This window comes from Ambystoma mexicanum, chromosome 2q (assembly GCF_040938575.1).
Source record: "Ambystoma mexicanum isolate Mex_15411 chromosome 2q, UKY_AmexF1_1, whole genome shotgun sequence".
NCBI lineage: Eukaryota > Metazoa > Chordata > Amphibia > Caudata > Ambystomatidae > Ambystoma > Ambystoma mexicanum.
The window spans coordinates 1,312,730,962-1,312,875,140 of record NC_090924.1 but is presented as its reverse complement, the minus strand read 5'-3'; positions in this window follow the sequence as shown (position 1 = coordinate 1,312,875,140).

Below are 144,179 nucleotides of genomic sequence, written 5' to 3'. Positions count from 1 at the left end.
TACCCAGGTTATCATGGAGACGATTGAGCAGGATGGCATGGTTTACCGTGTCAAAAGCAAAAGAGAGATCAAGTAAGATGAGGACACAGGAGCTGAGGACACAGGCGGTATTGGAGTCAAGGTTGGAGAGATGGTCTTCACGGATGTTCAGGAGAGCATTTTCCGTGCTTCTGGCAGCTCTGAAGCCAGGCTGATGGTCATGGTGGCAACCAGCCAATTCAGTGTGAAGATTAGGCTGGGAGATGGACAGCTTTTCCAGGAGTTTGCCCAGGAATGGAGTGATGGAGCGGTAGTTATCAGGGCAGGAGGGGTTGGCTGAGGGTTTCTTAAGGAGAGGGTGCACATGGGAGTGCTTCAGGGGGGGGGATGGAAGACTCAAGTGGCGAAGGAGTCATTGCAAATATACGTTGACCACCAACAAATTAAGCAACATTTGCTGAATAAAAATGTGAACTGGCAAGATGTCACTCATATCTTCATCAGAAACTATGAACCGCTCAGCCCAGGCAGACTTTACTGCAATTAAAAGAACCCCTCCGTCCCTGAGGCCGTCTGAATTTGCCTCTCCTGGGCCTTTGAAGGACACACCCAAACCCATAAAATGTGACTAGATGTAAAAGCCACGTTTCTTGTAAAGGTTTTTAATGTTGCACAAATATCAGCGTTGGTCATCAAGTTTCGGTGGCCCCTACTGTACCAGGAAGCAAGTTTCACTACAGTTTCTTTGCAAAAAACCTGGCCCAGATGTAGATCCCAGAGGCCCATTTCCGGTTAATACAATGAGGAGCCAAGCCCAATTTTCAGCACTCTGAAAGGCCTAAAAGCCTAATGGTACGGTCCTGACCGGCTTGTCGCATACAGGGTATTTGCAACCCCTCCATAACCATGAAGGTCAAGCAGAGTGCCTCCCCTAACCGCTTGGATGTTAGAGCAGTTAAAATTAGAAATGTCAAATACTTTCCTCTTCATATCATCAGCAGCTGCAAATAAAGTTTCTTGCACCATCCAAGATGAAACTCTTATGACTACAACATCAGTTCTGGTGTCATTGATAAAGTCCACTCGATCCAAATCACCCATGGAGAAAAAGATCAAGAACAGTATGTCCTGAAAATGCTGAAGAAGATTCCTGCTATTCAGCACCAAAGCTTCCTCATAAAGGAAAATGGCTTCTATCAAAATGCTATTTCCTTTGGGTTTCAGACCCAAACCTGTCCTCATATCAGGTCGCAGCGAAGCCTTTGCATATCCACCTGCCCAAAGAGCAGAGTGACCCGGGTTTACGTCATGCGTAGTTGTCCACAAATTCTGCTCAGGGCAAACTTAATTTTGCCCCTTGGAACCCATGACAAATGGGGGCCCTCGGCTTTCCCAACCACTGGGATGATTAACTCACAGGCCCACAGTTTGCGTACCAGTCATGGGGTTATGGGTTGTAACACGTTCTAACGCGCTCCAAATTCCCCCATTAATTCTCAATAGAAACTGAGGATGTAGGGTCGGATGGCCTTTGATCACAATGCCAATCTGCCCACGTGCCATCCGTCTCTGTAAACACCCCCAGTATCTGGAATCAAACTGGAAGTTCCATGTGTAGAAACAGGCACTGTATTGAGCCGTAGGGTTTGACCCCAACGCCAAAGCTGAAAGAAGTCTTTGAATTTCCCAAATCAGGACAGGCAGGACAGGCCCTCCACCATAAAGTCCTGCTCTCTATCATGGACTGGAGGATTGTTATTAAAAGGTGATCTAAAGATCTTTAAGGATGAGCATTTGTTTATTTTCTTAGCTTTTTGCCCGTTTGTGAAGCTGGTCTCTGGGCCAAACTGCACAGAGATTTCTTTCTTGATTTTCCCCCTCCATTATAACCATCCGACACACAACTAATCGAAGGGGTCAAGTATTTGTTGGCGGCCAAACCGATAAATGAGCGAAGAGAGAACATTCCTGAAGGAAATCCTCCGTAGGAGGGGAATCAAGGGAGGACAAAGGATTCAACTGAACGGCAGGAGCCGGAGAGAGTGCCGAAGGAAGTATAGTTACAGATCCCTCACCGCTAGACCCCATGTACCCTCTTCCTGAGATGCCGTAGAAAGTGCAAGGGACACTGGATCCTCTCACTTGGGCTGACAGCCCCTACAGAAGACTTTGCATGTCGTTTAGAATATTTGTGTGAGATTTAACTTCAGCCAGAACACGGTTTCCTTGTATTACTGGGGGAGATGGAAATGGATTTTGAAAACTTTCCAAATGTTGGTTCAACAACTCCACCGAGGTGTTCTGAGCATCATTAAGTATATTAGTATGAGATTTAACTTCTAGAAGCAACAGATCATAAAAAGGAGTTTAGAAGGTTCCATGTGATAATGTCCCTGCAAAAACGTCAGCTGACAAAAAAGTCCGTTTTTGGCAGGGACGTTATCACATTGAACATGCGGGGGACACCACAGCAACCCCAGAAAACCTATTTTTTTCCCAGGGGAGTGGTGGATACCCCCAAAACCGCTGCTCCCCTTCACCCCATATAATGTTGCCACAACCTTTTCCCGGCGACATTATGCATGGAAACCATATATATGGGGATAATATTACCGGATACTGTACAGAACAAAGTTCAAGGCCACCTAGGAAGGGTTGCTCATGGTATCCAGGGATTGAACGCTGTGCCTTGTGGGACTGGGAGGCGAAGAACAAATAGTGTTGCAGTTCCACTCTATTTTGTATTACTGCTCCGGCTGGCCACAGTCTAGGCGACCACAGTCCTCTTGCGTCTCACTAGTGGGAGGAGGGCTCCGGAAATCTCTGGGAAAGCCACACAGTTGGAAGCAAAGGCGGTGCCGGGGGCACACAGAACGCTCAGGAAGGATTAGAAAACAGCACCCAACAGCATACAAGACCATCAATCCGCACCACAAATTTCCAGTACTTTCTAGCCATTTCTGACATACCTCTACTCTGCTTGAGGAAAATAGTCTGACACCATGGGCTATGCAGCATACATGCATGGTTAACTTAACTTGAAACCAGCCCCTGAACCCCGAAAGTAGCGATTGATGTTGCAGACTTTTTATTCTCAACACCGAAACTTGTGGCTATCCAAATCAGCATAAATGATTCAATGTTACAAACATTTTAATGTTAGGGTGAGTGTATTTTGTGATTCAAGGATACCACTCTTTTACCACAGACATATGTGTTATATATAAAAATCATTCCTATTACTCATTCCTAATTGACGGGAACACTATCTGTGTATCCCCAGTCATTCAAACACTTGGACGGGACCCTCGGCATGAAACAGCATGAAAATGCTATAGCCTCTTCCGCTGCCAACACCTCAGAACTCTGACAACTGCCTTACTATTGCATGAGCAATCATCAGGGCAAAATTGGACTACAGCAACGTTCTTCTCGCCGGAACCACAGAACAAAACCTGACCAAATTACAAGTTATCCAGAACAATACCCTCAGAATTGCCCTCAACCTCTAAAAAAAAATCCCAACACTGCCCACAGGAAAAATGTGCACTGGCTTCCAATACGAGACCGTAATTTAAAAACCTAGCCATCACCCATCAATACTCTCAAAAGCTGCACCATCCTATGCCTCACAAACAGTGGCCCTGACTCAGCAGCATTTTAAGCATACACACACCTGCAACAGTTACAAACTGGTTGTTCCAAGATTCAAAAGAGCAAGAACTGGAGGACCAAGCTTCCTTGCCACTGCCCCCCTCCTCTGGAACTCCCTTGCTGTCAGAATAGAACCATCTTACAAATCCTTCAGGAAACAACTTAAGACTTGACTCTTCAGCTGACTGCTCCACCCTCCCTGACACTTCGCGGATTCCTTTTATGCACCAGAATGCCCTGACTTCTCGTTGATGCTTGGAACCTTCATGCTGTTCTAACGTACTTCGTGTAACCAGTACAAATCCAAAAAATAAATAAATAAATAAACTCTTTCTGTTGAATAAGGGCCTTTCGCTCTCGGGGGAGAGGGGGCAGCAGCTGCGCCATATTGCCAGTTGTGTAATACAGAAACCTACTCCTTCAATTAAGGACATTAAACGTACAAGGTGCATGCAACAGACTGCCTTCTCTAGCACCCCATCATCTCCTTCTTGCAGTTCTAGGCAACGTCCTTATCACCTCTTTGCCCTTTTAATCTGGTTCCAACCACATTAACACCCTAGTAACAAAGAGCCATAATGAGCTTCTAAGGGGGCATTTCGTGTTTCAGCTCCCTGCTGGCTGCCTGCCCTGTGATCATCTGCAGCTATTCATGTCCTCGCTGCATTCGTTTGACTCCATTATAATTTAAGCATGGATGCCTCTGACAGTTTTTCCCAGCTGAAAGGCAATGGGGGTCACAACTATCATGCTGCAATGGGCCCCCACCAGCCCTGACACATCTTCGGCCAGAGCTGCATATGAGAACAGGAGATCACAGCACACATCCCATACTGTAGGAAGCGTCACCCAGCCATCTCCTCCTCTCACGCTTCACAGCAGATAAGGCCATCATGAACCTGTGTGATCCTCCGTAGGAAGTGTGCACCGAGGGAGCGGAGCATAGAGTGGAACTCTCCTCTAATTTGCTGTCAGGGATGTCGCTTCCATCAAGAGCCGCATCCTTCCCCCGTTGGCACATAATCACCGAATGCCTCGCCAAGCGGCCTGCGCTCCGATTCCCGCTTTATCGCGGCCCGGGGATCGTGGGAAGGTTTAATAACCGTTCAGCAGACAGCCTCCCTTCTGCAGAGACAGCGGGATCAAACCTCGGGTGTCAGAGCCGGTGGGGAAGTGAGAAAGGCTGTAATTTTGCCGCGATTAAATTCTGTGAGAAAGCGGAGCTGGGAAGTCATTATCTAGCGGGTAATGGGTGCAGTGAAATTCCAGGGAGTGTATTGCCCCTGCATCCGACCCATGTTAATCATACATTGGCGCTACTGGTAACGAAGGCTGGTGTGATCGCTCATTGGGTTAATGCGCTTGTGGCTTATTTATTGTGTCCAGAATTAAGATGGTGGCTTCAAACCTCGGAGGCTGATACCCTAATTTGTAGACTCACAATATCCACTGTTTACTTCTATCAGAAATAGTGAAGCTGCGATGTTTTCCCTTCAAATATGTATGTTTTTCGATTGCATGCAAACTGTAAACATAGACAGGTCCGGCTTTTGTTTTGGTAGTGTCCTGAATAGGTGAATTGGTGAATATGGGTGTTTGGGTGGATGAGTATGGATGGATGGATGAATGGGTGGGTGGGTTTGTTTGGTGGGTTTCGGAAAATTGTCTATGAGAGATGGTTGATTGGATGGGTGGTTGAATGTGGCTATATATGGCTATATAGGTGGATGGATGAGTGAGAGAATCTGGTTGTATAGGTGGATGCTTGACTGGGTGAACATGGTTGTATTTGTGGATGGATGAGTGAGGTAAACATAAGTGTGTACATAGGTCAATCAACCATTGGCATGTGAAACTCATTTGTTCTTCATTGAGGCAGGACTTCCGTGCATAAATGCTCAGCATTCAACAACACAACAGACATCCCTGACCTCATAACCACAAACAGTTTGGACGCCATCTTCGTCATCGAGACCTGGCTGACATCCAGCTCCTCCCACATCTTGAAAACATCCTCATCCCCAATGGCTGCTGCATTCCACAAAGAGACTGTCCATACAAGATGGGCAGAGCCCTCGCCATCATTTATTTGATTTTATTTGTTGGTTTGTATTGCAGCGAAAGCCCCTCAGGCCTTGGGGCACAGAAAAACAAATACAGATTACAAACACATATTGTACGGGACAGAAACAGAACCCTAACCAAGCCTGTCCTAACTGGGCAGGGGAACCTACCCTTTACTTGAAAAGGTGTGTTTTCAAGCTTTTCCTGAAAGCCATACAGTTGGATTCCAATCCGAGGCATAGCGCGAGGTTGTTCCATTTTTGTGCAGCTAACACAGGGAATGCTCTACGCACCCAGCTCGACGTCACCACAGTCGGCTCCATCAAAAACCTCTCCTGCCACTTTCCACTCTCTCTCAAATGGAAACAGTCATCTTCCACTTCTTTTTTAAAAATGTTTTTAAAATTAAATTTGGTTTGTTACAAACCTTTTGTAAAAAGCATCATTTCAATGTATCCACACTTTATCGGTTTAAAATACATCCTATCAGTTTGTCCACACAAAAAAGAAAATAAAAACATAAAAAGACCTAAAAACAGTTTGCAGTTAAATTGAACACATCATTACTTTTTCGTGGGGCTTTCCACCTGGAATAATCCTCCTGGATTTGAAGGATCTAAATTCCAAAGCATTTGCCACAAATGTTAGTACAGCTAAGAGCAAGGGAATTATTTTCTTCAATTATGAACAGGTTCCACCTGTTCTCAACTGATAGGGACTTCAGACCTTGCATATAACATTGTCCATGTACACCTTTCTTGTGCTCGATAGTCCTGGGCATTCCAGGATAAATGTTTGGCTGTCTCCACTATCTAGAGATCATCACAGAACCTGCAATGCCTATACTTTTGCTCTATGTGTCTTCTTGTGGCTCGGACTTCTTGAGTAGAAAGCACATTTAACCTCAATCGAATGAGGATGGCTCGATTGTGTGGTGATGGAAATGTACTAAGATAGACTGGGTGTTGATTTATTAATCTCTGTCCCAAGGGCATATTTAAGGAAAGTTCATAAGATAGCCTTCTCTCCTCCTGTGTTCTGATCCAGTCCTGCTCCAGGATCCTCTTGTTAACCTTATCTGGTGTTTCTGATAAGGAGTATCTGGTTTGATCGAGAGTTGCTAGCTTTGCCTCACACTTATTTTTCCAGGTACTAGTACCAAGTCAACCTCTTTCCATTCTTCATTATTCATAAGCTTGAATGGGAGAGGGGGTTTCCCTTCAACACACTTCCTAAAGAGGGCCAGAGACCTCCATCCAACGATCAAAGAGATGGATTGAAGCCCCAGTTTGTATCTTATAGCTACGATTGGCAAGGATTTGGGGATATTTAGCACATGCTTCCAGTACAGACCCTCCAGAATGTACCAAAATTGTATAGGGCTATTCATGGCAGTCTCTCATCCATAGGCCAACATTGGAATCACTTGCTGTGTATAGAACGTTAGGATTGGGTTTAGAGAACATTTCCCATATCGTCTATGTATCATAAGGGCCTGTGTTGCCAACCTTTGGCATTTTGTTCTTAGATTTGACATCCATTGCATTTCTAGAGAGATCAAGATAATAGGGATCCCAAGATAGATCATTTCCTTAACACATTCTATGGGCTCATTCCCTATAATCCATATAAATTTCAGAAAATGTTTTCTTTTCTCAAGTGGCCAGACAATAATTTTTTATTTTTTTTTATTAATGTGTAGGTAATTGTCTTTTAAATAGGGCATTAGGTGGTTCAGTCTTTTCTGGAGTTCTATCGGGGTCTGATCGATAATTTATTTTATTTTGCATGCACTAACACAGCCCGTGGGCATCGAGGCACTGTTACAGGAATTGTTCATTTTTTTTTTTAGTTGCGTAATTGTTTTTTTTTTGTCTTAGTTGTATTTATAAGGCACTTAAACACCAAGAGGTTTCTAAGCGCGGACCTGGGGATCAAACCTGTGTTGCTTCGTGTCGTTTTGTTTCCAAGGCGCACACGTTGCCGTTAAGCTATCTGCCCAGGGTACCTTCTGGCTATAGATTTTAGGAGGGAAAGCCTTCACATTCATTTTACTATTTGTCATATCATTGTTAAGTTTATTCAGATATAAAAGAAAGATCCATCAAACACATACAAAACATAACATGAGACATATATCATCAAAATGTAAAAGGAGGATAAATCAATCACCAGAGCAAATTCACTGGTTCAGTGTGTCCTAGTGGTACAGTATAAAACTGCTGTCACATGCTGTATCACGTGATGGGTGTTATGCGTGGCGTCTATGCAGCCACTGGAAGGAGTCGACTCTTTCCAGTACCACTAGGACACACTGAACATAGCAAGTTCGGCGCTTAGACAGGATAGAGGGACAGAAGACTCCGAAAGCGAGCGAGTTCCGCTATTAAGGCGTTAAGGTAAGATTCACACATCCTTTGGCGCAGTTGCCGAAAAAATTATATACATGGGATATCTTTTGACTTAGTGGGTGGAATAATTCCATTATTTCCCATCTAGAGTATACCCAGACAGGCGAGGAGGTTATACTATACCCCATGCTGTTTCACATATGTTACAGATAAAACCGTAGAGTTATCCTTAAGCACAAACTACATTCCCATTTTACAGGTACAAGCTATCTACTTGGCCCGATGGGGCGACATAGTGTAAATGGCAGAGTGGGCAAATATTACAATTCTGACATTTCTTTTAATGCTCAGGACTACCGTGTCACGTCACATACCAGCACATTGAAGATCAGAAGGTAGGATAGGATATATTGATATATATTATTTGGTATCATACTCACTTAAGGATCATTATGGGTGTGGAAGAAAGGCAGGGGAGTGGCCTAATCACAATTCACAAAATAGATACAACATAACCTGCATGGAATTAGTGGCATGCATTTAACATCAGAAGATGTGGAGTGTGGATTGATATCCTCGTCATTCACTGCGATAATATGGCTGGTCAACCAATTGGTGAATTAGTAGCCATGGACCTAGAGAGCAGTCACATGATGTATATATCTAGATTTATGAATGCACCGGAGGTATAGGTCACTTGGAAATTGGTTGCACACTATTGTTGACCATATTGTGGAGTCGAAGAGTTATATAATATTAAATCTGGGCCTCGCTTTGTTTTGTTTTATTGTATACCTATAGAAGTCTACTCCTGAAGAAAAGGTACATCATCCCGAAACATGTAGATTACGAAGGACTTCACATGACAGAATTACACTACTGTAGAAGAAGATTACAATTTTGTTGTAGAAGCCTAACATATTGTGTTTTTTTAACTTGTTATCACATTAAATGTTGTATCTACTTTGAAACTATTTGTCTGGAAAGCAGCATTTGTGATGTGCAGGGGATGGGAGTGTCTATAGATTGGACACTGTTTTGTTGTGCCCAAATATGTGCTAGCATACAAATAAAAAAATCATTCTGTTGCTGGTGCAGTCCCCTCTAGTCAATTTGATGCAAACATACTCACACACAAACTCACACATACATAAAAGCTCACACACAAACGTCTTCAGATGCACATGCACTCAAACACTCTTGCACACACACACACACCACACATCTACACATATATAAACACAATCTCATACACACTGCATGACATTAAGAACACACAGGCACATATAAAAAACACTTATATTTAACTTACCTTGCTTTCATGTTGTGTGCCTTCCTCTTGGGTGTGGCTACAAAGGGTGCCTCTAGGTTTCTCAGGCACACAGAGGTCCTGTGTCATGGATGTCATGGATGTATATGTTCCTGAACTCCGGCTCAGCATTCTGCCATTGCTGTGTTTCACTGTGACACTATACTATTAGACATAATACAAAGACTTCCATCTTGCTCCAAACCCATTCCTCTCTTAGCTTCACGGCCTTTTTATTTGCCTCACTTCTGTTCTATCTTTTTGACCACCAATTCTGCCCATCCTGGACCTCTAATACCTCGTCTCCCAACCCCTTTACATTGGGTCTTCTCTTCTTCACCCTCTATACCTCCCCCACGGTTAAACTTAGCATGGATATGTTAGAGTCTTAGAGCATATTAGCAACTTACTCCTCACCATCCATGAAAGGATGGCCCTAGTCTGTCAGAAGCTTAATTATTCCAAGACAGATGACCTCTTTTCCCTCCCTCAAGAGAGAACCCCACCCTCTCTTACCCTAATCACTTCCATCCTGACCAACTCACACCATCACCCAAGGCATGCAACCTTGGTGTCCTCTTTGACAGCACATTCTAACTCAGCCACTTCATCTATGCCACTAATAATGCAGCCATGATTAAGATTATAAGCATCAGGATTATGTGCCCTCATCTCACTCACATTCGTCTAAAACTCTAATCTCTACTGTGGTCCTCAGCAAATGTGATTACTGCTCTAGCCTACTCGTGTGCCTTCCCCTGTGCTCCTAGGCATCCCTCAAAACATACCGAGCATTGCTATATGTACGCCCTACAAACCATACTCTGAGAGTTGTCTTCTGGAAAACAAATTCACTCTCCCCACTTTCATAGTAAATGTAAACCGGATTATAAGACATGTTCTGTGCCTAGTCTGCTCCTGTCTATGTTCTCTCAATCAAATGCCTTTTTGTTCACTCCAGTGAGCTGAGGTGCCCTCCAGCCACTCAGACACATAAAGAGGTCACTCTACCATGACTCGCGGTTGAATAAAGCAGGTCCTGGGAGAACTTCACACCCCTTGATCGTTTGCATCTTTTTGAAACACTTGAATGAATATGTACATGCAAGTAGGTGGTCAATAGGAACACACTTTCATAAGTCCCCCAATATCTCTAATTGCATGTAAAGAGAACATGTAATCATATGGGTTATCCTGAGCAGTAGCAGTATGCATCCATTTACGTCCTAAAGAGTCGCTACGACTATCTCTTAATTTAGTAGAGTTTGGCAAAAGTGGATTCTGTAATACTTCGTTAACAGGAAAAGTAGGCTTCTGTGAGTTAAATGCTCATGGCCCTGCCGAGTTCAAAGATGTCTGCCAGTCACTGCTGAGAGCAGTGTAATGTCCTCTCAAGTTGCTGAGCAAGAAGCTTTTGTAAAGGCAGCCTTCAGCCTACTTCTCTTTTGCAAAAAGACAGGATTCACATTAACAGGTGCTTTGTTACATATAGAAACAAGCACTGGCAAAGCCAACAGTGCCGTCCTTAGAAACAGGGAAAGAGCGTGAGGGGGGCATAGGAAGAGTTATAGGGGAGCATGAGTTATCTAGTGTCAGTAGTGGTTAAGAGATGTATATTATTGTTGAAGAAAAGTTAAAATTGTTGGCAATTTATTTTGTTGTCAACAATAATTGAAGAGGTACAAACATTTATTAAAGTATGAAAATGTGATTTATACAAGTATGGAAATAAATTGTAAGCTATTACATGTCAGAAAACAAACACTTTAAAATGCACTTGTGGCCTGATTGAAAAATGCCCAAAAACAAGTCATATGCAACGTCGAAGGTGCAAATATTGATTTCACCAACACCCAGAAAAACACCAATAAGTAAATAGAGGAAAAATGGCCACAAAGGTAAACAAATACCCAGCAAATATGCTACTTACCCTGGAGCCCATGTAGGTTCCTATTTGTAATTTGACAGTGGGGACATGGTACGTTTGCACTCAACGGCCAGGTCCATGCCACCGAATTTTCATCAATTGCACAGAAGAGTGAAATGTGCAGGGCAAAAGGCAGCGTGCACCTGGGTATGCTGCCTTTTGCCCTGCACATTTGCACTCCACCGTTTAAATGTGTAAATGCTGCCCAACATGCTCACATGCCAGACAGCATTTATTTTTTTATTGTGACGGGGCTTAGATGACATCTAACAGTCAAACGAGCCCTGGTCCCCCTGAACCACACAAAGAACGCATATTATATACAGTCTACAACAGTTAATACACTCCCCCAGATACTGTTACAAAGGCATCACCCCAAACATGATTAGTCGCCCAGGACAGAGAAATCTAAAACCCACACACTTCACTGGACACAGACATTATGACACAATCCCATAAAAACTATAATTACAAGGTTTACATTTTCAACACACCCGTTCCCAAAAACCTCTCCATATTTGGTGTCAGTCTTGCCTCTAAGTTACAAAACAGCAGAACTCCTATTTATGACGCACACATACCTTCCCTGAAAATACCTAAGCACATGAAGACGATGAAAAGACACGTAGATTCCCTTTAGACCTATTCGTGTTTGCTAACCGCATTGCCCAAACCTATACGGTGCCCGATTTCTATGACTATTGACCCTTCCTATTCACATTAGTTCCGCCCACTCTCTGACAACACAATTGCTCTCCTTACATGTATTACTACTGATCTCCGTAAGTGTTCTGGGTGAAGACATCTGTTCAAATGCCTATCCCTTACAACAATGAACTCTCATGTTTACCAGAGATCATATCTTCCCTTCCCACTCCAGCACTTGAGCCATCTACAAACTGACTGCAACGACCCCGTTGACCAGCTTACAGAACCTGTTCCCTGACTGATGACGGGCCTTTGCCATGATTGAGAAAACACCCCTTGATACATAGAGCAACCACCCCTCATATATTTAACATCTTTTACTAAATTCGAAAAATTCTTCCCACACATGCATACCATTATGTGATATGATATGATATGGCATTTATAACATGCCTATGTGTATTTTATACCTATTATGATCTCCTCCCATGACTGCCATTCATTTATTTATTTATTATGCACTAGAGCCCAAGGGCATCAGGGCTCACATAAACACTCAAGACAACAGCAAGTACAGGACGTTAGGCAGGGAGGAGATGAGGATCGGGTCAGATCTACTCAGAGAGGAATGTTTTGAATGATTTCTTAAAAGTTCTAATGTTCGCATCTGATCTCAAGGATGCAGGGAGGCCATTCCAAATTCTGGTTGAGCATTTTGCTAAGGATCTGCCCAGCCCTTTTGATTTCTTAAACGTGGGGCGAGCAACAAGTTTGGTGTTTGTCAATCTTAGGGATTGTAGGGATTCATACCATGAAGTAATTGACTTCAGGTAACTTGGGGATTTCCTATAGTGGCACTTATGAAGTAAAGTCGCTGCTTTGAATTGACACCTGGCCACAACAGGGAGCCAATGTAGGCCCTGCCGGTGAGTCGAGATGTGGTACTTTTTTCAGGACTTTTTTTACGATCCAGACCGCGTCATTCTGGACAGTTTGGAGATGCTGGATACTTTTTTAATGGGCACCTACTAAGAGCGCACTTCAATAGTCTATTCTCGGTAGAATAGTTGCCCGGGCAATGGTGGCTGAATTATCTCCATTAAGATATGGGTGAATGTTCCTGAGTAATTTTAGCTGGTACGAGCAGTTTTTGATGAACAAGTTCACATGGGATTCTGCGCTTAAAGTGCAGTCGGTTTGCATGCTGAGTGTTTTAATTTTCTTCTTTACTAGAATGCTAAAGTCCTGGATGGAGAGAGACTGGTAGCAATAAAAGCATTTAGCCCTTGCTTGGGAGGAGTCAAAGACATGGAGCACCGCTTTTCCCTTGTTGAGGCACATCCAGTTGTCTACCATCCAGTTGTCTACCATCCAGGTGTCTACTTGATTCTAGATGTTTTGAAGGAGCAGACAGTTGTCTGCATAACCCGTTTGACAATGTTTCATCGTTATGTTTCTGTTCACATGCAAATCTACAAATGTATCGCCTAATGTAACCTAAATGTAACACTTATCCCATTTACCATAAATATTGTAATATTTGTAACAATTTGCAAAAGTGCAGAAATGAAAATGATGACATGTCCAACCCCCAGTCAGTGGAATGGCGTGAAACGTTCTAACTGTTCAATTTCCCAACAATCGGAAAGGAACAAGTCTAAAAATCGCATAGCCGCAATCACCTGTGAGATAGGGGGATCTCTTAGTAAAGTGTACAAAGTTCTGTCAGCACCATCAAGAATTGTAGAACCCAAATGTTTACCCACAATATTATCACTCATTATACAATGTTGAGGGCCTACAAATGGTGAAAAATTTCTATTTCTTTGTGACAGAACTGACACAATCTCTCCAATAGAGGAATACTTTATTGTGCCCTCTCACTTCACATGTTGTAAACAGGTTCAGCTTTATGTAGAGCCAAGCTCTCCTACTTTTTTAGATGGATATTTTTGCAGTGTCTCATTCATTGAACCTACAGGCCTTATATCTTAGACAAAATGATCAAACACTCTATAAGATGATAAGAGAGTGCTGCGCTTAACCCAATCTAGTTGATAGAGACACTTCCGTTGCTGTATTAGGACTAGACAGGAGCATTTTCTCTGATATCCCTCCAAGGGCCATGATCTTGATCCAATACACATTGCAATTCCATGAAAAGAGAACTGTGTGTAGTCTGTAGTAAGCCTTTATATAATGGTAGAGCTATCTGATTAGTCATAGCCGGGATTGAGTGAAAACCTAATATGTGTCTTATTGCTGCAGCTGCCTTCACTTTTAATTATGAGCCCTGCTTACCATGCATGCATGGTAAGCAGTGTTCACAGATAAAACTACATCCTGCCCAAAATGCGAGCATGTCAGCCAGAATTTAATTGTTATTGTACACACTGCCTGCCATGCAAGCATGGCAGACAGTGTGTAAAATGGATCCCTATGAGGTCTGCCTGCCTTATGCTGATGCATAAAGCTGGGTGGATCCCATAGGGATCTCCAGAATTTGCACCAACATGAAAATCGATGCATGAGTATTTGTAAGGCGCACTTCCTCTATGCTATACAAATGATTGAGAATGGGGTGTGACATTATTGTAAGGTGTTAAAGCCTAACTAAAGGCTTTTATGCCTTACATTGATGTTACTCACCCATGGAACATGAGCTCCCCTGTCTATTGTGCGTTTTTGGCACATCTACCAGCACACCTTTGTGGATGCATCCGGAAAAGAAATGGCTCATTACAAAATATCATATTGGATCTATAGCAATGTACATAATGACCTCTGGCATTCTAAGGGATACAGTGCAAACATAAAGGCAACACACAAAAATCACACTTTGCAAGTGCATAAAATAGTGTACTTGGGAGCAACATTTGTAATTATGGCTCCTTTTTCAGCCCGTAATGGCCATCACATCAATATATCTCTCTCACCTTTTTGGCCCCAATGTACCTCCAATGCACTTCTGAAAAAGCCATGGAAGACACTCTATCATTTTATTGTCATTCAGCAGTGGTTAAAGTGCCAGCACCTGCTTGCCCTGTCCACATCAAACATAGTTGCACTTTACCCAACCACATTAGCTCTCAGGAGTGTATCATTACAGTTGTGTAATTGGACCAGCCGTTACAAATCTGTCTTGGGAACCTGTCGTCAGTGGGGACCTAGGAGGTGTCAGTTTGATTCTCCGCGCCATTTATTTTTCAGATTACAAACTCTAATGTTTTTTGTTTTTATCAATGCCTGTTTTTCTTGTCTATGCTATTTACTAGTTGTGCTTGCAAGAAGTCATCTTAAATAGTATTTCAACATGGTCAGTCCAGGCACCCTTGTTTCAGGACCGGCAACAGTAATGATGCCCAATGTGTAGGACAGTCACTAAAATGTAAAGATCACTTACCAGATATTCCATTGCTCTGAGCCCTTCCTTTCCTTATCATAGTCATTTTCGAGATATGCTACCTCATTCATTACAATACAAATACTGTTAACACTGCATTGCCAATTCGGACATAGGTAAAGTGAGGGAGGAACACAGAACCTTGATCAGGAAGAGAAGGACTCAAAATAATGGGATTACTGATAAGTCATTTTTACATTTTCGCCTGGTCCTCCTTCTTCATCATAGTACTTAACGTATGACATTATGAAAAGCTTTATACACGGGCAATGCATAGCCATAATCGGTAATACAAGATAATGCAGTGTAACCATCATGCCTCTTTATTGTAATATTCAGTCATTAGAACATCCTAGTGGTGTTTCTGGGAAGCTAATTGGTCAATCTGCGGGCTATACGCACTGATATGGCCCGCAGATTGATTACAGCCCGCAAATCGGGTGTTTGCAAAGCAAGCAGCTTCAATGTTGTATTCTGCAACGTGGAAGCTGCTTGCTTTGGTGTATATGAAGGTTTTCGTATACACCACTGTATATGAACACTTTCACATACAAAAAAGCAAGCAGCAGCTTCAACGTTGTATTCTGCAACGTTGAAGCTGCTTACTTTGGTTTATATGAATGTGTTTATATACACCCATGTTCTCAGCAGCATTTTTGTAAACAAATGAATATGTCGTTATTTTACAAAAATGCTGTTGAGATTTCAGGATTGCGCCCGTTATGAAAAAAAAACAGGCGCAATCCTGAAGGTGGACTGTCGTGCACTACGAGGACGCCCAGGCCCACTTGAAAATACTGGTGGAGCCTGGGTGTACTGATTTGGCGCAGTGAATCCTGCCTTTTAGCACATTCACTGCGCCAAGTTCAGTATTGGGCCCTAAGGGTGTTCTAATAGCTTTATAGACCTGTAGCAAGGGCCGTACCAGGCATTATGGTGCCTCATACCTCGTTAAAGGCCCTCGCTTAGCTCAGGCCATTAACTCGGTATTCAGGGCCCATAACGCCCAGTACGGCCCTGGCTGCAGGTCTATAAAGCTATATTAATGCATGACAGACGCTGAATCAAAGGATTGCCACGGTAACCCAGCACAGTCTGTAGTAGTTAATGAAAGTCTTGTATGTCACCGAAATGGCAAACCTATAAATCTCACCCAAGGTAACACCCTTGCATGACACCCAAGAGGTTGATGTGGCCCTAGCTCTTCTATCCATCTCCTCTACTGTGTGAGTGGAACCAGCAGTCTCATATGTCATGTCAATGTCCAAATCCAACTGATCAACATTGATGTTATTGGTTACTTTCCACAGTGGCCAAGGTAGAAAGTTAAAAAAAAAAAAACTCCTTGCATCGTCTAATGGGCATTGTGGTTCCAAGGTTTATTTCTTCTATTATTCCTGTAGACGCATACACCAGAGTGTAGAGAAACATGTTTTATTTAATGTATGTGGTATATGAATTACCTAACCTGGACTCTACCATGCATCCCAGCTTTGGGCTGGATCGGATATGAAGGAAAACTGAAGAGAAAGAGAACAGTGAAAGAAGCCCCCCTGCCCAGAAGTGGGCTATAAAGGGGGGAGAACATTCGAAAAGGAGGCCATTAAAACATATTTAAAATGTTGTGAGCGGGGTAAACTGGAAGAGACTGGAGCTGGTGGCTCTCTGTGGGGGCTGCGGCTTTGGGCGTCCTCCCAGGGTTGACAATTGTTCTCGAATGGAGCCACCTGTGCGGGGCACCCTGGCATTTACTGTGGGCCTGAGCTGTGTTCCTGGAGCAGCCCTGGCACTCACAGGGCCTTGGGTAGCTGACAGCCCACCCAGGCGCCAGGTCAGGCAGGCACAACCATAAAGACAAAGCTGTGTATGTGGGGCAGTTTGTACCTGGTAGCGTGAGCACGCCAAGTGATGCCCTGCAGCTAGATGGATTGGGCACAGAAAATATGTCCTCCTGGGCCATCTTAGCCAGGAGTGGCCTGGGCTGGAAGCTCAGCCCAGCTGGTGAGCAGGTCCACCCCACAAGGCCTGTGCGACCACGTCCTTGCAGCACAGGTGAATATTGGTGGAGATTCGGCATGCGGGCTGGAGCTAGGATGATTGCCTGGCTCACCCTCTTGCGCTGCATGAAGAGAAGACATGAGGCTGGGCCACAGCTGTGCAGCAGTGAATGACAGTGATGTCCCCATGACAAATGGGATGTTGCCAGAAGGACAAGCAGCAAATGTATTTGTAAAAAAACCTCAACATTATAACAAAATTACATTACCCCCTCTAAATCATTCTTTCTCTCTTGCCATGGCGTGATTACACTCTAAGGAATCTGCCCCTCAGTCCACTCTCCCTCAGAGTAGTGAAAGGTAGACAGAACAGACCCCTAAATGCCAAGTGATGGCACCAATGAGTGCTTCCAACCCTCGAGACCTAGGGGCTACCGCACACACCACCATGCCCCAATATGCACATAATCTGCTTTGGTGACCACCATTCCCTGGGGGGCCACCTGCATTACTTGCATTACCGATGCATCGCTCTGCACACTTAATCTTCTTTGGTGGCCCCCATGGTCAAGGGAGCTTGCCTACATCATTGCCACGTCACTGCTGGATGTTTCTCCATCTGGCAGCATCACATTTGTCATGGCAACATCACCATCATTCACCACTACTCAGTTGCAGACCCACCCCCTGTCTTCTCTGCATGCTGTCCAAGTGTTCAGGCCGCGAATCATCAGAGCTCTGGCCAGCATGCTGGAGCTCCACCATTCTTCACCCAGTCTGCAAGGACGTGGTGGCATGGGGCTTTTGGGGCAGACTTACTCACCAGCTGGGCTTCTCCTCCCAGGCCCCTTTTGGCCTATGCAGCACAGGAGGAGTAATGGTCTGGGTTTTCTGAGGGGTCAGAAATGTGAGGCAGCAACTTTTAGATGATTTCTCAAATTGTGCTATTTTATTAAAATATAGGTTTCAACCAATGCCTCACTTTCCCTATCCTGACGAGTTCTATCCAAAACTAAAGGAAACACTCTAATATGGAATATATGTCACTCACACTTACACATAAAATACACAAAGCAAATATATGGCAATTCACAACAATGTCATGAATTGTGTTTCTAATATATTCACAGTCTCTCTTGGTAACATGGGCGAGTCAGTTTTTAGATCCAGTGTTAAAAAAAAAAAAGAAACAAGGAAATGCATGTTCATAATAAAGTTTCAGTTCAGTTCTTGGTTCCGTCAGAGTGTCAAAAACAAAGCTCAGTAAACCGATGTTCAACCAATACAAATGTTTCTCCTCTTTCTTGAACCATGATTTTTCCAATTCAGTAAATAGCATCAGGTATGTTCCAGGTATGTTCGAGGTCAAGATGTGTTGCCACAATTTATAAATATCATATTTAATGAAACACAATTTGCGGCAAGGGAAAAGAACCACAGCTTTTGGCAGTGCTTCATATACTTCTTTATAATGGTATAAGTCACAGTTTATATCTTTGTCGGGATGACTTGACAACACTTATGTGAGTATACTCGCCTGCTCCACAGTGTCCCAGATTTGAACTGTGCTTCTGAAGTTTTAAATCTACTGACAACACAATGGGCCTCATTACGAGTATGGTGGTAAGGCAACAACGGCGCCGGTATCACTACCAGCACCGTTGCTATCGTACCACCAGTACAGCCACCAGCTTTACCTGGTGGCCGTACCGGCACCCGCAAGCAGAACTTGATGGTAGCAACGGTACCATTGCTACCATCCTAATTTGATACCATAATAATTTTTACCAGTGCCCAGAAAAGGGCAATTTCCGGGTCCGGCAAGGTCGTCATGACCTGGTAACTGCCCTTTTCTGGGCGGCAGATAAAAATCAATACCGGCAGCAGCAGTGCCTGTACTACTGCCAGCCTCGTAATGAGGCCCAATTTATTTCCACAACTTCAGCAATGTGTATCTTTCTGAATTTGAACAACTTTTCAGAAAAGACAATATTCACTTTAGTGCATCTCAACAACTTCAAGTAAGCAAGGCACTCTTCTTCTGACCATTCCCAGAAGAGCAGCCTCTTTGCCATTCTTGTCTTTATGCAATAACAACAACCACAATGCCTATAAGGATATAATTCTACCTTTCCTCTTCTTGACTTTGGCAGTGTGAGTTATAAGAACTTTTAGAGAACAGTCCCAATCAACAAGCTTCCCTTTTCCCAACCTTGCATTGCTCTTTTTGCTTCCTGCCATCCAAAGTAGTTTAACTATTGACATTGTTGTCAGTTTCTTTTGGCTTTAGGGAATGCTTGCGCACCTTTAGTTTGGGCAATGTGTGTATCCTTTTTTGGCCTAGGACAATGCTTGCACCACTCTTTGGCTTGGGAAACGTTTGATTCACTCTTGGCTTGGGCAACACTTTTTTAACTCTTGGCTTGGGCAATGCTTGCTCTCCATAACTCATGAAAGTTAATATTCAGCCACCTAACTTCAGTGCTACTTTCTACTTCAATTGCTTTGTATTTGATTCTTAGGTTCACCTTCACCTTGGAATACTTTTTAAGTACACACGACCATTCTTTCACTCTTAAGCGAGTCAAGGGACTAAAGTTCACTCATTCTTCCAATTGTCCAGCAATCAACGGTCACATTAAGATAGCTTTCACTCCTATGTGAGTGATTCTACTGGATACAGTTGCCAGCCTTTATTTGGGCAAGGGAATGCTCAGTAACACTCAACAGCTTCTGTCTTGCTCCTCTCGCATGCTGAAGGGCGTGGGCTGCTTCTGGCTTCTCTTGGACACACAGCCCTCTTCGGTAACAGTGTTTTTAGTCCTGCCAAGCCGTTAAGGAGATCCTCTCACTTCTGAGACCCCCCGGCTGCATAATTTCTTTCAGCCACGGTCACCAGCACGTTTCCTGCTGCGCAATCTCTGCAATCAGGTTAACATGGGGAAAAGCAATCTTCCCTCACGTCTTCCGCTGCGCACCCTCTGCATTTCAGATTTTGGGGAAACAGGACCCTCTCAGAACAGGCAGTTGAAATCTGCTTGGTCAAAGTCCTTGCATTCATTTTGTTCACCCACTTCTTCTTGGATTGCCAGACCAGTGCTCTGCTTCTGTTTCTGCTACAACTGCAACCACTGACTTCACAGCGTCACCTCCTTCTACAACTACTGGCCTGCACCTAAGGGGGCCTTTTAAGCCTCCCTGCTTCCCTATGGTGTGGGTCATTAAGCTTAACAGGCTGACCTGTACTGCAACATTGCTCTTCAGCCCTCTTCCTCCACCCAGTACTAATGGGATTAAAATTAGGTTTTCTTGTCAACATCTCATTCCACGGGTGCTGGAGTATGGCCTCCCAAGGATCTACTGGCTCCAGCCTCTTCGTTTGTCTCGCATCATTTCTTGCTCTTTTTGAACCACCTTTTTTTTCTGTTTTCCTTCACATCACATCCAGCCCTATGCAGGTAAGTTAAGCCTTATAACACATACACATATACTATTAAATACAATATTTTTCTTAAAAAATGGGTTTCTGTGTCTTTATTTGTGTATTTTCCTTATGGGACTAGCATGTAGACAGCCCTATACGGGTCCACTTTGGGTCACAGTTTACATGAAGAATAATGCAAATAAACCTTGAACACACAGCACACATTATACAGTGCAAGGAGCTTTTTTTGTACTTTCTGCCTTGGCCCCTTCGGAAAGAAACTGATAACATCAATATTGATCGAATGGATTTGGCCATTAACATGGTTATGAGGCTGCTGGTTCCCCTCACCTAGGAAAGGCGCAGGGTTGAACAACTAGGGCCACATGAGCCTCTTGGGCAGCATTCAAGGGAGTTACATGGGTGACCCATTTAGGTGACATCTGAGACTTTCACCAAGCACTACAAACTGTGCTGGGTTACCAAAGCAATCATTTGATTCAATGTGTGATGTATAAAGAGGCATGATGGTTGCTCTGCATTATCTTGAATAAACTATAATGCTTATGTAGTGCCCCTGCACACTGCTTTTAATGTCGTCATACATTAAGTACTGGGGTGAAGAAGGACAAGCTGATAATGCTAAGATTACTTACCAGTGATGCCATTATTGTAATACCTTTTCTTATTCAAACATTTTCTGATTTCTGTTATGACATGCAACGTGGCCAGCCCACCTTAAGAGTAGATCCACCTTAAGAGAAGAATAGGGAAGCCACGGACAAGGGGCGGGGGAAGAGAGAGGAGGGGCTAGTAGAGCCGGGAAGGCAGAAGAGGGTAATAAAGAGCAGTTGAGTTCCCCTCCTGTCTCCGTGTACCTCTGTGGATGGCGTGTGGGGCCTAGAGCACTAGTGCTCACCAGAAGGGAAGCAGAAGAGAAAAAACAACTGGCGACAAAGGGAAACGAGTGCCCACGTTGTGCAGCAGAGTGAAAGGTGCGGTGCAACCAGCATCGCGGAGCCCAGCGGAGTGGTGACCAGTGGACCAGTGAACGAAGAGTTCTATAGGCCGCATCACAGTGAAGGTACGGCGCGCAACGGCACCCAGCAAGCACAGGAGGCAACGGTAAGCCCAGCAGACGCCCATCGAACCCTGGCACTGCGAGAAGTGAAGGTGGGCAAGGGAGGCCAAGCAGAGCCGCTGAGGAGACAGCACAGAGGGCATGTGAGGTCCAGCAGCATGGAAGAAGCACGAACGGAGAGTTGATAGTGCCCAGCAGAGGAAGATACACCAAGTGGTAAGGACAGTCAGCAGTGCCCAGCAGAGAGGTGTGGGTACAGCGGAAACGTGAATTACTCACCTTGTTTGGACGCTGCCGTGACATTTTCCCCCTGGTGTGCACAGTGTTTTCGGGTCAAGGATCAGAGTCTCTGATGTGGACAAGTAGCGGGTGAATGTCGAGCCGGGGCCCCAGCGCATGATTCACTTGCGCTCTGTCGCCACCAAACAGGATACTGTTTGCTCTGGAGGCCGTGTCTGTGCGACACACATGCTTGATGTTTGGAACACTACTCTCTGCGTACTGAGCTCGGAGGAATCAAGACTACGGAGCGTGCCCCCAGAAACTCGCACCAAGTGAAGGCGTCTCGGACGCCGTATGGCATGTGGCCGTGAGAGCTGAGAAAAGGCCACATCTTAGAGCAGACACAGTATCACTCACAGCGGGACTACTTTTATTCCTATGACCAGAATTGGACGCTGCTCATACACTAATGCGTCATTTACAGCCGAGCACAGTGGTTGAAATGAGAACAAGCGTTAGCAAAGCCAGCCGTTTGGCCTGTTAAGAGTATTAGAGACAGCAATGAAGACCCAGGCTGTGCAAAACACAGAGTGAATGAGAAGAGCCCAGCAGCATGGCCTGCAACAGAAGAGTGGCGGGTGAGCAGAGCCTAGCCGCAGGGACACCGCGGAGGAGGAGGGGCAGCGAGCGCAACCAGCCAAACTGTGACAGCAATACGACACCAGGCAGTGAGCGACGCAGAGACGTCGCACTTGAAGATTCCGGTAAGAAGAACCATCAGCCCACAAGTGCCATCATGCGCTACCCAGCCTCATCAGCAAACGAGTGGAAGGGGCATGAGAAAAAAAGAACACCAGGGACAGCCAGTACACGTGGCGCCGATGCATGCCACAAGCCTAGGAAAGCATGAGGAAATACCGCCTACTACCTTACCAACAGACGAAGGAAGGAGGTGAAGCATACCCTACCCAAACCCACAAATCATACGCCACAGCCGCCACCAACACACACAAGACAGTGGAGAATATGAACTTAACTTGCTAATGCATCGGGGCAAGCATAACAAATTCCTGCTAACATACAAGGACTAAATATCGGGTAGAGCGCCCGCACACGCTGTCACCAGCACTGAAGGGCCCCCAGTGCAAGAACTCTGAAAGTGGTGATCAGCACCATCCCATCCTACCACCCAAACCATCACACCCTTCACACCCTTTGGCACGAATAGTTCACGAAACCATCACCACAACACTTCCCAAGATGACAGACCAAGCACTGCAAGCTGCTGACACAGGGACCATTGCCACGTGAGACTCATGCAGAACAGGGTAGACAGCAGACCACGACGGCATAAGAAGCAGGACATAAATGGCCTGCTGTGAACCAGGAGCATGACACCGGAGGGCCACTAAAGGATAGAAAAAGCAAGTAGGTGACCGGCGTGACGGCGGGAATGGAGAATGACAGGATAGCAGTACTGCGAAGAGCAGGTGTTGGGGGAAGATCTGGAGGACCACGAGGAAATGGCACATGAGACGGCCACAAGAGAAGATTGCCCAAGGAGGGGGCCACAGATGAGACTCCCTAAGGAGAGGGCCACAACAAAGATTGCCCAATGAGGGGGCCAAGGAACAATATTGCCCAAGGAGGGGGCCAAGGAAGAATACGGCCCAAGGAGTGGGCCAAGGAAGAATACCGCCCAAGGAGTGGGCCAAGGAAGAATACTGCCCAAGGAGTGAGCCAAGGAAGAATATTGCCCAAGGAGGGGGCCAAGGAAGATTCCGGTAAGAGGAACCATCAGCCCACAAGTGCCATCATGTGCTACCCAGCCTCATCTGCAAACGAGGGGAAGGGGCACTGAGAAAAAAAGAACACCAGGGACAGCCAGTACACGTGGCGCCGATGCATGCCACAAACCCAGGAAACCATGAGGAAATACCACCTACTACCTTACCAACAGACGAAGGAAGGAGGTGAAGCATACCCTACCCAAACCCACAAATCATACGCCACAGCCGCCACCAACACACACAAGACAGTGGAGAATATGAACTTAACTTGCTAATGCATTGGGGCAAGCATAACAAATTCCTGCTAACATACAAGGACTAAATATCGGGTAGAGCACACTCACACGCTGTCACCAGCACTGAAGGACCCCCAGTGCAAGAACTCTGAAAGTGGTGATCAGCACCATCCCATCCTACCACCCGGACCATCACACCCTTCGGCACGAATAGCTCAGGAAACCATCACCACAACACTTCCCCAAGACGACAGACCAAGCACTGCAAGCTGCTGAAACAGGGACCATTGCCACGTGAGACTCATGCAGAACTCGGTAGACAGCAGACCATGACGGCATAAGAAGCAGGACATAAATGGCCTGCTGCGTACCAGGAGCATGACACGGGAGCGCCACTAAAGGATAGAAAAATAGCAAGTAGGTGACCGGCGTGACGGCGGGAACGGAGAACGACAGGATAGCAGTACCGCGAAGAGCAGGTGTCGGGGGAAGATCTGGAGGACCACGAGGAAATGGCACATGAGACGGCCACAAGAGAAGATTGCCCAAGGAGGGGGCCACAGATGAGACTACCCAAGGAGAGGGTCACAACAAAGATTGCCCAATGAGGGGGCCAAGGAAGAATGTTGCCCAAGGAGGGGGCCAAGGAAGAATACGGCCCAAAAAGTGGGCCAAGGAAGAATACCGCCCAAGGAGTGAGCCAAAGAAGAATACTGCCCAAGGAGTGGGCCAAGGTAGAAAACTGCCCAAGGAGTGAGCCAAGGAAGAATATTGCCCAAGGAGGGGGCCAAGGAAGAATACCGCCCAAGGAGTGGGCCAAGGAAGAATACTGCCCAAGGAGAGGGCAGAATGCAGGAGAAGGCAGACCCAGGACTTCTGGAGGCAAGCGTACCTAAGGGTGAGGAGGACCCACATGACGCCCTATAACGGAAGGAAAGACCCGGGGAAGGAGGAGACTGATCCGGGCAGGAGAAGCAGACGCAGGCCGCTGGGAAGATGCGCCAGGGAGGGAGAGACTATGGGGCCATTATAAAACACATCCATGAATCAGGCCCTAAATGCTGTGTATCAGCTGACACAGAAGAGGCAGCACCCAGTGCTAACTGGAAAGCAAAGGAGGGTCAACAAACGAAGCAAGGCACTACCAAGGAACCGGAGCAGCCCAGGAATGAAAGCTCGCAGGACACAACCATGAATGGCCGACAAGACGACCGGAGACGGAGCAAGGGGCAGCCAACCCCAGAGACCCCGCAATCAAGCTCTTAAGACCAACAAGACAAGGACTTTATAGAAGCTCATCCACATCCACAAAGAAGCACAAGCAAGGGCACCCACAAACACAACAACCCAGAAACAGCACAGACAATGGCACCACGCGGAAGAAAAGAGAGTGGGGGCAAGATTCCCCAAAGGCACACCCAACACATGGAATGACCTGCTACCAATTCCACATGCCCAGTGGAGTAAGCAGACAAAGGAAGGAACACACCCGGCCACAAAAGGTGCTAGCAGATCTACCAGGCATGCGCCGTCAACAGCTACCATGACCATAACGGGCTTGCAAGGGCCCCAACTGCACACCCAACCAACAGCACACCCAGGCCGGTACCAGCACCACAGAGACCCCGGCCGCCATTACACCATCCAATACACGTCCCACCATGCAGGCACCCTGCGCTCTAACCACGGTGATCCCAGGGAACGAAAAGGCAGTCACGGATACCTCGATATATGACTATGATGAAAATCCAAACAGTCACTACGACCAGAACACAGGGCAATACCACAATGCAAGTCTCCAGGACAACTACAAACCCTGTCCACACAGCATGCGTACTTAGGGGGATGGGAAAGAAACTTACATCCCAGCCCCTACAACGGCGGTACTCAAATGTCAAGACCACCAGCGCAAAGGCTGAGTGAAACTGGAAAGAGAAACACAAGACCAGGACTGCCCAGCAGCGTGACACAGACATGGGGCACAGGGCGAATATCTTGACGGGACAGAAAGAAGAGCCCACCGTGGACAAGCTTACCAGGAGGGCACATAGGCCTCGGAGTGGGTACAGAAGTAGAAAAACAGTGAGTGGGAACGAGGACAAGGAGAAAACCATGACGGCCACGGGAACACACAAGAAGAAACACCACTCCCTACAAAGATGATAAGCAAGGGGGGGGTGTTATGACATGCATCTTGGCCAGCCCACCTTAAGAGAAGATCCACCTTAAGGGAAGAAGAGGGAAGCCAGGGACAAGGGGAGGGGGAAGAGAGAAGAGGGGCTAGTAGAGCCCGGGAAGGCAGAATTCTGTAGAGGGAAATAAAGAGCAGTTGAGTTCCCCCCTGTCTCTGTGTACCTCTGTGGATGGCGTGTGGGGCCTAGAGCACTAGTGCTCACCAGAAGGGAAGCAGAACAGAACATAACAATTTCCTCCCTAACTTTACCTTTGGGGCGGGAGGAAGGGGGTATTACTGACGGTCTAACTGCTAAAGTGGACAGGTGTAATGATGGGTTAGTATCCCCCTTCGCCCTCTGTCAGGATGTTTGACTCGTGTGAGGGGTGTGTATATGCCTGGACTTCAGGCTTGAGACCCACATCTGGGCACATCCGTCAATGAATACATTTTAGATCAGAATATCGACATGTGAGATCAGAATATGGTCTCAGGGTGATTATTGCCATTAGAAGGATTATTTCCTATTTACATTTGACCTGAGTGACACATATGAGAGGGAGAGCATATATTGATGCATTCATGGGGACTTGTGCTATTTTGACTTCACCCACAAATAAGCATCAATTTAACCACCCAGTTCAAGAAGACACAACCACTGGATATGATGATTACAAGATCCTTCCTTATTTATTTTCTTAAATCATCATCAAGAAGTATTTCCATTTAGTTCTTTCTCCTAAAGGAAGAGACAGCAGCTGCAGACCAAGAGCAGTCTGGAGCCGGGTCTCTGTGTTCTTCTCTCGTGCCTTGTTCCCTAGTTCCTTTCTTACTGGTAAGCTCTTTGGCTCGCTCTGCTAGGAGTGGAGCCATGCACCACAGAACTTCCACCCTACTCCTGTTACCTTTAGCTGTAGCTGCAAGGCAGGCTCCACACAACAGCATTGGACTAAAAGAATGTACGATTAGCCTGCCAACTCCCGCCCCACAGAATTATCCAAGACCCCCTTGCACTTCACAGCTTGGCCCCATATTCCACAAATCATCCAGCTCACCACCCAACCTCCCCTTCACTTCTCCCTCCACTGGGATATAAATGCTTAGAATTTCACTAGAAATCCTCCCTGCTGAGCTTCACAGCTAAGCTTTCCGGACAAGCTTTTCTGAGCAATTCAGTAAAATCGCCCAGTCAATGGTCATGACAGGAGGTGTATGAAAGGACAGAGACTCAACCGACGCAAGCTTATGCCACAGTAACAATGTTCCTCTCATGGGTAATAACTTCTGGCCCTTATCACACATGCGGTTCAGTGCTTTGCTCACATCTCCCATTCATGGTGTAAGAGGATTCAATTCAACACTACAGCTAAGTCAACGCCTAGTCTATAATACTGAATGAAAACCCTTATTGATATATCTTTATGTCCAGTTCATGCGTTCTGGATGACTACCCCTATATAACACCCCTCTATTGGAATCCCCCTGACCCCACTGAGCCAAGAAGTAGTTCTGTTTTGCAAGTTAAAAGGTTTAATTGATAATTTAAACAATATATATATATTACACTTTAGAATAAATTAATAATTGAATAGCACACTTAATCTGATATGATAAAGATTAACAACAGAGAATCTGGCACTAGCACACTTCTTTATAATCACTAAGGAGTTGACATGAAATGGATAAGATAGCAACAATACTTTTATGGTTTCAAATGGATGCAATGTGGAATGAAATGCAGTAAAGAAAATAACTTGATAGAATTTCAGCAAAGACAACGTAATCACTTTCTTGTACAATTCACCCCCCCCCCCCTTTTATGCTATGCAAGGAAATGGAAGGAAGGCACACAGTTCTCAGAAATGCAATTAAATGTGATTCAGTTAACCCCAGCAAGCTTAGACTACAGAAGTTGAAAACACAGGCCCAAATGCTTTTAAAGGTGCTGGCAATGTAGAAAAAAATATGCTAAAATGCTTTTAATTCCCTCTAGGAGGTTCAGGGTGAGTGAAATCAAGTTAATATTAGCTCAGGCTCACTCTAGCAGTGATGCAGGGATAGTTTTTATGAGGCAAACGATTTTTTTTCAAGGGAAAGCAAACAGCACCAGATTTTTACACGTGAAGAAATTTGCAAATTGCGGCAAAATGTCAAATCGCGGCTAAATTTGCGAATGCGCCGAGCGCGATTACAGAGGAACTACAAAGAATATCACTATCGTTTTGGGGTCCTGGGAAAGCCTAGGATCTCAGCTTCCAGATGAAAGTTACTGCAAGTCTCTAGCACAAACGGTCACGGAGATATGAGCGATTAAATAAAGGTCGTTTTTCAGATTTGAATTTTTAAAGTTCAAAAAGACAAGTGCAGCTTGCAACTAGAAAATGACAAGTGACAGCTTTACAAATGACAGGTGACAGTTAGGAGACAGTTCTACTTAGATTAAAATAGGATTGAATTATATTATTTTAACTAAGAGATTGGTTCTGCACAGTTTTCTAGGTACTCACACTATATTCTTGAGTTAAATGGGCCACGCCACGGATCTGGTCAGGTTTTAGACGGGACTCTGGTCTCTGCACTTCACAGTGATCTGGGTCTGCTCTCTCTCTGGTTCTGCTAACAGGTCAGCTCTACTTTGCTTCTGGTCTGGCCTGATGGATTTGAAGTCTCTATGTTGGCTCTCTGAAGGTTGATGGAGGTAAAGTATGGATTTTCCCGGCAGAGCTTCCAGCTGCAAATGGATTTGAAGGTCCCTATCTGTCCTGTCTCTCTGCTTTTATGTGTTTTTAAAATGGGTGTGTGTGAGCAGCATCACTAGCCAGCCCCTCTCCACTTGTCATTGGCCACTTCATCCGCTTCCACTTGATTGGGGAAATGAAATGAAGTGTCATCATGATGAGGTCTGTTTATGATACAGAGAACCCACCCCTGTCAACTTTACACACTATCTATATTTGCTCAAAAAACATATTTGCAGAGGTACATATTGTTTTAAAATCATATGCACCCATCATGCATTACAGGAGGTATACCCTGTCCAAACTCTGCTCTTCCTGGGAGCTTGCATTCAGAAATGGCAATATTTTGCACTTTTTAACTGGTTTGCGATACCGTACATTACCCCAAATTTACACACATGTGCGCAAGGAGTATGGACATTAATTGATGAAGTGTCAGATTTTTTACATGCACACATTTTGAGTAATATCCTCTTTTCCGCTAAAACCCCCCTGAACATGCCACCGGTTCTAAAAACCTCTTAAAATGTGGGCAGAAAAATCACAAGAATTATGGTGTCATTTATACAATTTTCACATGTCCGCTCTATGAGTTATTCATCTTTTTAGAGTTATGTTCTGGCCCCAAAGGGGTGTGGTTTTCCTCCAGCACAAGGTTGAATTTCTGGTTTTTCCAGTTCTGCCAAGCCAGCTTGCTCTCACAGGCAGTGCCCCTCCCCTGTGCTTCCAGGAGAAATCTCCATTTACGACTCCCGCCATAAAACATTTGCCTGAGTCAAGACAGGGCTTTGTTCAATTTCCTGCAGAGCCCAGGTAATTCAATCAGGGAAGTGTCATATCCCTTTTGGTGTGAGCAGCAAAAGGGCAGCTAGGCCTGGGAACACAGCTGTGACTCAAGTTTCACTCCTGATGGGGGTAGTTGCCAGGCAAATTGGAATCTCTTTAAGCCAGTTTTTAGCTACATGTCATTTCTGTTCCCCAGTTTCTGCATTCAAATAAACTAACAATTTCACATATGCAGCTAGAATGCTGATTCTAAGTTTAAAACTATGACATTTAAACAATTGCAACCTATGTGACACTCAAAGTAGGTCACTCATTTCTTTTAAACATTTAGATTTGTAGTGTCTTTCAGTCCAAATTTACTTAAACTGCTGAAATCCATAGCTCAGCCAGTCTTGTTATAAACCTTCAAGTCACTTCAGAATATAACTTTACATTGGATCCACCTCTCAGTAAGACTTTCTTTGGCATGTTTTGGGTTCATTTATTCAGTTTTCTACAAAAAAGTAAAATCTGGTGGTTTTAAAACGCCGGCTTTCTGATAGTGGTGAGTACTGGTACTGCACCCCTTTTTGGGATTTAAGAAAATGAATTCCCAACAGTTATGGGTTTGCTTTTGGCAATCAGCATTGCCACTCCCAATGGTTTCAGACTACTGTGTGGGTAGTCCAATGGTGGTTTTAGGCAGTTTCCTTCTGTGCCCATAACATCGGCAAAAATGAGTGGCAGCCTATTCTTCATGCATTTCCCTGTGCATTTTCTGGGAAGCTCTGGCCATCATGATGTTTCCATGTCAGTACTGCACAGTTTTGAGGTAGGGCTCGGATGCATGGGTAAATACATCCCACAATGGCTTGACACACAGTGATCTGATTCGACATGGCAGCCATGGAGCGGTAACGCTCAGGGCATCACAGGCCAGTTGTCAACAACGAGGGTGGACGGCACCTGTCTCTGAAGCTGCACATCATATCTCTCCATCGCAGCAACACTGTTACTTTGATCTCAGGATTTGCCCACTTTCCTCGACCATTCCCTATCCACCACTGCACTGGAACTGCAAGGAAGCTGCAGGGAAGCTGCAGGGAAGCAGTCAACATATTTCTCCGGGCAAAACCACCACTCATGGCGGCAACAATTGACAAAGGCTGCCGGCTCCTTCCAATGCAAGGCCACCTCTCCAATGAAGCGCATAAACTTGCTGAGATTTGAAATAAGAAATAGGGGGCATTTTAAGATTAATAATCAAATGTGTTTCAAAATAAACTGAAGTAAAATAGAGGGACATACACTAGGACAACATAGGGTAGATGCTTGGGGGCGGAAGGGCTGATGCCCGCTATCTACCATCATGCATTGTTCAAGGGAAGAACGTGAAAAGAAACATTATTCTAAAAACTATTGTGAGGCAGCTTTAAATGAAATATGCCAAACAAAATGTTATCATAATGGCTTGCTTTGGGTCGGTCGTGCAGTGAGGTGGCTTTCATTGGAATCTCAAAGATCTGCTTATTTGGATCAACTCATGGCTTGGAATGTTTCTCGAAAGAAATGTGCCACGATAGCATGCCAGCAAGTCATGATTTATTGAATGTGCTTGTAATAGCAGTAGTGTATATATAACACCTGCAATGAATTAAATACATTATATTATATCTTAGCATGGGTGAATAGGCAATTAGTGAAGTGCTTGCCTCACAGTGCCAGCCTGCACTGAACCCCATGGCTCATCCTGCCGAGATTAATACATTGAATACCATCCTATTGGATGGTAATTACACTATCATTACAAAGGCATTGAGCTGGAACAATCTTGCATGAAGCACTAGATAACATCATAAATTATGATTTTAGTATTCGCATCAAACACAGTGTAACTGACTATGGGGGTCATTATGAGTCGGGCGGTAAGGGATACCGGGCACCGGTAAGGAGACCGGTGCCAGTAATCCCTTACCGCCAGATTCCGAGGTCCCTTGGAGGGAACCGTAAGGAACGTGTGGTCTGACCAGACGTCCCTTACGGGTCCCGCTAAGGGACCAGGGCGCTAATAACTGGGTTGCCATTCGCAAGCCCATTTTTAGCGCCCTCCCCATTCCCATTGAGCCCTCTGGGGGCTCAATGGGAATGGGGAATGGTTTGTTCAATGGGGACTTACCCGTCCTGCCAGGGTCGGACTGCACTGGTAAGTCCCCATTGAACAAGACCGGACTCGGACACAGTATGGGAGGCAGCCATGGTGCTATTAGCACCATGGCTACCGTCCATCTCGTAATGAGGCCCTATATCCACCTCCCAATAGATGAAGACCGGGATCAACTGGTGACTTCAAATTACAGACCACCCTACAAGATATGCTGTCAAGTGACTAAGATATTGGGCCTCATTACGAGGATGGAGGTAGTCATGGCGCTATTAGCGCCATGACTACCTCCAATACCGGTACCATGTCTGGTCCCGTTCAATGGGAATTTACCGGTCTATTCCGACCTTTGCGGGACCATTAAGTCCCCATTGAAAAAGCCATTCCCCATTCCGATTTCAGCCCCCACAGGCTCAATGGGAAGGGGGAAGGTGCTAATAACGGTACCACAAATTGCGGTACCGTTATTAGCTCTGAAGTCCCTTAACGGGTCCCTTCCATAATGCCTGGTAAAACCAGGCGTTAAGGAATGGACCCGCTAAGGGACCTCGTAGTAGGGCGGTAAGGGATTACCGGCACCGGTGCCCTTAACAGTGCTGGTAATCCCTTACCGCCCACCTCGTAATGAGGCCCATTGACTTTGAAATCGGTAGGCCTGGGTTCTGATCCCGGCTCTGACACATGAGTAAAACGTGTGTGATTCTGAGCAAAAGACATTATCTCCCTAACACTTAATTATTACAACTAATAGCTGTGCATGCGCCAAGCAAGTAATAGCTGTGCAAGCGGCCACATAGACTACCTGTGAGCGTGTCCCGAACATATACATTTTTGAACCAGCAGAACTGGCCCCATTGGTTTCAGATCACAGCGTTGGTTTAGCTTTGATCGATCTTCGATATCGATCATGCACAGAATTTGAAGGCATTGGTTCTCATGTCACCATCATGTGGCGCATTGTCACTCAGCGGAAGTGGTAGAGCTCAATCCTTCATGCACTTGCTCTAATCACAGGCACATGGCGGAGGAGGAAGCACCTGTGATGTCACGTGTCCCGGGAAGCAGGGTCACGTGACATGCTACCGCCGGATGTTGAAAATAAAGGTATCACCGGAACTGGCGTCTCAACGCCAGTCCGGGTTTATGCAACCACGAGAGCAGCCGCGTGTATTATTGCAGCGCCGCCCCCGCGCACAGCGACACTAACAGAGCTCCGCACGCGGGCCTCTTCCTACAGCTGTCCTGCCTGCAGAGGCCTGCAGGCATCCATCACACTGGTGACGAGGCGGAAAGTGGGTCGCGAGCCCCGACATCAACGGCGGCCTTCGCACCCACGGACCCGCGCTTACACAATCGCGGAGCCGGCAAGATAACAGCGCCGGCCCCGCCCACGATCAAGAGCAACCTCCGGCAGCAGTGAAAAGCGGCCCCAGCACCCCAGGGCCCCAACAACAAACAAAAAAAAAAAAAAAAAAAATTTTTTACATACACCCTCTCACAGTCATCAACAGCCCGGGGAGCAGCCTCCGTAATCCTGGCAGCTACACCCAGCAGCAGATCACGACCCCACGACGTGGGAGAAGCAGAACACGCAGGCCTGCCTAACCAAAGCACCGCACGTGAGACCACGTGCTGCAGGCCCACGCAGGCCCAACCACCGCCACACAGTAAGCTGAAACTCAACGCCGCAACGCCACATAACACGACATGTCCGACCCGACGTCCAGCCCATCAGAGTCCAACGCCAGGTCCACGTCGAGGAGGAGCCTCACCGAGGAACGCACAGACCCCTCGCTAACCACGTTCATGCCACCCTTTGACCCGTTCACTAACGGAGCGGCCATCAGATGGGAAATATGGATACAACAATTCGAGATGCACCTCGACGCGAGAGACATCACTACGCCCAAAAAAAATGCGCACCTTCCTCCTCCTCAACATAGGATCTGCCGCCCTGCGCCTATTCAACGCCACGCCAAACAGAGGCAGCGATGCCAACTACGCAGCAGCAAAAGCCGCCCTTTCTAACATGTTCAAACCAGACCTCAACCCCGACTACGAGCGGTTCCATTTCTGCATGGCGAGACAACGGGACAAAGAGACAGTGGACAAGTTTCACGCTCGCCTCCGCGAAATGGCTGTGGGATGCGAATTTCCGGATGAAGAATTCGCCATTCGCCTCCAAATCATCAACGGCATCTCCTCTGAGAAACTGAGGAGGGCAATATTATCGGAGAAGAATGTACGACTGTCACGCATCCTCGAGATGGCAAGACTCCGCGAGCAGACGGAGGAACAAGTAGCAGTCATGGAAGCAGCCATTCAGAGACTTCCGATAGACAACACAGGACCAACGGAAGACGTAGCAGCAATCTCCCGACACCAGGGCACCCGCCCGAAACAGAACCCGAGGACGCAAACACCACAAAGGCGTGACCAATCGTGCAAATGGTGCGGAGGCCCATGGCATAAAGGGGATTCCTGCCCAGCATGGGGGTCAACATGCAAGAAATGCAACCGCCTGAATCACTACGCGGCAGTCTGCCTAAACCCACCGGACAAGAATGACCGTGACGCAGACCCGCGGCCATCACAAGGACCACGCAGGAGATTCGCACCCAAAGAAACCCGCCAAACAACGCGGAGAGGAAAAGCCAGGGCAGTCGACGAATCACAAAGATCACAGACCACGAGTGATAGCGACGAAAGCGACAGCGATTCATCCCCCGAAAGGCAAGGCAAAGAAAGGAGAAAGAAAGGGAAAAGACGTACACACCGAGTACACCTAATATCAGCAGTGGACCCACGGAAATCACGACAAAAGAGTAGACCAACATGCACCATCCTCTCTGATGGGAACCCACTGAAAGTTATCATCGACACCGGTGCAACAGTAAATGTCATGCCTGTGACAGCATTTAACAGTCTCAACCCCAGGCCAGAGCTCCTCAAGAGGAAAGTCAGGCTATACGCCTATGGATCAAAGAAACCCCTGCCGGTGCGAGGATCATTCAAATCCAACTTCGCCCACAGTAACGCCAGCTGCCGAGCCCGAATATACGTGGTAGACGCCGGGTGTGAAACTCTCCTTAGCTGCAAGACAGCCGAAAAGTTAGAACTGATTCACTTCGCGTTCAGTACACAACACGATGAACTGCATGACCTGTTGGGGCGGCACAAAAAGCTGTTCCACGGCATCGGACGCCTAAAAGGGAGAACAGTTAAGCTACACATAGACCCGACCATCGAACCCAAAGCAGTACGGCACAGGCGAATACCATTCCACCTGAGAGAGGCCGTGGAAAAGGAACTACTCAAGCTCGAAGACGCAGGGATCATCGAAAAGACATCGGGACCAACCCCGTGGGTTTCGCCGATGGTAGTAGCCCAGAAGCCAAAACAACCAGGCGCAGTAAGGATTTGTATCGACATGCGGCTCCCCAACATAGCCATCGGCCGGGAGCGCCATGTCACTCCTACCATTGACGAACTCATTGTAGACCTCACGGGTGCGACAATCTTTAGCAAGCTCGACCTCCGGTCCGGCTATCATCAACTAAAACTATCGAAAGAATCCAGATATATCACAACATTTTCGTCCCATCTTGGCCTGATGCGATACAAGAGACTCAACTTCGGAATATCATCGGCGGCGGAAGTATTCCAGCATGAGATCAGGAAAGTCATCACAGGCCTCGAGGGAACCACTAACATCAGTGACGACATCCTTGTATATGCATCGAACAAAGACGACCATCACCAACGCCTTGCAGCAGTCCTAAGGAGACTCGAAGATGCCGGACTGACCCTCAACGCAGACAAATGCGAATTCAACAAAAAGGAACTCTGTTTCTTCGGATACATTTTCAGCGCAGCAGGGGTATCCCCGGACCCATCAAAAGTACAAGACATAAAAGAATTTGAACCACCAAAGTCAGCCTCGGAAGTGAGAAGTTTTATGGGGATGGCCACCTACTGTGCACGGTTCATCCCTGATCTCGCAAGCATCGCCAACCCACTCAGGGACCTAACCAAGAAAGATCGACAGTGGGAGTGGACGGAGGTCCACCAACAAGCTTTTCAACTGGTAAAAGACTCCCTATCCGCCTCCACCACCATGGCATTTTTCAACGTAGACCGACAGACCGAACTCCTTGTCGACGCCAGCCCAGTTGGCCTAGGGGCCGTGCTGACCCAAACAGACAAAGATGGCACGATATTTCCAATCGCATTTGCCAGCAGAGCCCTCACTAAACCGGAACTAAACTACGCACACATCGAAAAGGAAGCCCTGGCCATCCTGTGGGGATGTCGCCATTTTAAGGTCTACCTGCTAGGGAAACAAGCTAAAATCTTCACCGACCACAAGCCCCTGGTCCCGATATTCCGAGGCTCCGCCCCACACCCTCCCGCCCGCATTGAAAAGTGGATGTTGCAGCTGCAACCCTACAACATCGCAGTAGAATACCGCCCAGGATCAGACAATCCGGCAGACTACCTGTCCCGCCATCCGCGGCCAGCCACTGACAAGGAACAGCACCACGCAACAAAAACAGACGAACACGTCTGCCACGTGATAGCGTGCGCCCGACCACGTGCAATGACACTGCAAGAAGTAATACAAGAAACTGCAGAAGACACAGTCCTGAAGCATACAACAGCGGCCATTCAGTCGGGCAACTGGAAAACATACCTCATGTCAATGTCTCACCGAACCACCGCAGCCCAAGCTAAACTCAGAGCTCTGTTCGGCATCAGGCATGAACTATCCGTAGCACCAGAAGGCGTGATACTGAAAGGACACAGGATCATATTGCCAGAATCCCTCGAGGCCAGGGCACTCAAGCTAGCCCACAGTGGACACCAAGGGATCGTCAAGTCAACCGCCTATTTAAAATCCCGGATGTGGATGCCGAACATGCACCAGAGAATTGCTGAAATCGTAGAATCCTGCACAGCATGCCAAGCATCACAGAGACCAGCAAACCCCGAACCTTTTAGCTGCGCCCCCCGAAGCACAAAACGATGGGAGGCCGTCAGTATGGACCACTGCACCATCGCTGGAGAAGGATACCTGCTAGTAGTAATAGACGAATTCAGCAGGTACCCAGAAGTAGAGCACGTGGCCTCGACAAACACTGAAACCACCATCCTCACACTTGAGAAAATATTCGCAACTCACGGCATTCCCAAGAAAATCAAAAGTGACAATGGCCCGTCGTTTGCCAGTCAGGAACTAAAGGAATTCTTCAAAGAGGTCAATGTCAAACATCAACGCATCACCCCAAGATGGCCTCAGGCAAACGGTGACGCAGAGCGTTTTATGGGATCACTGAACAAGATCATCAGGATCGCCAAGAATCAAGGACACCCCTGGCTGAAAGCTGTGTTCCGATTTCTGAGGACACACCGTCAAACCCCTCACTCAGCCACGGGAGTCAGTCCAGCAGCCCTCATGTTTGGAGTTCCAATCCAGGCGGAGCTACCGATACACCCAGACTGGACAGCGCCTGACCCGGATATCACCGAGATGGAAGCTAGACGAGAAAGACACAATGAGCGGGAAAGCGTTGCTCGACGAGCACAACACAGAGAAATAAACCCGGGGGACACAGTCCTCGTCAGAAACCGGGCAACACCAAAGAAAATGTCCCTAAATTTCGAAGCCCGCCCGTGGACTGTCGCGACCGCCAACCACAGCATGATCACAGCAACCCGAGGAAAAGAGACGGTAACCAGAAATATCTCCCACTTCAGGAAAGTACCTCAAGAAATGTGGGAAGAGCAACAGTCACCCCAGAGAGGTGAAGTAGCACACTCACCCCAAGCACACACGCCACAGCAGACCACAGAAGCACCGGAAGAAGTAAATGGTGAAGAAGAAGCCGCCACGGGAGACGCGCCACGAGAAAGAAGCACCCGGTACTGCCTGCGAGACAGGCCCAGACCGTCTTCCCGCCTTCAAGGATATGTCGTAAATGAGATATACCACAGAAGACAGCAGCAAGGACTGAGATTCTCACCTATTCAGAAGTAAGACTCAAAGCAATATAGTATGGAAAATAAAAGGGGGGGGGGGAATTTTGCCTCTAATTTGGGGAGGAATGTGATGTCACGTGTCCCGGGAAGCAGGGTCACGTGACATGCTACCGCCGGATGTTGAAAATAAAGGTATCACCGGAACTGGCGTCTCAACGCCAGTCCGGGTTTATGCAACCACGAGAGCAGCCGCGTGTATTATTGCAGCGCCGCCCCCGCGCACAGCGACACTAACAGAGCTCCGCACGCGGGCCTCTTCCTACAGCTGTCCTGCCTGCAGAGGCCTGCAGGCATCCATCACAGCACCCATTGTCTGAGGTTTCTTTCTAACACATCCATGCACCTCCATTTGAAATCTCACACCTCGCCATCTCCGACTGCCCTTATAGTAGAGGAGTGCATTCCAACCCGACATTAAGCTGCTCCCCAGCCATCAGCTTGTAAATGACACTTGAATGCACTGTAGACTTTGCCTCTCCCCTGAGGCACCTTCCGCTGGTCTCCCATCATTACCATTGCTAAACTGCAAACGGCTGTCTGCTTTCGGATGTGCGCCTGTGAGCAGCTCCTATGCTTACAGATGGAGCTGTGATGGTGTGTGGGGGATCGAGTGAGGCCTTTGCATGTACATCAATTCAACCTTAAAAATTGAGCTACGAGCTACCCGAATGGGTCTTCATTACCATGCACAATGCCCCCCTAAAAGTTGAAAAGCACACAGCATGTGATGATGGCAAGCTGAGCTCTGAGACATGCAGCCTATAGTCCATTAATGGACAATATTAACGCAGTCCTTCTTAATGGCGTGTTTATGGTTGTTGCATACAGCAATGGGCCGCTGTGGGGGGTCATCGCACAGCAGTATTCACAGACTAGAAGAGAATACTCGAAAGCATCAAAAAACAATGCTGAGGTGTCATGGGAGTTGTACTACAAAACATAACGAGATGTGCAGTTTGCAAACCTCAACTTTTATCGCTATGATATGTCTTTACTACGCAGTCCTTACCTGAAGGACAGTGCGTGCATCCCTGGCCCCCGTCCCTGGGATCCATTTTGGGGTTCGTGAGCTGGGCTCTTTAAAACACAAAGCGGTGCACACAGCATTTCCCTAGTGATCAGGGGAAAGGGCTGTCAGCATATCCTGTTCACAGAACTACAGTCATCTTCTGTGACCTGTTTGCATATGCAAACTATGAGCAGGTCTCTAAAACCTGGCGTTCTTTTGAATATTAAAAGAATCCAGTTCCTGTGGCTGTTTATAAGAAAGATTGCTGAAGTATGTGAGTGCATTCCAGCTGCAGGCATGTTCTGGAGGTATGGCTATCCTTTATCAGGAGAGAAGGCCACACTCACTCTCACTCGGTAGACCTCAGAAGTGAACTGATTTTATCCAAAATGGCGACAGTGTCTTCACTTAGCATCCAAAGCAAAGTAAAATACGACTTACTGCAAAGGCAACCCCCACGTTATCCCCCATAACCCTCCAGCTGTTCACACTGTGCTTTTGGCTTTGGCCATCTATTGTGGGTTGCCACAAACAGCACACAAATATCTCCTCAGGTCTGACAAAGGCCATAGTGTGTTTGAAACCCTAGTTAATATTCCAATGTGTCACCATTCTTGTCGATATTGGAGTACAGTACTCACTGACCATGGAAGAAAAATTGCTTTTACAAGACCCACACCCTGCCTTGCAAACTCTGCCTTGATCGGCCAGAGCTTGTGAGACAACTGCTGCCTGTGCAGCACACCTGGGATCTGAAGAGCAAATTCCTAACTGCAGCCCCCAAGTCTATCCACCTGGTGAAGTCTCTACCTCACCTTTATACCATTGCTTTCAATACTGTACGGTTTGTTACTGTACAGTGTATTCCACACACTGCTGACAATGCCAAACACTACCGATATATGTGTTCATTTTCCCAAATATTTTAAGATATTTAATCGTTTCTTTAACAGAGACTTCCTCTAGAAGCACTGCAGTTCGGGAAGATGGCAGAGGAGGAAGTGCTCGACTGCACCTTGAGGTTGCAGGGCCACCCACTCAAAACTGCTGAGGGCATCAAAACGGTGACTTGCCACTTGTGCTCAGGCCACCCAGCACACGGTATATGATGGATGTCCCCCGAGCTGGAAGTTCACAGGATAAGTTTGAAAAACATTATCCGCAGGGTATACCTTCTCTTCTCCCACGCGAATACCCCATGCCTCCTCCTTACCCAAACCCACCCTTGCAGTCCATGCCTTCTCCTCACCCACACCCACCTTCCAAGGTACTACGGACTCCATTGGCACTACTGACTTCTTGACACTTTTCTCATTTGATTCTCCAAATGCCACGTGGCCCCACACAGACCATGTGGCCTCGGGTAAGCATAGTGTTGGTCAGCGTTTTCCGACTATGCCTTTAAAACCATTTCAGCAGAGGATGTGCCAGTGAATGTTAACACCTGGAGGCACTGCCTGGGGTATATTGTAGTCATACTCTTCACATTTTGAGTAACTATTGAGCAGTAAGAGCAGTGGTGCAAACGAGAGAACTTTGATGGATCAGAAGACAAAGTGTGCCATGGTTACCCCCTTACCGCATTCCGGGTCCGGGTTCTCGGTATAGGGACTTACTGGGTCATTCCAACCTTGGAGGACTCGGTAAGTCCCTATTCTGAGAACCATTCCCCATTCCCATTCGAGCCCCCGTAGGGCTCAATGGGAATGGGGATGAAGCTAATAACGGGCCCGCTGATAGCGGGCCCGTGTAAGAGGATTCAATCCAACACTACAGCTAAGTCAATGCCTAGTCTGGGATACTGAATGGAAACCCTTATTGATATATCTTCATGTCCAGTTCATGAGTTCTGGATGTCTACCCCTATATAACACCCCTCTCTTAGAATCCCCCTGACCCCACTGAGCCAAGAAGTAGTTCTGTTTTGCAAGTTTAAAAGGTTTATTTGAGAAATAAAACAAAAATATAGATACCACGCTTTTATAATAAATTAATAATCGATATCGCCCTTATAAATATAATGTTAATCAACAATGGGTAATCTGACACTAGCACACTTCTTTATAATCAATGAGGAGTGGGTGTAGGATGGATAAAGTAGCAAAATACTTTTATGATTTCAAGGGAAAAGCAATGGGGAATAAAATGCAGTACAGAAATACTTGATATGATTTTAGCAAAAGATACGATAATCACTTTTTCTCTGGCAATTCACTCCCTCCCCTATGCAATGTAAGAAATGGAAGGAGATGGAAAGAGGAGCACACAGTTCTCAGGAATGTAATCAATACAATACGAAATTCAATTCCCACCCCAGCAAGCTTAGAGAAAACCGGTATGAGTTTTAAAACACAGGCCCAAGTGCTTTGAATGTGGTGGCAATGAAGTGAGAAATATGCTGAAAATGCTTTTAATTCCCTTTAGGAGGTTCAGGGCGAGTGAGAGATACTTGGGATGAGCTCAGGCTCACTTTAGCAATGATTCAGGGATGGTTATTAAGATGCAAACACATTTTTAGCAGAGGAAAGCAAAAAGCTGCTATCTTTTTACAGGTAAAGAAATCAGGCCAAATCGCAAATCGCGGAAACATTCGCGAGTGCGTGAATCGTGATTACGGCAACAGTATAAGGAGTTGGTTCTAGGTTCGTTGGAAAGCTGAGATTCTAAGCTTTCAGAGGAAAGTTAAATTTCGTTCCTAGCCCAAACGGTTCCAGAGATACGGACGATTAAATAAAAGTAGTTTTTCGGATTTAAAGTAAACTCGAAATGACAGGTGACAGCTTGCAGCTTCAGAATTGACAGGTGACAGTTGTGCAGCTTTACAAATGACAGATGACACGATTTCTAGGAGGCTGTTCTACTTAAGTTAAAATAGTTTGGATTAGATTATTTTAACTAAGAGATTGGTTCTGCACAGTTCTGCTAGGTACTCACCATATAAATTTGAAATAGGCCTCGCCACGGATCTGGTCAGGTTTTGGACTGGACTCCGGTTCTGGTCTCGGCACTTCACAGTCATCTGGGCCAGCTCTCTGGTTCTGCTCACAGCGGTCTGGGTCACTCTGGATCTCTGATCTGGTCTCTGGCAATTGTTCTTGGCAAAAGAATTCAAACAGCTCGCCCGGCTGTGGAATAGATTGCAAATGATTTTAAGGTTGCTGAGGCCTGCTGAGAAGAGTTCTCAGTTTGTGGGTTTAGGCCCTTGCTTTAAGTTCTGAAGTAAAGTTCTGGTCTTTGGAGATTGATGGATTTGAAGTCTGGATCTCTGGATGTTAAGTCGTCGGTCAGCATGCTCCGCGTCAAATGGGATTGAATGTCTCTAGCTGTCCCAGCAGTCTCTTTTTATGTGTTTTGAAAATGGGTGTGTGCCTGGGCCTAGCTAAGCCTGCCCCTCTCTACTTGTCATTGGCCCAATTCTCCCCTCTCCCATGATTGGGGGAAGGAAATGGATTGTCAGCATGATGAAGTCTGTTTATGGGTCAGAGGATCCTCCCCTGGTCAGTTTGCCCATAAATCTATATTTGATTCAAATACATCCTTCCCAGATATACAATTTGTTGAAATTACATGTGCACATTATATATTCCTTATGGTCCATGCTTGTCCGCCTCTGATCTTCCTGGGGGCTTGCATTCAAAAATGACAACATTTTGCGCTTTTTAACCGGTTTTGCAATATCGGACATTTACCCAAAATTACACACATGTGCGCAAGGAGTATGGACATTAATAGATGAAGTGTCAGATTTTTAACATGCAGACATTTGGAGTGAGACCCTATTTTCCGCTAGCAACCCCCCAGAATACACCACAGGGTCCTAACGCCTCTCAAAATGTTCACAGAAAAATCACAAAAATAATGATATTACTTATATAATTCTGACAAGTCCGCACTATGAGTTATCTATCTTTTTTAAATTATGCCCTGGTCAAAAAGGGGTGTGGCTTCCCACATCATAGGGTGGAATAACTGGTTTATCCACTTCCCCCAAGCTCAGCTGCTAGCAGAGGCACTGCCCCTCCCAGTTTTCCCTAAGAGGAAGCCACTTTACGGCCCCCCAATATAACATTTGCCTGAGTCCAGGACAGGCCTTTGTTCAACTCCCTGTAGTCCCCAGCTGCTCCACCCCTAATCTAATCAGAGAGGTGACAACTCCTTTTGGCAAGGGGAGTGGCTGAGCAGGTTTCAACTCCTGTCGGGGGTAGTTGTCCGGTAGAATCCAGTTTCACTAAGCCAGGTTTCAGCTAAAGGTCACTTTTTGTTCCCAGTTTTCTACATTCAAATCAAACTGACAATTTTTACATATACATTAAATAATTACTTCCTTCAAGTCATTTCAGAATATAGTTTTACATTGTATCCACCTCTTAGCAAGTCTTTCCTTGGTCTGGTTTTGTTTCATTTGTTCAGTTTTACACAAATGTCTGGTGGTTTTAAAACGCCGGCTTTCTGATAGTGGTGAGTACTGGTAATGCAACCATTTTTGGGATTAAGAAAATGAATTCCCCACAGTTCTGAGTTGCTTTATTGGCAATCAGCATTGACATTCCCAATGGTTTCAGGCTACTGTGTGTGTAGCCCACTGGTGGTTTTAGGCAGTGCCCTCCTGTGCTCACAACATAGGCAAAAATGGATGGCAGCCTATTCTTCATGTTTTCCCTGTGCACTCTCTGGGGAGTTCTGGCCATCATGATGTTTTCCATGCCAGTACTGCACAGTTTTATTGTAGGGCTTGGATGCATGGGTAAAAACATCCCACACCCGTTATTAGCTCCCTGGTGCCTTAGCGGCTCCCGCTAAGGGACCTCAGAATACAGAGGTAAGGTGTTACCGGAACCAGCACCCTTACCGGTGCCGGTAACCCCTTACCTCCAACCTCGTAATGAGGCCCATTGTGTTCTCATGAAGAGAAGCATCCTCATCCTTGTGCATGCACAGTTCAATGCTGACTATACCCAGATTTGCGAGAATAACATAAGCAAATTCTGTGGATGCAAGGGTGTTCGCCTGAACCACCACTTCCTTAGTCCCCTTTCAAACACCCCCCGTACTCTGCCCACCACTCATGCCCTTGACATTGCAGACTAGTTGCAACCATCAACCTTCCCCACGTGGCCCACCCACCTTTCCTGCCTTTGAACCCTGTCACTAGTGACAGCCATCAACCTTCCTCCTCTGCATGTCCTAGAAGTAATTTGAACCCTTTCCCATTTAGTCCTACCATCTCTCTCTGACTTGAATGCAGATCTGATTATGCCCTTGCCAGATTGATGACTATACGTTCAAGAGAACCTTGTATCTAATCAGTACTATGTTGCAAGCGTAAAATGTATATCCCATGTCAGAAAATATGTCATCCTAGCTTCAGAGGGGCTTGCAACCCACTTGAGATGAGACTGGCATGACCTCCAAGGGGTGTGTGAAGCAAATCATGTCACATCCACCCCCATATCCTGTCGATTCTAGCTGTTCCTACTGTTCCTCAGTGCCCCCTCCTTCAGTAGCATGAGTAAACAAAACTGTGCTCTTCACAAACCTTAACCATATGGGGATGCACTTGCATTATGGCTTTCATTAACATCTTTGCCAACGGTCCTAGTACAGTATGTACTTATTTACTGTGCTTTATTTACTGGGTCATTTGAGCTGTATAAAAGCTGAGTAGTTCAGTAAATTGACATAATGGTGCACACATTGAGGCATATTACAGTGCTTTTATAGATTAGTTGTGCCCCACTGCACTCCAGGACCATGGGGATCAACCTCTCAATGTGCTTTATTGTCCTTGTGCTGTATCTGGGGTGAGAACCTGCCACCAAAACTTTGCTATGATATAATAGATTATTTATAACACGCTTAATATCCAGAGGTTTCTAAGCACGTACCCGGGGATCGGGACCTGAGTTGCTCTGTGTCATCTTGCTTCCAAGGCAAGCACATTGCCCCTGAGCTATCCTCCCGAGACAGGAGGCTTTTTGAAGGCCGAGCTGTGGGGTTGGTCAAATTGTTCTCATCTGTATACCCATCAAAACATATATTGGAAGAACCTCCTGCTATATTCACTACTTTCTATACTACTGCTTTAGCTCCTCTTGTGAGGACAATGTGGTGTTTAAACCCATTAAGCTTCCCAATTGTGTCATTGAACATATCTGAATATGCTTTTAATAATCCATCTTTAGAGGACAGATCTTGTGTGTCTATGCATGCTATTGGGTTCACTTCACCTGAGTGTATCTTAATTTGTAGTGCAGCCTGTTCTTACCACCCTCTGACCAATGATACATTCTCCACTGAAATCAACGTGCAATATGTATCTCTGTCCTTAAACTTGAGATGTATCCATTTGTATCCTCTAATTCTGATAGGGCTTTCCCGATATCCTCTCTCTTGGTTGTTTTTAACATATCTTAACTACCCTTCATCTCATCGAACATCTACAATTGTGTAAGGGGACCCTGTGTCGAACATCATCTCCACTGGTATGTGGTCCTCCATCCTCAGTCGTCCCTTCTGACTGTAATAGCAGGCTGTTGGGCTCAACGATTTCCTCCAGAACTCTGACGCTGCTTCTGTTCTTGCTGCTCTGATTCCAGCAGGCTGCCCTTAGCGCTCTACCATTCCACTTTTGAAACATTTACTGTTAAGGCTGGACATTGCTTTTCCCCATTGTTGTGTCTGGAATGCCCACATCTATAAAATTTGAACAAAGGTCATGCATTTTGGACACATTAACTCCCAAGTTTGTTGTTTATTTGTCTTTCACTCTGGCTGGTTTTATTCCTTTGGCCTTGATCCTATCTCTGTTTTATTTCAGCTATCTCTACGCTGTTGTTTTCCGCTTAAGCCTCACCTTGGATATTTTTTATTACTTTTTTGGCTGTGTCTTTTTGTTAGATCAATTAAATACCAGGCCTATAATGCTGCCCTAGCTATGACCTCTGCAACCATAACAGAAATACAGTCGTTATGACTAGAAAAAGCAACAACACAGAGTTGATCAGTTCCCGGGCTTTTATCTGCTGTGAGTGACTTGCTTCCCCACCAATTGGAATCATCCCTTTCTATCGGGCTTCCTATTGGCTGATCCTGCAATATGCCGCCTCCTTTAAAGGCTGCCGTCTGCTTCCGTATTACCTGGTTCTCCCGCTTGTCAGGAAAGACCTGTTTACAGTCCGGTCCGTCCCGTGAGGCCAACCATCCATGGATAACCCCAGCGCCCCGCCTCCTTCCTTCTGCGAGGGCCACCACATCCTCACTCCTGCAGAGCGGCCCGCCTCACTGAGCAAGCCACCTCTCTCTCCATACCTTTCCCGGCCGTGAGAGGAGCTCGCCGGGCTATGTGGGTCTTTGCTCTGCAGCTGCCTGCTTCTCCTTCTGGCTTGTTGTCTCCAGCCCTGACCATAGGCTGCAACACCCGATGCCGGCCTCGGCGAAGACAGGTAAGGGCCGGTCGGATCTGTGTGGATTTTGCCCCTCGCGGCCAACTGCCAAAACCCTGGTGTGTCCCCTTTTCCTTTTTGGTCCTTCCACATCAGGTCTCGTTACCCGCTGTCGTCTCCCTCTGGATTCACCCTGTAATCCCCCTCCTTCACTCGCCCCACGTTGCCCCACCTCACAATGACACAGAAGGGTACAGTAGGGATAGCACATAATTCGTTGACACGACATATGGATAGAGGGCAAGCCATGGGGACAGATACACCATTGGCGTGTATATGTAAAAGCCTGCCCCTGTATTGACAAAATAAAAAAATACCATAGTCAATGGATAACCAAAACCAGGGAGAAGGAATGCCCTACTCCTGGCCAAAGGAAGGGTCCTTTGATAAAGGTGCTTTGATCATATGCCCACATATTTGACTAAATACAAGGGGAAGCCCCTCCAAAATAGAAGGAAGATACTGCACTTGTGGCGGATGTTCAAAGAAACGCCTGCCTTAGACAAAAAAGAAGGAACCTCCGAGAAATTGACACTAGCAAACATGACAGATAATGACAAGGGGGAGGGACAACCCAAGAAAATGTGCCCACTACTCACACGACCGGCAGAAGGGTATTCAAATCCAACCACCATCAAATACACTAGCTACAACAAGCATAGGGCCACCTCCACCATACGATCCAACAATAACCTCAACACCCACCCAGGAGCGAGTACAAGGGATTTTGAAGTGGCATTATCTTCACATGTAGAGAGTTGGCTAGATTGTGTGCAGCATGTGAAGCAGCGAGGGAAACAGAGGGTGCATCACAAGTCCCATCCAGCCCTCCGCCCACAGTGGAGGATGGGTGGAAATCAGGAGATTTCCTATTCAGAATAGATAGCGCTCCCATATGTGCAATCGAAGTGGAAAAGGAAGGGGAGCTACAGAGTTTGGGATATCAACATGTGGGGTCAGTAAGGGACGAGGAGTACTGGAATGACTTTGATGATGTGGAAGAAGGAGCAGTAGGTGGGGTACCTCGAGCACACCAACGTACAGCACCCAGAGTGGAAGGGACATGGGAAGGGAGGTTGTGGGAAAGATTCAGGAGAATGGTTCTAGCAAAAAAACAAGGAATTGGAGCAAAAGGGGGGGAAAATAAAATCTAAACTACAGATGCCTTTAATCCACAAGGGGGAAGGTCGACCCCATTATGTTCCTTGGGCACAAATGGATAAAAACAACCTCCTCAAATCCCTTCCCCCACTCACGGCGGGTGCAGGGAAATGGATCTACACCCTGGAAAAACAAACTGCAGGGGTGCCCCTCCCCATAGGAGATATCAAGAGCTTACGAGTGTCCGCTGTGGGGGATCAGGCTGAATCAGTGTGGGTAAAAGCAGGATACCCTGGAGTAAACATAGGAAATGACACCCATGATGGGGCGTCCTTTGATAATGTTAGAGCACGTGTGTGGGATGCACTGTGAAGGGCCTTCCTAGATACCCCCGATTTACAACCTATAATGCAATGTACTAAGGGGGATGACGAAGATCCTGAGCAATTCATTGTTCGGGGCCAAGAAATGTGGAGAGTAGAAACAGGCACCGGCTGGGATCAATCAACATCTTTGTTTTATTTTATTATCAAACGAGGACTGCCAAAAGAATTACAGAAGGCCGTAGATAAAATAGTGGGAATAGAAGCGAAGGGGTGGTCTGAAATCCAAAGCATTATAGTACATCATTGTTGGAGGATCAAAGAGAAACAAAAAGAAACTATCCAGAGAAGACAGGCTGAGGAAGCAAAACTTGTGCAAACAAAACTAGTAAAAGTATCAGCAGTGTCAGCAGTACCGCCCTCAGAACAAATGGGGGAGGAGGGATGTGCCTCCATCGCCACACAGGCAAGGATGGCTGCCATTTGGACAAAAAATGGACAAGATCGGTGGGGAGGAAATCAACAATATACAGGACCCCAATGGCAAGGAAGGCCACCAAGAGGACGAGGTGGGTTCCGATGGCAAAGAGGGGGGCATTTAGAGGACGAGTGTCAAGAGGAGGTGGACAAGGACAGTGTTGGTTATGTGGGAGGTTAGGGCACTTTGCCAGGGAATGCTGCAGTTGACTGGGAGGATACTACCCATATAACCAAACATATTACAGGCCCTAACAATACGGAAACCCTCACCCTGGCTGTCCACAGGGGCCAGCCCAAGGGCCGGTAGTGAATACATACGATCAATACCAACCATAAGCCCAGCCACCAACCCCAATGTCCAACCCCGCCACCTACCAACACACTTCTCAACAAATGCACCCAAAACGGAATCGCCTGGGAGCCCACGTGGGTGGCACCCAACATCCTTTCACCACTTCCCCGAACTGTGCACCGTACCAAGGTGTCTGTGTGATGGGAGGGGACCCCTTTGCATGCCCAGGGACAGACACCTACCATGATTAGGACAGGCCACAGAGAGCACTTGCATGTCCCGTACTATCGATGACCTTGCACCCAGAAGAGGAACCACTGGTGAGGCCCGTGATAGGAAATAAACAATTAATCTTTTTGGTGGACTCAGGGGCGTAAAAGTATACATAAACGAAGGTGACTTCCCGTTATCTGGAGAAACTCTCTGGGGCTGTGGTCACGTTTCCATATACAGAAGAATTGAATGTAAAGATAGGAGGGAAGACAGTAAAAGCCCCTCTCCTATACTACGAGAGTTCACCCATCAATCGACTAGGGAGGGACCTGCTCAGTAAATTAAACATGACAATATCCTTTCCAGAAAGAAGGATTATTTCCTCCATCACTGCAATGTGCTCCCTCAGAGCAATGCTGCTGATCCAAGCATTAGCAAATGAATTGGTGGTACAAGGGATACCAATGAGCCCAGACATAATCCTTTATAGAATATGGATGTTAGCAAAAGCGGTGACAAAGTAGGAATAGAGAGTACCTGCTGATTTTGTCTTCCATCCAGTTGCAAACCCCAAAGTAGTACCTGGCACCTATCTTTCTCAAGATTTGGAGGGGTTGTACGTGTCTGCCAGGAGAATTGTATCACTGGGTACAGACATTCATGGGTGTAAGTGGCGAACAGGGTTATGTATGGACCCTCACCTACCATTACGAGAGTTAACAGATGAAGAGTTATTTCAAGATAACAACACTGACAGAAAGATAGTGCCAGAGATATGCATTTCTCGTGATATCATGGTGCAGTACTGGAATGTGCCAAGCCCCCTCCTATTTATTGTTAGCGGACCACCATCTTTTTACGAGACAGATATGCAACAAATACCACCTCATCTGTGGACCACTAACCCCCATGATCTAGGGATGTTAAAAGAAGTAACTCCTGTAAAGATAAAAATCAATCCAGGTGCTGTCCTACCCCTATTTAGAGAGGGGGAGGAAGGGATACAAGAAACACTACGGGCACTTCTACCGCAGGGGATTATTGGCCCCTCCACAACTCCATGCAATACTGCTATCTATCCGATCAACAAAGCAACGGGGGGAGTTGGAGAATGATCCAGGACCTCCACCCCTTAGCAATATTTTCAAATGGCACTCTCATGACAGCAGTCTTAACACAGAAAAGTTCTATGGGACACACACCTCTGGCCTATTACAGCAGTACCCTCAATGCAGTAATGGAAGGTCAGTTTGCGTGCGAACAAGCGCTCACAGCAGCCGTCTTCACTATTGAGAAAAGTTCCACCATTGTCATGGGATGCTCGGTAACCCTATACGCTGAACATTCGCTAATTGCCATTTGAGAACAATCAAAATCCTCCCTAACCACACAGAGGGCATCAGCATATAAGATTATCCTATCCAGCCCAAACATCCACTTGGTAAAATGTAAAACAGTAAACCCAGCCACGTTCCTCACAAAACCATGCACTGCCATGGGTATGCAGGCGCATGACTGTGCCTCATATGAGGGAGAAGGGGATGACATACCCAAAGCCAAAGAATATGGCCTAGACAAAGGGGACTTTTTTTCATTGATGGGTCAGCATCTATTGACCCAGAAACAGGAGAGAAACATGACGGGCATCTGTAGTGAGAATAGAAGAAGGGGTATGTGAGACTCTGATAATGAAAAGAATCCCCATGCAATAGTCATCACAAACGGCAGAAATTGTAGTACTGATCAGATCACTCCAAGCATCCAAAGGATGCTCAGTAACAATATATTCTGATTCCGCGTATGTCACTATGATGGTTCACGCTGGACTATCAAGGTGGAGAAGAAGGGGGTTTAGATGAGCAGACAGATCCCCAATGAAACATGCAGAATTATTAAATGAATTAATATTGGCCCTTGCCGAAACATCCGTGGTGGCCATTGCAAAATGCCTGGCACACACTCAAAATATGGACAAAATCTCCTTGGGGAATGCAGCCGCCGACGTGACAGCAAAACAAGCAGCGTATCTCCCTGTCTGAATGGATGTGGAATGTATCCTAGTGAGCAAGGAAATCATATAACAGGAAGAGCCTTACACAGCACTCCCCATAGCACAAATAACAGATTTACAGAAAAGGGCGCCAGCTGAGGAACAGGAGTTGTGGCTCAAAAACAGATGTGCTGAGTCACCAAATGACCTATTATGGAGGCAAGACACAACAGGAAAAGTTGTCACGCCCATTGAACTGTTATACATAGCATTTCAACAATTGCATTTCCCAGCACATAGTTCAAAACAGAATATAGCTGCCGATCTACAAGATTGGTTATACCAAATCTGCAGGAGAACCTAATGAAAATGGTAGTGGAGTGCACCACCTGGCAAGTATTTAGCACAGGAATGACTCTGAGAACATTACGGGGGAACATTGCCCTGCCCTGTAGTACCCTTCCATGAACTGCACATTGACTACGCAGACATGAGAGAGAGCTGAGGTAGGGCACGGTATTTAATTGTGGTGATGTGTCCATTTTCCAGGTAGGTGGAAGCAGGGCCCTGTGCCCACCTGGATGCAAAGTGTGCAGCCAAATTCCTAATACAAAAAGTGTTCCCCAGGTGGGGATTATGTGAGGTAATTCAATCAGATAATGGAACCCATTTCTTCAATGAGAAATTCAAAGAGATAACATCCCTAATAGGAATAAAACATAAAATGTGCTCAATGTACCACCCACAAGCAAATGGAATGGTGGAAAAAATAAACAGCCTTCTCAAAAGTAAATTGTCCAGATTGTGCAACACACTAAACAAAAATTGGGTGTATTGTCTACTGCTAGGTATTTTCCAGTTGCGCACACAACCCAGTAAGGACCACCACCTTTACCCCATGAAATAGTGACTGGTAGACACATGAATACGCCACTGTCGCCAGTAAGAAAAGTATTGGATGCACACAGGACAGCCATTATCTTGGGAGAGAAATTTAAACAGTACCTCACCCATCTCACATGTGCAATAAGGTGCATATCGAAACAAATTGCGCCCCTACATACCAAAGAAAGAGGAACAACAACAGAGAACCCAGTAGAGGGAACTCCAATCCAACCCTTACTGTCAGGACAATGGGTCTATGTATGGAGCTTTTTGAGGAAGTGGAACAACGCAAGGTTCCACGGCCCGTACGAAGTGATCTACTGCACCCCGCTTGCTGTAAAAGTGAAGGGGTTGCAGTACTGGATACATCTTAGCGATGTCCGAGAAGCTCAAGGGTGTGGACCCCCAAGTCCGCAAGTGAGGGAAATGACAACAGTGCACACATCAGTATGAGTAGCTCTAGACAACAAATATGTATTTATGCATGTAAGAAGGTAGTAAGATACATGCATTGCTGCTAGAGCGTGATCTATAACTAAAATAATACTATTTCTCTCTCTACATATCTCTTTCTCTCTCTCTCTCTCTCTCTCTCTATCTCTCTTTCTCTCTCTCTCTCTTGCCCATACCTGTTAACGTACTCCATTTTTGTCCAACAGGTGCTACGATAATGGAACTGACGTCAATGAATGTTAATGCAAATGTAAATAGTAGCAGAAATAGAATTAATTTCACGAGAATGTACAGTTACAACTGCAGACTAAGATTTACAGTGATATTATTTGTCTTGTTAATATTTATATCAGGAATATCCTGGGTAGCTTATTTTATCTGGGAGACCCATGTAAAAGAAAAGTGGGCAGAGGGGGGAAAGTGGATGTAGGATGGGCACAGATGGATTTGGAGTGAGAAGATATCCCAAACCTCACAACTCTATATAAAAACAGAATGAGAAGAATCCAAGGGATCCTGGTATGCACTGAAAATATAAATACAGTGTTCTCAGAGGCATCACATGTTACCTCCATGCCCTCTACAGTGATTAATGTACAACTGTCTACCTCAATACTTAACATGTTGCCCACTCCAGCCCTTAGCATGGTTATTGTGCCCCCTGATTTCCCCAACTGTAAGCATGATTGTAAATAATGGTACCACACAGCACAAACTAAGCAAAATGAACGAAAAGCAACCATTACCACATCAAATGTTATGAAAATTATATGGGAAATTCCCAAACCACATCATGTTTTGGGTGCTATGAGTAAGATACTAGTGACACGTATACAAAGGTCAATCCGCAAACAGAATAGAACATGCATAGCACTGTTAGATGGAAGAAAATACTCCCTGCATAGTGAAAGGAGATAACGGCGAGCACGCCAGAAAAATATATGATGCATACCATGGTTTAGGGTTAGATAGTGGAAGACCTTCGCCATCCCCACCACTCAAATAGCTGGTATTCTGATATGAGTACAATGGGAAGGCGAACAACTAATGGAGTTGCTATGTATGTTCCTTAATACTGCATGCACCTGGGGCACCCATGGTTTTAGTACCACAAGAAGTACTTGTAGAGGAAGCACAATGTCTCATCCACCTTGCACTATGTAGGATAAAGAGCACCTTCCAGGCATGCAGTGCTCAGTTACAAATCCTTGAACCAGATTTTCGCAAGTGTGAAAAAGGGACAGCCTGTCCAATTTGCTTCACAGAACCATTTCTGGCAATAGAAGGGACAAGCTTCAAGGAAAAAAAGTGGCAAGTGGCAATCTTTATGTGCAAAACAGAAGGGCTTTCTGTCTATTAGGAAGAGACATTAGCATTAGCAAATAATACATGTGCGCATATATGGATCATAGATCATATCACAAAACTGACATGGGTCACTACAATTGAGAAGCCAGTGAAGGTACAGCAAGAGAAAACTATGAACTTTGATTTAATAGCGAAGGAACGGTTACTGTGGGGTCCAACAAACAATGCAATCGAACAGTACTCATTCCAGACATCCAAAAAGGAACTGCAGCGCTGATGGACTACTACTGGGTCTGTGGCAGAGGAGCGTACATGCTCCTCCCACCATCATGGAGGGGCTACTGTTCGCTTACAATGCTGCATTCTGCCCTGCTGGTCGTTCCTGAGGAACATCTAAAGCACTACCTCAGGAAGAGCAAGTGACACCAGAGACAATCGACATGATGCACACTGTGCCGCCCCCAAACTTCCATGTCCTTCAGGAAGAAGAGCGCCATGACCGGCTAATGAGAACAAAACAATCTTCCAATTCCTTATCTCAATACTCATTTGACCTGCTTTCACAAATACCTGTTTAATACAAGCTTTTCAGTTCAGCAGAGACATTTTTCGCATCTCTTATGCACAGCATCCAAATGAGGGCAAACACCAAGTGGCTCCAGATTGTCCGCTGAGAACTGATCCAGCTAGAAAACGGCACCGAAGAAGGATTCAACTTTATCAAGGTGGAAATGAGAGCCCTCAGGTTGATGATGTTGCAAAATCGTTACGTCCTCGACCTGCTCACAGCTATGGAGGGCGGGGTCTGCAAAAAGACTGGGAGTTCATGTTGTACATTCGTACCTCCCACTGACGCTGTGAACGGACCATTATCACACGTGATCGCAGCAGTACATGAGCCTGGAGTGAAAATGAAAAAGAAGCAGTAATACAAGAAGATGACTGGGTAAACCTAGCATTTGGCTGGGAACCATCATGGCTTGGAACTGCTGTCAAAATGCTGGTCCTTATTATCATGTTTATTATGGTGATTTCCTGCGTGTGCCAGTTAGGTCTCAGTTTTTGTGCCAAAGCCATACCTAATAGTGCAACGATGATCATGACAATTGGGAATAATATTAACAAAAGGTACCTCATATTACACAGGAAGCATAAACACACACTGAGCAGAATGATGATCCAAAATACTGCATGGATGCCGTATATCAGGGCCATAGAGATGAGGTAGGCACTCTACATAACACCACCATTGTGCCCACTCCCAATCTGGAAAATTGTAAGGAAGTATTGGTAGACCTGGCAGGGGATGGGGGTTGTATATACATGACCTGTACACCTGAACAGTGCACACAACATGGGGAAAGCTTGAGAAATATATGCAGAGCTTGGATTCCTATAGAGGGCACCCCCACCTGGGATGAAGCAGAAAAAAGGGCAAACAAACTGAAACATGAGGGGGGAGAGTGCCTTAGGGGTGAATGTTGGGATGGAAATGAGCCTATCCCACCCCCCTAGGCACTTTCAGGTTAGGCAAAACTTGCATGACACAATATAACCCACAAGGGGGGAGGTGCCCTCATCTCCGTGGTGCATATGAAAGCCCTATAGTGCATAGAAGAAGATGAATAGCACTAGCTATTCCCCTGCCCCACGACTCCATTTTGTATTCGGCCAAGAAACAGACATACTGATGGCCTGAAATGTACGTGTCTCTAGCCCACACAGTGATGGCAAGCTCAGCGTCTCACAAGGCCTACACCGCACGAACCCTGTTCCCACAGAAGTCAATTCTCCTCCTGTTTCATTAGTGTTGCAAACAGTTTGTATCATTTTCAGGAATGTGCCCGGCAAAGACTGTGAGACAGTACCAGGCTCAGTACTGCAATCATCGATCTCCACTAAACTGCCACTGGACTTCTGATCCCCTTCCAGCCTGGCCGGAGCTGGCCACACTCCACCAACCTCACCCTGCTGCGATAACCCCTCAAGGAGATGCCCACTCTAGATCAAAAGCTTGCATGACAATATATCTCTCCTATATCAATACATATCTCCTGTAGTATGAAGTACCACGGAGAGTATTGTAAAATCAAGCCCCCGAGTGGAGACTTGGGGTGCGGGAACTGCGGTATCAATGAAACTAAGAATGGCAGGATCAACCTGAACTTATTTTGCCCTTCATCTCTCTGCTGCCCCATTCCTTTGATTGCCTCAGTGCCTGCCATGCTTAATAACAGTTTAGTTTAGTTGTTTAGCTTAGACATATAACATTGTAGTCAACTGCGACCTGACCTTCACCGAGAGGATGAGATCAGCTGACCCATGTGTCTCAAGATCGATGGAGAAGAAGCAATCAATTACAGCCTGGTATCCCCTATGGAACAGGCTTCTGCACAGGGTCCCCAACAATTGGAGGCCCTCAGTTGTTGTATATGTCTGTGACGATTTTGCACTTAATAAAGTATTACTTGTACATGTATTGTCAGAGCACTCTCAGGCAGCAAAGTCCTTTGCTGATATTTGTACTTTGTACGATTAAACCTTGTTGCCTTTGCAGAACTATCTCTTGGCCTTATTCCCTAGTGGGTTGTATTTACTCTGGAGTGTACGTAACAGAGGTCTATGCCTTCACCATTCAGCATTGTTAGATCTTGCAGCTTTGTCTCTTTCACCAATGTTTGTGCTCTTTTCTCCAGGAGCATGTCTTATTGTGGTTTCCATATCTCATCCAATAATCTGATGTTTAGGTCTCCACATATCATAATATGTAGATTCTTATTTGCCACCATTGATATGATATGGCATTTGTTACACGTCTATATACAAGTGTTTCAAGGCGCAAAGAGGGAAGGAAGAGGGAAAAGAGGGAGGATGGAGACAACGATCTTACTAGGCCAAGTGACATTGAGATCATGCAAGTGCAGGGGGGGGGGGTGCCAGGGGAAAAGGGAGGGGGAACTGCTGTACATGCGATCAAAACATTAACAGGAACTGCGGCCAGCAGGTGGCAGGTGCGAGGGTAAGTGCAGACAGCAGGTGTCCAAAAGTGCAGGTAGGGGGACTGTAGGGTTACAGATACAGCGCAGAGTGCACGGGTTGCCAGGAGGCATTGATTCGTCCACCTGACGCATTATTTGCTTAATGAGTTTTTTAGTCTCACACATCTTGACACTCCAGTATATCTTGATCAGCATTATTTCAATTTCCTAATTTTAACTATTGTAATTGTAAGTGGTTATTTATAATACGCTTAATACCGAGAGGTTTCTAAGCGGGCACCTGGCGGATGGAACCTGTGTTGCTCCACGTCGTCTTGCTTCCAAGGTGAGCAAGTTGACCCTGAGCCATCCTCTCTGCACATCTGGATGAAGGCGGTAGGATTCAATATTCCAATCACCTTATTTTTTGCTTATTTTTATTTTTTGTATTTGTAAAGCGCTCTACAGCCCAGAGGCATTGAGGCACTGTTGGAAGCAAGTGACTTAGTTACAGGTGCAAAGGATCGCTCTTGGGTTACATTGAGCAGAAACATATGCAAAGAATGCAAGAAAATAGATACATGTAAAGAGTTGCATAACTCACAATGCACAGCAATGCATAGAGTATACCTTCAACCCACTATTCACCTTAATCATTGTCAAGAGGCCGGAATAAGGTCTTCCTATACTACCTTTCCTTGCTGGAGTCAGATATACCTAATACCACTCACAAGCTGGTTTAGATCTTATCCAGGTTTCTTGTAGGCAGAGTATATCGTATTGTATGAGTGTTCTCACCTTTCCTGAGAAAAAAGTTTTAAAGCCTCTTGTGTTCCATGAAGCGATGTGTAATTCCTCTCCCTACTGCTTCCCATCAGTCTATTGATTTTTGGGTTTCGCAAGTGCCCCAGCAAGCCAGTCCCAGTCTTCCTCCTTCTCCACCAGTTGTTGTATACATTTTATGTCTTTCTTTTGTTTATTTGAGTTATCAATGGCAAACATTAATAATGCTTGCTGAAATGTTGCCACATCCTTTTTTGAGGTTTTTCCCCTCTGCTCCATCTGGATTTCTGGACTTTCATTTCTGGTTGGATGACCTTGCTTTCTTTTTTAACCACCGCCCTTGTCTTTCTTGGTCTAGCCACTCTCTCCCGTTTTATTTTTCTCACGGGTTCCTTCCTCCCAGTCATTCTAGAACTGGACCCATGCTCCTCATTTTTCTTAAAACATGCAGTAATTCCATTCTGACGATCTGAGGCATCACCTTCCTTATGATCGCTTAAGTCGTACACTAACGGTAGGAGCTTGTCGCTGGATTCCAATAATGTTTCTTTATTTATGTGTGATTTCAGATGTAGTATCACCTAATCCAGTCTTTTCTCATTTACAAACTCAACTACTTGAATATAATCTGTTGAGATATATCTTATTGTTGGTACATGTTGGATCGGCTTCAATACATTTCTGTATGGGAGTTTTGGGTCCTGTAATCATTCGCTCTAGTCGGACTTTGTTCTCTTTATCTTCTAGACTAGTCATATTTTCTTGTAGATCTCTTTTATCCCTTTCTTCCTGCCTGGTTTCCTTTTCCCCTTGGCTGTAGTTTTTCCTTTTAATCATTACTATATTCCTTCTTTTCTCTTACAACGTTTTGAAGTCTGCATATTTTATAGGTGTTAAATTGGACTTTTTTTTTCTCCTTATTTCAATAGATTGCTCCCTTGGTGTTATAGAAGGTGCTTTTTTCTCCTTATGCCCCCTGAACTACTCTCTGAATGGCACCCCTGTTATTCCCTTCACCTGCTTTTCTATCTCTGCCCACTCTGAGGAGCTTAGATTGTTCCATTCCTCATCATCATTGCTCTTTTCCAGTACTTCTATCAAATCCCTAAGGCATGTATCTGAGGCAGAATCATTCCTGTCTCATTCATTCTCCCTGTATCTTAGGTTGTTAGGTTCTTCAATTTGCACAGCAGAAACTTTATCCCTCGGCATCACCATTTCTCTCCTTGATCGTTTAGGAGTTTGAATTATTTCTAGCCTTGGGGGTGTTCTTATATTTCCTAGAAATGCTCTCTATCCACTTGACTTCCTTTTAGGGCCAATTTTTATATTTTTAGTTTTTTTCTCCTTTTGATCTATTTGGGGTTGTTTTAACAGGCTCCTTCCAAGCTTTTTAGATAGTTGAAAAATTGTTTCTTTCATGTCCCCCTTTTTCCAGGGTACTTAGGGTTTCTTGCACTTCCTTCCCTTTCCCCCTCAAGCGTTGGACCTCACTTGGCACTGGTGCATTGTTAGCAGCATTCAATGTCATCGCTCTCAGGGATCCACTTGGGTACTTACTACTTCCAGTCTTTTTGGAGTGAGAACTTCAATCAGTGTTACGCTCACCTGGTCTCTGCGGAGGCGTTGGACACATGGTTGCAGCCCTCCCAGGGATTAGTTCGCCCTTATCTGGCTTATCCCTCTGCGCTTATACAGTTACTGCGGCAATTGGTAGTGCTGCTCAGGACTGCTCCTGTGAGAACATAAGGGGACGTGAGTATGCCAGTCTGTGATCCAGGTCCCCTTCCAGACCCTTCTACCCAGGATGTGGTTCCCGTAGGTTGCGCTGTCCCTGGAAGGCTCACCTGATTATCTTGATTGATGAGCGCTCCGTCCTGCTCCTTCTGGCAGGGTCGCTTGTCTGACTGAGACCGAGTTCCTTCACTGGTTCCTGCGCGTGGTATTCCAGTGCAGCTGCGACTAATCCACTTCTCTACAGGTGAGTGTTTTGTTTGTCTTTGTCTTTCCTCACCTGGTGGCTTTCAATTTGTTTGTATAGTTAGTTTTTGCTTTCAGCCTGCTTTTGCTGTGTTTGTTTCGTTCGTTCCGATATTGTTGTCTGCTCCTTCTTTAACACCTTTCTTTTGCTCTCTCCCAGTATAGATGGAATTGCAGGCCCAGCAGCAGTTTCAGAGCTAATGATGACAGCCGGAGCAAACAAGGAATGAAGCCACGATGGACTGGTAGCAGGTGAGTGGTCTCTAGGGATGCGCACGTGGTTCCAATGCGGCGCGATCCTAGGATGCTGAGCGATAGCTGTCTAACCTTGTCTTTCGTCTTCTTCACAGGACCCAACTCCGTGGATGAGGAGGGTGGCGTCGTGTTCAAATCTGCTGAGTTTCTAAAGGTGAGTACACAGATGAGATGATGAATGCCGGATAAACGCTGGGTTCCAACAGGGTAAGTAAGCTGGTCCAAGCGATGGTGAGCGTCACGTTGCATGAGAATGCAAAGTAACGCGAAGTGCTGGCATTGGGGATGGATCAGTTTATATAGCTGTGCTCCGGGTGCCACGCCCACTAGTTCAGTTTTGCTTGCCACACCCTGCCACTCCTAGAGTCTGCACATGCAGCCTGGGACTGGAGAGCCACACCCCAAGAGTATGCTCATGGAAAGTGTTTCCTGAGTAAAAGCACATGGAGAAGTTCTTGTGAATTAAGCACTCTTGCACAAAAAGAAAGTGTTCTTGCTACATCCTTACATGAGCCTGGCGCAAAAGGTGCCAAGACTGAGTCCAGCTGGGCCCCCTGTGTGTATGTGCCCTGTGACTCATTACCCCCATCACCTGATGGTGTGGTGTCTGTGTTCTTGGGCCTGTGCTCATGACAATCAGCTGAAACTCTTCTCCAGCCTTACTCTCCAGCTTCTGTTTCACAGTTTGATGTTGAATCAAATCCTTTGGTGCATGCAACCTCTCCTTTCTCGCCCCTCACATTTCCATTGATATCACATCCATTTGCAGTCTTCTACTACCGCCTCCATTAATGTGGTTTTATCATTTGCTTCTCTTTTGGCCATATTGCATAAGCGATTTTCTTATTAATTGAGGCTTCTGCCTTGTTGTCTAATCTCACTTCCACCTTTTTTATGAAGTTTTCCGTACCTATCATTTTCGTATGTGCCATTGCAATTAATGTGGACTGATCTTGTAAAGAGGTTTTAATAGCTGCATAAAGTTTCGTAAAGGCGGCTATTGCAATAGTTAAGGTTGTTATCACTGTATTCTGAATGCCTTCCATTTCTTTCTCTACAGTTCCCTCTACATTCCTGGAGGGATTAAACAAGCCAATTTCTTGAATTTGTAGATGAAGTGGAGCTACTGCCGCTAGAGGGAATAATTATCTGTCTTGAGCCAGCGTCATCACTCCCTAATAGAGTGAGTTCATTATGTGTCAGGTTTCTTAGTTCTTCTTGCCATTCCTTCCCCTTTTCTCCATGAAAATTATTTTGCAGAGTGTCTAGGTTTGCTGGGTGCTGCCAATCTAAGTTGTTACTTTCTAAATTTCTTCTCTCTATCTCTAGATGCTGTGTTTCCTCTACTTGATTTCTTCCTGCAGTCCTCCCTTTGGTTGTTTGCTCCCTATTTCCCCTACTCTCGACAGAAGCTATAATTTCATAGTCTAATGCAGCAATGTTCTCCTTTATTGCTGATAAGCTTTTCCTCTTTTCTATCGATATTTTTTCTGTTAATACCGAGAAGTCTCATACTAACCTGGCCACCAGTGTTGAGTTCCTTAACTCTCTGGGCCGGAGGGACTTTTTTTATCACATTCTCTTTACTGACCTTCGCTGGAGTTTCCCTCGTACAGCTCAGATCAATTGCTACCCCTTCCCTCCCATTGTCTGAAACCAGATTGACAATTAAGTTTTTCTGTTTTATGCCTTTCCTCCTTTTTTGGCAATACTCCAGACCCCTCACTCCTTCCTTGTTTGGGGGCCTCAAACACCTTGGTGCTAGTGTCCGACATCACTCTCAATCCGGGTTGTCATAGCATTTCCTCTGAGTCAGCAACGATTTCACTATCTCGCAGTGTCGTTCCATGGTCGTCGCCATCTTCCGCTTGACGTGTTTGAATTTTGGTTGGTGTCTCCTTATATTCTGGCTTCTCCCACCCTTGGATTTTCTCTTCACTGTCCACTTTCGTCTTTTGTGGAGACCGCTGTTTCTACCTCCTTGTTTGAGCTTAATTTGCTTATGGGATGGGCGTCTTTCCTTTGCAGCGCCCGCTGCACTTCCTATGTTTTGAGGGATCTCTCACCCACTATGACACTGACAGCCCAATCCATGAGCTCCTCCCTCCTTTGTGAATGTGCCAGGAGTGTGAACTTTGCTTCACTTTTGATATAGGGGGGCGAGTTCAACAACATAGGAACCCCCGCTATCCCTTCCTTTATTATCCTTGACTCTTGCTGCATGTGTTTGTCTTCACGCCAAGTACTTTTCCCTCCGCCATTTTCACCAGGGTTGTACGGCATCTCACAAGGACTTCCCTGGGAGTTAACTGCTCTGCAGTTCACTGGCATTCAAACTTTCGGATGCATTCTCCTGCTTGGGTAGCCCGATGGGGGGTTTCTTCTCCATATTTTTTTGCCCCGTGCGGGGGGATTTGGTGGCAGTGCATGCTGTCTTTCCTGCTGCCTCGTCCTGATGCCAGTCTGAGACGATCATAGATCGCTCCGCCATCCTCCTCCGGTTGAGATTTAGACACTTCCTCAGATCCTCGCTGCCAGCCGCTAACACCTGCCAACACCACTTGAGAACCACTTTCACTCTGATTTCACAGAGTATGATGTTTTTATGTGGTAGGTGTTCCGGTCACACTGTTTCCCTGCAGCACCATCTCGAGGCAGAATAAAGGGCAAGTATACACACCAGCTACCAGCCAACGCTACTTGAGCACCACTTTCATCTTATTGCCAAAATGGTTTCTCTAGTTTTTACATGGCAATGACATATTTCCTTGATGGCATTCCTGCTGTTGAGCCTCCTGAACCATCTTGGTAGAGTGTGTTAGGTAGGGTGCAGAAGATCCTCAGAGCCTCTGCTCCCAAACAGTTTGGTAGTGATACCTCTTTCCAATGATTACTAAATTTGGCACCACTAATTGCTTGTAGATAGACTTAAAAGTAGTCAGTCCGTTGTTCCCATGACATGGGTGGCACCTCAGGGATTGCCAAAAACTGGCATGGGGCTGGTCAGTTTTGTACCCCTGTTGTAAATTCCTTTTTTTTCTTTTTTGCTTTGGTTCAATCTGTTTAGGAGTATTCTCTGTATTGTTCCTTTTGTTGAGGTCACACAAGGAATGTTCAGGATTGTGACACACATACCTTTTGTTGAAGTCAGTAGGTGGGGTTCCTCTCTTTCACTTTACTCACTGTGACCTCACAATGAATGTCTCAGCCCTTTATAACTTGCAGGGTAGGAGTTTCGTGTACTGAGGTCTATTTTTCTCAACTCCTCGCACATCCCCACTGTTGATGCTCACCTCCTCACGTGACTGCCTCACACAAGCATCTCGCCTGCTCCGCGTCACTGTCCTTCACTTTGGGCAGTGCCCGCCATTGGACTGGAACTCTGATGCTGACCTTGTGTGGCAGTAGAGTCGGAGTGCAGCGGTGCGCCTCTCCGCTATTGGTCTCCAGACATCTCAGCGATGCCTCCGAGACGTGACGATCTCACTCCCTTCACTTCCCAGTGGGGTCCTGACCAGGCCAGCCTCTGGACCAGATCTGGTCCAAGATTCTTCCCTCTTTCTGGAGTCTTACATTGTTGCCCCAAGGCCAGAGTGTGGGTAAGCTGTGTGACCTTTGACCAATTCCCCCATACATTTTCAATCTCGCTATGGGGACACTCACGTATCTAGAGATTAAAGTTGCCCTTGAGATCAAAAATCCATCAAAAATGTTCTTGAACTAAACACTAAACATGTCCTGCAAAAAATATGCATTGGTTTGTAAAGGGTCTTTTGGGTAAAACATACCACATTAAATGATCTTATTCCCTCACAACGTATGCGTTTAATATGAAAACTTTAACCCTTTCTGCTACTAGTCAAAATTAAATTGGGAAACTGTTTGGATACTTCTTGTGGTATAGCGATGTCAAAGAAAGGATCCCATTCTCTGTTATTAATGGGTAAGTAGAAAAGGGGGGTATGAATTTGCACCGTACAGAGGTATCATCGTGCATCCTCACTTTTTTTATTACATTTTGACTTGCAGAAACACAGATGTGGACAAATGCCAACTTTCTTGTTTGAGTCCCATTTCATCAGCAAACATTGCTTTGAAGAGACCTATGTGCCAGGAGATGTATCCCCTTGCCTATGACATCTTACACAGTAAAGTCGACAGTCCCCAATATTGGCGAGCCGTTCCTCCTACAGCTCCATGGCTCTCTTTGGGGTAACCTTGCAAAGGAAGTCCCATGCTTCAACTGTTATCCTGTTTGTTAAAGATGTCTTATATGATGACACACTGTTGTCACTTGACTTTTGGAAGTTTAAGAACAAACTGTGTGATGCGGACAGTGATTACTATGAGAAGTTTGAATCCCTGCTTTTTGGGCTTACTGGGACTTTACAGGTAGCCTGCCACAAAGCATCCTTACACATCTCGCTGTCTCGTTCCCAAGCCCTCTCAGCCACAGCACTCTACCAGGGTATTACCCCAACTCTGATGACCTTTCAATGTAATTGACTTCGACTGCAAAGGATTATGTTTATGGATGTTTCCTGGTTTCATTCATGCATAGCAATAAAGCAGCGAATATTCAGAAATCCACATGCTTTTCAGCTCAATTGGGCATAGACTTTATTGAGGATGATGGTAAATCTTTCGTATACATGAATGTTTTCACTGATCACATGTATTACCCAGTTTAAGAATATTAGGGAAAGGGGATATTTCAAGCAATTATGCTTGCAAAAAAAGTGGGTGTGTGCAGATTCTTTAAAAACTCATATTATTATGATATGATACGACATGGCATTTATAACGCGCCTATACACAAGTGTTTCAAGGCGCGATGAGGCAAGGGAGGGGGAAACGAGGGAGGACATAGACAGCGATCTTACTAGGCCAGGTGTCATTCAGATCGCGCAAAGTGCAGGGGAAGGGGACAGTGCGGTAGGCTTTATTTGGTGAGGCTTTATATTTCTGGTAATGCAAATATCCAAGTGGTTGGTTTGGTGCTATAATCCACTGGGGAACTGACATCACATTTTACTGATATTAGAGGCCATCACAGGAGCCCAGGGGCACAGGAACACTAGAGTAGGTGGTGAAGGACAAATGAGCAACTTTCAAAAACCAAGCCATATGCTTCTGCAAAACAATACAGTGAACAAACTCTGCTGTTTTCTAGCATTGAAAGGCCGCAAACCTCTGGTAACATTCTGCAAAACTGCACCTTCGACTTCTTTTATGTACCCACGTGCTGCTATTCATTTATTTTAAAGGGTCCCTAAGGAACCTCATTGCGCCTCGTATTTCTTTATTTTTACTAGAGTGGTTGAGGAAGGATGGGCACAGAATTATAGACAGGAGTTTGTTGCCAGGTATTTCACTTCCTATGATGGCATTACAAGCAGGGTTATGACAATATTTTATTCCATATTTTTGGAGGTTTGGAGTGAAATTATTTTTCAGAGAGCAATTTGCCTTTCCAATGGGAATACCTTTTAGGTGAGTGGAGATGTATTTTAACTCTAGAACAGACATCTTATGCAATCCGAACATCTTTACATCTCATAATAGATGTTTATTAAAATATGTTTACCCTGAAGCTTGATCTTAAAATACAGCATTCATTTTATTAGAGATCCTTCCTATGCACTGCTGTGCTGGTTTCACTGATTGGAAAATGTCAGTGGACATTTCTAGGGGACACATGGGGTAGGCTCCTATGTGCACATTGTTTCCTATTTTTTGTTGGGGTGTTTTTGCTCTTTGGCTGTTTAATTGTGAATATTTGGCTAATTGTATGGCATAAAAGTGACTAGTATCTATAGGACTGGATGTAAGTGCTACTGCTATCTTCATAGGTTAATATAATGTTGATTGTCAACAGTGGCTCAAAAACTCTGATTATCATACTCTGTGGCGCAGCAATTCCAGTGCAATTATTCTTCTGACAAAGTTTGAGAAGCATGGTCTTCTGGCCTCTGAATTTTCAGGGGCCAGGTGAACATTGCTATATTCTACTGGCACATGAACTCTTATTGGCATATTCTCTTCCACATTCTTCTTGGTTGGCATTAATCTCTCTGGCAAATAAAATCAAGAGTCATGTTGGCATGCTTGCCAGCCGCAGTGTTCTTTGTAATATGTGTGTTTTTTTTTTGTTGGCTTATGTGAATCTGTCCCCCAAAACATCCCTCTTTTTTACATTTATTTTTTCTTCCCCCTGAGGAGGTTTTGCTACTCGACACATGAATAACCACAACCAAACCCACTGTTTATATCGAGCATTAAATGATTTATTTTTCTCTGCTTAGGGGGAATTTTTCTAATACTGTTGGAGATCTTTAAGTCATGGATTGTTTTATTAACACCCTTAAAACAGTACATAAGAGACTTTTTTTTTGGCCAGCATATTCAGAAAAAGCGCTACAAGATACACATGTTATACTGATGTGTAAAAGATTGCAGTGGCTTGAGATACATTCCTTACCACATTCTCTACAGAGATGACAGTTCACTAACTGTCATCTCTGACGGTTATGCAAATTATGCAGACTCACAAAGAGCCTTACCTTGTTAGTTGTGGAGTTTGAAACCAATGTGCACACGTAGAGAAAAAAATGAGAGGGAACATGAAATGGCCAATTGAAATGCAAACGCATTGGTTTAAAGGTTTTAGACATATGCCGGTACTGTAAAAGTGACAGAGCTCGCCCAGTACGCATATTGTCCCACAGTGAGAGAGTCGGGCATTGGTGAGAGGAGTAGTCCTGTTTGGCGCTGGTCAGATCTTGCACATTTCCTTGGGATGCTCTGCTAACCCACTTTGCCATAGTTCTGCATGATTTTCATCTTCTCAAGGGTTCCATGAAAGGTATATATAAGGCCTTAGAGGTTTCCAAAAAAGACATTCTAAAACTCTTGAACAGTGCCAATTTACCCATGAGGGTAGGATTTTAGGTATTGCCTCCTTATTGGCAAGGGAGAAGATCTCCTTCGAAAATGAGGACTGTGAACCGAAATACGGATGGGTGTGGGGGGCACTTAATTACCTTTATATCTGACTATCGTCTTCAGCTTCCTTGAGGTATCTATCATCCCACACTTCTACCTCTTTTCCCGTGTTCTCAGTCATTATTTGTGTCTTGTGTGTGATGTTATCTCGCTTTAAACTCCTGGCTGGGGTGCAAAAGCTGTAATAGTGAAACTTCTCTGAGTTGCCCAATATTCGCACCCAAATCGGCTTCTAATATGTCTGACTATTCTGTTCTTAAAACTCCAAAGAATCATATATTCTATTATGTTGTTATGTTTACTTGAAACCTCTTTACCAGAAACATATTTAGAAACGTGGCTGCATTATTCACTTTCTTAGGCTTGACCTGCTTGTTTGACTGTTTATGGTTCACTCTGCATTTCCTGCTCTGCTTAACAAAAAAGAAATGAAAAAAGAAAAATATATGGCTATTGTACCTCAAAGTAGCCTAGGATTAGTGTATGCTTACACCACCAACATCTGGGATGCCTTGTATCGACAGTAGAGATCTATAAGGAGTAGTCCCTACATCTTTCACATCTGTACTGTGCAGTATGTCAATGAAACACATTGGCCACACATCTTCAACATTATCAGATGTGTTTCTCCCTAACATTGGCTTGTTACAAAGGAAATGAATAAACTCGTTTGCTTATTTTATATTACAGCTACTATAGATGCCCCAGAAATAGTCTTGCCTTCGGTGTTACTCCTCTGACACAGTGGGGGTGTGGGCGTTAGTGGGCATTTATGACCCACTGTATAAATAAACATATATACACATATCTACACTTTATTTTCAAGCAAAGAGTACATTAGCCAATTTGTCATCCAAACGAACTAATGCAATGCAAGCCAAATATATGTCATATTACACTTCGGCCTCGGACTATAGCACGATGAAGCGAGACAACACTTGCTCACCTTGATGCTTGATTATACTCTTCAATGAGTGCACTGTCCCACTAGTATTGTAATAAATGCCTGACCGCATGAGGCAAATCCCAAGAGTGGTGGGACATTGCTGGATTTTTTGTAGTGACATACCAGGCATAGAAATGTAGTCTGAGTTTGGTGGTTAGCACCGGGCGATGCATCTATGCATCGCTGGGATTATGCGTTCAGGATTTGCATGGAAAACCGATGTACAGGTAGCAGGTATAACTGGTGCAGTTGTTCACAAGCTACAATTTCCTCTCCATAATTTGGCCCCTTAAATGGCTTAGAATAGTAGGAGGCATGGCACAATAACATGTTAAGTGCTGTCACTAAACGGTGGTACCTTAATCACTGTCTATTGACATTTTAATGAAGATGTCTGCTTATTTTCTCCAGTGGAGACCCTGACTGGCTTATAAAGAGTCACAACCCAAATTTGAGTAATCATTTCTATTTATTGTCTGTTTATTGTAATGCAGATATCTACTAAAATAATCCAATACAAAGCCAATTCCAAAAAGGCGTTGGCAGAGGTTGCATTCGAACCCCACTGTCAAGAGTGCTCCTTCAGACACCCAGATCGATTTTACTTTGCCAATCGAACATTGTATGAGTGAGTATTGTAGAAGTGTTGATGTAGCAGAGTACTTTATGATGTATGGGGAGCGTCTGATGCTGTTCTACACTTCTCATATCTTTGTCTTCACACAGTTGGTTTTTAAGTGGTGAGGTCGTTTGCCACTGACAGACCACCAGTGTACTCTATTCACTATAGCACATAAAAATAATCTCAAGAAGTGTGGTGCCTGTACGTTGCTGTTTCTACTGTTTGCAAATTAAGCTTTGAGTGAACTAATACACATCAATAAAATTGGCGTAGGATGGGAAGGATTCTCGAAATATGGCAAATAATATAGAATGTACATTGTTAGCACTTACTCGACTTTTCCCCTTAGCCATCCACAGCACAACATTCTATGCATGCTGCATTGCCTATAACACTAGCCTGTTTTTTTTATGTGACCATGCACTCAACTCAGGCACAAACGTGCGTATTGGACTTTGCAACGTATAGAGTTGGGTTTGACTCTCAACCTGGCAATCATCTTTTTTGAATTTACCATTTCTAATATCATTTTGGTACTTATGTGTTTATGTCATCAAGCAATAAAAAGACTTCGCCAAACAAAGTCGTTTTTGACTTTTCTGTGTAATAACAATACCCGGAAATGGCATGTGCTCCTTTCTTACAGGACCTATAAAATAACAGAGTATCAGCGTTCTTATTAGTCTCAAAGACCCCAAATATCTGCAAAAACACGTGTTTTTTTTCCATAAATTGTGCATTTAAAGGGGGGTCATGATTAATAGTAGAAAGCTATGTATATATTTAGGAAAGGTTGTTTGTATGTTCGGTGTTGGCTCCAGCCCCATAACAGTTGATCAGCTGACATTTTGGGCCACGGTCGGCATGCCAGTCTGGGATTTACTGATATTAGTGAAATTTGACCAACCACACCCATTCACCCTGTACAGGGCGGTGTCCGGCCCTTTGCTATCAGTATGGGTGATTTTGGGAGATTGACGATTTTGCGATTGTTGGCTCCAGCTCCACAACAGTTGGTGGGATGAAGTTTTGGCCCGAGGTTGGCATACTAGTCTGAGGTGTACTGGCGATAGTGAAATCTGACCAACCCCACACATTCGCCCTGCACAGGGCGTGGTCCAGCCCTGTGCAATCAGATGTGTGAAAGTTTGTTTGTATGTTCGGGGTTGACTCAACCCCGATAACAGTTGGTGGGCTGACATTTTGGCCCAAAGTCGGCATACCAGTGTGGGGTGTACTAGCAACAGTAAAACTTGACCAACCCCACCCATTCACCCTGCTCAGGACGTGGTACGGCCCTGTGCAATCAGTATAGGCAATTTCGGCAGATTGCCGATTTTGCGACTTATTCAAAAATAAGAAGTTAGGACATCATGTTGGCATACTAGTCTACGGTGCACTGGAGATGGTGAAATTTGACCAACCCCACCCATGTGCCCTGCACAGGGGCGGAGTGGGGTCGAGTCATGTGCTATCTGTATAGGCGATTTATGGAGATTGACGATTTTTTAAAACATAGGAAGTTAGGACACAATATAAAATACACAAGTCTATAGCAGACCCCAATGTGCATGTCAGCTACAGACCCGGGCAACGTCAGTTGGGTACTGCTAGTATATGACATTTTTCGGAAAGATGAAATTGAAGTCCCAAACATCTACCTCTCATGATAAAAATTGCAAATTTGATTGGCTCAGCGTTCGCTTGCGTCGGACCGCTGGCTTGATTCTCATTTTATAATCGTTTTGGGGGTAAGGCTATTAATTAAACCAGCCTTAACAAATTATAGAGTTAATGTATGGAGCGGAATTGTGGGGACAAGTAGAACTATCATCTTTGATAAGGTGAAAAAAATAGGATTCTTCGATCATTTTTTCACTTTACCCAAAATACCTCAATTGTGCCTTTGAAATTAGAATTAGCTGTCAGGGGAGCGAAGTATGAGGTAAAAATAAGGGTACTGGTTAAAGCTCCAGATTTCATCTTCCCTGACAGCACTTATTGATTTATGTCCTTCCAAGGTGAAAGGGGCTTGCCCAGACAGAGTCATATTAAGAACATGGTGGTTGTGCGGATTTGCCTGTTAAATGGGATAACACAAACTGTATCTCTTGTGTGGTGAAACACAACTTAAAAGCTTGAAATATTAGAACAATTGTCGGAGATAGTGGATCGAGAAGTTTGCTATCCTATTAGCTGTCGGTCGAAAGAGATTTGGGCATCAAGCCGTATCTTGACAAATCAGAGTCCTTTAATTTGAAAGTGATATTTGTTAAAATGAAAATGGGAATCCTCCATATGGGTTATTTATGCTCAAACTGAAAACAATCTGAAAAAATGGTCCATGCCTTCAAGATCCTGTAGAACATCTTTTGCATTTTCTTTTAGTTGTCTTCTTTATTTGTGACTGCAAAGAGTTAGGTCAACATATTTGTGGCTAATGTAAGGTATATGCTCTTGTCACAATACACTTCTTCTCTATTTGCTTCGAGTCATCAATGTGGTTATTTTTGGGGTCTCTAATTATATTTGGAAAGTGTACAGTTTGAGTGATAAGCCTATAAAGCCTTTTCCCAAGTCTTAAAAGATTATGCTATATTTTCTCCACCTGAGATGTGCTTTGTATTCTAGGAATTTGCCCACCAGGACATTCCTGGGGCTTCATCTTTATTGATACTTGCCTATGGAACCAACTATTGTGTTGAATCCCTTGTCTGCTGTAATTGAACTTCATTATTATTGAGTTCTCTTTTGGATGATATTTATATTTGAATGTGTTATTATTGATGATGTTAAAAATATGTATGCATGTTCTATTTTTTCTGGATGATATTGTTCAAAATAAATATTGATTGATTGATTGTATTCCCTATTTAACCTGGGCTGAATTGTTCATCTGAATTCCAAATCACACACATTTTTACCATATTCAGGACCTGCTGAACTTCTCAAACTTATAAGAGAGCTCTCCCTCTGTCCTCATCCTCCTTGACCTTTCCTCTGCTTTCGACATGGTCAATCATGCCACCCTGATCAACAGATTCTGTGTGAATCTGGGCATCACGGATCATGCCCTGGTAAGGCTGACCTCCTTCCTAACAGGTCCAACTTGGGTCCTTTCCTTCCACCCATCAACTCTCTATCCACATGTGGTGTCCCCCGGGGCTCTATCCTCTCCTCCTGGCTCTTCAATGTCTATATGGCCCCTATGGCCCACCTGATCTCCACCGTCTCTTCTAACTTTCAGTGTTATATGGCTGCCACTCAGCTCTCTTTCAGGCTTCCCTGAGCCGCCTCTCTTCCCTTGCTCATTCCTGATGGCCTATCTGCGATTCAGGATTGGTGCACCTCCAACGATCTTTGTATTAATGTCAGTAAGACAGAGATCCTTCTCATTTGGACCCCTGCTCCCGCTTTCTCTCTCTCTCACTCTGGGGGCCCACCGTGGGACCTCTAACCTTGCATTTGTGTGAGGCAAAAAACCACAGCATCCTCTTTGTCTCCACTCTCTTCTTCTTTTCTCACATCACAGACCTTACTAAAAAGGCCCACATCCAGCTGCACCTCCTCAGAGGTATTCTACCTTTTCTCACTTTCATCCAGAAGCTCACTGTCTCCAGAGCCCTGGTTCTCTCCAGGCTGGACTACTGCAACAGCCTCTTTTTCAATCTGTCTACCTCTACACTTGGCCCCCTGCAACTGATCCAGAACAGGTCTGTAAGACTTATGCCTGGCTTCAAGACCAGGGACCGTTTCGCTCCAGCCCCAAAATCTCTCCACTAGCTCCCCGTGGCTGCAAGGATCAAGTTCAAGACCCTCTACATCATCCACAAGGCTTTCTGGGGCTGGGGCCTGCACTACATTGAACTCTCTCTTCCAAAATACCTTCCTTTTAGAGCCCTTCGCTCGGCTGCCTCCGACTCTCTGAGGATCAGACGCTTCTCCAGACAGAGAGTGGGGGGAAGGTCTCTCTCATCCGCAAGTGCCTCCCTCTGGAACGGCCTCCCTGCCCCTCTCATACTTGAGCTGGACCACCTGAAGTTCCGGAGGCAGCCCAAGACCCCCATTTTCCCTCAGCCTTCTCTCTCTCACTCTTACTTACTTACCTGGCTGCTGCGCCAACTGGTTGCTTGGTTCCCTCAAAGTCTCACTGGGTACCAGGCTCTTTCCACGGCCAGTCTTCCCTTGCACTGCCTCCTGGCCTACTATACACTTAAGGGCTGTAACTGTAACCCCAACAGCCCCCCCTTCCTTCTTTCACTGAGAGTCGTGCTGCCCTGGCTGCACTTCCCCTTTCCTCTCCCGTGCACTTCCCCCTCTCCTTCCCCTTGAACCTTTATTGCTGCACTGGCATGATCTGAATGACACAAGGCCTAGTAGGATTGTTTGTCTTTTCCTCCCTATGTCTTCCCTACCTTGTCTTGGTGCACCTAGAAAGACTTGTTATGAATTCCATATCATAGCATTTGCATGGCTATCTTTGAGAGAGGGAGGAGGGTCTTTTGGACTGATGTCTGTTACTATTTGAGAGTTGGAGCACATAACTTCCTTTTCTAGGTAGGGCTTTTTGGGTGTGTGCATTTAATATGTTTATAGGGAGAGACAGAAACAAGAAATATTTAAAAGGAATTTTGTTGTTTCAGATCTGGAGAAATGTACATTATCTTTAGGCAGAGGTCTTTGGCCTTTCACAAAAAAAGCTGATTACATGTTGTGTATGCTGTGCAGTTCATATTATGAGAGATATTTTAGGAAGGGTGATTTTAGGCAGTGCTCAAATTTTAATTTGTATTATTGCAAACACCAATTATATGCAGTCAGAACTTCACAGAAAGCCCTGGTAGCCTTTGGGACATTTTTGGAGAGATTTTACATTTTCTGACAGGCAACTCACCAATTTACTTTGCATATTTGCACTGTGGTACCTTAATTGAACACACATCCAAGACAAGCAGTTGATTTGAATGTATATGCCACAATTGTTTGATAGTGCTGCAAATACAAATGTTTGATCTGAGGTGGTGGGTATTTGTGGCAGATTGATGGCCTCGGGATTTATTTGAGAGATTTCACTTTCTCTGCCAAGAACCACAACAATTTACTTTACATGAATGCACTGGGTCTGCATTTTTTTGCCACAACATTGGGGGAGCAGACAAAAATGGGAAGGTCCTGTAAAAATGGTTGGAAGTGATTTTCACAGATGGTGGGTAATAAGTGGCGAGTTTTTTTGGCTCTGTGCACCAACACACCACCTTCTTGAGCACACTGTGAGCAGTAGGCCAGAGGAGTAAATAGTGCTAGACCAGCTTGTTTGAACGCACACTTTCACACACAAAACAAGCAGTTTGAAAGTGTGGAAGAATTGCAGGCGGCAGTGGTGGTGGTGATCACAGGTGGTGGGCATACCGGACATTCTCCTTTTGAAAAAGGGGCTGCCAGTGTCTTTGGTGTCTGTGGCAAAATGCACGATCTATTCAGATGTCCTAAGAGCCAAAGGCCAAACGTGGGAGGGGGAGAGGAAATGTTGCACTGTTCACTTCAGTAACAGTAACTGATGCATTTGCTTGGGGTGCCCAAATCTTGGAAGGCGAGTAGTACAATGTCAGTCAATAAGCAGAAGATGTACATCGACGCTGCTACAATAATTACTTCTAGCATTCATCCTCCAGTTGTGGGAGGGCATCTAGTCCTTCCAATGTCATCTCTGGCTTAGCTGTGTCTGCCAATTCAGTGCAGCAAGCACTAACCACAAGTTCTTTTAGATCAGGGTCTGGCACAAGTTGGGATATATCCCATGCCCCTTTGTTGCCACAGACCAGCTTTCCTGTCTAAGCTATGCAGAAGTCTGTTGAGGTGCCAGCTGATAAAACTGGTACTGAATCTGTGGCAGAAGGAGCAGATGTTCTTGGGGTGTGGGGGTTGGATTTGCAGAACTCAGCAGTAGGTCAGGAACAGCAGAGCCATGCCAATTGCGAATGTTATAAGAACATGATTTTTCTCAGCATGCCACACCCAGCATGTACAGTGTACATGTACAGTGTACCATGTTTCTAATATTTTGTAATAGCACTTTTGGCTAAAGGGGCTTTATAAATTCCATAAATGAAACATTATATTGGTTTACAGACACAGTTCTGCTTACTAACCTATTTATTTTAATTGTACATTTAAAATTCTGAACAAATATTTTAAAACTGTTGTGATGTATGTGTGGAATCCGAGATATCATTTTCTATGGTTGTCTGAGCTCTGGGAAATGGGTACGCTCACAGACAGTCTTTCCCAGAGACCTGGCTTGCTCTCCAAGTCTCACCACGTCTTAAGCTCTTCCAGAGGATGTTGGATCGCAGTGGAGTGTGTATAGAAGCCGCTCAACGCTCATACCAGAGAAAATACAACCTACTAGTGATAAAGGCCCAGCACACCTCTTGCACTGAGAGTACTCACCACCAAAGAACTCTGCTGCCATGGATCGCTCTGACGAAAACAGTGTAAGCAACACGTTATAAAGGCACACAGTGTCATAGGTTACAGATCTAGGTGGCTGGTAGGTGTGACCCTATACATATCCCACCTGCTACATAAGGGCTGCCAGGCAAATTGCTCCAGCTTCTCCTGTCCATCCTCTTCCACGTGGGGTTCTGCTTTGCACGTCATCAGGCGCGAAGCTCCTAATTGGCAAGTACTAACTTAAATCATTGCATTCCCTATCCATGGTCTTATGTGCACTTGGTACTGCATACATGGGTGCAGAGGATACTTTTGAGGTCACGATAAATTGCAAACCCCAGCATGATCCCAGAAGAATCGGTGCCTTCCAAAATCTTCCGACCTGATTTTAGGTTTGTTACTTTTCCCTCCTGGCACCTCGCAGCGCAAATCACAGGAGTCCAGAGTGTTGCAAACCCGCCTTTCTGTTGTGATCTTTCTGATGGGGGCAATCTAAAAGTTCTATGGGCGGTGGCCTGGAGCTGCCTGGTACCCTGGAATGCTGGGGTCTTGGGACAGGGGCACCTGGACACTATAAATAGGGTTTGGACTGATGAAGTTCTTTGGCTCGTTCCCTTCGAGGGACAGCTTTTCCTCGAAACCTGAAGGTGTCTCCCTAATTAGTCCCTGGGGATCTGTCATCCCGGTGGCCATTTCCGGCGGTTGGACCAGTGAAGGAGGATCACCTGGATGGGGGTGCTCAGGGAGTGGAAGTGGGACACTGATGGGTGAGACACGGTATCCCCCTTGTTTCAACACTTTTTCCCCATCCAACCACATAGGACTTTCAAAACCACTGCCTCCTCCCTTTCTGACACAAACTCATTCACCCGACACACCAGAGAATGGACTAACACCAGAGCCGTTTACCTGACATGTCCCAATACAAGGGTCAGGCAAAGTCAGGCAATTGATCAGAATAACGCACACCTGACGGCGCTTTCCCATCTCCATGGGTATAAAAGGTGAAGCAAGAGAGAACAGGACGATCAAGGCTGACAACACGATGAGACAGCTAACCCAGTGCGGCAGTTCAGGAGAAGGGGAAAGGCGACAGAAATCGAGAGGGTGGCAAGAAGAGAAGCAACCTTGGCCTTTTCCTCCCAAGCCTGCAGACCCTTTGTGGAGGAGAGAATAAGACCGCAAACAATAGCTCAAGTTTGATACAGCAGATGTCAACGGTACATGGGACAAGCTTACGCCAATAAGCAGCAGCAAGGAAAGCTCCTGCAACCTTGGAACCGCCCTTGACTCCAGTGAAGCCGAAGGCCAAGCAGTTCATCACAGCCAGTGAGTTGAGGGGAGAACCGATAAGAACCGGGCTGTGTTGAATGAGAAGCGTAAAGTGTAAAGTTTGAACCAACTTTAATGAACTGTTTAAAGAACAGTAAAGAGTGTTAAGGGGAGACCAGCTGCAGAGGAAAACCGGCACCACGTGGGTGCTAACTCAGAGACTCTGGTCGATCCAAACTACAGGTAACAGAATCTGTAGGAGCGTCACCAAAAGAGGTACAAGTGTTCATACAGGAGGTCTAGTATAATTCCTGTATAATCGAAAGACTTTGACCTACAAATGATGTGAAAGCAAGGGAAATGAATCTTGCCATATGAGAAAGCAAGGGAAGTGAATCCCGCAAATACAAGTGAATGTGAAGTTGGCAAGAGTGAGCCCGACCAAGGGATGCTGACAAGAGGAACAAAGTCTTAGGTACTGAGAAACAGTGTGCTGACAGATGTGAACCTGGCTGAGGGATGTCCACTGGAACTGTTTAAAAACACATTAAGATTTTTGAATGAAGGAAAATCCATAGTGCAAAAGAGAAAAGAGGCTGAAAGTAAAGGAGGGTTCTCACCCAAACTGAAAACAATTGAACCCAAGAAGGGTAGGTTCACAGTGAAGTGTGTTTAAAAAGGCAGAGAAAGGCAAGGAGAAGTGCACTATCCCACTTGTTAATTGGGGTTCGAGCCCAATCGAGGGAGAAACCAAGGGACATTGTAAAGCAGGAGGAAGTAATCTATCGGCCGAGGGAGATCCAGGGGAGAAAAGCCATCACACAAAGTGTATGAAGGAATTGTTATTTGATTTTTGGAGTACAACACGTGAGGGGTCGGTGCCCAGAAGAAGGGGACCCACGGGTGAAGCCATCACCCAACGTGAACTGTGGAATAGAACTTTGTGTTTGTTTGTTTGTTTGTTATTGTCTGGCCCTCGAAGACAAGAGACTTTTGTTGAAAAGAGACTTGATGTCGATGCTTCTGAGAGGTTGAAACCAAAACTGTTATCTCATGCTGTAGAAAGCTCGAGAACTGTGCTGTGCTCCAGGATCCCACTTTACCATGTGGACAAACCGTGGAGAAGGGAGACCCAAGCCACTGCATCCTGACAATGTTTAAGAACAATTCTTTCTTTTCTTGAAAACCGTCCCACACCCTTTTTGTATTAGTTGTGAGGTTCGGCAATCAGTTTCTTAGTATAGGCCCTTTTTATTTGACACAACGCCACTGGAAGTGCCTTATTTTTCATTTGATGGTCAACACTTGCTCTCATCTTCGATTTAGCTTTAGATTAGGCGTTTTTCCAACCTGCAAACAGGATTCATTGTTCAATAAACACCCTTGAACTGTGATCACAGAGCTCTCGGCCCTCTCATGGCCTTGCAGGGTGCATTCCTTCTGGGACACAAATGCTAATAATATGAAACAATCAGAGATTTATGAATCTCTGCGGGTTTGGTCTTTCTCACATGCTGCCTATGCTGCAACCCGAGGCTGCATGCACAAAATTATTTCTATATTTTTGGGATTGGGCCTACTGCCCTGGTTGCAGCACGGCGCTAGACCTCGATTTCAAAATGACTGTTGCTTTCTAAGTTTCACTCCCAGCGCAATCTATGCCCAAACATGTAATACCCTACCAATAATGCTGCTTCTATCGGCATCCCTCTCACCCCTATAACCTTCACAAGTACCTACAAAACACTCTTATGCCTCTTCCGGAATCACGTGGAGGCCTTGGACGATCGTCCCAGCTATCCAACAAGTGTTAGTTTTACATTCAAATTCCAATACCGAATGGGTAGATATGGTTCATGTGCACATATACTTAAATAAAGTGTACTTTGTAATTCACAAATACAACCATTTGTTTCATAGACATAGTTTCCATTCATTCATGTTATGCTAGAAAAATTATATTGGATTAAATTAAAAGCAGCCAAGCATGTTCAATGATGTTATTTGAATTCTTTCACTGTCTCACATGGATATTTCAAAAAAGTAAAATAGAAGTATACTAGTCTGTTCCATCATGGAATGATAACCTTCTGTCCAAGAATATATGATTATAGGTATTCTAGGGTTTAAGATGTGCTTTTCTCAATAAGATAATTAGAGCATCAGAAATGGACACAGTAATATTTCAAAAAGAATCCTGTTTACAAGGTTAGTATGATTAAATAATTTCCCTTTTAAATAGCTGTATTTGCTGAGAATACACATGAATTTGTCTCCTAAAATATCCTTCCCTTTTGCATACGGTCGCACAAATTTCAAACAAAATGTTATTTTTTAAAATAGCAAGAATACCATCTGAAGTGTGGAGGAAGTTTACACAAATGACCTTTTATTCGCCTCATGGATACCATCACACCTAGTACTGGTTTGATTTGCTAAGTGATAGCCTTTGCGGTCACTGATTCCTTTCCTTAAAACCTACGCTCTATCATTTTGTTTTAGGCCATCAGTACTAAACTGACCATTTCATGGAAATAGGCTAATTCTGAGCCCAGCCTTGCACACTCTGCAGTGGATTGGATAGATTTAGACTGCTCCCCTTGCCAGACAATCCTGATTTGCAAACAGAAACTGAGTGTTTGGTGTTTTTTAAGGCCAGTCTGATAGTTTGGTTGCCCGGCAAAACCTTTGTGTATCTGCCTGGTGTGCAATGTGAATGTGTATCACCACAGGAGACCCTGTGCCTTCTTCAATTCTGCTGCTTTCTTAATAGAATAGTTGAAGTATTTGTCCCCAACTTGGGCTGTTGAGTTCATCTTTTGTCTGCTTGATTTTCCTTCCTGGGCTGTTCCTCCTCCTCTTCCCTCTGATCCTTTCCACTGGATGCATCAGACGTCCGGTGTAGGGACTGTTTCTGGGCCGTTCTAGAATTGTCTTCCGTTTTACCCTTGTTAACCTAGTGCCTAGATGTAGGAAGCCTCCATCATCAAGAATGCACATCACTAGTTCACCTCTGCTTTTCATCTTGGACCACCTCCACTGTTGACCTCATCGCTGTCTGGCTGCTCCATTTTGACCTTTGGGTAGTTTGGCACTCCCTGGTCGGGTTCCATACCTTCCTGGTGCCTTCTTAGTCATTGTTTATGCTCCTGGCTGGTGGGTCATCCTGTTGAGGGGGACTGAATTTTTTTCTTTTTTGTCATCTTGTACAACGCTGATCTGGGGTGCAAATCACAGTGTTGTCATTCCTCTGCCAAGTCCTCTGAACCTGGAGCCATGAGTACTTGCCCTTGGAGCGTGTGTTCCTGGAATATTTCTAATACACAGCGAGGGATGTTCCTACCTGTGGTTAGTTCGAAGATGATTTTGTCATTTTTTATACAAAATCAATTTGTTTATTACAGTATCTTTTTTCAAAGAACTTGAAATGAGGTGAACATTATTTGTCTTGATTCAATCAAGCATTTGAATTAGTTTGAACCTTAGTCTCAATTCACAATGTGCATAATGTCTACACAATATTGCAGCATGATTCAACAAATGCTTGCATTCCAATATTATTACAAACGTGTTAGAGGGATAGGCTGGTGTGAGTAGCATAGTCTATACAGTATTTAAAAAAAACACAACAACACAAATAAAGTGACACAGAGTATCTAAAAAGTCACAAAATTAATTTTGCGATTAGTTCCGGGTATGGACTAATGTCCCTTTACTTGTGTTGTTGTGTTTTTTTGAAATAATGTATACACTATGCCGTTCACACCATGATTAATTTGCTAAAGTACATCTTCTCAAATGGGACCAATGGGTTAGTGTATAATGTAGGGACGTGGAAGCTATTCTTCATTCATAATATTATTATTATTATTTTTGTTATTATTATTATTATTATTTATTTGTGTTTAGTTCAATAGAACTTTTACAAAGCGATAAATACACAAATTCATATAGACACCTTTTAACTTATTCAACAATTTCACAAGTCAAATCCATTAGTAAAATCCAATACTAAAATCTAAAAAGTATCAAAATGATCAACTATTGTTAACAGTTCATGTTATAAAATACCACATAAAATAGCACAATATTGAGATAATACTAGTAAAACTGATATCATATATTCACCTTTCCCAAATCAATTGTTCATCCCTTCGTGTCTATGCACATTCTAAACATCATGGGTGTCAGTTTAGTGTAATGTAGAAAATCGGGCCTCTATCATTATCAACCTGGAGTTAGCAAATTTCAATCTTAGTCGGTAGTTGTTTTTCTTCAATCAGTGTGGTCTAATAAGTTCTTAACTATACACCAAATTATACATAATGCAATATGAACCCCTTTGCATTCATAATATGTACACCAAGCAGAAGCAAGTAATGTTATAGGCATAGCTGTAAAGAAAAGAAGAAATATATATCAGTAATTGATGCACACACTTCTAGATAAAGAGAGTGTGTAATACTAATGTCATGGCCACTTGCCCAGCATCACACGAGCTGCACCATCAGGTTGTGGGAGCAAGGGGTAGCATGGTTCACACACCTCCCTTTGGGACGTTTATACACAGGGAGCCCAGTTGGACTCAGTCCTGGCGCCTTTGGCACCAGGCTCATAGAGAAACATAAGCAAGACTCTTTATTATGGGCAGGAGCGCTTTTCAGGAATGTTCCACGTGTGTGCAGTCAGTCCGGGTGTGGCTTTCCATCTTTAGCGGCATGTGCAACTTCAAAGAGTGGCAGGGTGTGGCAAGCAGAACAGAACTAGCGGGTGTGGCCTTAAGAGCTCAGCTATAAAAGCCAACCCAACCCCAAGGCGCAAGCTTCGCGTTAATCTGCATTTGCATGCAGCGTAAAGCTCACCGCCGCCTGGGATAAAGCAACACTTACCATTGGGAATCCAGTCTCCTGCCCATATGGTTACCTCCTGGAGTCAGCATTCACCTGCATTCTTCACCGCTGAGCCTGGCATCCATTCTTCATCCTCTGGAATGCAGGACTTCAGCTCTGGGCACCGCAGCACGACATCTTCTTCATCCTCTGGCACGCAGGACTTCAGCTCTGGGCACCGCAGCACGACATCTTCTTCATCCTCTGGCATGCAGGACTTCAGCTCTGGGCACAGCAGCACGACATCTTCTTCATCCTCTGGCACGCAGGACTTCAGCTCTGGGCACCGCAGCACGACATCTTCTTCATCCTCTGGCACGCAGGACTTCAGCTCTGGGCACCGCAGCACGACATCTTCTTCATCCTCTAGCACACAGGACTTCAGCTCTGGGCACCGCAGCACGACATCTTCTTCATCCTCTGGCACGCAGGACTTCAGCTCTGGGCACCGCAGCACGACATCTTCTTCATCCTCTGGAATGCAGGACTTCAGCTCTGGGCACCGCAGCACGACATCTTCTTCATCCTCTGGCACGCAGGACTTCAGCTCTGGGCACCACAGCACGACATCTTCTTCATCCATGAAGGCGGACCTTGTAAAAGGACAAAAGGCAAGGTTAGACATTACGAACTTTCAGTTTGAGATTGCGCTTGAAGAATTCTTCACGCTTATCCTTAAAAGCTCACCTACGTGCTTTCAGACCACCACGGGATCCTCTGCTCCTCATCTAGTGCCACCTCGTGCTCTGTAGCTCTGCTGGGCCACAATCACACCTATTTGGGAGAAGGAAAGACATTATTACAGAGCTGACAACAGGCTGTGAGAAAAACAATACAAATACTTCAAGACAAAGAGAAAACTGAAAGACACTTACCAGAAAGCCGTGGAATAGTCAGTCGCAGCTGGACTGGACACCCGTATGAAGGACCAGTGAAGGAACTCGGTCCTCATCCTTAAAGCGCCCCTGCCAGAAGTAGCAGGACGGAGAGCTCACCATTAATAATCTACAGGTGAGCCTTAATGGGTCGATGCATGCTCACAGAAACCACTCTATGGGAAGAAGGGTTTGAGAGGGAATTCACTCACAGGCCAGCAAACTTACGTCCACTCATATCTACGCAGGAGCAGTGTTCCAATTCATTGCAGCAGCCCACAGACTATTTGCAGCGGGAGGAAGCAGACGGGGGGGTTCACTTCCTGGGAGGGCTGCAACCGTGCCCCAACATCCCCACAGAGACCAGGTACGCATAACAACTAATAGGTTGATTGTGAAATGAGAGACATATTATTTCCAATTTTATATTTTTTGCTCTTTGTTTTTCTTTTTGTTCTTCTGTTTTTTTGTTGTATTTGTCACTACTTGATACTATTTCTGAATCATTCTAATTGTATGGTTTGCTACCAATGTATTATATTAATTCTCCATATGGATATAGGATTATATAACTAGTTGATGAAAGAATATGGCCCTGAAGAAACTCATGATAGTGATTGTGCTGCTGGCTGATTGTGTTCAGACTTATTAGATTGCATTTACATACATGGACTAAAGCAAATGAAAAATATAATTTTGGATTTTTATGTTGTTGGGTAGTAGACTATACTTGTGCAAATCGGTCAAAAGTATTATTTATGTAAAGTACATTTTATTTTTTATCACCAAAAGGATTTTGTTCACAGTTATAAAGTACTTAGACATAATGATGTATAGTTCTGAATAGTTTAACAACGACTTCAAGTGTATGCCATCAATCTCCATGCTGCTTATTTGACTCAGAATTAAGATCAATACATGCCACGTACCCTGCATATATAGCACAATCCAACCCTTGGTCAGACATTAATGATTTTGTAAGTATATATTTCCAAAATCGTTTTACTCAAAGCAGCCAGCAAGCATTTGTCTCCTTACACTTTCTCAAAGGAACATTTTGAAAAATACAAAAGGGTTGTTCCTGACCTCCTAATGATAACCTTCTATCATAAAGATTTGACCAATATGTACTTCTAACAATATAATAAAAGGCCGGATGTATGTTTGTCCTGTATGTTTCGAAGTTGCAGGAGCTTCGCCTGTTGTCACCACTAGAGGGAGTTGTTGACTGAGGATATATAGAGACAATGCCAAATTGCATAGCTTCACCTGTTGTCACCGCTAGAGGGAGATGTTGCCTTACAACGTATAGTGGTCCAACTGATAATGTGCTTTACACAGAAGATATTTGTAATATTCTTATTATGACTGCAATATATACTGAAAATTATCATTTAAAAAGCGGATTGTAAAATTTTAAAAAGTAACAGTTTACAATGCTAGTACAAATACATAATGTACTTTTTTTAATAGCTTCTTTTGATGAGAATAGACAGAGAAAGTCCAGCTGGTAATGAGCTCATTGGGAAGAAGCTTAATTTTAATGAACACACCTGATTTCCCCACGCTTGCCGAGGGGTTTATTGCCTGGTAGCCCCACCATGCTCTACTCACTTGGCGAGGTCATCCCTCCAGGCTGGTATTCCATTACTGGGCAGCCTGGACTCACTGCCATCACCCTCTTGTGCTGCATAGTGGATGGCCATATCAAAGCCCCCATACAGTTGATTTTCTGCAGCCACGTGACTCCCCTGGTGGTACCAAAATGCTCCCGCCCAGTTCTGCTGGTTTTGACACCATGAACATTCTGCAGAGCTTCAATTCAATCTAGGGCTGGTGGAAGACAAAAACTGCCTAGCCAGGCATGCTACTATTGGCGAATGAAACGGATGTGGTGTGCATACGGCCAAGATACAGCAGTGTGCAGGACAGCATCTCCAAATTCTTGTTTTTCGCATATTTTTGTGGCACTTGCACCAGAAAATTTCTAAAACCATTATTACAGAAGGGAAACAGAATGGGGGTTCTGAACTGAGAATATTTCGTTGGCAAAGTGTAAGAAGGAAGACACACACTGAAGGTAAGTGAAGTCTCTTTATTAGTAACCAGCCTGAGCCCAGCAGTACTCAGCCTACGCTTCACCCCTCCACTGCAAGACGCCAACTGCTCCCCCCTAGAACATAGAACCCACAACAGAAGTAAACAACAAGTAAGAGCAAGTGTGGAATTCTACTACAGTTGAATTCCACACTAGGCAAAACACGAATTACAACATTTCTCCCCCCTTACTCAGCAACACATAATAACACCCATCTACATGCACTCCCACACACATACACAGACAAACACACACACACACTGACATACACTCACACCACTCACAAACAAGAGAGAAAAAAGAAGAAAAAATAAGGCAGAATAATGCTAATGAAACATACGGTACAAAGAAAAACTCCTTGCGCTAAAGAAGCTATTGAACTATGGCTCCCAACACATAATCCTTGTACCTGGAGGGAAACTTCCTCTCCCTGACGAAATGGACATTACTCTCGACAGAGCCTGCGGCCACAGTGGACACCCCCTTATCACATTCAGCCACTGCACTACTGGTGGTATCAAGAACCGGAACAGAAACCGGAATGAAACAGAAACCGGTGTGGAACTAACCTCATTATCCTGGACATCCAAAAACACCCCACTGCCCGTGGGCTGCAAGTCAACATGTGAATCACTGGTTCCCCCAGCGGAAGAACGTCCTAACGGACATTCAAACACCACCCCAAACTCACTTCCACTGCACATGGGCTCCACCTCCCTGAGACACCCTGTCCTTACCCACCACTACAACACACCTGAGACTCCACCTTGACCCATCATCAAGCTTCACATAACCACGACCACACTTGACAACCATTCGTGGTTGCATATACTTGCTGTGCCCCTTGGCCACGAACCTAGGATTCTTAATCTGTACCGAATCACCAGTCTTCACTGGTACGGGCTTCCTATGGACAAGTTACTCTTGCAAGAAACGTTCTTGCCTACCCCGCACCCGATTCAACACTCCCTGCATGTCGACCTGAGATTGGACACCACCACCTATTGAGGTGATTCTCAATTTGGTGCCGGGTTTCCTCCCCTGCATCAATTCAAATGGAGAGTGACCTGTGGCAACAGAAGGAGTCAGCCTGTAAGCTTTGAGCGACTCAGACACTACACTACCCCACGGAAGGCCATTGGTAAGAGCCAACTGAATGGCCCCCTTCACAAGAGATTCATGCGTTCTACAAGACCGTTGGCTTGAGGATTATACAACGCAACCTTATGATGGCGTATACCTAGATCATCCAAAAATCTTTGCATGTGTTTTGACACAAACTGAGACCCATTATCGGTCACTATACCAGCCGGCACACCTTCCCTATAAAACACCGCAGAAAGGAATTCCACAATCTTTTCGGCTGTCACAGTAGACAAAACAGTGGCCTCAACCCATCTAGACGTATAATCCACCATGACTACTATGAATCTCAAATCTCCCCCCAATGAGTCCATGGGCCCCATTAAATCAAGGGCCACCTTGGACCACACCTCACGGGGCACCTCTACTGGGTAAACAGGTTGGGGAGTGGGAGCCTTGCTCTTGTCACTGGCCGAACATGCCGCACAATCCTTCACCACATCCGTATCCATTCTGGGCCACCAATAGTCCTCCCTTAGCCTCCTCTTGGTCATAGACCTGCCCAAATGCCCCTCATGGGCCAAATCGACAGGTTTCTCCTTAAGGGAATCAGGGGGAACTAACCTCAGACCCCTGGCCACACCCCAAGGACCCTCAGACAATTCTTGCCAAACATGACCGTAAAGCTTGGACAATTCTGCACTCATAAGACCACTCTTGAGTGCTGCCCTGATTCCAACTAACACAGGGTCACACGCACATTCTGCGCTCCATACTTGTTCAGACACCGCAGGGGCCACACTGGCAACCAAGGTACAATCATCCTCCATTACTCCTTGACCTTATCCACCACAACTGGTACTCGGCAAGCACGAAAGGCAATCTGCTACCGCATTCTTCATGCCTGGAACATATTTAATCTTGAAATTAAACTCTGTCATGTCAGCCATCCATCTCATGATCCTTGAAGATGAGATAACCCTTTCGTTGTTAATACATGTACCAACGGCTTATGGTCTGTACGAAGAGTGTACTCAATCCCCCATAGAAAGGTCCTAAAATATTTTGAAGCCCACACCGCAGCGAGAGCCTCCCTCTCTATGACTGCGTACTTCATTTCAGCACCTCTGAGCACCCTAGATGCAAAGGCAATGGGCCAAAGTCCCAAAGTCCACCATCAACTCTCTGCTCCAACACAGCACCTATGACATATTTGTTCGCGTCAACTGTAAGAAAGGTCTTCCTAAATGGAGAAAAGGAACTCAAGGATGAGCTCGCTCAATCTCTCCCTTCAACCTGAGAAATTCTGTTTGGCACTGATCACACCACTCAAAATGCACACCCTTCCTAAGCAACGACCTCATGCAGACAGTTTTATCGGCATAGGAAGGCACAAATCTACTGTAATACTCTGCAAGACCCATGAACGACCTTAACTGGTCGTTGTTCGCAGGGGACGGCACATCACTCAATGCCTTCACCAACTCACTCTTTGGGTGAATACCCTTGATATCCAGAGTATGACCTAGATACGTCACACTGGGAACACCCACGTTACATTTGCTAAGTTTAACAGTGAGACCACTAGTCTTCAAGACATTCATCACCTCGAGGACCCTACAATCATGCTCTACTCGAGATCTTCCCCACACCAGAATGTCATCCTGGAAACATTCCACTCCAAGCTCGCCAGCAAAAAGTTTCTGCATTACTCTCTGGCATACAGCTGACACGGACGCTAATCCAAATGGCATCCTACAAAAACGAAATGCACCGAAATTGGTAATAAAGGATGTGAGGGGGCGGGACTCAACATGTAGATCTATCTGATGATAGGCAGAAGAAAGATCAAAGGTGGAGAAACAGGAGGCACCACCCACCAAAGAGAGCATTTCATTAATATTGGGCAGGGGGTGTCTGTCCACCCATATGCTCGAATTCAGGTCCCTGAGATCAACACACATCCTCATGCGCCTATCAATCTTGTGTGCCAAAACCACTGGGGCCAACCACTCCGAACTCTCCACTTCCTCAATGACCCCGGATTCTTTAAGTTTGGCTAGCTTGTCCCTTAAGGCATCACGAGCCATTATGGGAACCCTCCTGACTTTGTGGACACTAGGCACAGAACCTCTCTTGAGGACTATCTTGTGTGCGAAGCCCTTCAACTTTCCCAACTTGGAAGTGAAAACCGAGGGATATCTGCTTTCAAGAACCTCCGCCGTGACTTTCATGGACAACTCAGAATCCCCATTCACTTCACTCACAGCCATTACAGTAACTGCTTTCCCTGGTCCTATTTCTATTTCCAGGGCAGCTTGCTCGTCCCAGCCTACAATGGGGTCAGCCTTGTAAGCCACATACAGCTTTCCCTTGGCCATCCGGCCTCCAAACTCTATATTGGCCCACTCAAACCCTAGAACCTTGATGGGTATGCGCCGATAGGCACACAGGTTTATATCAGAGGGAGACAAATCAGACACTTTCTTTTGAAATTTGGACACATACAGTTTGGGGGATATCATTTTGTATGGAGAACCCATGTCTACCATCATGTCTATGGTGGTACCATTGACCATGAGCGTTGCCCATGCTCTCTTCTTGCAGCACCCTACACTCAACAACGCTCCCTCAGACGCACCACCACTTTCTTTTTCCGAAAAACCCATGTACCTCACCACTGTCACCTCCTCTTCCTCATCATTGGCATTCACCATTCTCACTGTTTCTCTACTGGGTGCAGCACTCCTGCACATGCGCGCAAAATGTCCTTTAGTTTTGTATCTCCTACATTCTACATTGGCAGCAGGACATTCTTTTGCCCCTGCCACATGTCCAAGCCAAACACATCTTCTGCACAGCTCCTTTGGCGTGGGCATTCCCTTGCTGTCCTTGTTTCTTCCCTTGGCGCCAATAGTCCTGTGGGGAATTACAGCATGAACCGCTTCCCCCTTATCCGCCATTTCTCTCACACTTTTCCTGGACTTCTATGGCATGAGAAATCTCGATGGATTTCTCCAGAGGTGGATCCTTTTCTATCCACAGTCTCTCCCTGACACGTGCATCGCATGTCCGCATCATAACTTAGAGAGGCACAGATCCACCCTACTGATGAGGTCCAACCAGACCGAAACACGTGTCTGGGGTTTCTGTTGGTACTCTTGTTCAGAGGAGAATTGCCTTGCATTTTGGTGCTGGACTGCCCCAGGGCAGGACAAAGACTGATATGTTTGGGATATTTCTTCTCTGTGAAAGATAGTGAGCTAAAGACTCTGGGTAAGTCTCTCGTAACCAGGACTAATGTCTGGCAGAGGGACTCCCAGGACCCCGCTTGTTAAATCTGCATATTTAAGTAACTTTGGGTCTCACCCTAAGTTACTAGGGGAATCCAGACGTGGACCCCTTGCTCACTATTCTTAGAGAGGCACAGATCCACCCTACTGATGAGGTCCAACCAGACCGAAACACGTGTCTGGGGTTTCTGTTGGTACTCTTGTTCAGAGGAGAATTGCCTCGCATTTCGGTGCTGGACTGCCCCAGGGCAGGACAAAGACTGATTTGTTTGGGATATTTCTTCTCTGTGAAAGATAGTGAGCTAAAGACTCTGGGTAAGTCTCTCGTAACCAGGACTAATGTCTGGCAGAGGGACTCCCAGGACCCCCCTTGTTAAATCCGCATCATAACTTGGTCACGGATATACTCATCAATGGTACCGGTGAACTTGCACGTTGCTATCAAGGTGCGTAGAGCCGTGACATAGGCATCAATACCTTCGTTGGCCCCTTGAGCCCTCAAGAAGAAATGGTACCGCTGAAGTACAACATTGGCCCTCTTATCGAATCGCGCCTCCAACTTGCCCAAAGCCGTTTCATAAGCAAGTACCACTTCTTATACAGCCTCGTCATCCCCCGTACCCTATGCGTGGGCAGCATACACATTGGAACCGGAAGATGTCTGAAAACCCTGAGTCATTCAGTCCCTAGACAAATCAGTAAGGCCGCTTCCTTCTCATCATCTGTAAATTTTGCACCACCTGCCGCTCTGAGGTACACTTTGAATGTGTCAACCCACAAGTCCCATGCAATTGTTGGTTCACCGGGACTGGGTAGAAATGCAGGAGGTGGGCGTGCATTGTTGTGCTGCATGTTAATGTTAGAAACTTCCGCAGAGTCTTGTGGAAACTAATTAGCAAATTGTCACTTTGGCTACCGTGCTTGGCATGAAGCAATTACCATAAGATTTCACGGTTCAAAACTGTGTATGAGTGGTTAGTGCAACAACAAAGCTCTCCTATGCACTGGAACCTCGTTTCAGTCTTGAAACCTACAGGGAGCTCACCAGGGGTTAACTTCCCAAGCCTTCGCTAGCGGGAACGCCCCCTTGACTAAAGCGTGCAGGGATTGGATAAGGACTGTCCGACACGTTTCTTCCGGCTACTGTGGAGCTCGGCACATGAGGACACAACTGGCAGTCACAGGCCGCTGATCGCTGCCTCCCTCGGGCCTCCTCGCCCTCCCCCGCTGCAACGGCATGTAGCGGGGAGCAGGGAGCCCTTCCCTTCTCACCTGGGTGTCCCGAAGGTTCCGGGCAGCAGATGCGGTGGCCCTGCGCTCGACCCCGGCTGGGGAGCATAGGCTTGCAGGTACGTCAGCAGCCGATGCCGAGGTGCTTGGAGAATATTTCACCTGCCGGGGCAGAAGAGGGCCTGGAGGAATCCCTTGGCGCCGGTGACCACCGGACGGGCAGCTCATAGCACACGGGCAACGAACACCTCTTCCCAGAGGTTCAGAAACAACTCGCTCAATGCAGACGGCGTCGACAGGAGAGCGCCCCTCCTTGCGGGCACTCCTCTCCTCCTTGCGGGCACTCCTCTCCACCTGGTACGTCGGTTGCCAGGAAGGCAACAGACTGGCTCCGACACTGGGTGCTTGTCCCTCAAACAAACAGGTGTTAGAAGAGTAAAAGGCAACTGCTGGACTGCTGAGACAGCAGCGTGGGATGGCAGGCTGGTTACCCTTGTCGCCAGTGTAAGAAGGGAGACACACACTGGAGGTAAGTGAAGTCTCTTTATTGGTAACCAGCCTGAGCCCAGCAGTACTCAGCCTACACTTCACCTCTCCACTGCAAGACGCCAACTGATCACCCCTAGAACATAGAACCCACAACAGAAGTAAACAACAAGTAAGAGCAAGTGTGGAATTCTACTACAGTAGAATTCCACAGTATGCAAAACATGAATTACAACACAAAGCAACGTGCAATGCCATGGCATGGAACTGCCAAATCACTAAAATATTGTTTTCAAAATTCCTCTACCATACCCAATGATAAGATCCCTAACAATATTTGCTCCAATCCATAGATTAAAGTCAGGTGCTTGCCTTTCCATTTACCAGAAGCACAGTCATTTCTTGTGGGCTATTTTGGGCTATTTGCACAGCCAATTGGGCTATTCTGGGACTACTTTTACTAGCAGATATATTTTTTTATCTGCCTGAGACTGCCTTTCCACACCCACCGAAGCACCCTACACCATCTCTCTCTCTCTACCCTCCCATCCACTCTCTCTAGCCCAACTGACCCCATTACATGCACTGGTTAGGAATTTGTTTGAGCTATTTTGAGCTACATTTGACAAGTCCTCACAAGGCTGCTTTTTATGATGATTTTTGCCTCCAAAAAACTACCATCACCCACCCACTCCACCCCCACTCTCTCGAACCCCATCCACTCACCCATCCCTACAAACCCTACCCCACCCTCTATATAATCACCCACCACATTGTGGGATGTTTTAACCCACTTCTGCTCTGCTATGCTGCAACACTGTGTTATGATGGGGCCAGAAACATCAAAATGGCTGCAAAACCCTTGTGCATGCCAAACCCCTGAAAACCGCGCTTTGCAAAGCACAAAAAGATGGTTGCCCAATCTGCCACGCATGTTGTGAGTGGTGGAACAGAGACCTCACTCCTGGAATGTGTCACTGGGCTCCACAACAAGTGAAGATGGAGTACAGAAGGAAAAGCAGTGTTTTGCTAAATGAAACCCCAAAATCTTGCTTTAAATCCTTTTTTCTTTGTTGCTGAAACTGCAGAATGCCGGTACAAAACTCCCTCAAATATCCAAAATTCTTGCTTAGTTTAAGAAATTATGGTGAACTGGCAAGGTCCTGAAAAGCTGAGAGCATACAGAAAATTCCACACAAAAGTGGCCTGTCTGTGGATCTGTCAAAAATCTGGGTGCAGTACCCAGGGCCACCTGAATGACAGCTGTCAAGAGCCTGCCTGATTAAACTTTAAACATGTATAAACTAAAATCAAATGTTTGCAATCTAAGAGGCCTGTTACTGAGAGTAATCTATGTTGTAATTGTTTTGATCCCTTGGTTTAAAATCTTGAATACATATTCTAGCTGCTACTTTGAAATCACAAGTTTGTTTTAAGCTAAGGGAAAATGCAACAGAATGAACAATTAAATCAAGCCTGGCTAAAAGCTACCAAACTGGAATATCAGGTTTCTCCACAGAAGGATGGCCTTTCCTTCCAGCAGGAAATCACACCAATGCAATAATTATAGGGTTTGGAAAGAACCTGGTCTACAGAGGCATGAGGGAACAATGAACAGCTGCTGCTAAGGAAATACGAGGTGTGAGGACAGTCATAAATGGCCTCTGCCAATAGCAAACAGGGAGGGGACTGCTTCTGGACTGCAGGCAGACAGAAAGAGGCAGACCCGAACAACCATCTGTGGCTGAACCTTCACAAAGAACACATTTTTAAAAGACTTATAATTTGCAAGTTTAAATTGGGAAAAAAATGAAAATAACAGAATTTTGGCTGCACGTTTCAAGATGCGTCAAAATCGTGTGACATGTTCTGGAAAGAAATGGCAGAAAATGTGATTTTACACAAAATGTATTTCTGCTAGAAGTATGAAACTTTATACACTTATGCCCATGTTAAACGCGCACACTTGTAGAAATTTGCTTATAAATTGGACATTGTGTTCCTGATGAAAAGGGCCGAATTCAGTGAAAAGCCGAGACAAGATCCGACAGCTACGAGGATTTGAGGGATAGCTGCAACATAAAATATGTAATCTGTATTTATGATTCTTGTAGAGGTTGCACATGTGTAAATATGTATAGTGCCAAAAGTAGATTATGTGTTCTAGGGGCTAGGGGTGGATTCTCTGCCTCATGAAATCACACCATAAAGGTGACACGCTGTCTCTCTCCTCCTATCAAGGCAGAGAGGAGACTCTGACCCAATCACCTGTCAAAGGGGCGAGCTTAGGATAAAGCAGCCCACACACCCCCTTACCATAGCATAAATAGAGACAGCTCACCACTCAAAAGGACAGACAGATTCACTCACTATCCTGATACTGGCGGAGCACCCTGCTGCTGAACTCTACATCTTCATTGCTCCAGACTCCAGAAACTTGGCAAAGCAGAAACCCATTGCATAGCTGAACCATTTTCAGCTAGGCCTCAAATTCCTGAACCAGAAGCCCACAAACCTAAGGGGAAGAATAAAAATACAGCCAGGATGCGTTGTACTGCTTGCCTGCTGAAAGAATTATCATCAGAACCAAGAAGGGCTGATCCAATCCAGTCCTGTTCCATGCTGCGACCAGAGTGCATTGCAGATCCAGTCCAGTCCTTTTCCCGTACTATGACCAGAGTGCCTTGCTGATTGCAGATCCAATCCGATGTGCCCAGCTGTCTGTCCTAGAACCAGATCCCATTCCCTGACCAGAATCTTGACGGACCAGAATCCTGACTGTCCTGTTTAAAAACATATCTAGTGAGTATCTATAGAAAGAACTGTGTCACTAGCATAGGTACCTTGCTTAGTTAATCCCTATCTTAAACCCATCCTATCTTGTATTCAGAACCTGTATTGTTAGGAGTATTTTTGAATTGCCTGAACCCTCTATCCAATCCCTCCTATCTTTCTCTGTACTAGTATTGCTAAAACTATCTTTGCGCTGATCTTTTCTCATCTGAAGAAGGCGAGTCCTCTGCAGGCAGTCATTATGATCAAGTGGCTGTGTTCCTGTGTGGTATTCATTGTCTTCATAGTCAACCTCTAGTGTAAGAAATCCTTTTGTCATTTTTAAAGTGCATTGCCGTTTTCCATTCTTGCGCCTATCTCGAAAAAACGCCCTCCACTAAAATGTCCATAACTTCCTCGGTTTTTGTGCTAGAAACAAAATTTCAACTTCTGCTTGTAGCTAACATCAACAGCTTTAATGCATCTAAACCTGCATCCCAAATCCACACGGTTCTCCCATTATCGCCCAGTGAAAGGTTTGCCATGAATTTCGTTTTAGTGAAATTCTGACACATGTAAAACAGCTTTTGATTGCTTCCGACATGAATTTTAAGATTTCAAATTGTTTCTTGGTATTAACTCATTGTTTGTTTTTGTGTGCAACTATCCAAAGCAGCTCCCATAAGAATGTATAGCAATTTCAGCAATTTTGACCATATTTAGTGTTTTTGCCCAGTCCATCCTAAGATAACTTTAAAAGCCATTCTGACAGTTTGACAGTCAATTCTGTTTTTCTCTTGTGTTTGCTGGGGGAAAGTGGGATTGATATTTTGTTTGAATTAAGCCATTTCTGAATGCCTGCTCTCTCCTCCTATCTCTTTACATTGCCTTTTGGGTATTGAGGGGTGTGCAGGGGGATCATTTAACCACAGTGCTATCTGATCTGAACACACACACAAAAGTATTATTTCCGTGCTGAATTGTTTTGCTCCCTACTACTCCTTGTGTATTAAAGAGATTATTCTGTGTTACATCACCCCATTGGTGATTATTGTGTACGTATTAATACATAGTGTGATTAAATTGTGCATACATAAATAAATATTTTTACTTTGCAAACCAGCCTGATTCCTGGTTCAGTGTGACCGGGGGTGGGTTCCAGACGAGGGGCATGATGTGAGTGGTATATCGTTCAGAATAAACAACTTTTAGACAAAAATAAATAAGAATTTCAGTTGTGCATTACACGGTAGGCATTGACTTGGGTGTGTGCCGGATTGAAATCACTTACAGCTTGGGGGCTTGTCACGAGATCCTGAATTAGACATACCATTTGTGACAGTCTAACACAGTGTGCTAACTGGCGGGGTACATACACCCTATTGGGCTACCATAATGTGCTATACTGTAAAAACACCCTTCAGTAGAAATACTCAAAGGAGTTAGGCCTGTTTTGCAAAAGTAAAAGTAACCCTGAGATAAGTCAGAAGGAAATTCATATTTCGGGAATGGCGACCTTAGTGAAAATCAATATGGTAAAAGAACACCTACTGCACAAATTGTTTGTCAGGGGTGAATGGGTAGAGCAGGATGAGAATGTCTGGCTGCAGGAAATCAAACAACAAATCACTGCCATAGAATTAGATACATGGCAGGACCAGGGTCCATTACACCTGGCACTTAGTGAATTGTTTATGGCCCCAAAAGTAAAAAAAGAGCAATGTAAAATTGCCAAAATAGCGGCTTACCTATACCTCCACATTGGAGTAATACAGGAAAAATATGCCGAAAACCTAGATCTGGCAAAGAGACAAGTACAATCCCTAGAGAAAACCCACATTGATCTGGACTCTGCAGAGCAAAGGCTACAAAAGAGCCAGGAATCAGAGAGAGAAACCAGACAGTACCTGAAAAAATTAAAGGAAGATCTGGATCTCCTGCAGCAAGAGAAAGTAGAGCAAGATACCAAATTACTGACACTGCAAAAAGAGTGTCAAGAAAGGTTGGATTTGCTATAACAGAGCCAACAAAAGCTGGAACAACAAGTTAATTATAATAGAACCTGCGCAGGGCAGATAGTTGCCCTAGAAAATCAGAATGATGAAATGAAGGAGGATAATAATAAATTAATAGTGAAGGATCTCCACACTCAAACAGATTTTAATGAGGAGTGCCAGAAATTATGTGCCATTAGAAAACTAAGGGATGACCAGGCTGCACAGAGGGGTACTCTAATTCGGGAAAGGGATGCCTTAGGCCAGGAAGTCAGCCATTTAAAAACCAAGGTGGAAGAAAATCACCTGGCCCTTCAGGGACTGAGTGAACTCAAAATGGACTATGAAAAGCTGTTAGAGCACACCAGGAGGGTGGAAGATGTTCTGGCAAAGAATAATCAGGCCAATTAGAATCAGACTCAGGAGGTGAGTCTCATGCAGAAAATGTTGGCCAAATACTCCCAAAGCAGACAGGAAGCACAGAGAGACAATGAGGCTCTCTGTGAAAAGAATGACAGGCTCCATAGACAGATAGCCATGCAGGAGCATTTGATAGAGACCAGTAAGGCCTTAATAGAAGAACAAAAGGGTCAGATTCTTGCATGCCATCAAGGAGTAGGGGCTGAGAGAGATGAGGTCAAATGGGAGAGGGAAACCCCTGAGCATAACCTCAGGAACCCTGTCCTCACCAGAGACTTTAATCCCTTCAATTCCATGGACTCTGCCACCCCCATGTCCACTGGCTCACATGAACCAAGGGCCACGGGGATGGTAGACTTCAACCCAATGGGAAATATGGGGCTAATAGGTCAGCGCCTCCCAGAAATGGATGGGCGGGCATCTCTGTACAAGTTCCCAAGTCCTAGGGCCATCTTCTCTGATCAGGGAGACTCCAGTGACAGGAGAATCCGAGAAATGGATCCTCAGAAATATAATTTACCAAGCGATCATGCGGTACAATTTGGAGGGGAATTCCATGAGACTAGGCCCACTAAGAGCATATGAAAAACCTAGGACAATGGGAGGGGGTACTCAACCAATCCTGGGAGCAAGGAAGAGTCAGAAGACTCTTCTGAGCGCCACAGGTCCCAAGAGACTAGGCCCCCCACATTCTGCCAGCCATACCCAAGCTCGCAGAATCTGGGAGAGTCTAATAGACCAGACAGCCACCTCTGGTAGCAGTGCCTCTGAGTCAGAGGATGAGTGGACCAGGGCGACACGAACTAAAAAGGCTATAAAAGTTAAGAGGGCTTTACTTAAGGATCCCCTGAAGCAAATAAAAGCTATTAGGAGCGTCATCACGCCCTACCACAAAAATGCCAAACATTCGGTTTGGGAGCACCATGAATTATTTGAGCAGATGATGGAGACTTTCCATCTGAAGGACAGCCAAAGCTGTATTCAGTATGTAAAGTGGACATTTTCTCCTGAGTACTCCAGCTTCTTTGCGGGATTGAAGGATCAGAACCCTTCCAGATCGTCCACCTATAGGACGGCCATCCTCAAACATTTTTCCATTCATAGGAACCCTCAAGTGGCTCACAAGGCAGCCTATAACCTACAATGTGGGGAAGTACAGGCCCTACAAGAATTTGTTCAGGAATTGAAACGCGCCTTTGCGCAGACCACTAGAAGGGTGCGCACTGACAGTAATGAATTTGTGAACACCTTCGTCCATGCTCTCCCTAAGTACATTATGACCCAGCTAGTGACGGATTTTCATGTAAAAAGAAAACTAGACTGGGTCATTGAACAAGCAACGCGCATCTATGAAGTACAGAAGCCGTTGGAAAGTAAAAATGTTACCAAAAGCCCAAAACCAACCAACACCCCTGCTGCTGCTAAGGTGGCGGAGGGGAAGGTTGCCCCCATTTTAGATCTGGAGATGGGGGAGCCTAAAAACCTTCCTGCGCAGAATCCGACCAACCCCAAACCCAGAAAGCCCTCAGGCCAATCCCAAACGGGAAGCCAGGGAGGTAACCCCACAAATGGGACACCTAACTCCCCTGACTACATCAGCCCATGCTACAAGGGAAATAGACCCATCCTGGGCTATGTGTGGACTCCTCAAGCCTAAAGGGGGGGACCCAACCAGACAGCTGGAAACCCAGGAAACTTCCAACCTCACTTAACCCAGGAGGGCAGTAATCCCCCAAATGCTGGACCAAATTTCTTTCCCCGATACCCGCCAAACTTCAACCCCCAAAACAACCCTTCTTTCTTTCCCCACATTCCTGAGCTCAGACAGCCCAATCTGGGAGAGGGGAGGCCAAGGGTGGAGGGGTACCCGAACTATCCTAAGCAGGTGTATTATGCGAGAAGGGATAGTTACCCTTCCCGGGATCAACCAAGGGTAGACTTGAGGACCCCGTACCAGCCAGAGCAGGTGTCCCAATTAGAGCGCCAGGTCCAGAACATGGCACAGTATATGGGTTGCATGCTGAGGGCTCAACAGAACCCTCAGATGAGCATGGCGGCTCAGAATTCCTCAAATCCAGGGTCTTGTGCTCCAGAACAATGACAGGGGAAGAACCCAGACAACCCACCGGTTCCCAGGGAGGAGGCACAAGGGGAAGGGGTGTGTAAAGCATTAGAGGAAGCTCCCTTCCCCACTTGTGAAAAGCCCCTGGAAACCCAGGAACCGGAACCAAAATCTCCTGCCCCCGAAAGTCTGCAACCCAAGGAGCGGAGGGTGGGTAGGAGAAATAAAGAGCCTAAAAAGCCCCTTTTTGTGAAGGTGGTGCAAATCTTCCAGTTTGAAGGAGAGGGGTCCTCAGAGGATCCTGGGAAAAGGATCTTCTCCTTCAGGAATGGGGGAACTCCTCCCAAAGAAAAATGGGTTGCAAAAGACCCAAATCCAGACTGGGTCGATGTGGGGACCCAGTTAAAACCGCCCATCATCAAACCCCAGAATGACCAGCACGAAAATCCCCTGGTTAAAACCCATCCTGGTGACTGCCTCCAAAAAGGGGGTGCAGCCCAGAATCAGAACCAGGGGAGCCCAAAACTTCCCCCATATCTAGCTGTCACCTTTTTCTTACAGGTTCCCAAGATCCCAAACAGAATCCTGCCCAAATCACCTCTCTGTCGGTATCCAAAACCAGGAAATTAACCCACCAGTTGGCCAAACAAAAATGCGCATTGAGGAAAAGGAGGGAAGATTTTATGCCTGTCCAAATACAGGGGCAATGTACGATTTTGGCACTGGTGGACACTGGATCCCAAGCCACTATTCAATCAAAAAGGGCCTTTGTTCAGCTGAATTCGTGAAGGGGGGAGAAATACCAAATTCCTCTCACCCCTCTTCCTGGACAACTTCAGAACTTCGATGGGAAGGAAATTCCTGTCGAGGGGACTGCGGATTTAGACATTAAAATTGGGCGACACAAAATGAAGCACCCGGTCATAGTTGTGACTCCAGAGGGCACACCATGTTTACTAGGGAATGACATCCTGCATAGATTGTCTCCCCTCATAGATTCTGTAAACAAGGTCCTCTGGACCCAGACTAACCGACCAATAAAAATGTTAGTTAAAATGGCACATGCCAGCCACATGGTTGAACAAAAACCTGACCAAATTGAATTTCACTTCCAGAATAATCAAATCCCAGATGTGAAAGTAATTGCAGTAGGACAAAAACCTGGTGATGGAGAGTCCTCTCTATTTCTGAAAATCAACCTTCCTTCCAGTCTAAGTTGGCATTCCACACTGGACCAAAGCACTCTGAAATTCTATACAAATTCACAATCAGAAAATCCCATTCCTGTAGTCCAAAAAGATGAGAAATCAGCTCAAAGCTTGGCTGATATTCAGAAAAGTGGAGAGCAGTTGTTCATCCCTATTCAGTTAAATGAGGGGAAGGACTCTGTTCTCGCCAGAGTGTGTGTGAACAACGGTAAGAGGTTCATCAGAGAGGCCATGTTACGCAAACTCCCAAAAGTCCAGCCATTCCCACATTTAAACAAATGGGAAATGGACCTGGAAACACCCAATTCCAAACATCTGCTGCCTAGCAGGTGTATGCTTAAAATTTCAATAGGCAACAAGAGGATAGTCCATAATTGTTGGGTTGTGCAAGATGTCCCTGCTGCATTTTATTTAGGCAGTGACATTCTCAATCGCTTTGCCATTAGTTTGGACTATAATAAACTTCAGAGCTTGGTCCCGATTAGCGAGTAATCCCATGGACTATGATGACCCAGAGAAAGCATTTCGGTCAGCTCAACTGCTGCCATATGCAGTTGAAATTCACATTGGAGAGGAAGTCACCATCCCAGAACGGACCCGACAATTCTCACTGGAAGTAAAAATCAAAAGAGGACAGAAACTGAAAAACACTGACGCCTATGTCCATCTTAATGCCCATTTCCAACACCAAGGGTTGGGGGTAAACACAACACCACTAGTCAACATAGAACAAGACAACATTCCAATAGAGGTGGATAACAGCGACCTAAAGAGTATCACTCTGGGCGCAGGCACCATTATTGGAATGGCGGTTGATGACCAACATTTTTCCATAGATTTAGGTAACGAACTGTTAGGACCAATCCCCAAGGACTGTTTTGACAGTGATAGCGACGATGACACAACACCAGACAGGATCTTCACCCGGCACGGGGGGAATTTCCTGGTGTACTCTTTCTGCCCTTATGGTAAGGAAGATGTGACATGTGACTTCAGGAGGGATGAGGTGATCTTTCAAGTCCACAAGGACTGCCTTCCCCACCTGAAGCCATCAGTCCAAATCAGTACTCTGACCAGGGACTTCTCCACCCAGCTGGAGGAGGCCACTGAGATAGCCAAACCGGAAGTCTTTCCAGGCTTCAGGCAGATGGTTGAAGAGAGAGTCAACCTAGATGATGCCTGTGAGACTCTGGAGCAAAAGCAAAAATTGAAACAAGTTTTCTTAGATTTTGAAGCTCTCTTTGCGGTGGACTCATATGACTGTGGTCGCACCAACATTCACACAACAACAATTCCCACAGACCCTGGCATAACTCCAGTGTTTGTGAAGCAATATTGCTTGCCTCTCGCATCAATGGAGTTCCTTAATAAAATAAATAAGAACCTTGAGTCCTGTGGGATAATTTGTCCAGTCCACAGCACCTTCAATAATCCGGTGCTGGGGATTTTGAAACCAAACGGCCAGTGGAGACTCTGTGCTGACCTATGGGAGCTCAACAAACAGGTCCACACTTCCCGATGGCCTCTTCCCTTCATTGACCAAGGGCTGGCCCAGATCCAGGGGTCAAAGGTATTCACTGCCATTGACCTGACCAATGGGTACTGGACTGTACCTGTCAGTAGGGAGGACCAATACGAGCTGGCTTTTACCTTCGGGGAGCAGCCGTACTCTTGGACCCAGACTCCCTTTGGATACATCAACTCCAGCAATTAATTTAGTATCTTTCTACATAAGGCCATGCCCGACCTGGGTAAGAGGGGTAACCTGGCCTATGAACATGATGTTTTAGTCAAAAGCTCAACTATGGAGGAACATATATCAGAGATTGTTATGTCCCTACACAGTTGAGGGCTGCCGGAGCAAAACTCTCCTTTCAAAAGGCACAGTGGTGCAGAACCCATGTCAATTTCCTGGGGCATGAGATAACTCCTCAGGGCCTCTGTCCCCAAGAAAAGAAAGTAGAAGCCCTCCAGAAAATAAAAGACCCAACAACTCTGCGGGAACTAAGGAGCCTCCTTCGACTAACTAATTACAGCAATGAGGACTACGCAGAGATCACAAGACCCCTGATCCATCTTTTGAAGTGGGGTCAAGTGGCAGTGGGGTCCAGAACAAGCCGAGGCAGTAAAACAACTCAAAAGAAGCCTGTCACAAGCACCTTGCCTCGCTTACCCTGTCAAAAACAAGGAATTCTTCTTGGAGACAGGGTTCTCAAATACATGACAAGGTCAATAAAGTAATCTCCTATGTGAGTAAGACTTTATCCTCTGTGGAGGAAAAATTCAACGATTGTGAGAAGACACTACTGGCAACGGTGTGGGCATTGAAGAATTACTGCCCGTTTATCCAGGGGGAACACATCATAGTGAAGACTCCACACCAACCTTTGCAATATCTTCAAAGTGACAGAATCCGGGCTGGAAATGTGAGTAATTCCCAAATTACTTCCTGGATTCTGTCAATGCAAGGCTTTCCTGTTGAGGTCAGATATGGCCAAAACAAGAAGAGTCCCCTTGCGCAAGGTCTGTCTGATTTGCATGATTGTGCCAGAGAAAACTGTCTTGAGGATGAACGTCTTAAAATCAAGGACAACAAGGAGGCCTACCTTAATTTCCCACATAAAGTCTATGAAGAAGACCAGTGTGAGGGAATGCCCACCGTCTATGTGGATGGGTACTCCTACCATGTTGACAACAACGGGGAAAAGGAACTTGTGACCGGCGTAGGGAATGCATGGGTGAATGATGCCCCAGAACCCTCCGCTGCATACAAAATCGGTCCCTGAAGTAGTCAAGTGGCAGAGTTGATGGCTGTGCATCAAGCCATCCTCACTGCTGTCCAACACCAACTCCACGAACTGGTCATAATAACAGACTCAGATTATGTTGAACGGGTTCGTGGAGCACCTGGTTAACTGTAAAACCAGAGGCATGCTATGTGCTATGTGCTAATAACAAACCATTGAAACATGGAAAATTAATACAAAATATTGATTATCTGGTCACCTCGAATGGGATGACCATCTACTGGAAAAAGATCAAGGGTCATTCTAAAGTAGAGAGACCAGACAAAACTGGAAATGACCTAGCTGATCAGCTGGCCAAAACTGGAGCCATCTAAGGGGATCTACTTGTGATTGAGTCCCTGTTGGGGGAAATCCAGGTCACTGCTATCACTAGGTCCCAGACAAATGCTCACAATGAACTCTCAACTGCACAATGGAGTAAGGAGACCCCAGATGCTGATTTGATTACGGCTCAAAAAGGGGATCCAATAATTGGTACGTTTTATCAACACATTGAGGACCCTGAGAACTTTCCCCTGACGGATACCGATTATATATGGAAAGAGGACCTCAGAGTGTTGATGAAATGTCCAAAAAATGTTCCTAATCCAAGACGGTTTGATGGTAAGGAGATCCATAGCTGGCCATGAACAGTGGGTGGTCCCTACCTCATACCGAAGGCTGATGCTGTCATAACGCGGCCCTGGACACTGTGGAAAAGATGGAGGCTCTCTTAGGCCACTCGTAGGAAACCTTACTGCTCTAGTATTTTGTATCCTGTTCCTTTATAAGGAGGCCACGCCCACAACGCTTTGCGTTGCAACTCGCTTTGTTTGCCTTTCGCTTTCACCGTGTAGCAGTGCCTCCTCCTCCAGTTTCCTTTGGACCCTTTTCTTGCTACTTTTTGTCCGTTGTTATTTCCTGCTTCCCGGTCCATGGTTCACCTTTCCGTCTTCCTTTTGCTCCTCCTCCGGTTTCTCGTAACCGGCTTCGCTTACTCTTTCTTTCCCCCCTTGTGCTTGTTATTCTTCTCAGGGTTTGGAAAGTGCTTTCCTATAGCTTTAATAACTATACCTGTCGCGGCGTCTTGTCCGCCGTTCTGTATCCTTTTCCTTTGTTTGTTTACTGCCTCTCTCATCACCCTGTTCTTTCTCTCTCTCTCTCTCTCTCTCTCTCTCTCTCTCTCTCTCACTCACCTGTACCTTTCTTCGCTCTCTCTCTCTGCTAGCCCGCGCTCTCCAAGTCTATCTCTTACACGCATGCTCTCACGCTTTCTCTCTCTTGCTCCCTTATCTCTCTCATTCGTTTTCTCTCTTACTACTTACGTACCTCCATTTCATTCCGCTCCTTTTCATTCCAGTGTAACCATTTCTGCACGGTCGTGGTGTGACTGGCCTTGCAACACGTTTCTTATCCTTCTGATCCAAGGATATAATAGACCCCTACATTGACATCTTCCAAGGATTTCTCCACATATATCAGTTCCACATAAGTTTATTGGACTTGATTCTTTTGGACAATTGACCTGACCTCCAGAATCACCTATCAATCAGCCTCCTCTACATCTGGCTAGTTTCAGCCTTGAATCCTACCAGGGTTTTTTCAGCCTCAATATGCTTTTTCACTGTAAAAAGGGACTGGCTCCCCTGGGTTCCCCTGAGTGCCTGTTCACACCACAGTCAAGGTGGCCTCAAGTGGAGACCGTCCTTATCTCTACGAGCGTAAGAAGGAGAAAAAGGGCTCCAAGATAGACAAAGAATCAGAAGAGACCAAGAAGGACAGAAGGAGAAGACGGAAGACTTCTCTCCAGGAAGATCCCTCTAAGGATTCAGGTGAGGAGATGCAGGGGGTGGTAGTTTCCGATTCTGACAGTTTGCAACGCCAACAGACCAACATGGCCTCCTTAGAACAATTCCAGGAGATGGTGACTGCTATACAGGTTCTTCAGGCTGAGGCTCAGAATCTCCGAACAGAGAATGTCAATCTAAGGCAAGCACGAGAGGACTCCCAAGGTGACATGCACCCCTCACGTTCTCCTTTGGGAAATATGATGGTAATCCAAAGCTCTTGAAAGAATTCCTGGATGCTTGCATGATCTATTTTACTTTTCAACCCAAAGCTTACGAATTGGACAGAGCTAAGGTTGGTTTCCTTGTCTCCAATCTTGTTGGTAATGCCTTGGCTTGGGCAACCCCTCTGATAGCCCAAGCCGACCCTGCTGTCAACGATTATTCTCAATTCACCCAACTGATGCGATCCAGATTCGACAGGCCTGAAGTTCAGTACTCCTCATATGAAGCTCTCTTGGACATCCGTCAAGGGAATCACGATGTACAAACTTATGCATCCACATTCATAAGACTGGCAACGGATGCAGGATGGTCTGACTCTGCCCAACAAACCCTTTTTCGTCGAGGTCTGCATGATGATCTCAAGGACATGTTAGCCAGAGTGGCTCGCCCTGCCTCTTTTCAAGAGCTGGTAACATTAACCCTTCAGCTGGAATACAGATTACAAGAGTGAAGACAGGAAAAGAGAAGGTTCCGAACTCCCCCTTCGACTGGAATACCCACAGCTGGATCACCCAATCAGAGCCAGACTGAAGAACCTATTGAAATAGGTACAGCAAGAGGTCCTCTGACCCCAGAGGAAAGAAAGAGACGCAGGGATCTGGGTCTCTGCATGTATTGTGGATCCTCGAAACACTTGCTTCAGAATTGTCCGGAAGTACCCCCGAGGCGTTCGGGAAATGCCCCTCCCCGGTCTTGAGCAGGGAAAAGAACCGGGCAGAGACGGGCAGTCCCTGCAACCTAACTCAACAGCTAGCAAACTCTAACGATCACAGACTTTTGGTGTTTACCGTTCATCTGACGTTTGAGTCCAATCCCACAGTAGAGGTTCTGGCCATGCTGGACTGCGGAGCAGCGGGGAACTTCATCGATGTCCAGTGGGCACAAGAACAGGGTGTGTCCTTCCATCAGAAGAGCTGTTCTTTACACGTAGAAGGAGTGGATGGAACACCACTCTCATCAGGACCCATCGTTCAGGAAATCACACCAGTCACCATGTTATTATTCCAACACCAAGAGCAGATTGTTTTTGATGTGATCAGAGGCGCTCACTTTCCAGTAATCTTGGGAATTCCATGGCTACGTAAACACAACCCCAAGATAGACTGGTCTGCCAACACCATTTGCTTCTCATCTACGTATTGCATTTCTTCCTGTCTACCACAGACTTCTTCTGTTCTTGGGAAAGGAATTACTATTCCTATGTCCGCTTCTGTGGTGCAAATGGTGCCACTTTGTTATCAACAGTATGCAGAAATATTTGAAGACAATTTACCCCATTCTTTACCACCTCATCGAACTGAAGACTGTGCTATAGAGCTTAAACCTGGAGCTTCTATCCCCTTCGGCTGTATGTATCCCATGTCGCTCCCTGAAAGAAGGGCTCTTAAGGAGTATTTGGATGCCAACCTTCAGAATGGTCTCATCAGAGAGTCTCGTTCCTCTGCAGGAGCCTCTATGTTCTTTGTACCCAAGAAAGGAACGTCAGAATTGAGACCGTGTATAGACTATCAGGGCTTGAATAGTTTGACGATAAGGGACAGGTATCCTATGCCCCTGATCAAGGAAGTATTAGAGGCAGTAGAAGGGGCTAGCATCTTTACTAAGCTCGACCTTCGAGGAGCCTATCACCTATTGAGGATCAAGGAGGGGGACGAGTGAAGACGGCCTTTAGGACCCCTCTAGGGCACTTCGAATATAGAGTGATGCCCTTCGGACTAGTCAATGCTCCGGCAGTGTTCCAGCGGTTTGTGGACAAGATTTTCTCCGATCTGTTATACTCCTCTGTAGTAGCCTACTTAGACGACATCCTGGTCTTTTCGTCTTCTCCCTCCAAACATCGCAGACATGTCGAGCAAGTCTTAAAGAGACTGCAAGAGCACCAACTATTGGTTAAACCTGAGAAATGTATCTTTGAAGCATACTCAGTGTCCTATTTAGGCTTCATTCTCTCTTAAGAAGGGGTTCAGATGGACCCCGAAAAGGTGAAGGCGGTACTTCAATGGCTGATTCCCAGCAATCCTAAGGATATCCAGAGGTTCTTGGGACTCTCAAACTTTTACAGGCGATTTATCCCTAACTTCTCTGATAACGTGTTGCCTATTACCAGGTTGTTAAACAAAGGACAAAAGATTTGATTGGGATTCGGAAGCTGATCAAGCCTTTCAGCAACTCAAGAAGGCCTTCACCACAGCACCCATCCTTAACCAACCCAATCAGTCCCTTCCTTTTGTAGTAGAAACTGATGCCTCTGGAGGGGCCATAGGGGTCGCTCTACTGCAATCCGGTAAGGATGGAATGGAACACCCGGTGGCGTATTGCTCCCGGACACTTACCCCAAGTGAAAGAAACTATTCTGTACTAGAAGGGGAACTACTGGCTATTCGTCAAGCCTGCATTGAGTGGAGACACTTACTGCAGGGGGCCGCACACCCGTTCTTGGTACGAACAGACCATCGGAACTTAAAGATTCTCCAACAGATGGAGTGTCGTAATTCCAGACATGCCCGATGGGCCTATTTCTTCTTCCAGTTTGACTTTGACATTACGTATCTCCTGGGAAAGGAGAACATACTGGCTGATGCCTTATCCCGAAGCCTAGGAGAAGAGTGCCCTGATGATAATGCCAAGCCCGAAGAGATTCTAACTGGGAAGAGAATCTTAGGGGTTGTCAATTCTTTCCTACAAGAAGTCGAGCACACCACAAGATTGACTCAAATTCCTAAAGTCACTCAGTCTTTGTTGGAGGAGAGAGGGGCGTTATATTTCTACAAGGATAAGTTATTCCTACCTTCGACAGAGCTTCAAACTCAAGCTATGTCCTGTTGTCACGATCTTCCTTCAGCTGGACTCAAGGGCCAGGGAGTCACCTTGAATTTGGTATCAAGGTATTTTTGGTGGCCTACTTTGGCCAAGGATGTTAGGGGTTATGTTGCCACATATCCTATATGTGCCTGTAGCAAACATTCTACTCATCGTCCGCTGGGTCTACTTCAACAAGAACCCTTGCCATCACGTCCTTGGGAACATATCTCTACTGACTTTATTGTCTACCTTCCCCCTTCTATGGGCTCCACGCCATTATGGTGACAGTGGATACCTTAAGTAAGATGGCGCATTTCTCCCCCCTTTCTGGTCTCCCGTCTGCTCCAGAACTCGCAGAGGTATTTTTGAGAGACATGGTTAGACTACACGGCTTACCCCAGACTATCGTGTCTGACAGAGGGTCTCAATTCACTTCACGCTTCTGGTCTACACTGTGCAAGACCCTGGGTATCAACCTCTCATCCGGTTATCATCCCAAAAGTAATGGACAGACAGAACGACTAAATGCCACTCTGGAACAATACCTCTGTTGCTTTTGTCAACAGGAACAAGATAAATGGAAGGCATTTCTTTCCACGGCCGAATTCGCCTACAATAACACTCAACACTCTGCCTTAGGAACCAGTCCTTTCTTTTTTACCTACGGTTTCCACCCTAAGCACATTCCTCTGATTGGGATACCGCCAACAGCCGTTTTCTCTGTAGACCAACGACTATATGAACTGAAACAAATTCAAGGAGAGGCTACACGGAATTTGGAGGCCAGTAGGAAGCTTCAAAAGAAGTATACTGACAAGAAGAGATCTCAAAATCCCAAGTGGAATGTTGGTACTAAGGTCTGGTTGTCCACTAAATTTCTCCCACGCTGGTTACACTCGGGAAAGTTTTCCGCCCGTTTTATTGGGCCTTTTCCTATAGTGGCTCAGATTAATCCTGTGGCTTTCCGTCTACGTCTACCACGCAGTATGAAGCGTATACATCCAGTGTTCCACACGTCCCTTCTTAAGATTTACCAACCTGATCTGCATGGCCGTAATGTGCCACGCTCTTTGTTTCCCAGAGATCCAGATCCTGATGAATATGAGGTGGAGAGACTGGTGGATTCTCGATACAGACATGGTACAGTACAGTATCTGGTCCATTCGAAGGGGTACACCTCTGCCGAACGAACATGGGAACCTAGAAGTCACATTCATGCCCCATGTTTGTTACCGTCTCCACCTGGGTAAGCCCGGGGGAATCCTGACGAGAAGGGGGCATACTGTCATAACGCGGCCCTGGACACTGTGGAAAAGATGGAGGCTCTCTTAGGCCACTCGTAGGAAACCTTACCACTCTAGTCTTTTGTATCCTGTTCCTTTATAAGGAGGCCACGCCCACAATGCTCTGCATTGCAAATCGCTTTGTTTGTCTTTCGCTTTCACCGCCTAGCAGTGCCTCCTCCTCCTCGAGTTTCCTTTGGACCCTATTCTTGCTACTTTTTGTCCGTTGTCATTTCCTGCTTCCCAGTCCATCGTCCGCCTTTCTGTCTTCCTTTTGCTCCTCCTCCGGTTTCTCGTAACCGGCTTCGCTTACTCTTTCTTTCCCCCCTTGTGCTTGTTATTCTTCTCAGGGTTTGGAAAGTGCTTTCCTATAGCTTTAATAACTATTCCTGTCGCAGCGTCTTGTCCGCCGTTCTGTATCCTTTTCCTTTGTTTGTTTACTACCTCTCTCATCACCCTGTTCATTCTCTCTCTCTCTCTCTCTCTCTCTCTCTCTCTCTCTCTCTCTCTCCATCTCTCTCTCTCGCTCACCTGTACCTTTCTTCGCTCTCTCTCTCCGCTAGCCCGCGCTCTCCCAGTCTATCTCTTACTCGCATGCTCTCACGCTTTCTCTCTCTTGCTCCCTTTCTCTCTTACTACTTACTTACATCCATTTCATTCTGCTCCTATTCATTCCAGTGTAACCATTTCTGCACGGTCCTGGTGTGATTGGCCTTTCAACACGTTTCTTATCCTTCTGATCCAAGGATATAATACAGCCCTCCATTGACATCTTCCGAGGATTTCTTCACGTATATCAGTTCCACATAAGTTTATTGGACTTGATTCTTTTGGACAATTGACCTGGCCTCCAGAATCACCTATCAATCAGCCTCCTCTACATCATTCCCCTGGGTTCCCCTGACTGCCTGTTCACACCACAGTCAAGGTGGCCTCAAGTGGAGACCGTCCTTACCTCTACCAGTGTAAAAAGGGGAAAAAAGACTCCAAGACAGACGAAGAATCAGAAGAGACCAAGAAGGACAGAAGGAGAAGACGGAAGACTTCTCTCCAGGAATATCCCTCTAAGATTCAGGTGAGGAGATGCAGGGGTTGGTAGTTTCCGATTCTGACAGATGCTAAGTCACGCCCATGATGCGGCCACAGCCGGTCATGGGGGGTTTCATACAACACTAGAAATCTTGCGAGAGGTTGCATACTGGCCACACATGGGTCAGGGCCTCGACCAATACTTGAAGGGGTGTCTTGTGTGTGCACAATTTCAGCCAACATCACTCACACACCATGAACACATCACCAAGGACAGAAAAGATCTTCATTGGTTGGCTGTAAAGGAACGGATCAAGTTTAAATCACTGATCCTAACCCACCGATGCCTATATGGCACGGCACCTGCATACCTTAAGAATAAATTCAGCTGGTATGAGCCGAGCCGTAGCTTGAGATCTGCAAAACAAGGATTGATCAATCCCAGCCCTCCAGGTAAAGCCACTGGTCTCGGCCGAGCTTTTCCGAACCTGGCGACTTTCCACTGGAACAAACTGCCTTGCAGCCTCAGATTGGAAAACAACCTCCAACGCTTTAGGAAACAATTGAAGACCTTTCTCTTCATATAATTAGACAACCTCCACACCGCTTCTAGTTGCCATCGTTCTGCTTCCTCCCTCTCTATGCTCTCTATGTGTTGTCCCGTTCTTCTTCGTCCTTGTGTCCTTGTCGCGCCCTGATGCTTGCGAGCTTCGGCGCGTTACAAATAAATAAATAAATAAATAAATAAATAAATGATCCTCCCCTCCAAAAGAGGGGGATGATACTGCTTTGGTCAGATTTACAAGTCGATTTTATCAGGCCCGTGATTCGCTCCTCTAGGGGTAACACGTACATGTTGACCATGACATGCTTGTTCACTAAATGGGTGGAATGTCTCCCGGCCCCAAATTGCAAGACAGAAACAGCAGCTGCCCTGATGATCAATCACATCTTCTTGTATTTTGGACTACACCAAAGGACTGAGTCAGACCGAGGTAGTCACTTCACTAGCAAAGTGATGACAAAGATGTGGGAGATACTCGGGGTCAAAAGGAAACTACACATCGCCTACCGGCAAGCATTTAGTGGCAGAGTTGAGAGATACAACAAGACTATTGTAAGCATATTAAAAAAGTTTGTGGCAGATTCTGGGCCTTCTTCTGCAACAAAAATGTCTGCGTTTGAGCTGATGACTGGACGAAGGATGGTGCTACCCCAGCATCTGTTCTACAGAACCCAAGAGGAGACCGTGATAAATGCCTCCACAACTCATGAGTATGTTGAGAATCTGAGAAAACACCTTCAACATGCTTTTGCCTATGCTCAGCCGAATCTAGAAAGATCTGCAGACAGAATGAAGAACCACTATGATCTTAAAACAACTAAAAAAGAATACCAAGTAGGAGACAGGGTCTGCTTGTACAATTTCCAAAGGACCCAAGCCAAACAGTGCAAATTCCTCCCAACTTGGCGGGGTCCTTTTGAAATTGTAGACAGAATCTCACCAGACGCCTCCAAAATCTGCATCCCCAAGGGCAGTTTGGCAGAAGGGGAAGACAAGGGGGTCCACATAAACCAGCTGAAGGGTTGCCATCCCAGGCATACTTTGCGGCAAATACAGGAGCCAACCGGAAACCCATAGGGGGACATTCCGGATACCTAGAAGAGTCCAACTGTTAAAACCCGTAAATACAGGCGGGAAATATTGTATACAATGTAGGCATCTGCCCCACTACAAGAGTGGTAGTGGAGAAATGTCCAGAACCATGCTCTGTTCTGTTCTGTCTCATAGCATTGGAACCAAGAAATTCTAATTACCAAGGAGGACCACTCGGGAACCCAAGGAGCCCGGAGTATCGCTCCATACTCCTATTCAGAACCGGCGAGCAGAGCATGTCGATCCAGCACTGATGGGAGATGCAGATGTAGCTGACTTTCACCACCTGGACCAAAGAAAGAAAGAACATCCAAATATCCCGACTTCCCCTGGACGGGCAGTCAAACTCAAGTCGTGAGGGGGGGCTCTGTGGGATGTTTTAACCCACTTCTGCTCTGCTATGCTGCAACACTGTGTTATGATGGGACCAGAAACCTCGAAATGGCTGCAAAACCCTTGTACGCACCAAAAACCCTGAAAATCAGGCTTTGCAAAGCACAAAAAGATGGTTGCCCAATCTGCCACGCATGTTGTCAGTAGTGGAACAGAGACCTTACTCCTGGAATGTGTCACTGGGCTCCACAACAAGTGAAGATGGAGTACAGAAGGAAAAGGCAGTGTTTTGCTAAATGAAACCCCAAAATCTTGCTTTAAATCCTTTTTTCTTTGTTGCTGAAACTGCAGAATGCCGGTACAAAACACCCTCAAACATCCAAAATTCTTGCTGGGTTCTACAATTCACTTAGTTTAAGAAATCATGGTGAACTGGCAAGGTCCTGAAAAGCTGAGAGCATAAAGAAAATTCCACAGCAAAAGTGGCCTGTCTGTGGATCTGTCAAAAATCTAGCAGTACCCTGGGCCACCTGTAACGCTCACCTGACTCCCACGGAGGCGCTGGCCTGGTTCGCGCTGCTGTGACCTCTTCTAAGGTGATGCGCAGGGTTCGGAAGACGGACTGGACTGGGCCCCCAAATCTGGCTTGTCTGGCTCGCAGAAGTATCCTTCTGTAGGCGAAAATAGGGGATTACCTGTCTGCGGGGTAATGCAATCAGCCTCCAACTTTCCCCTCTCACCCTCCTCGAAACCCTTCTGTGATTCCTCGTAGCGTCTCACCTTAGGGTCTGGAAGGACAAGCTCTCCATCCTGCTTCTGATGCAGGGGCGCGTTGGTATCCAGTTACTTCACTGGATTTTCGGATTGGTGAGAACCAAACTTGCTTGGCTTCCAGGTAAGTTTTTTTGATAAGAGGTTCCCCTTGTGTCCATGCATTAATGTACTAATGCTAGTGTCTTTTTCCCCATATGGGCCGGGGTACGGAATGCCGGGGAACAGGCACCGGCCTGAGATGAGAGGTGAAATCCTTGTAGAAATCAGGTAAGTCTTTAATGAGCGTTTTTTGGTAATGTCTTTTCATTCGCTCATTAACGCTGATGTCTTTTTTTCCCCTTAGGGGCCGGGGTTCGGAAATGCCAGGATTCGGCGTGGACCCGAAATGAAGAGGGAATGAATCAACAGGTAAATCTTAACATGGAGATTTAGCTTTCCTTATTCCCTTCTCTCTCTCACCTTTTGTTCTGGTCTTTTTCTCCCTAGGCGCTGGGGCGTGACTGCGAATCCGGATGATCGCTGCTGAACATGGAGGCACCCTGTAAAGGTGAGTGGAATGCGGCGCTGCAGCGATCGACGCGATGAGCTTTTAAATAAAAGTCTTCCTTTTCAGTATTGTCGGCGAGATGTCTCCGGGATGCGGCTTTAGCAGGTAAGGACTTTTCCTTCTTCTGTTCTCTTCTTCTCTTCCTTTGCAGGTGATCCAGGATGCTGGCAGGCGTGGCAGAAGTCAGGATGCAGGAGCAGACACGGTGAGCATCCAGCTGCTAGATGCAGAACAACGCGAAGCACGTGTGGCTGTTCGGGTGGGGTTTAAATAGCCTTGGAAGAAGTTCCAGGTATGTATCCTTCCTCCAATCAGGTATGTATCCTTCCCTGACCACGCCCGGATGGTAAATTAGTCCCACAGGTAAAGTAGTTCCTTTCAGGCCTCAAGGAGGCCGGGATCCTGCAGAATGGTCTGCATCAGGTAAGTGCACCCAAGCACTTCCATAATGAGCCTGGCGCCTATGGCGCCAGGACTGATGTCTTTTATGAGCCTGGCGCCATAGGCGCCAGGACACTGTCCAAAGGGCACCTATATGGGGTTGCTGGGTCCTTCCTTGGGGACTGGATGTCTGCTTTCGGGGACGCAGGGCTTGAACCGGCTCCCCGGGAGAGGGCATCATGACAGCACTCCCCCCCAAGGCCCCTCCCAAGGTTGTTCCGTCCGGGGGTTTTGGTTTGTCTGGGAAGAGTCGGTGGAATTTCCTGACTAATCGAGGTGCATGCACATGGTCGCTGGGTTCCCACGACCTCTCCTGAGGTCCGTACCCCTTCCAATCAATTAGGTAGAACAGTTTTGACCTAAACATTTTTGAGTCTAAAATGTTCTTCACTTCGAGTTCGGGCTCCCCATCTATTAGAATAGGTTCTGGAGGTTTGAATAGTCGGGTTCCGGGTACCACTGGTTTCAGAAGTGACACATGAAAAACAGGGTGAATTCGCATACTAGCTGGTAAATCAAGTTTAACAGCCACTGGGTTAATTATTGCCGTAATAGAATAAGGTCCCAGATATTTTGGGTTAAAAGTTCGAGGCCCTTTGAGTGGTAAATGTCTGGTAGCTAACCACACTTGATCCCCAATTTGATTCGGAGGTGCTTCACTCCAATGTAGATCAGCATTCTCCTTGTATTTTCTCTTGGCTTGTTGTAAATGCGTAGTTGCCTCTTTGAAGGCTTGGGTAATTGTAGAATGCAGATGTTCTACTGCAGGCATTCCGAGGTTCTGAGGTGAGTCAAGGTTTGAGGTTCGAGGATGATGCCCAAACAAAGTATAAAAAGGACTGGCCAGTTCCAGAGTGTACCGAATTATTATATGAGTATTCGACTATCCAAAGAATGTCTTTCCAGTTGCGTTCAGATTGCTGTAACATACAACGTAAGTATTGCTCAAGGGTCTGATTTGTCCTCTCGGTCTGACCATCGGTCTGAGGGTGGTGACTGGTCGATAATCTTACGTCGATCTGCGCCATTTGACAACATTTGCGCCAGAAGTGGGAAATGAATTGGCTTCCCTGGTCAGAAATTAGTATAGATGGCAATCCATGTAGCCGAACAATATTTTCGAGGAATTCTTTGGCTAGGACAGTTGCTGAAGGTAAACCTTTCAAAGGAATAAAGTGGGCCATTTTGGAAAACAAATTCACAATTACCAGAATAATATTGTACCCCGAACAAGGAGGCAGGTCCGTAATAAAATCCATTGATAGGGTGTGCCAGGGTGCTGGTGGTATGTCTAGAGGTTGAAGGAGACCGGCTGGTCTTTCCTTTTGACTTTTATTTTGGGCGCAAACACCACAGGACACCACAAAAGATTTAACATCTTTTCGCCAAGAGGGCCACCAAAATTGTCGTTTCACCTTTTCCTCTGTCTTGGCAATACCGGGGTCTCCCTCTATTAATGCATCATGATAACCGGAAATAACTAGTTCGTGTAATTCCTTATGTGGCAGGAATAAGCGTCCTTGGAAATAAGGTAAACCATTATCTATGGTAAAGTCTGATCCCTTTTGTATCCAATCCTGTAAGGTTGTAGGGTCCAGGAGTTGTTTCACTCTGGCTTGAATGTCTTCAAGCGTCTGTAACAAAGTCATGCCTAGAATCCTCTGTTCGGGAATTATTGGTACTGGTTCTGAGTTTGTATCAGATTCTCCCATTCCAATTCGGGATAAGGCGTCTGCTTTGCCATTCTTGCAGCCAGGTCGATAGGTAATCACAAAATCAAATTCAGCGAAAAACAAAGCCCATCGGAGCTGCCGTGATGACTGAGCCTTGGCGGTTTTCAAATACTGTAAATTCCGGTGATCAGTGATCACTGTGATGGTATGTCGAGCGCCAATCAGATAATGCCGCCAGGCTTTAAAAGCGGACTTAATGGCTAACAGTTCTTTGTCCGTGATTGCATAATTAACCTCGGGTGCCGAGAATTTTCAGGACCAAAATGCTACGGGATGCAGTTGGTTGGTTTCGGGATCCCTTTGGGACAGGACAGCTCCCATGGCTAGGCTGGATGCATCAGTCTCGACGACATAAGGGAGATCTGGACGCGGGTGTTTCAATATAGGTGTGGAGGTAAACTTAGCTTTTAAATCCTGAAAGGCCTGCTCGGCTTCTTCAGACCATTCAAAACGTTTATTTTTCCTCAAGAGTGCAGTAATGGGTTGTACCACGCGTGAAAATTCCGGGATAAACCTGCGATAAAAATTGGGAAAGCCGAGCATGCTTTGAACCCCTTTTACAGAGCTAGGTGATGGCCATTTGAGGATGGCATCCACTTTTCTTGAGTCCATTCGGACTCCTTTGGGTGTCAGGATGAAACCTAGAAACTCGACTTCTGTGGTATGGAAAACACATTTCTCCAATTTAGCAAATAGTTTGTGTTGGCGCAGTTTTTCAAGTACTGCCCTGATGTGTTTTCTGTGATCAGATTCCGAAGAGGAGTACACCAGAATGTCATCGATATATACGACAACACAAACATCGATGAGTTCCCGAAGGACATCATTCATGAAGTATTGGAAGGCAGCCGGCGCGTTACACAATCCGAAAGGCATCACCTGGTACTCGAATAATCCGTATTTAGTACGGAAGGCAGTTTTCCATTCATCGCCTTCTTTAACTCGTACCAGATGATAAGCCCCCCAGAGATCTAACTTGGTGTATATGCAAGCGTCCTTCACCTGGTCAAGGAGTTCAGGGATCAGAGGCAGAGGATAACGGTTTTTAACCGTTATCTGGTTCAATGCGCGGTAATCGATACAAGTTCTAAGGTCGCCTTCTTTTTTGGGCACGAAGAACAAAGCCGAGGATGCCGGGGACTTTGACGGGCGAATAAAACCATTAGCTAGGTATTGATCCAAATATTGTCTCAAATGCAGATTATCAGGTTCGGTAAGGGCATAAATCCTGCTACAAGGGGGTTGTGCACCGGGCACCAGATCGATTTGGCAATCGTACGATCTGTGAGGATGTAACGTGTTGGCCTGTTCCTTTTGGAAGACGTCCTGAAAGTCTTGGTATTCCGGAGGTAGTTGCATGGAGGCAGAGGTTACAGATGCTAGATTAATCTTCAGGTTTTCTGGGTAGCAGGTTTGTGTACAATCCGGGAAGGTTATTCTCTTAGCTTGCCAATCAATTCGAGGATTATGTGTCTCTAACCAAGGGATTCCAAGAATAACCTGAAACTGTGGAGCCTTGATTACATCAAACACAACACCCTCCCGATGGCCGTCGGGACCAATAAGAGTCACCTCAGTAGTGGAATGTGTTACCGGCCCAAAGGCAATTTCAGTTCCATCGACTGTGGTGATGACATCTTTGCTGGTTTTAGGACGGAGAGGGAGGTTAATCCTAGAGACCAATTCACGATCCACATAGTTTCCAATAGCCCCACTATCGATGCATGCCTTTATTGCATGCAACCGCTTAGGCTGTTCTGGATCTACGAGAACCATTGGCACAATGAAATGCGAGGTCTGAGAGTTAGTTTTCAAGCTCGGCAAGCGGACCCCTTCACTTGTCGGGCGGAGTCGTTTCCCGAAACAGAGTCTTCATGGTTTTTATCAGCGGCTCCTACCGACTTTCGGGGCGGTTTTGCCAGGCAATCTCGTAGAAAGTGTCCAGAATTCCCACAATAAAGACATAATTTTAACTGCCGCCTCCTTCCACGTTCCTTTTGAGTTAAGGGTCCTTTAACCCCTCCAATTTGCATAGGCTCAGAGACATCAACTCCCTTGGGATTAGCATGGGTCTTGACCAACACCCGGGTCTCAAACCTGGTCCGATCTGCTTTTCTGTTTTGAAGTCTGTGATCCAATTGGACCACTAAGTCTATATAGACTGTGCATTCTTGGGGTGGATTTACAACTTGGGCCAAGACATCTTTAAGTTCTCCGCGTAGGCCTCGATAAAACAACGTGACTCTTTTATCCTCTGGCCATCCCGTTTCCACAATTAGTCTATTAAAGGTTGCAATATAGGATAGGAGGTCCTGATTGCCCTGTCGCAGGGATAGAAGTTCGTCATCCAGAGCCTGCCCCTGAGAGTGTCGAGCAAATAACCTTTCCATGCTTGCTTGAAACCTTTGAAAATCACGGAGAATCGGGTCATCTTGAGTAACCAGTGGAACTGACCAATCGGCAGCGCAGCCACTGAGATATGACAATACAAAGGCTACCTTGGTCTGATCATTAGGGAAGGCCCCAGGTCTGCATAGAAAGTGCAAACGACACTGATTCATGAATACGGTGAATCGTTTGGGGTCCCCAGCAAAGCGTTCGGGTGGGGCCAGCAGCATGTTTCCAGGTAGATTAATCTGCACAGGGTTACTGGAAACCACAGTAGCGGGGTTCCCTCCGGAACCGGGTAGAGGAGTTTGCCCAGCTTGACCTTGCAAAAGCTGTCTGGCCAGGTCATCAGTTCTTTCCTTTGATATTATTAATTCCCTCCTGAGGGCATTAGTCTCTTGACGAGCGGCATGTACTTCAGCACGTAATTCCCCCAGTAATTGGGCCAACTGATCAGTCTCAGATCTTTCCATAGCGCCTGGGTGGGAATTTGTAGGAAGGCTTCGCGTTCTGTAACGCTCACCTGGCTCCCACGGAGGCGCTGGCCTGGTTCGCGCTGCTGTGACCTCTTCTAAGGTGATGCGCAGGGTTCGGAAGACGGACTGGACCGGGCCCCCAAATCTGGATTGTCTGGCTCGCAGAAGTATCCTTCTGTAGGCGAAAATAGGGGATTAACTGTCTGCGGGGTAATGCAATCAGCCTCCCACTTTCCCCTCTCACCCTCCTCGAAACCCTTCTGTGATTCCTCGTAGCGTCTCACCTTAGGGTCTGGAAGGACGAGCTCTCCATCCTGCTTCTGATGCAGGGGCGTGTTGGTATCCAGTTACTTCACTGGATTTTCGGATTGGTGAGAACCAAACTTGCTTGGCTTCCAGGTAAGTTTTTTTGATAAGAGGTTCCCCTTGTGTTCATGCATTAATGTACTAATGCTAGTGTCTTTTTCCCCATAGGGGCTGGGGTACGGAATGCCGGGGAACAGGCACCGACCCGAGATGAGAGGTGAAATTCTTGTAGAAATCAGGTAAGTCTTTAATGAGCGTTTTTGGTAATGTCTTTTCATTCGCTCATTAACGCTGATGTCTTTTTTTCCCCTTAGGGGCCGGGGTCCGGAAATGCCAGGTTGCGGCGCGGACTCGAAATGAAGAGGGAATGAATCAACAGGTAAGTCTTAACATGGAGCTTTAGCTTTCCTTATTCCCTTCTCTCTCTCACCTTTTGTTCTGGTCTTTTTCTCCCTAGGCGCTGGGGCGTGACTGCGAATCTGGATGATCGCTGCTGAACATGGAGGCGCCCTGTAAAGGTGAGTGGAAAGCGGCGCTGCAGCGATCAACGCGATGAGCTTTTAAATAAAAGTCTTCCTTTTCAGCATTGTCGGCGAGATGTCTCCGGGATGCGGCTTTAGCAGGTAAGGACTTTTCCTTCTTATGTTCTCTTCTTCTCTTCCTTTGCAGGTGATCCAGGATGCTGGCAGGCGTGGCAGAAGTCAGGATGCAGGAGCAGACACGGTGAGCATCCAGCTGCTACATGCAGAACAACGCGAAGCACGTGTGGCTGTTCGGGTGGGGTTTAAATAGCCTTGGAAGAAGTTCCAGGTATGTATCCTTCCTCCAATCAGGTATGTATCCTTCCCTGACCACGCCCGGATGGTAAATTAGTCCCACAGGTAAAGTAGTTCCTTTCAGGCCTCAAGGAGGCCGGGATCCTGCAGCATGGTCTGCATCAGGTAAGTGCACCCAAGCACTTCCATAATGAGCCTGGCGCCTATGGCGCCAGGACTGATGTCTTTTATGAGCCGGGAGCGGGCATCATGACACCGCCTGAATGACAGTTGTCAGGAGCCTGCCTGATTAAACTTTAAACATGTATAAATTGAAATCAAATGTTTGCAATCTAAGAGGCCTGTTACTGAGAGTAACCTATGTTGTAATTGTTTTGACCTCATGGTTTAAAATCTTGAATAAGAATTTTAGCTGCTATTTTGAAATCACAAGTTTGTTTTAACTAAGGGAAAATGCAACAGAATGAACAATTAAATCAAGCCTGGATAAAAGTTACCAAACTGGAATATCAGCTTTCTCCACAGAAGGATGGCCTTTCCTTCCAGCAGGAAATCACACCAATGTGATAATTATAGAGTTTGGAAAGAACCTGGTCTACAGAGGCATGAGGGAACAATGAACAGCTGCTGCTAAGGAAATACGAGGTGTGAGGACAGTCGTAAAGGGCCTCTGTAAAGAGCAAACAGGGAGGAGACTGCTTCTGGACTGCAGGGAGACAGAAAGAGGCGGACCCGAACAACCATCTGTGGCTGAACCTTCACAAAGAACACTTTTTTAAATGACTTATAATTTGGCAGTTAAAATTGGGAAAAAAATGAAAATAACATATTTGTGAATCTAAATTTTGGATGCACGTTTCAAGAGGCGGCAAAATCGTGTGACATGTTCTGGAAAGAAATGGCAGGAAATGTGATTTTACACAAAATGTATTTCTGCTAGAAGTATGAAACTTTATACACTTAGGAAATCAATCCTTTCAAACAACAAATAATACAATGGCTAAGATACATCGAGGACGTGTTCATGTTATGGCATGGCTCGATGGAGGAAGCTAACAACTTCCTGGTTTGGTTGAATAATCAGAATAGATACCTGAAATTTACAGCTACCAAGAGTACCATAGAGGTGAACTATTTAGATCTGACAATTTACCATCAGAATAACCAATTATGGGTGAAACTGTTTGTCAAAAGTACCGACAAAAATGTGCTTCTTCATTATAAAAGCCATCACGCTAAACATGTCCGGGACAACTTGCCCTTTGGACAATTTTTACGGTTGAAACGTAATAGCAGTACCAAACACGATTATGAAGTATGTGCCAACATACTAATGGACAAATTGATTGACAGAGGCTACCCTACCAAGGTCGTCAGGCAATCTGCTAAACGAGCTTTTAATAACAACCGGGAAGCTCTTTTTGATAAGACAAAGAAACATACTGCTAATCATGATACCCCTATGGTTTTTGTCAACACCTTTAGTAATATGTCTTATAAAGTGAAGAACATAATTTGTAAAAATTGGAAAAAGACTATGAATAGCCCACTACCCTTGATAGCTTTCAAAAAGAGCACGAATATTCGCAATCTCGTCATGAAGAATGACATACACAAGATGGTTAGTCACGAGGGTGCACAAAGTACATTGTGGGGTCTACCCCGAGTGGTGGGTCATCATCCTTGTGGAGAATGTGTTATGTGTCCATTTACAAAGAAAGTGACCTCTGTAGATTTGGGTCTAAATTCAGAATGGACACTAAAAGAACATACAAATTGCAAAACGAAAAATGTAATTTACATGATTAAATGTCCATGTAATTTAATTTATATAGGCAAAACAAACAGAAAGTGCAAGACTCGCATGATCGAGCACAGGACCTGTTTGAAAAATAATATTGATAAAGCTCCTCTAGTAAAACATTTTGAAGATAAAGGACATACATTCTTGGACTTTGAGTGGTGTATCTTAAAAAAGATCAAAGGTAGATCCCAAGATGAAATCAATAGGAAATTGATCAATCTGGAACAGAAGCTTATCTTTCTTACTAATAGCCACATTACTGGACTGAATGAGAATATCGAGTGGCATAATATTAGATAGGTACGCCACCAGTTTTGGTATAGTGCTCTGAGGTCATTGGAGTGTTGCACTTACTGTTGTTACCCACTGAGGGATAATATCAACTTCGATGTTTTGAAATATGGAACTATGGAACATGAAGAATAACGAAGCGTGTTGCTGTAATATAGGTGATATGCAATTTCAAGTATGGGTATGTTTCACCTTTGCTTGATCCTGAAATTGGAAGAACAGACATTGTGAGGTGTGTCCTGCTTTGTTGCCACATTCCTTGGACATGATCAGGGGTGGGTAGTGTCTCTATGAACATTTGGCTTGGGTCTCTTAATAATAGAGCCCATTGAGTTCCCTTAGAAATCAATGTTTTTGGGCTCCGGGTCAGGGAACCAATATTTTCCCTATGACACACTATTTGCCCTGCTAACTCGGTGTTGCTGCCGCAATTCCTTGGTCCTTATTTGTTGCTTAGCAACCGCGCTATGATGGGAGAGCCTTTTTTCGGACAGTAGCGGACACGGCGACGTATGACGTCACCACGCAACTTTCAGCATGATGACATCATCACGTTACGGCAGTGTCGCGTAACAGGGATTTTCGAATGGCGTTTACCGTGGCGACAGTGAGTGTTTCCGCTGTTTCCCAGGTCCTAGTCTTAGTACCCTGCTTCCCTTTAGGATAACATCTACCCAAGATTAGGTAAGAGCCTGATTATGGGTTTTTTTTTCTGCATTTACAGAGTCCCAACATGTGGGAAATCTCCCAGTGATCTTATCTTCCTCACTTAGTGATTTTCGCTTGCAGAGCGAGAGGCGCAACATCCCATAGAAGGAGGAGGCTCCATCCTGGCGTGCATCCATTTGAGTACGTGGTGGAAGGATGGGAATAGCCTGAGAGAGGTAAGGGCCCTCGGGTTTGGTTAAAAATAGGGGTACATTATGTATACCTTGGAGTATTATTGGAATTTACCGCTACCTTCCCGTATTTTAGGCATCAGAAGACCCGCAGGAAGTTGAAAGGGAGACATTGTTGAGACTGCTATTGTGATCTAGTCAAATTCCAGGAGAAGAACAGCACTGACATCCTAGGGTGAGCTGTTCTCGTTGTTTCTGGTTTTACTGGTTATGGGCATGCTTAAAACCCATTTGTTTAGGGATAAGGGCATCAACAAGGAATTGGATAGACTATATTGTAGTCTTTTGTAAATGGTTCTAGGTACTCAAATTGAATTCTATTTGCGAAAGTAGTGAAGAGCTAGAATTGGTTTGGCTTTTTAGGTCGAAGACATACACTTCTTCTGACCTTTGGATTAGGTATATGATATATTGTATACTTGATATCCTATTGGTGATTAGGGATTGGCTATGGTGATTAATTAAACCTATAATGCCCGTATTAGTGATACGTTCTTGTCTTTTTACCCTTAGATATATCAATCTGGTGTACGAATAGGAGGAATCTGCCTGAAGCACAGGACTACTTCTGCCCCTGTCCAGTTACTTATAACACAGAGGACAGAAACTTATATAAGTTGGGCTTGTTCACACAATGGAAAATGAGAATAATTGAGTTGCCATTGTTGTGTTTTTTTGCTGATCAAATATTTGGCATTTTTTCTGATACTGTGAGGTGGAATGATTTTAATAGGTATATGACTATGTGATGTGTGTATGTGTTTTAAACAATTGTCTGTATTACTTGTGCTGAAAAGAGATTAATATATTAAAAATGATATTTTTTGGTAACATTGTTTTTTGATGATCATTTAGAACACAGAATGCAGCCCATATTTGCTAAGTGGCTGAAGTGTTTTGAGAAACTGCTATCTGAGGGTAGATTTACTGTTTGTTATTGATTGTTGTGTGTTCCTTCCTTCTGTTGAAATACAGGAAATGTGATTTTACACAAAATGTATTTCTGCTAGAAATATGAAACTTTATACACTTATGCCCATGCTAAACGTGCAGACTTGTAGCAATTTGCTTATAAATTGGACATTGTGTTCCTGATGAAAAGGGCAGAATTCTGTGAAAAGCTGTGACAAGATCCCTCAGCTACGGGGTTTTGAGGAATAGCTGCTATATAAAATATGTAATCTGTATATATGATTCTTATAGAGGTTGCACATGTGTAAATATGTATGGTGCCAAAGTAGATTTTGTGTTCTAGGGGTTAGGGGTGGGTTCTCTGCCTCATGAAATCATACCATAAAGGTGACACATTGTGTCTCTCCTCCTATCAAGGCAGAGAGGAGACTCTGACCCAATCACCTGTCAAAGGGGCAAGCTTAGGATAAACCAACCCACACACCCCCTTATCATAGCATAAATAGAGACAGCTCACTACTCAAAAGGACAGACAGATTCACTCACTACCCTGATACTGGTGGAGCACCCTGCTGCTGAACTCTACATCTTCATTGCTCCAGACTCCAGAAACTTGGCAAAGCAAAAACCCATTGCATAGCTGAACCATTTTCAGCTAGGCCTCAAATTCCAGAACCAGAAACCCACAAACCTAAGGGGAAGCATCAAAATACAGCCGGGCTGCGCTGTACTGCTTGACTGCTGAAAGATTTTTCATCAGAACCAAGAAGGGCTGATCCAAACCAGTCCTTTGCCGTGCTGTGAGCAGAGTGCATTGCAGATCCAGTCCAGTCCTGTGCCGTGCTGTGACCAGAGCGCCGTGCTGATTGCAGATCCAATCCGATTTGCCCAGCTGTCTGTCCAAGAACCAGATCCCATTCCCTGACCAGAATCTTGACGGACCAGAATCCTGACGTTCCGTTTAAAAATATATCTAGTTAGTATTTATAGAAAGAACTGTGTCAATAGCATATTTGCCTTGCTTAGTTAATCCCTATCTTAAACTCATCCTATCTTGTATTCAGAACCTGTATTGTTAGGAGTATTTTTGAATTGCCTGTACCCTCTATCCAATCCCTCCTATCTTTCTCTGTACTAGTATTGCTAAAACTATCTCTGCGTTGATCTTTTCTCATCTGAAGAAGGCGAGTCCTCTGCAGGCAGTCATTCTGATCAAGTGGCTTTGTGCCTGTGTGGTATTCGTTGTATTCATAGTCATCCTTTAGTGTAAGAAATCCTTTTGTCATTTTTAAAAGTGCATTCCCGTTTTCCATTTTTGCGCCTATCTCAAAAAAAACGACCTCCACTAAAACATCCATAACTTTTTTCAACTCCTGCTTGTAGCTTATATCCACAGCTTTAAATTGCATCTAAAACCGATCCCAAATCTATACGGTTCTCCCATTATCGCGCAGTGAAAAGTTTGCCGCAAATTTCGTTTTAGGAAAATTCTCACACCTGTAAAACAGCTTTTGATTGCTTCCGACTTGAATTTTAAGATTTCAAATTGATTCTTGGTATTAAATCATTGCTTGTGTTTGTGTGCAACTATCCAAAGTGGCTCCCATAAGAATTTATAGCAATTTCAGTAATTTGGACTATATTTTGTGTTTTTGCCCAGTCCATTCTAAAATAAGTTTAGTAGCCATTCTGACAGTTTGACAGTCAATTCCGTTTTTCTCTTGTGTTTGCTAGCGGAAAGTGAGATTGGTATTTTGTTTGAATTCTGCCATTCCTTAATACCTGCTCTCTCCTCCTATCGCTTTACATTGCCGTTTGAGGGTTTGAGGGTGTGCAGGGGGATCCTTTAACCACAGTGCTATCTGATCTTATCTGAACACACACACAAAAGTATTATTTCCGTGGTGAATTGTTTTGCTCACTCCTTGTGTATTAAAGAGACTATTCTGTGTTACATCACCCCATTGATGATTATTGTGTACCCATTAAAACATAGTGTGATTAAATTGTGCATACATAAATAAATATTTTAACTTTGCAAACCAGCCTCATTCCTGGTTCATTGTTACCGGGGGGAGGGGGTTCCAGGAGAGGGGTGTGATATGAGTGTTATATCGTTCAGAATAAAGAACTTTCAGACAAACATAAATAGGGATTTCAGTTGTGCAATCACTTACAACATAATTACACTCACTAACCCACCCACCCTACTCCCACCCTCTCTTCCCCCACCCATCATACCCCCACTCTCTCTACCCCCACTGTGGGATGTTTTTATCCACGCATCCAAGCCCTACCTCAAAAACTGTGCAGTACTGGCATTGAAAACATCATGATGGCCAGAGCTTCCCAGAAAATGCCCAGGGAAGTGCATGAAGAATAGGCTGCCACCCATTTTGCCGATGTTATGGGCACAGAAGGGCACTGCCTAAAACCACCATTGGACTACCCACACAGTAGTCTGAAACCATTGGGAATGGCAATGCTGATTGCCAAAAGCAACCTAGAATTGTGGGGAATTCATTTTCTTAAATCCCAAAAATGGGTGCATTACCAGTACTCACCACTATCAGAAAGCCGGCGTTTTAAAACAACACCAGACTTTTTTCTCTTTTTGTGTAAAACTGAATAAATGAACCCAAAGCAGGCCAAAGAAAGACTTACTGAGAGGTGGATACAATCTAAAGTTATATTCTGAAGTGCCTTGAAGGTTTATAACAAGACTGGCTGAGCTGTGGATTTCAGCAGTTTAAGTAAAATTGGACTGAAAGACACTAAAAATCTAAATGTTTAAAAGAAATGAGTGACCTACTTTTGAGTGTCACATAGGTTGCAATTGTTTAAATGACATAGTTTTAAACTTAGAATCAGAATTCGAGCTGCATATGTAAAAATGGTTAGTCTTATTTGAATGCAGAAAACTGGGTAACTAAAAGTGACATTAGCTGGGGCCTGGCTTAAGGAACTGAATTCTGCCCACCAGCTACCCCCGACAGGAGATGAGACTTGCACTACAGCTGTGTTCCCAGGCCAGCTGCCTTTTGCTGTTCCCACCAAAAGGGATCCGACACTTCTCTGATTGAATTATCAAGGGACTGCTAGAGACTAAACATAGGACCCAGGCAAATGTTTTATTATGGGGGCCGTAAAAATGGCTTCCTCTTGAACAATGGGCCTTCCAGGGCCCAGGCAGATGGTTTATTGCAGGGGTAAAAAAAATGGCTTCCTCTTGGCAGAAACTGGGAGGGGGAGAAACTGGAGACAGAGGCTGAGCTTGAAGAAAGTGGAAAGACTGGTTTCTGTACCATGTGACCTGAAAAGACACACCCCTGTAGCCAGAATATGGTCTTAGAAAAAGATGAATAACTCATAGTACGGACTTGTCATAATTATTTAAATGATACCATAATTATTGTGATTTTTCTGCCCACATTTTAAGAGGTTTTTAGAACCGGTGGCATGATCTGGGGGCAAGCTAGCAGTTAAGAGGGTATTACATAAAATGTATGCATGTGAAAAGTCTGATACATCATCAATTAATGCCTGCATGCCTTGCACACATTTGGGTAAATTTGAGTAAGAATCTGATATTGGTAACTTGACCAAAAAGTGAAATATGTTGCCATTTCTGAATGCAAGCTCCCAGGAAGAGCAGATTTGGACAGGGTATACCTCCTGTGATATGTGATGGGTGCATGTAATTTTAAACAAATGTGTACCTGTGCAAATATGTCTTTTGGGTCAAAATATAGATTGTGTGTAATTTGACTGGGGTGGGTTCTCTGTACCATAAACAGACCTCATCATGATGACACTTCATTTCATTCCCCCAATCAAGGGGAAGAGGATGAAGTGGCCAATGACAAGTGGAGAGGGGTAGGGCCTAGGAAGCTAGCCTCTCCACCCATTTTCAAAACACATAAAAGCAGACAATCAGGACAGATAGGGACATTCAATTCCATTTGCTGCGGAGCATGCTGCCGGACCATACAACATCCAGAGATCCAGACTTCAAATCCATCAATCTCCAGAATCCAGAGAGGCTAGACCAGCAGAGGAGAGCTGACCCAGACCGCTGTAAGCAGAACCAGAGAGCTGACCCAGATCACTGTGAAGTGCCGAGACCAGACCAGAGTCCAGTCTGAAACCTGACCAGATCCGTGGCGAGGCCCATTCTAATTCAAAAATATATTGTGAGTACCTAGCAGAACTGTGCAGAACCAATCTCTTAGTTAAAATAATATAATTCAATCTATTTTGATCTAAGTAGAACTGCCTAAAAGCTGTCACCTGTCATTTCTAGTTGCTAGCTGTCACTTGTCACTTTGAACTTTAAAATTTCAAATCTGAAAAACGACCTTTACCATATCGCTCATATCTCCGTGACCGTTTGTCTTAGAGACTTGCAGTAACTTTCCTCTGAAAGCTGGGAATCTTGGCTTTTCAAAGAACCTAGAACCGCATTCCTATTCCATACAATATTGCCGCAATCGCGAAAAACGCACTCTCGAATTTTACCGCGATTTGCAAATTTCTCCACGTGTGAAAACCACAGCTTCATTGCTTTCCTTGCTAAAAATTAGTTTGCCTCTTAAGAACCATCCCTGAATCATTGCTAGAGTGAGCCTGGACTAATATTAACTTGATACCACTCACCCTGAACCTCTAGAGGGAATTAAAAGCATTTTAGCATATTTTTCACTTCATTGCCAGCACATATAAAAGCATTTTGGGCCTGTGTTTCAAACTTCTGTAGTCTAAGCTTGCTGGGGTGAACTGAATTACATTTGATTGCATTTCTGAGAACTGTGGGTTTTCCTTCCATTTCCTTGCATTGCATAAAAGGGGGGGTGAATTGCCAGAGAAAAGTGATTACATTGTTTTGTTGAAATCATATCAAGTTATTTTCTGTACTGCATTTCATTCCACATTGCATCCATTTGAAACCATCAAAGTATTGTTGCTATCTTATCCATCCTATAACCACTCATCATTGATTATAAAGAAGTGTGCTAGTGCCGGACTATCCATTATTGATTACTGCTCAGATTAAGTGTGATATTCAATTATTAATTTATTATAAAGTGTGATATATATATCTATTGTTTAAATTATCAAATAAACCTTTTAAACTTGCAAAACAGAACTACTTCTTGGCTCAGTGGGGTCAGGGGGATTCCAAGAGAGGGGTGTTATATAGGGGTAGTCACCCAGAATGCATGAACTGGACATAAAGATATATCAATAAGGGTTTTCATTCAGTATTCTAGACTAGGCGTTGACTTAGCTGTAGTGTTGAATTGAATCCTCTTACAAATTGGGGGCTCGAGCGGGACGTTTGGGTTAGATCTATCACTTGTGCAGATTAATACAGTGTGCCATCTGACCAGATACACATATCCGGTCGGATCACCACGCTGTTTTTACGCTGTAAAGGACTCCTCAAAGGAACGCTCTAAGGAAAAGGTCTGTTTTGCAAAAATAAAACACAAACTTCTGTAAGTTAGGAAGGAACTCAAATTCCAGAATGACGACCTTAGTAGACATGAAAATAGCCAGAGAGCACTTCTTACATAAGTTATTTGTGAGAGGTGAGTGGACTCATCAGGACCAGACGGTCTGGTTGCAGGCAATCGCACCCCAGATCACTGAAACAGGGTCAGATAAATGGAGAGATCAGGGTCCCTTACATGTGGCCCTGAGTGAACTATACATGGCTCCTAAAGCTAAGGATGAACAAGACAAGATGGTTAGGATAGCGGCATACCTGTACCTATATATGGGAGACATGCAGGATAAATGTACTGAAAGCCAAGATCTGGCGAATAAGCGACAGATGGCGTTAGAGAAGGTCCAATCTGACCTGGTCTCTTCTGAGCAGAGGCTGCAGGGGAGCCAGGAGTCAGAAAATGAGAGTAGACAGCACATCATTAAAATAAAAGAGGACATGGATATACTGCAACAGGAAAAGGCTGACCAGGATACCAGATTTCTGGCCTTGCAGAAGGAGTACCAAGAAGGTTTGGACTCCCTACTGCAGAGCCAGAAAAAGCTGGAGCAACAGTTAGACTTCAATAGGGCATGTGCTGAGCAGGTAGTCACCCTGCAAAGCCACCTAGATAGGGAGAAGGCAGAGAGCAATAAACTGTTTCTGAAAGACCTGGATACCCAGGCAGAGTTTGACCAGGAGCGCCAGAAAGCTGGTGCCTTCCAAAGGCAAAGGGACGACCTGGCGGCACAGATGCAGGCTCTTAGTCAGGAAAGGGATACCTTAGGCCAGGAAGTCTGCCACTTAAAAAGAAAAATGGAAGAAAATCACCTGGCCCACCAGGAACTGGGTGACCTCCAAAAAGAGCACCAGAACTTGTTAGAGCACACCAGGAAGGTGGAGGATGCTCTAGCAAGTAAGGAGCAGGCCAATAGGGACACATCTCAGGAGGTAACCCTCCTGCAGCAAAGACTGGCCCAGTGCTCCAGGACCAATCAGGAGGCACAGAGAGAGAATGAGGCTCTCTGCCAGCACAATGATAGACTCCAACAACAGGTAGCGATGCAGGAGAGACTGATAGAGTCTAGTAAGGCCTTATCTGAGGAACTGAAGGCGCAGGCTCTTGCATTGCAACAGGGAGCAGGGGCGGATAGAGATGAGGTTCGCTGGGAAAGGGAAACTCCTGAGCATAACCTCAGGAGCCCTAGTACCAGAGGCCTTTATCTCTCTCAGTCCCTGGACTCTGCCACCCCCATGTCCCCTGGCGCACATGAGCACCAGGCCACAAGGATGGCAGATTACTATCCAGACAGAAGCATGGGGCTCATAGGCCAGTACCACCCAGGAATGGAGGGGCGGGCAATCCGGGTATGGGCACCCAAGCACAGTGCAATTTGATGGGGAACCCCAGGTGAGTAGGCCCATTAAGGGCATCCTGAAAACCTCTGCCCAGTTAGGTCAGTGGGGGGGGTACCCATCAAATCCTGGCAGCAAGGAGGGATCTGAAGACTCCTCTGAGCGGTACAGGACACAGGAGACCAGGTCCCCACATTCTGCCAGCCATTCCCAGGCTCGCAGAATCCGGGAAAACCTGGAAGAACAGACGGGAACCTCTGGGAGCAGTGCCTCTGAGTCAGAAGATGAATGGACCAGGGTTACCCGGACCAAAAGGGCCAATAAGACAAAAAGGGCCTTGCGTAAGGACCCCTTAAAGCAGATTAAGGCAATCAGGAGCGTCATCACGCCTTATCATAAGAACGCCAAGTATTCTGTTTGGGAGCACTTAGAGTTGTTTGAGCAAATGATGGAGACTTTCCATTTGAAAGACAGCCAAAGCTGTATTCAATATGTAAAGTGGACCTTCTCCCCGGAACACTCCAGTTTCTTTGCGGGGCTGGAGGACCAAAATCATTTAAGATGGTCCACCTATAAGGCGGCCACCTTGAAACATTTTTCTACTCATAGAAATCCTCAAGAGACTCGCAAGGCAGCCTACAATTTACAATGTGGGGAGGATCAGGCCCCACAAGAATTTGTGCAGGAGTTAAAGCGTGCTTTTGCACAGACCACAAGAAGGGTGCGCACGGATAGCAGAGAATTTATTAATACGTTTTTCCATGCCTTGCCCAAATACATAATGACCCAGCTCGTGAGGGATTTTCACGAGAAACGATCTTTAGACTGGGTCATTGAACAGGCGACCCGGATCTATGAGGTGTAGAAGCCAATAGAAAATAAAAATAATGCACCCAAAAACCCCAAAGCCAACAACACCCCTGCTGCTGCCAAGGTGGCAGAGGTAAAGGTCACCCCCGTTTTAGAGTTGGAGATGGGGGGGCCTAAAAACCTACCTGCACCTAATAATGCTAGGCCCAGAAGGCCCTCGGGCCAGTCACAGACAGGGAGCCAGGGAGGCAGCCCCACAAATGGGGTCCCTCGCTGTCCTGATTATGTAAGTCCCCGTTACAAGGGAAATCGACCCATCCTGGGTTATGTGTGGACTCCTCCAGCCCAAGGGGGGGGGATCCAGCCAAGCACCTCACCCAGGGAACTTCCCTCCTAACTTCCCACCGGAGGGCAGAAATTCTCCAAATCCTGGGCAGAACTTTTTCCCCAGGTATCCACCCAACTTCCAGCCCCAAAATCCTCCACCCTTCTTTCCCCAATTCCCTGAGCCCAGACAACCTAATCCGGGAGAGGGGAGGCCAAGGGTGGAGGGGTACCAAAATCTTCCCAAGCAGGGGTACTACCAAAGAAGGGATAGCTACCCTTCCCGAGATCAGCCCAGGGGAGAAAACAGGGCCCCGTATCAGCCTGAGCGGGTTTCCCAGTTAGAGCGCCAGGTTCAAAACATGGCGCGGGATCTGGGTCACATACTGAGGGCTCAGCAGAACCCTCAGATCGGCGTGCCAGCGCAGAACGCACCCAACTCTGGACCTGGTGCTCCAGAACAATGACGGGGGCAGCACCCCGATAACTCACCGGTTCCCAGGGAGGAGGCACAAAGGGAAGGGGGTGTAAAGCCTTGGAGGAAGCTTCCTTCCTCACTTGTAAACAGCCCCTGGAAACCCAGGAACCGGAAACAAAATCTCTTGCCCCTGAAAGTCTGCCTCCTAAGGAGCAGAGGGGGGTAGGAGAAACAAAAGACCCAAACAGACTCAGTTTGAGGAGGAGGTACAGATCTTCCAATTTGAGGGAGAGGGATCCTCAGAGGATCCTGGGAAAAGGATCTTCTCCTTCAGAGAGGGGGGAACTCCTCCCAAAGAATAATGGGTCCCTAGGGATGTAAATCCAGACTGGGGAGATGTGGAGACTGAGCTACCACCGCCCACCATCTCATCCCAGAACCAACAGCAAGAAAATCCCCTGGTTCAAACCCATCCTGGTGACAGCCCCCAAAAAGGGGGGGGCGGCCCGGAACCGGAGCCAGGGGAACCCACAATGGCTCTGATCTCCAGTTGCCAATTTTTTCTTTCAGATTCCCAAGGCTCTCCACAGAATTCTGCCCAAATCTCTTCGCTAGCGATGTCCAAAACCAGAAAGTTAGCCCACCAGTTGTCCAAAAATGTGCATTATCTGTGCCTCCTTGAGGAGAAGGAGGGAAGATACTATGCCCAGGTACAAGTACAGGGGCAGGGTACAATTTTGCCACTGGTGGACACTGGATCTCAAGCTACCCTTCTGTCCAGAAGGGCCTTTGACGAACTGAATGCAGGAAGGGGAGGGAAATACCAAATTCCTCTCACCTCTCTTCCTGGACAACTGCAGAACTTTGACGGGAAGGAAATTCCCGTTGAGGGGACTGCAGACTTGGACATTAAGATCGGGCGACACAAAGTGAAACACCCGGTCATAGTAGTCGCTCCAGAGGGCACCCCTTGTTTACTGGGGAATGACCTCCTGAGGAGGTTGTCACCCTTAATAGATTGCGTAAACAAGGTCCTCTGGACCCAGACTAGCCGACCAATAAAATTAAAACAGAGTGTCAACCATGTTAGTTTAAACGGCACCTGCCACATGGTTGAACAAAAATCTGACCAAATAGAATTTCACTTCCAGAACAACCAAACTCCAGACGTGACAGTAATAACAGTAGGACAACAGACTGGTGATGGAGGGTCCTCTCTATTTCGGAAAATCAACCTTCCTTCCAGTCTAAAGTGGTACTCCACGCTGGAAGGAAACACTCTGAAATTCTTTACTAATCCACAATCAGAAACTCCCACTCCTATAGTCCAGAAAGATGTGAAATCAGCTCAGAGCCTGGCTGAGATTCAGCAAATTGGAGAGCAGTTGTTCATCCCTGTTCAGTTAAATGATGGGAAGGACTCTGTTCTCGCTCGAGTGTGTGTGAACAACGGTAAGAGCTTCATCAGCGAAGCCATGTTTCGCCAACTCCCAAAAGATCCAGCCATTCCCACATTTAAACTGATAGACAAATGGGAAATGGACCTGGAAGCACCTAATTCCAAACATCTCCTGCCAAGCAGGTGTATGCTCAAAATCTCCATTGCAACAAGAGCATAGTCCACAATTGTTGGGTCGTGCGAGACGTCCCTGCCGCCTTTTACTTAGGCAGTGACATTCTCAATCACTTTGCCATTAGTTTGGACCTAATAAACTTCAAAGCTTGGTCCCGGTTAGCGGATAATCCAATGGGCTTTGATGATCCAGAAAAAGCATTTAGGTCAGCTCAATTGCTACCTTATGCAGTTGAAATTCAGATCAAAGAGGAAGTCACCATCCCAGAAAGGACCCGACAATTCTCCCTGGAAGTGAAAGTTAAAAGAGGACAATATTTGCAAAACCCTGATGCTTACATACATCTAAACTCTTCTCTCCAACAGCAAGGGTTGGGGGTAAACCCAACACCATTAGTCAACATAGAACACGACACCATTCCAATAGAGGTGGATAACAGTGACTTAAAGAGTATTACTCTAGCCGCAGGCACCATTATTGGAATGGCGGTTGGTGACCGACATTTTTCCATTGATTTAGGTAATGAACTGTTAGGGCCAATCCCAAAGGACTGCTTTGACAGTGACAGTGATGACAATACAACACCAGACAGGATTTTTACCCGGCATGGGGGGAACTTCCTGGTGTACACTTCTTGCCCTTATGGTAAGGAAGATGTGACTTGTGACTTCAGGAGGGATGAGGTGATTTTCCAGGTCCATCAGGGCTGCCTTTCCCACCTGAAGCCTCCAGTCCAAATCAGCACTCTGACCAGGGACTTCTCCACCCAGCTGGAGGAGGCCGCTGAGATAGCCAAACCAGAAGTCTTTCCAGGCTTCAGGCAGATGGTGGAAGAGAGAGTCAACCTAGCTGATGCCTGTGTGACTCTGGAACAAAAGCAAAAGTTGAAACAAGTTTTCTTGGATTTCCAAGATCTCTTTGCGGTAGACTCATATGACTGTGGCCGCACCGACATCCACACAACAACAATCCCCACGGACCCTGGCATGACTCCAGTGTTTGTGAAGCAATATCGTTTCCCTCTCGCATCCATGGAGTCCCTTACTGAAATAATTAAGAACCTTGAGTCCCGGGGAATAATCCGTCCAGTTCACAGCACCTTCAATAATCCGGTGCTGGGAATATTGAAGCCAAACGGCCAGTGGAGACTCTGTGCCGACCTCAGGGAGCTCAACAAACGGGTCCATACTTCCCGATGGCCTCTGCCCTACATTGACCAAGGGCTGGCCCAGATCCAGGGGTCACAGGTATTCACTGCAATAGACCTGACCAATGGATACTGGACCGTGCCGGTCAGTAGGGAGGACCAATACAAGCTGTCTTTTACCTTTGGGGGCCAGCAATACACATGGACCCGGACTCCCTTCGGATACCTCAACTCCGGCAATGAATTCAACATTTTCCTACACAAGGCCATGCCCGACCTGGGTGCAAGGGGTAACCTGGCTTATGTAGATGATGTCCTCATCAAAAGTTCATCTGTGGAGGAACACATAGCGGAGATACGTTATGTTCTGACCCAGTTGAGGGCCGCCGGAGCAAAACTTTCCTTTCAGAAAGCACAGTGGTGTAGAACCCGTGTTAATTTCTTGGGGCAGGAGATTACTCCTCAGGGTCTCTGTCCCCAGGAAAAGAAAGTGGAAGCACTTCAGAAACTGAAAGACCCCACAACTCTGCGGGAACTAAGGAGCCTCCTTGGACTGACTAATTACAGCAGAAAGTTCATTGAGGGCTACGCAGAGATCACCAGACCCCTGATTCATCTCCTGAAGGGGGGGGTCAAGTGGGAATGGGGTCCAGAACAAGCCGAGGCAGTAAAACAACTCAAAAGAAGCCTCTCACAAGCGCCTTGCCTAGCTTACCCTGTCAGAAACAAGGAGTTCTTCCTGGAGACGGGGTTCTCTAATAGGTGCTTGACAGCAGTGTTATACCAAAAGCATGACAAGGTCAATAAAGTAATCTCCTATGCGAGCAAAACTTTATCCTCTGTGGAGGAAATATTCAACGATTGTGAGAAGGCACTCCTGGCAACGGTGTGGGCATTGAAGAATTACCGCCCGTTTATCCAGGGGAACACATCATAGTAGAGACTCCACACCAGCCTCTGCAATATCTCCAAAGTGATAGAATCCGGGCCGGAAATGTGAGTAATTCCCGAATTACTTCCTGGATTCTGTCAATGCAAGGCTTTCCTGTGGAGGTCAGATATGGCCAAAACAAGAAGAGTCCCCTCGCGCAAGGTCTGGCTGACTTGCATGATTGTGCCAGAGAAAACTGTCTCGAGGACGAAAGTCTAAAAATAAAGGACAACATGGAGGCATACCTTAATTCCCCCCACAAAGTCTTTGAAGAGGACAAGTGTGAGGGAATGCCCACTGTCTATGTGGATGGATGCTCTTACCATGTTGACAACAACGGGGAGAAAGAACTGGTGGCCGGCGTAGGGAATGCATGGGTGAAGGAGTTCCCAGAACCCTCTGCTGGATACAAAATTGGTCCCCGAAGTAGTCAGGTGGCAGAATTGATGGCTGTGCATCAGGCCATCCTCACTGCTGTCCAGCATCAACTCCACGAACTGGTCATAATCACAGATTCGGATTATGTACGGAACGGGTTCGTGGAGCACCTGGTTAATTGGAAAACCAGAGGCATGTTATGTGCTAACAACAAACCCTTGAAACATGGGAAGTTGATCCAAAACATTGATGATCTGGTCACCTCGAATGAGATGACCATCTATTGGAAAAAGATCAAGGGTCATTCCAAAGTAGAGGGACCAGACAAAACTGGAAATGACTTACCTGATCAGCTGGCCAAAACCGGGGCCATCCAAGGGGATCTAATTGAGATTGAGTCCCTGTTGGGGGAAATCCAAGTCACTGCTATCACTAGGTCCCAGACAAATGCTCACAACGACCTTTCAATTGCACAATAGAGTAAGGAGACCCCTGATGCTGATTTGATTACCGCTCAGAAGGGGGATCCAATAATTGGTCAATTTTACCAGCACCCTGAGGACCCTGAGAACTTTCCCCTGACGGATACCGATTATATTGGGAAAGAGGACCTAAGAGTGTTGATGAAATGTCCAAAAATGTTCTGAATCCAAGACGGTTTGCTGGTAAGGAAATCCAAAGCTGGCCACGATCAGTGGGTGGTTCCTACCTCATTCCGAAGCCTGATGTTAAGTCACGCCCATGATGCGGCCACCGCCGGTCATAGGGGGTTTCACACAACACTGGAAATCTTAAGAGAGGTTGCATACTGGCCACACATGGGGGAGGACCTCGACCAATACTTGAAGGGGTGTCTTGTGTGTGCACAATTTCAGCCATCATCCCTCACGCACCGTGCGCCTCTCCAAAAGAGGGGGATGACACTGCCATGGTCAGATTTACAAATCGACTTTGTAGGCCCCGTGATTCGCTCTGCTAGGGGGAATAAGTACATGTTGACTGTGACATGCTTGTTTACCAAGTGGGTGGAATATCTCCCAGCCCCAAATTGCAAGGTAGAAACTGCTGCTGCCCTGATGATTAACCACATCTTTTCCCGTTTTGGTCTACCTCAAAGGATTGAGTCAGACAGGGGTAGCCACTTCACCAGTGAAGTAATGACAAAGATGTGGGAGATACTGGGGGTCAAAAGGAAGTTGCATATTGCTTACCGGCCAGCTTCTTCTGGGGCAGTAGAGAGATATAACCGAACCATTGTGAGCATATTAAAGAAGTTTGTGGCAGATTCTGGGCCAAGTTGGGATATCCGATTACCTCTGGTCCTAATGGCCATCAGATCTACCCCTTCATCTGCAACCAAAATGTCACCATTTGAGTTGATGACTGGGCGCAAGATGGTGCTTCCTCAGCATTTGCTCTACAGGACCCAAGAGCAGACACTGATAAATGCCTCCACAACTCATGAGTATGTGGAGAATTTATGTGGAGCTAGCAGTTAAGAGGGTATTACATAAAATGTATGCATGTGAAAAGTCTGATACATCATCAATTAATGCCTGCATGCCTTGCACACATTTGGGTAAATTTGAGTAAGAATCTGATATTGGTAACTTGACCAAAAAGTGAAATATGTTGCCATTTCTGAATGCAAGCTCCCAGGAAGAGCAGATTTGGACAGGGTATACCTCCTGTGATATGTGATGGGCGCATGTAATTTTAAACAAATGTGTACCTGTGCAAATATGTCTTTTGGGTCAAAATATAGATTGTGTGTAATTTGACAGGGGTGGGTTCTCTGTACCATAAACAGACCTCATCATGATGACACTTCATTTCATTCCCCCAATCAAGGGGAAGAGGATGAAGTGGCCAATGACAAGTGGAGAGGGGTAGGGCCTAGGAAGCTAGCCTCTCCCCCATTTTCAAAACACATAAAAGCAGACAGTCAGGACAGATAGGGACATTCAATTCCATTTGCTGCGGAGCATGCTGCCGGACCATACAACATCCAGAGATCCAGACTTCAAATCCATCAATCTCCAGAATCCAGAGAGGCTAGACCAGCAGAGCAGAGCTGACCCAGACCGCTGTTAGCAGAACCAGAGAGCTGACCCAGATCACTGTGAAGTGCCGAGACCAGACCAGAGTCCAGTCTGAAACCTGACCAGATCTGTGGCGAGGCCCATTCTAATTCAAAAATATATTGTGAGTACCTAGCAGAACTGTGCAGAACCAATCTCTTAGTTAAAATAATATAATTCAATCTATTTTAATCTAAGTAGAACTGCCTAAAAGCTGTCACCTGTCATTTCTAGTTGCTAGCTGTCACTTGTCACTTTGAACTTTAAAATTTCAAATCTGAAAAACGACCTTTACCATATCGCTCATATTTCCGTGACCGTTTGTCTTAGAGACTTGCAGTAACTTTCCTCTGAAAGCTGGGAAGCTTGGCTTTTCAACGAACCTAGAACCGCATTCCTATTCCATACACTATTGCCGCAATCGCGTAAAACGCACTCGCAAATTTTACCGCGATTTGCAAATTTCTCCACGTGTGAAAACCGCAGCTTCATTGCTTTCCTTGCTAAAAATTCGTTTGCCTCTTAAGAACCATCCCTGAATCATTGCTAGAGTGAGCCTGGACTAATATTAACTTGATACCACTCACCCTGAACCTCTAGAGGGAATTAAAAGCATTTTAGCATATTTTTCACTTCATTGCCAGCACATATAAAAGCATTTTGGGCCTGTGTTTCAAACTTCTGTAGTCTAAGCTTGCTGGGGTGAACTGAATTACATTTGATTGCATTTCTGAGAACTGTGGGTTTTCCTTCCATTTCCTTGCATTGCATAAAAGGGGGGGTGAATTGCCAGAGAAAAGCGATTACATTGTTTTGTTGAAATCATATCAAGTTATTTTCTGTACTGCATTTCATTCCACATTGCATCCATTTGAAACCATCAAAGTATTGTTGCTATCTTATCCATCCTATAACCACTCATCATTGATTATAAAGAAGTGTGCTAGTGCCGGACTATCCATTATTGAGTACTGCTCAGATTAAGTGTGATATTCAATTATTAATTTATTATAAAGTGTGATATATATATCTATTGTTTAAATTATCAAATAAACCTTTTAAACTTGCAAAGCAGAACTACTTCTTGGCTCAGTGGGGTCAGGGGGATTCCAAGAGAGGGGTGTTATATAGGGGTAGTCATCCAGAACGCATGAACTGGACATAAAGATATATCAATAAGGGTTTTCATTCAGTATTCTAGACTAGGCGTTGACTTAGCTGTAGTGTTGAATTGAATCCTCTTACACCACACAACCACCTTACCCTACTCTCTCTAACCCCACCAACCTACCTTATCCACACTCATACTATCCCCACTATCTCCATCCCCACCATCTTTACACTCACTCACCCAATCCTCTCTTTCCACCCCACCTGCACACCCTAACCAAACCCTCTCTACCCCAACCACCTTAACTCCACTCTCTCTATCGACAACCACCTTACCCTACCCACACTCTCTCTACCCCCACCCTCCCTTCTCCATTCTGTCTAACTTCTCCTGGCCTACCTCCATTCTCTACCCACCCACCCTACCCCCACTCTCTCTATATAAATCCCCACTCTCTATACACACCCTCCAACCAAATCCCCACACTCTATACTATACCACCCACCCACCCGACCCCCACCCTCTCTACCCCACTCACCCACCCTGCCTCCAGTCTCAATACATCCACCAGCCCACTCTAACTCCACTCTCTCTACACCACCCATCCTAGCCCCATGCTCTCTAACATCACCCATCCACCCTACCCCACTCTATCTAAACCCACCCACCCTAACCCCACTCTCTCTACCATAACCCCCCACCATACATCCACTCTCTCTACCCCCACCAACTCAACTCTCTCTACATACCTACACTCTCTCTATCCCGACCCAACCACCCTAACTACACTCTCTCTACCCCCACCTAACCTACCCCCACTCTCTCTACCCACACCCACCCACTTTACCTTCACTCTCTCTACCTTCACCGACCCACCCTACCTCCACTCTGTCTACCCCAACCCCACACCCTACCTCCACTCCGTCTACTTCAACCCCACACCCTACCTCTACTCTCTCTACCCCCACCCACCACCCTAGCTTCGCTCTCTTTACCCCCACCCACCCTACCACCAGTCTTTCTACCACACCCACCACCCTAACTCCACTCTCTTGACCCCATCCATCCTACCTCCACTTTCTCTACCAACACCCAAACACCCTAACCCCATTATCTCTACCCACTTCTCTTTCCATCCACAACCATCCACCCAACTTACCCACACTCTCTCTACACCTTTTTTTTTCTATTTACTTGTACTGCACTTCCCCCCTCCCCTTCCCCTTGCACTTCTCCCTTCCCGCTACCCCTGCACTTGCGCAATCTGAATGACACCTGGCCTAGTAGGATCGTTGTCTGTCCTCCCCTTGTTTCCCCCCTCCCTGCCTCGTCGCGCCTTGAAACACTTGTGTATAGGCACGTTACAAATGCCATATCATATCATATCACCTACCCACCCTATCCCCATTTTCTCTACCCCCACCCACCCTAACCGTCTACCCACACCCACCTCACTTCCACTCTATCTACCCCATCCATCCACCCTACCACCAATCCCTCTACCCCACCTACCATACACCCACTCTCTCTACACCCACCCGCCTGTCCCCCACCCACCAACCTCTCTCTACCTCCACCCAAGTCTCTCTACAACCATCCCACCCACCACAGCCTCTCCCTCATACTTCCTCACACACTCTGTCTTTATTTCATAACCTCTCACTCTAAACCTTTCTCGCTCATATTTCCTCTTGCTCATCGTCAATGGCACCCTCTCTCAATAATGTCCTCCGTTGCTATAGTCTCCTTCCTTTGCATTCTCTTGCACACCCGTACCTCTTATTAGATCCTCCTTTGAAATGGTGGACTCTCCTTCTTGAACCCTAGTACCTATGCAAGCCAAATGCAAAGAACAGCAGCAAACGCCAAAACTAATGGCTTTGCCAATGCTTGTTTGTGCATGCTGCATGGTAAAGTCACTCTGGCATGCGAGACAACATCAATACGGTGAAGAGGGGTGCCTGCCGCCGTCTTGGAAGTGGCTCCCCTGTCCGCATAAGATCCCTCTAGGGTACATGCTTGTCCCTGGGGGGTAATACTTGGTTTTAAAATGGCCACATCATAAGCGTTATTGCGAAAATAGAATGATGGTAATTACTGCATGAGAAAAATATACAGCATACAAGCTGCTGTAGTAGTATTGTAGAAGGTCAATGCTCATGGCATTTCCCCCCTACAGTCATAGCCTCTGGAATAAATACTGCCAGACTCATAATGACCCTGTCTGTAAAGCCAGACGCGGCGGCTCCATCACAAGCCATAGCACAGCGAAGAAACAGAGTATTATCAATATCAGAAAATGTGCACTGTATCAACCAATCAAAAAAAGGGCCTGATGATTAAAGTCCAACGCAGCCTTTCGCGAGAACTCGCACGTTAAGGAGGGATGTGAGCCGAGGTCGCCTGCTGTAGACTGGGGAAATGTGCCCTTTCTGTGCTCAGGGGCAAGATGATGTCATGCCAACCCTTCCTTTCCCTATTTAGTGAGTCAAGCGTTCATACTGGAAAGGGTCCTTAACGTGCCCTTTTGTGTTCTCAGTTTGTTCAGCTGCAAAACACCTGAATCATTCTTTCTCGTGATTTACACAGGAAACAACATGTCAAACTTCAATCAATGTACATTTGATTAACAAAAGGTTTAGTCGTGATTGTATCTCTCCGTTCTCCCCCTGCACCGCTTTCATTGTGTTGTAATGTGTTCATTACGATTCGATCTAAGCAGCCATTTAATAATAAGGTGCATTTTCATCGTGATGAAAATATAGTTTGAATGAAGCATGTAACATGGTACGGTTTTTTGTAAAGAAAAATACTGGCATTAATTTCTACCGCTCCCCCTACCTCCCAATCAATGTTAAGCTCCACCTAACTCGTACAATAATAATAATTCGGGCGACGGGACTATCTTTAGCAGAAATGGGGTACCTTGATTTTTAGGTAATGCCCCTAACCACCCCTGATTTCTGCTCCCATTGCTCCCCGCACATCATTGCTTCTTTGATCTTTTTCCTCTCGCTGTTTGCCCAATGCCTGTCTCTTGCATCTGTGTTCCTATCTAAAGCTGGGCAAAACTATCATGCGCGGAAGGACATAGGCAAATTACAGCGTATGTTTCACTTCCGGCTTTTTTTGCTGTAATCGTTGGTTGAGCTAAAACTGTTTCCGGAAGCGTCAAAATCTATCGTAAATACCAATACATGCGCAGGATTGATGGCAAATATGACTATTTCACGATTTAGGGCAATTCTTCGGTTTGGGAAGGGAATCCACCACAATTTTCAGTCGGAATGTTGGAATTCATACTGAAAAAAACGACCAAATAACAGAAGGCAGACTTCCCTGCAATTTTGCTTTCCACCTTCCGAGGGCCGGTGCTATCAGTAGGCAAGGTTGGGCGCTTGCCTATATGTGCAAAATGTTAGAGCAGCAAAATGCTGCTTTAACTCGCTCTACGTTTGTGCTGCCTTGCCTTCTCTGTGATAGCACTGGCCCTGTCCCCTGTACACTCTCTGAAGGCTGACGCTGGCGGCAGCAGCAGCAGAGTCAAAGACCAGTCTACGCTGTGAAGGTTGGAGTTGGGTCAGGCCTGGGTCATGAGTGGCATCATGGATGTGGCAGCGCTGGATAGCACCTGCGCATTACGAACGGAGCACCCCACGTGCCCTGCTGGTCTGTCTGTCTTCTGTGTGTTGTTAGAAGTAAGTACCAGGCATCCCATGATATTCAAAGGGATGTCATGGAGAAAGGGGTGCAGGCAGCTGCTGAACAAGAAGAGTTTCTTGCTAGTGCCTTGGCAGAAGTAGTAGATTAATCAGGTGAGACAACCTACCCCTTTCCCCCAGATCTGTGTCATACCCTTGTCCCTGTTGCTGTTGATATCCCTCTCTATGGTACGTCCGCAGTTTCTATGCATACCTGTTGTAATAATGCCTCTATCGACCATCAAAATGAATCTCCCCTCCCCCATCGGCCCTTCCCATCAATGTGTACATGTTTACCCCCCCCCCGTATAGTGCTCCAGTCCCTGCGTGGTGGTTGACTTGATCCCTATACTTGGGCTGGCTCCTCTGATGTGATCGCATTTTTGGCCTTTTGTGTGCAGCGGACCAGCGCCCCATGGAGTCCAGGCCCATGGGCTCATGAAGCACCTTAAAACTGTGTTAAAGTCTGGAGAAGCACCAAAGGCAACCTTGGTAGTCCGGCCATCAAACGGCACACATTTTACATTCATGAGAAGTTAAGAGTCTGGCTGAGAATGCAGACTAGTATGGATTTTTGACTTTGATGGATAAATGCCTACTCACAAGGTTTGTTGGTGGGCTGTTCAGAGATGCTTGTCTCCTGGCCATTAAGAAGTACCACCTTGCATTGCCCAGAGTGAGTACGTATACACAGAACACTGGAACTGGCAAGACCACCCGCAGGTGATGAAATCTCTTCAAGTCTGGCTAAAGTCATACAGCTCACACTTTTCCACTCCCCTCCTTCTGTATTAGGGGACAGCCACAGCTGCCCAGCAGCACCTCCAAGGGCTTCTATTTCAGAGTGTTTGCATTTGTGGCCATGAAGTGGTGTGTACTTGCCTATGGAGCATCACAAATCGAAATAAACTTAAAAAGACAACTACAGGGAGCTTCCCGAGTCTTCCATAAATAAAGCGTCTGGATCTGCAAGGCTCAGTGATTTGGTGGTGATTTACAGAGTGGGCAGTGATCATAAGTCCTTGATCACCTGGTGATTTGTTTGGTAGCAATTTCTAAACTAGTTTTCAAGTAGCACATTTGCTAAATGGAAAGTTTCTACTTTTCCAAAAAAAGGCCACTACAACCACTGAACAAGCATTGGCAATGCCAAAAGTTTTGACTTTTGTGTAGGATAGGGATAGGTATTTGCCAGGTACTGCTGTAATGGTACTAACTGGCCATATTGACAGCTGCTGTAAAATGATGTGAGTACCTCATAACAGTAGTGCATGCCAAATGATTATTTAATATCTATAAGCAGGCCAAACCTGTTGGCTTTGGCACTGCTTGCTTTTAATCAAACTTCTGTGAAGGACATCCACACTGCATGTAAATCAAGTGACTGAAAGCACACTTGGTTAAGATGTTTTTATTACACCAGTAGTGCATGTAAAGATCCAATAAAGCCATTAAGTCGCAGAAGACTCGATTGAAATAACTCTGACAGGCATTTCAACCAAAGGTTAATGCTACACAAAGAGATACCAAGAGAATTTGCTTAGAGCGGGTAGAGGCAGAAAGTGGGTGGAATGGCCATGGGGATTAGCATGGCTGTGGGCAGTTATTGGGTGGACAAATAACCAAACAACACCCACATGTTTTGTGTCCCTCAACACATGCCATCACCTAGCTTTACTGCAATGCAATAGTTTCCACGTATAGGTGGTGCTTACGATCACCTACTAGGAAAAACTAAAAATGCCGATGTCTTCTCTATTGGCACACCAATAAACAAATCCTGTGGCCTAAATAAGATCAATTTACACTAACTCGACAGTTTTTGCACTATGGTGCATCGGTGCAGAGGGTCTTCTAGGGAAAATGTCACTTCATGTTCCCGTCTTCTCGATCTGCCACTGCTTGCAAGCACAAGATCCAGAACCACCATCCACATCCATCCATGCCTAGACTTGAGGTGTGCTACAAAATTACAGTATTCACTGTGGTGTTTTATCAGCTGTTTCCATCAACTACATTATAAATGCAATCCTGATTTTTCCACTTTCAGTTTCCCAGTGTAATGGCAGGTGCAGGGATGACTCTTGATCACACATACCTTTTAATACATTTATGCTGCATCTATGCAAAATATGGTGGCCCATTAAAGACCAGCAGGCTGGTGCCTCATATTGGGTGAACAATCACGCCTGGGAAAAGACTGGCCAAAGGTGGCTCACTCCATAATCAATGAGGTGCCAGCACCCACTCTGCCACTGTTGTGATGAGGTGCTGGTTGCTAGAGTGTTTAAGTATGTTATATTTTGTTCTTTTCTCAATCTATTATTAAATATTATGCCCCCTTGTGCCTGTCACTTTTATCTTTCTCGGTGTGTCCAAGGGATGCAATACAGAGTATTGACCCTTGCATGTGGTGGGAAGAGTGGTAATATGGTAGCCTGTGCTGGGAAAGACGTCAGTCCTTACTTGTCAGTCTGGAGGGTCGTGATATGTTGGTCTGGTTTTGGCATCCATTGCCTTTCCTGTTTGACAGGCTACTATGAACTCATTGGCCGTCCCATAGCCAGGCACAAGGCTCTGGAGCTGACTGTAGCGCTTGGAAATCAGGGGTATTATTACAGGGCTGTTCAGTGGGGTCATGCCTCTCATGTAGGAATGTTCCCCACATAATTGCCCTGGGTTATTTTTGTTTGTGGGTGGCTGACCCCTCAGATGTTGTGGCAACAGCTGTAATTCACATTGTGGGTATTATGCTAGTCTCTTGATAGTTCTGACTTATACCAGTGGCACTGCATGCTACGCAAATGAGGTGGTAGGGCTCAAGTTCACTGTATCTGACATGAGAGAGTTATGGTGCTGTCTTTGTTCTACTGAGCACAGACATCAACACATTATTCCTCCTTTACCTTCGAGGACAGACTCCATGACAACAGAGCAATATGTGTTCTTGTGCTTCCTGCTGGCGTCACCTTTACAAGCCACCTCTGGAAACTTTGTCTGTAAAGGATTCTGACACTTCCCTGGTATTCCAGTGTCCTTCAAATGTCGAGAAATGAATTCTGACAGAAGGATCCTTGAAGCTGTAGGACACAGAATGAGGCTGACTTGATATTTAGAAAAGGTGTCATAAATGCACAGATTCAAGTGTGAGGGCAGAGTGGGTCAACTTGAGGACATCCTTCACAATGAAGGCTTGAGGGTGGTAGGCCTCCAGGTTCATCCTGGCGGGCCCTCTACCCTCTCATCATTAGTTTTGGCTATTAGGTGGAACTGAAAGTGCCCCCTACAAGCTGAAACTATTGTCATGGGGAGGGGAGATACACGAGATCGGATACGGGGAAGAAGATATTTTGGGACTTGCAATCTGTGGAGGTCCACTCAATAAAAAGG